General features: G+C 44.9%; 4 protein-coding genes across 11 annotated transcripts; 2 read left to right on the top strand and 2 right to left on the bottom strand.

Moving 5' to 3' along the window:
- Positions 1–287: 287 nt before the first annotated feature.
- On the top strand, positions 288–50,474 carry ABAT (4-aminobutyrate aminotransferase). Of its 4 annotated transcripts, none has more exons than XM_048320840.1 (16): positions 288–376; positions 21,901–22,029; positions 31,222–31,319; positions 32,130–32,159; positions 32,743–32,860; positions 37,384–37,433; positions 40,160–40,240; positions 40,350–40,442; positions 40,819–40,881; positions 41,420–41,483; positions 42,133–42,281; positions 43,464–43,601; positions 44,777–44,944; positions 45,681–45,827; positions 46,844–46,955; positions 48,261–50,474. In XM_048320840.1, the coding sequence occupies exons 2-16, from the start codon at positions 21,960–21,962 to the stop codon at positions 48,380–48,382; spliced, it is 1,503 nt and encodes a 500-aa protein (XP_048176797.1). In that variant the 5' UTR covers positions 288–376; positions 21,901–21,959; the 3' UTR covers positions 48,383–50,474. The 4 variants fall into 4 exon arrangements, with proteins under 4 accessions (XP_048176797.1, XP_048176798.1, XP_048176796.1 ...); XM_048320841.1 differs by lacking the exon at positions 288–376 and adding an exon at positions 7,789–7,905; XM_048320839.1 differs by lacking the exon at positions 288–376 and adding an exon at positions 13,677–14,413.
- Positions 50,475–50,843: 369 nt separating this feature from the next.
- On the bottom strand, positions 50,844–53,136 carry TMEM186 (transmembrane protein 186). The gene is made up of 2 exons (XM_048320843.1): positions 53,095–53,136; positions 50,844–52,453 (listed from the first exon to the last, which is right to left on the bottom strand). The coding sequence occupies exons 1-2, from the start codon at positions 53,122–53,124 to the stop codon at positions 51,716–51,718; spliced, it is 768 nt and encodes a 255-aa protein (XP_048176800.1). The 5' UTR covers positions 53,125–53,136; the 3' UTR covers positions 50,844–51,715.
- A 39-nt stretch (positions 53,137–53,175) lies between these two features.
- Positions 53,176–60,015, top strand: PMM2 (phosphomannomutase 2). The gene is made up of 8 exons (XM_048320845.1): positions 53,176–53,276; positions 53,508–53,619; positions 54,553–54,629; positions 55,206–55,297; positions 55,996–56,095; positions 56,546–56,621; positions 57,765–57,880; positions 58,905–60,015. Exons 1-8 carry the CDS (start codon positions 53,211–53,213, stop codon positions 59,007–59,009), a joined length of 744 nt encoding a protein of 247 aa, XP_048176802.1. The 5' UTR covers positions 53,176–53,210; the 3' UTR covers positions 59,010–60,015.
- A 549-nt stretch (positions 60,016–60,564) lies between these two features.
- Positions 60,565–96,852, bottom strand: CARHSP1 (calcium regulated heat stable protein 1). 5 transcript variants are annotated; one of them, XM_048320848.1, is made up of 5 exons: positions 82,801–82,818; positions 80,563–80,634; positions 77,782–77,974; positions 74,977–75,099; positions 60,565–62,266 (listed from the first exon to the last, which is right to left on the bottom strand). In XM_048320848.1, the coding sequence occupies exons 3-5, from the start codon at positions 77,952–77,954 to the stop codon at positions 62,104–62,106; spliced, it is 459 nt and encodes a 152-aa protein (XP_048176805.1). In that variant the 5' UTR covers positions 77,955–77,974; positions 80,563–80,634; positions 82,801–82,818; the 3' UTR covers positions 60,565–62,103. The 5 variants fall into 5 exon arrangements, with proteins under 5 accessions (XP_048176805.1, XP_048176806.1, XP_048176804.1 ...); XM_048320849.1 differs by lacking the exons at positions 80,563–80,634; positions 82,801–82,818 and adding an exon at positions 96,779–96,852; XM_048320847.1 differs by lacking the exons at positions 80,563–80,634; positions 82,801–82,818 and adding an exon at positions 94,724–94,781.
- Positions 96,853–108,347: the final 11,495 nt, after the last annotated feature.

The following is a 108,347-nucleotide window of genomic DNA, read 5'->3' as shown; positions in this document are numbered from 1 at the left end:
TGCCCGGCCCCGCCCCTCCCGGCGGGGGCGAGCCCCGGCCGCGCTCTCCTATTGGCCGCGGCGGGCGCGGGGCCGCGGGCGGCGGCGCTGATTGGCTGCGCGGCGCAGGGCGGGCGGGGCCGGGTGGCGGCGGGGCCGGCGGGAGCGTGGCCGGCCCAGCTCAGCCCAGCCCAGCTCAGCCCGGCCCGGCCCAGCCCAGCCCGGTGCAGCCCAGCTCAGCCCGGCCCGGCTCAGCCCGGCCCGGCCCAGCCCAGCCCGGTGCAGCCCAGCTCAGCCCGGCCCAGCCCAGCCCGGCCCGGCCCAGCCCAGCCCGGTGCAGCCCAGCTCAGCCCAGCCCGGCGCGGCCGCCGCAGGACGCGCAGCCCCGCACTTCCCGGTGAGCGCCCGAACCGTGTGGGGCCGCTGCCTTCGCCGCTCGTCGCTCCCGCGCGGCAGCGGGACTCTCCGCGGGCTCCGTCTCCCGCCGCCTCCATCCCCGCAGGCGGCGGTGCCCACGTTGCCGGAGCAGCCCCGCGTCCCCCCCGCCGCTCGCTGATGCCCTTCCGCCGGGTTCCCGGCCCAGCGCACCCTGCGGGGAGCGGGGCGGCACTGGGCCGTGGCCGCGGGGCTTCTGCCGGCGGGCGGGGGTTGCGGGGGCTGGTGCCGTCCTTGCTGCTCGGGGGACCCTGCCCCGCCGGAGCTGAGCGTGGGGCTGGACCCCGGCGGGGCCCGGCGCCGTCCCCGTGGACCCTGGGGACCGCGGAGCGCAGGAGAGTTCGTCGTTCCCCGCCGTTCGGCCGCACCGGGAGGCGGGTTTGCGATGCTCTGTGCCCCGGCAGCGGCACCCCCGACGGGCGGGTGGGCCCCGGCACGGACCTGCAGCGAGAAAAGGGGGGAAAAGGGAACGCGAGGGCACAAAACCCGTGAGAAAACTGCTGCGTACCGCGGGGAGAACGGCGCTGGCTTTGCGTGGAGGGCTCCCCTGGCTGAGGTGTTGCAGGCAGCTGAGTAATGGTGTTAGTGGAGGCCTGGTGCTGCACTTCAGCTGAGGTTCAGCTGGGCTTTTCAGTTTCCTGTTCTCCGGCTGGTGCTGGTGATGCAAAACCCAAGCCAATATCTCATGCTTTGGTTTGATGCATGCTTAGCATCACTTCCCTTACCGTCATGTGTGCTTAAAGTAGCGCGGGGCTGTTCAGCCAGAGCTTTGCCTTTGCCTAGCTGGGCTTTTACCTCTGTGATTCTCCATCTCTGTTTATAAAATAGAGAAGGGAATGATATGCAAAGAAACCGAACTATTGTGGGAGGTTTCCAAGTAATTTTGTAATCAGTAATGAATGTTCAGGCTTACAAATACTGGATTTTGCCCTGCAGTTCAAAGGCACAGTTGATGGGTATGGGCTCTTAAAACTGTCTTTGCTCTTACAGTTTGAAGCAAGGAATTTGGTAAAGGTTGAAAGTCAACTGGTATAAAAGGAGGGTAATAGTAGGGTTACCTTCTGGAAGCTCTACACTAAGGAAATTACCTATTGAATCCTGTTATAATCTGGTTATTGTGTTATAAATTTAATTGGCAGTTTTTCAGTTCTTGTTGCATTGTTTTTTTATTGTAATTGTTTTTTCTGTAGTGTGAGTATTGGGCAAGTTGTGTCTGGGGGCAGTTTGTCTTCTCTGACTGGAGTTACAAATGCAGACTTAGGGGTCAGTGATTTAAATGCTGGATCACAGCTCACCATACATGTGCACAGCATATGCAAAGAAGGATAATATCTGGATTTCGTAGTGCTTCTCATCCTTAGTGTTTAAAGCACTCCTGAAACATCACTGGTCTGACTGTATGGATAGGGAAGCTGACAGAGATACAGGGAAGGAAAGCTGTTATTGCAAGTTATGTGCTGGGCAGCTTTTTGGACTGAAAATCTATGTTCAGGTCTTCTGTGTCTGCAGTCTGTGTGTGTGGTTCCTCCTGGACAACCTTAAGTGCAGAGGACAGTGATTCAGACATCTGCAGATAAATGGAGACCTGAGTCAGTGCAGTGTTATTAGACAAGGTGACCACTTGTAAAATATGTGTGGCAAAATGCAATAAAACTGTTCTATTAGTCTTTCATTAGGCCTTTAGTCTTCTGAGAAATGTCAGCCTTGGAGGCATACTGTACAGTGAGGCGTCTTGTGCATCCAGATACAAAGTAAACTCAAATAAGTGGATAAAATTGGATATTTATGCCCGGTGGCAGTAAGCAAGCACAGCATGCAAATAAACACCAAGCAAATCAGTAGGTGTCCTGCTGGCAGCTGTGCTGTCATTGGGAAAGGAGAACGTCCTAATCTGGATTTCTTCAGAAGCAGGGAGGAACTCAGATGCTTGCCAGCCATGTGTATGTGCATTCAAACCAGCTCTTGCTGCCTCTGCCAGCAGTTTGGGTGTCTCCAGGTGGTTCCCCTTGCCATGTCTGGGTGGTGTGGTGCTTAACAGCCAAGTTTGAGAGCAGTTAATCCAATGCCTTGTCTCCCTACAGGTGCAATGGGCAGCAGCCCAGCTGTAGCTGCCTGTGTGTGCAGGTGCAGCTGTACAGGCACCACTCCTGCTCTTGGTGGTGTAGAGTCTTCCTCTGGGTTTGTGCTCTGAGTGTTGGGCCTGAATTAAAACAGCTCAGGTGATGTTGTGATGTACCTCTACTACTGCTTGGCCTCATACATTCAGGGATTAATAGGTTCACAGGATTGGGAAGAGTTCACGTCTGGTCAAAGGCCAGTTGGATCTGCTTCTTGGCTTCTGAGCTTTGTTTCATGACTTCTAGGATTGAGAGTCCATTCCAGAAACACTGTTAAAATTTTTTATCAGTTTCAAGTACAAATTAAATTACCTTCCTTTCTTATCCAAATGAAAACAGCTCATGGAAGTGCCTCAGAAAAGAGGGCTGTTAGTTGCACTGTGTGTATGTGCAATATGAACAGGGTGGCATGCACTGTTGTATCTCTGTTGTAAAGAGATACAGTTATATCTTTAAATCTTACTGGATTGGCTGTATACCAAGAGCTTTAAATCAAATGGGGACTCTTTGAACTTGGATGAATCTCCTTTGTTCTTGGCTTTGCCTTTGTGAGAGGGAGCAAGTAGGAGAAAGGAATAGATCTTGAGTAATTCTCAGATTTCATGTAAGACTTTTCTCATCATTATTGGTTTCAAATACCTTTTTATTCCTCCTTGTATGTTGCAACTTGTCCATCTGTGTGCACGACTTTTGTTCAAGCAGACTTTTCCAGTAGGGCCTGTTCTTCTTTTGCAGTTCTTTTTAAGCTCTTAAGAGTTTTTCAGGCATAGTGATAAGTCTGAATCAAATAGTGAGGTGTCTTATCCCATTTGAAAAAGTAGCATAAAAGAGCTGGATTCCATCAGAAGGAAAGCAGCTGGTGCTGACGTGTAGGGAGCTGTGAAAGTACAGGTAAGTAATGCGAAAATGACACATCAGGAGCACTGAAGCTTAAAGACCAAGAATCCACCACACAGATAATTATCACTGTGGGCCCATTGCCTATGGAAGGATAGATATGCTTTAAAAGTTATGTAACAGATTTGTCTTTCCAGAGGCTGAAAACACTCTATTCTTTTTGCTGATGGATCTGCTTTCAAATTTCCCTTCTTTATGTACAGAAGATGTTGCCTTAGGGGTCAGAGCTGCTACCAACTAAAAGTAGATAATTTTCCCAGCCACTGTTCTGTGGCTTGAAAACCACTTCTGTCCCCTCTTGGTTTTCTGAATGTTGCAATCTGTTTTATCAGATCATGGTCCTGTTGCCTGAAATGACAGCTATGGTCCAGGAAAATAGAGAACGTGCAATTTTCTTAGCCATATGGTGTTTGTGCAAAAATAACAGTATTCTGGGGGTTTTCCAAAGCATGCAAAGTGTCTAAAACAGAGAATATTGTTGTAAACTATTTCTGTGGCTTTCAGGCTCTCTTCTGATCTGTGGGAGTAGGGTTCTGTACTGCATCCTTGTATTAGATTGTTTGTCTTTCCTTTGACATAATATTTTACTCTTCCTTTTCCATATTTAGCCAGTGTTAGACATTCAGCAGAAGAATGAGGTAGTAACCTTGCTTATGTGTTGCAGCTCTTGGCTGTATGGAAGAAGAAGCGTGACTCTCTTGCTGTCCAGTAAGAGGCACATCTACTTGCATCATGGAGAATAATTTCAGAGGGTATGGTTTTCTTTTTGAAAAGAAATCCCACTTTTTGCAGCGTGAAGTTCAGGGTCTCTTTTCCTAGTTTGTGAATTTGGAGTAATTTGCATTTTGTGTGTGACAGCTTCTATGGCCGTAAATTCTGCTGAGGAAATGGATGCATGTCCTAGCAAGGGCTGGACAGTCATGGAATTCTTTTATGGCACCAGCAAGGAGCTGATCTCACTAAGTGCCTTAGGGATAGCGTTGGGCACCTGCAGTGTCCAGGACACAGGTCTGCCCTAGTGATGAACGTAACTTTTATAAAATGATAAAGCTGTGCTGTCCTGGCTGATGTGAGAAAGCACTGAAGTCACTCAACTAAAAGTACTGCCTTTAGTAAGTGAATGCTGTCAGCTTGAAGAAATGTGAACTTAGTTTTTCACAATTTAACAGTTGCCCTTTGTAATGCCTTCTGCCATTATTTCAGTGAACCTCTCTCAGTTTTTATGCAGGAAATAAAGTATTTGTGTAGATGAGTGCTTGTATTGTATCAAACTCCTCCTTTGGGCTCTGGCTGAAAGGCAGTGTACTATATAACTTCTGTGGCAAGGTGCAAGGCACTTTAAAGGCAATAAAGCTTCAGACTTAGTGACTTTCCCATTTAGATTTTGTGATTTTTCCTGAAATGCAACTTGGTGTTGGCAGGTAGTGTTTACCTTCTTGTGACTCTTGTAAAAGTCTTGGCAGTTTAAACACTAACATCTAGTTCTGGTGTTTCAGGGGGATGTACTGCAGCTTGCTGAAGAATTCATGTAAAAAGTCAGTATGTCTCAAATGCACTCCAGGTGACAGGATGAAGTGCCAAACTTACTGCTTTAGCTGTGTAGCTGTAATTCCGAGAGTAGAAAAAACTTCTAAACCTGTCTCCAGCTTTCCCTTATCTCAAACATTTTAAAATATTCCTTATTCCAGAAGGAATTTCCCTTGCTGTCTCCAAACGAAGTTCAGTTTTAATTTTACAAATGAATATACATTGCTTTGCAGCTGTTGTACCCATATATAATTCTGTTTTACTTAGGAATTTTTTAGCAATGTCCTCAAAATGCCTGAAGTTTGAAACCTGGTATAGTTCCAGTACCTTGAAAATTGGCTGGATAACAGAAAAAATTGCCCAAAGAAATTGGGCAATCCTTACCTGGCACGTGCTTGGGGCTAGTGCATTGGAATACACTAGTCCAATTTAACCCTGGCCTGCTTGGGATATGACAACATGCCTTTTCTAAGGTGTGGGCAGCTGCTGGGAACCCACACGAGGGTGACTGTTCTGGGAGTGCATCCCTGAGATGTCTTCCCAAGCAGAAAGCTGTTCCTTTGCCTCAGGAGGGGACTGCTGTTGCGGGAGAAACCTGTGTGTGCTTCCTTTGGTTTATAGTGCTTTTGTATTCTGTGTTGACTCCCTTAGGGTGCTTTTTGCTGGGTCAGTGGAGAGGTTTGGATTCAGGTTGCCGCGTCAGAGTCTGTTCCCCACAGACCGTGCTGCTGTCCCAGCTGTATGGGCTGTGTTGGGGAGCATGGATGATCCTGGAGTCAGGATCAGCGCGTCTCTCGCCCATTTCCTGTCATCTCTTCTGCCATGTGCACGTCACGAGCACCCGATTTCCTCTCCTGGAGTCTTTCAGCCTGCCCGCAGTGTCAGTGTGATGTGCTCTCTATTTCCACTGCTCTTCCCACACAGCTTCCCAGCCCTTGTGTTCATGGTGTCTCAGATCTGTTTTAAGAGCTCTTAGTCCTACCTGTGAGCTCTAAAAACAAATGCTTCTACCTGGAAGACCATTACTGCTCTGCAGGAGGCACAGCAGAACATCCGCTGTCCTGCTGGGTGAAGGAGCTGCTCGTGTGGAAAGGGAAGCTGGCAGGGGGACGGGGTGAGCTGAGGGAAGCAGTGGGAGAGGTGCTGCCCTGCCCATGGTGTCAGTGGACAGCTCAACCTGGAGTACTGTGGGTGGAATGTTTACAGGAAATGTGTCAATGTGTTACCCAAGAGCGCGGATTGCCAGTACGAGGTTTTCTTTCTAGTTGTTTGTTGGGGTATTGGGTTTTATTCAGGGCTTTTTTTTTTTTTTTCCCTCCCCTTGTAACTTTGGTTTCATCACTGGTTTCTCACAGAACGGAACAGTGGGTGTTAGGAAAACACATAAATTAGTGATGATGTTTTCATGGTGTCCTATTTTTGCTGTTTGGCTCAATTTTAAAGCATCCAGATTCCATCTGTAAGCCTTGCACTGGGCAAAGCACAGGGCAGCAAGTTCCTCATGGAAATTTCTTCCCCAGTGCTGGCTGATTTCATGCTGGGTTCATTGCCTGTGCTCTCAATGTTAAATCACCTCTTCCTCTTTCCTCCCTAGCAAATGAACAATCCTACAGATTTTTTTTTTCACAAGACATGTCACCTCTTGTCCTTCCAGGCCTCTTCCTTTCTGAATAAGGTAGGGCAAGAATACAGGCTTCAGAAGCCACTGAGGAAAACAGGAAAAAAAATCAGTTTGCAGGGAAAGGAAAGAATAATATCCCTCATTTGTATTTGTAACTCATCAGGCTCAATGTTGATTAAAGACTTTGAACATCACCACAGCATGCCAATTTTGGCTTCCTCTTTCAGTGAAAGATGAAGTTTGCAGAGGTTCTTGGCAGCATCTCTTGACAGCAAACACAACTGAAATAAACTCATATGTTTTTAATTGGTCTGGCAATAATACAGAAAAGTACTTAAGTGACATAAATATCATGAAGATTAAGTATTTTAAATAAACTTGATGCAGTAATATTTTCTGTTTGTATTATGTTTCCTCCCAATTTGTCTGTCAGTCCTTCTCAAATAATGGGAACCAGCCCTCTTGTTCTTCTCTGTTAACTCTCTTTCCACATCTGTCATGAATTACACATTTTTTGCAAGGTGCTTGCTTCATATTGATGTTGTGATGTTCACCAAAAAAAATTAGGGCACTGGGAGCAGGATGGAGGTAGTAAGTTTGTATTGAAGCATTTTTAACAGCTCTCACTGTATATATCTGATCATATAAATGATTGCCTTGGTGGGAATTAGAGAACATGACAGGTAGAAAAGCTGTTAGAAACCAAACCAAACTGCTCTGGACAGATTTCAGGCATGATGCTTCCTTCACAGCAACAGGCCAGAGGGTAATCCTGCCACAGGGTGCTGTGGGCAGGTTACAAGCTGTGACTTCTCCATCCTTAACAGCTGCATCACTTCAGGCAAAGCTGAGCACACTGACACTGATAGGCCCCCATGGCAGGTGTGAGGGATGGGATTTACCTCTACATGGACTGAGCTGCAGGTGTGAGGGATGGGATTTACCTCTACATGGACTGAGCTGCAGGTGTGAGGGATGGGATTTACCTCTACATGGACTGAGCTGCAGCTGTGAGGGATGGGATTTACCCAGTATGGACTGAGCTGCAGGTGGGAGGGGTGGGATTTACCTGTATGGACTGAGCTGCAGGTGGGAGGGATGGGATTTACCCAGTATGGACTGAGCTGCCATTCACTGTCGTGTTCTCCCCTCTCAGTTCCAGTATAAAGCAAGCCTTGTTTTTTGCTCCACAGCTATTGCTGCAATGCAGCTTCCTGGAGAGAGAAATAGGATTACACAATCAGAGTGTGCTGGTGGAGGTAGGAAAGCAGAGGATGAGCTGGGCTCAGATGAACTCCACATTCCTTGTTTGCAGGGCGGTTTTACCAGGTAATGGATATACAGGGGAGCAAATCTTCTTTTGTTCCGTGCTTTGGGCAGTGGGTGTTGGAAGGGGCTGCTGGAGCATGATGCTTCTGCCTTGGCTGTTGTGAAAAGCAGCTGAAGCAAAACATAGAAAGGGCTGGTTAGTGTTACAAGGGGAGGGAGTAGAGGCAAGTGGAGACAATGGCAAGCGGTACTAGGGGCTGGATTCATGTTATGGGGCCTTTGACTGGGGAGGACTTTACTGATTGCAGCAACAGTCTGTGCATTGCAGTAACTATGACTGACAAATCTTGTGCTTGTCTTCCTCCAATAATTAAATCCAAAATGCCAGTTCCTTTTAGCAGTAACAGGAGACTGCTTGCCTAATTTCTTACCAGTAACTTTTTTTCCCCTTTGCCAAGAAGGTGATTGGAAAACACGTCTTGTTAGTAACGTAGGCTGTAGGATTCCTGCTGTTCATTTATTCATTAAAATTGGACCCTTACGTGATTGTGTATCAGTTTAGAGTTCGTTGTTTCACTTCTCTGTAGATTTTGGTGTAGTGGGACTTGGTTCAACCAAAATGGTGGGACTGACTATGGACATGGGTTCCATGGGTAGGTGATGTTTCAACAGGGAGTCAAGCGTGGTGGCTCCTCAGGGTGGACTTCTTGTTCCTCACACTGCATGAATGTTTCCTTTCACTGGTGTACCTGGTTTGCTCTGAGCCGAACTTGTGACTCCACTGGACACCAAGAAGGGTTTGGTGATTTTTCTTTGCCAAATTAGGAATCTCTCTGGTGTGGATTGGAGACTGAGTGATGGGAGCAGGTGACAGGAGAGCTAAAACAAAGTGGGGTTCTTCAGAAAAGAAGCTCAGAAGGTGCTACTACCCCACAAACCCAAGGCTGTTTGCATCATTTCAGAATGCAACACTTGCATAAAGCATCTTTTTTTCCCCAGAAAATATACAGAGAAAATTAGTTTCTGGGAGTGATCTGATAAATGATAGGAAATGGCTCACAGCTTCACTTTTGTTGTTCCAAATGGAAAAGAGAGAGGAGAAAGGAACTGCTTGTTATATCTGGTCAAAATCCACACTCAGCCTTGCATAACTGATTCTCTGCTCTGTCTGGTGAGCAAGATTAACAGGCTTGCAGCCACATTCCTCTCATCTTGCGAAACTCCAACCTCTGAATATCTTTTATGTACTGTCACTAGTTAACAGCAAAGAGGGAAAAGGGGCAGCTTAAGATGATACTGACACTCACAAAGCATGTGATGTATCTTCTATGAAGAATTACCTGATTACTGATAAATCCTGCAATTGCATCCATTTGGTGAAACCCTGATTTTATGAAGGAGAAGGGAAATTTGCTGTTGTTCTTTCTCTGAGCTTCTATGACAGTGCCCTCTTGAGAGAGAGAGGTTAAGTACCAGTGAGGGCAGAACTCAGAAGGGAACCACTTGCTGTTCCATTGTTGTGATGCTGCTTACTTTTATAAGCTACCCTTAGGAAGATAAACGTCTCACACAAAAGGTTTTTGTTAAATAAATAAGTTGTTTAACCTAACTGCTAGCTCATTATTCCATACTGATTGTACTCATCCTGGAGTAGTTATCCTGGGTTTGTTTTCCCATGTTTATGCAGCCTCTCTTAACATCACAGTTATAAAAGGCATCCTTCATCAGTTTCTTGGTTCCAGGATCCTCTTCTCTGACCCCAGTGAGTAAGCTGGACATGCTCAACTTGTATTAGAACTTCTATAAAGATTTTTCCAAATTTAGAAGTTTTCCTAAAACTGGTCAACACTTTTTAACTACCAAAATGTGGTGCATAAAATCTCCACATGGAGGTACCAGACTGAAGAGCAGAGCCCAGTTTCTTGTGTGGCAGTCAGTGTTACCATGAGAGTTAAGAGTGCAGTAGAGATGTACCTCGATGAGCCTTTACCAGTGACTTTAGCCATTAGCACACTTAGTAAGGTCCAATTTATCTCCTCAATTTGTATCCAGGTGTTTAGTACCTGTGTGAAATGCTGTGATGCAGCAGATTCATTAGTTTGGTTAAACAGGCAATATATAAGGAGTAAATAAGCACAGTTTATGCAGGAGCCTTGTGGATTTTTCCCTAGTGGGTAACTTTCAGGTTTTGATCACCAGAGAGTCTTCCAGTTCCCAATTTTTCTACCTTGCCTTTAACTCAGCAGAGTACTTTGGCTCATTCACAACTCTAGTTTTGTGAATGGGTGCAGTGAAGTAAAAGAGACTACTTGAGAAACATGTATCTTGCTGAATCAGATTGGCACTAGTTTCTTTCTCCATCTGGAGCCCAAAAATAATATTCTAAACATATCAGGGAATTTAGTAACAGAGTCTTTTTAACACTGTGTGCATATCTATGTTTCCTGAACTGTTTTGAAAACTCCCCAACTGCTGTTCCTTTTTACCTGTTGCCTGAATAAACAGGAAATAATAGGACTTTAAATAGTAGAATTTCATGGTAATTGTGCTTAATTCCTCTGTTCCTTTCTCTCTGAATGTGAAGTTCTCTTGTTTAATGGGAATTAAAGCAGTTGGCATCTGAAGAACAGAGGGGGGGTGATCCTCCTGTCCCCGGGTCAGTGTGAGTTACAGTAGTTACTGATTAATGAGTAATGCAGGTGCAGTTCAGGTGTGCCCTGCACATGTGCAACCTCTGACTTTTTCAGGCTCAATATCTGCCCACCAAATGAAATCCCTGCAGTTAGTGGTACTGATTGTGCTGAATTCCACTCTGTTCACGAGCCTTTTAACTTCTTTCACAAAAGAAAAACTGCCTGCCTCTGTACACGGAGTGTAAAGTTACTGGATGTGCTAGGCAAGGAAGCAGCCTTCTGGCCAGCCACAGGTTGGAAAGCTGCAGTGTGCTTGCTTTCCCACAAAGCTAAGCAATCCCATTTGTCCTTTTATTTTGTTTTGCCCTTCATGGTAATCTTCTTTGACTAAATAAGATCTTTATCCTACTGTCTGCAAATTGTTTGCTCAGATTTCTGTAATTAACTTGGGGTCAACATTTATATAGTCTTACTTTGTTTCCTTCCAACTGCATTGAAATACTTCTTAATATATTTTAAGGTGAACCTAGTGATTACTGCTCACAATACCTAAAAGTTGATATGACACTCCAGCTTGTGCTTTATTCCTTCTCCAAACACAACAAGCCCTTAAGAGAGGCGTTGGTTTCCCTCTTCATGCAGGTTTGGGGTCCTGAGACCCTGCTGCTGAGTCTTGTGGCAACTGTGTTTTTTGAAGGAGGACTAGGACTTGGTGCTTCTGGAGGAATTTGCCATCATTTGCAGTGAAATGCATTGATATCATAGTAAACCTTACAATATTTTCCATAAAAACAAAATATCTTTGATACTAACCATGTGCTTTTACTTGGTGTTGTGGCCTGGCCAGAATCTGATCCCCATTTTGCCTTGTATTATCATCTTGTATGTCAGAAGAATGTTTGTAGCATTGATACAGAGAAATACATTAACAGTTGGTTCTACTGAAGCTGGAGATTACTTTTCAACGGTGAAGGATTGTGTAATGAGTGAGTCTTCCTTTGACAACTGCAAATCAGAGCGGAACGTGAACTTACTGCAGGTGGTTGGCCACATCCTTTCCAATGACACACTGTTCAAATAGGTTTCATTACCACCGTTCTCTTCATTAAATCAAATGCAAGTCCATGGGGTTTTTGTTACAGCTCCCACTTTTGTGAACTGCACATTTTTAATACATATTAAAAAAAGTTTTAGTAGTTATAGTTGCTTCAAATCACTGACATGGGACTTCTAAGTTTTTTGCCCTGCAACAGGATTTATATGGTCATTGTCATCCTCTTTGTGCATCCAACCTGCCAGGCAGGGTCATTGTGGGTATGGAGGGATGAAAGCAGCCGTACAGAACAACAAGAATGTAGGCTCTACCCAGGAAGTGGTAGTTTGGTATTAATCAGCCATTTGATGCAAGGGTTAAAGCAAAAAAAATCCACGATAAATAAAAGTCCACAATGGAATTATTGTCTCTCTGCAGGATGGGTTTCCAAGCAGTTTGACACAACGTGACTCAGCACGATGGGGCACGGTGCTGACTGGAGTCCCTAGATGATGCTGCCATATAACTTGGCAGCACTTGGCAGCACGAAGTACTTTTTGTCCAGCATGATTTTGTTTAATGAGTTTAGCCTCACATTATCCAAGGCAACACGCAGCAGAGGCACAAGAACCTCAGTCTTCCTTAGGAGCTGTAATCCTGATTATTCACTGAATAAGTGTCGTAATGAATCACTGACACAAGGAATTGCTCTTGAATTCAGTGTTTTGTACAGGGCGAGTGTAAGCACCTACAGCTTTTCTCAGTCCTTCCCCCTCTGCTTTGTCATGTGTCCCTGCATTAACCATCTGTCTGAATAGTATTATGGCACTTTCTGTGGTAGATTATCTGGTTAACAGGTTCAGTTAAAAGCCAGCAGTTTGTTCTAATGACTGGTAAACAGGACAGGCCAGCTTAAATGTGTTGTTTACAGTCTGTGTATGTAATTAATAACAGATTTTAAATTATGAAGAAGGTGGGGGATCAGTTTTGGTTCTTATTTTGGATCAAATCAACTGCTTGTTGTGGGATCTGTCTTACAAATAGCTGCAGTCTGGGCTCCTTTCTTGGCAGCTGCTCACAGTACTCACATGAGATCCCAGGCTACAGTCTCCAGCAAAGGGAGAAGGGAACCAGAACAGGATTAACCACATCTGATTCACTTCCTTGTTGGTATTAGTGGCATTTTGATCGGCAGTTTGTCTGGATGCTGATCAATTGTCCATTTTGGGTAGAAAAGTTCTGGAAAACAGCATAGTGGCTTTAAAACTTGTACTCCTGCAACGGGTGTAAATGGGTTGTGTGGATGCTGGTGTGGCATCTGTTGGTGTGTAAATGACCTGGTAGTGTTACAATGGACACACTGCAGAGTGTACCTAGTCTGCCTGAATGACTTTGTCCCTCGTTGTTCCCGTGTTAGCACAATGATCATCACACCACCCTCCCCAGCCGAACCAACACTGCTGCTGTGGCTGCTCTGAGTGAAGGGGAAGAAGGAAGTGTGGTGCTGCAGGAGCAGCACAAACTGGAGTGACGTTTGCCAGGAGCCTTATCTGCTTCCTGTAAGCATTGCATCTTCTGTCTTTGTCCCTTGCTGCTGATATCTGTCCTTGCCTCTGTCTGCCTTGGGCCCTTCCTTGCACCCGACTCTGCTCGTGCTGAACCAGCAGCACAAGTCTGGGGCTGGCTCTGGCTGCTCCCTCATCTCCCCCCTTGCAGACAGGGTGCAGCGCCTCAGTCCAAACCCTCTGCTTAGGAAGCATCCTGCCCAAGTGTTGCATCCCACAGCTGGAGCCTGCAGAGCCTGAAGCGGGACGCCCATCTCAGCTCTCACACCTGGCGCCCTGCTGCACTGCAGCCCTGCCTGTTGGGGAGCACAGGCTCCCCCTCCTCTGCTCGTTTTAATGCCCTGATTACTGAAGTGGGTAAGTCACCACCTCGCTTGTAATAATTACAGATTTCCTCTGTGATTTTTCACTAGTCGGTTGCCACAGCAACCGTGCAGTGGCTCGGCCGAAATGCTGTCACAGGGATTTAAATCTGAAGCGGCTTAGCCTCTCTCTGCGTTCTGGCGCATCTTCCCTCTTGCCCCCCGGTACCATGGCAACCTGGCGATGGCAGCCCAGCCGCGGCCATGGCACCCTGTGCTGCTTTTCCCTGCATCCCTGTGTCTGAAGGGACGCTGCTGGTGTTTTGTGGGTATCCACATCTCCCCCATTCCCGTCAGGAGCAGTGTGCAGCGGGAGGTGCGGCTGGGATGCGTGCTGGCTGTCGTGATGCCTGCGCACCACCTGAAGGGAATGAACCAAACCAAGGTTATTCTGTGACAGTCCTGTGCCTGGGTGTCACCTTGAGGATATTTGCAAACCAGAGTAAAAATACGGGGTTTAGAGACAAAACCTGTTCTTCAACTTCCGCAGTTGTTAAAAACTAAGGAGCCATTTCAAACCTTAACGCAGTCTGGCTCTGCATCTCGGAATTTGTTTCCAGAGAGCTGCCGAGGAGGCTTTTGGATGAACTCGGACGCCCACATTCCAGAGCCAGATGCTCTCGGGGTTGAGGCGAGTCGGGTGTTCCTCTCTGCTGGCTTTGGCTGAGCACGGGCTGTAGCTGCCAGGAGCTGGTTCCATTAACCTTCATTAACTGGGGCATCCCCCCAGCTGAGCTGCGGGGCTGCAGCTCAGGGCTTCCTCTGGGTGATGCCTGTCCCCGCTGCGCGGCTGCTGGAAGGAGCTGGCAGCAATGGCATTCCTCACCAGCGCAGCCGGCAGCAGCCTGCGCTGAAGACAAGCAGGGAGTGAAGCGGGGAGCAGCACTTCCAACCCAGGAGCTGGCTGTGGGCAGTTTGGGAGCAGCACTTCCAACGGGAGAGCTGGCTGCGTGCTGGAGTTTGCATCCGAGTCCTGTAAGTGCCTTTGCCGTGTGCCCGCGGGCAGTGGGGTGGGCTCAGAGTCCGGCCACGCTGTGTCCAGAGGGGAATGTGGGAATTTGTGTTTGAGCAGGTGTGTGTGTGTTGTTACGGTGTCCCTGCCATGGATACGCAGGGATCCTGCTCCTGGTTTGTTTTCTGGACCCCGCATGGCTCTGCTTTTCCATGTCCTCAGCTGGAATGGGGGTCACCTTGAGAAAGCAGAGCTCTCGCCCTGGCTTAAGACATTTCCCTTGGTTTGGTGCAGGCTGTCTCCAAGTGAGCTGTTTTATGCCTTAGGACACAGAAAAATGAATTGTGCTTTTATTTTATGCTATTTATCTATTCTCCTGATCTCTGAGGAGGCAGCAGTAAGATGCTAGGAATAAAATCTTACAAGGAATATAACTGAATTTCCTTGGAAATGCCACTTGAAAGTATTACTTTGAAGGCAATACTTTAATTTTTTCAAAACTACAAAATGCTTGTGGAGCAACTAATCTGAAAAGCATGGCTGTGCCATAATTTGTTTAATCCATTGTGAGCTGGGCTGTTTTGGTCTGGGAAATATATGGAATTGAACAGGAATGGTTTCGATATGTTGTTGCCATCTGCATTTAAAATAATGGATTTAAAACATGCAGGCTTGAAGAGATGTTTTTACATGTACCTCACTGGTAAAGTTCACTGAAATATCAAAGTGCAGGTTTTTTCAGGGGGAACTACTAAAAAAATTTAGAATTTTTCAGCTAATATAAGTTTAGTTGTGCTTGTTTTTAATCAGCATTTATGTATCATTATGCCATTTATGTAGTTATTGTTGGCTTTGCATCTGGAACTTGCCCAATTTCTAGCAGATGCTTTTTCAATCCCATTTTTTCTTTTCCTGAGACAATGTACTTCTTTCACAGGGAAGGTATAGGCACATCTCATCCCACTTTAGCTGTGCCAGTAGTTCTTGGATCAAAAATGAGCTGCTCAAAAGTTTAGTGGGTCAACTGAATCCTAGTGTGCCATAATCACAACATTCCTACCTGTTCTTATTTATTGGTTTAGGAACCGGGAGTCCTTCCTTGGCCCAATATTTTTTGAAGAGAGGGTGAACAGAGACAAGGGCAGAAATATTTTATTTTAAGAAAAAAGAAAATCATATGTTCATATCCAGCCACCAAACCCTGCTTAGACGGCACTTGAGAAGGAGAACCTGGACATGAGTGTAGTGTCACTTTTGACTGTAAATGAGTTTTAAAACTTGATGGAAGGACTGAACCTGTTCTGGCTTTACTGCTGGTTCAGCCCTGACCGGAGTGCAGGTCCCATGAAGGAGGTAGGGATTGTCATGTCCTCATGGGTACTGGACAGTACTTCCAAGCTGTAGGTGTGAGGTTTTCATCTTGTGCAGTGAAGCTTGGTTTGTGCTTTTGCTGCAGTGCTCACAACAGACAGACTTGAATGCCAGCTGCATGTGGAGGGAGAGAAGGGAGCTGTGCAAAAAACCAGTTTATTATGCTTTTGTGTGCAGTATTTACTGTTTTGTCAAGACATGAAGGACAAAACCAGTCTCTCCATTTCTATTCTCCTGAAGACTTGTGGGACTGTCCAACGCTGTTGGTGTCAAAAAATAAATAGGCAACCCTGAATAACCAACACTTGAGCTTTACTTGTAACTATGACAACTGTGTCCTTGACAACTTAAGTACAATCATGGAGTTTTCAATTACATACTGTTCTACACAAAGCCATTAAGATTATTAGAGGCATAAACAGCCTGTCAGCTTTTGTGGGTTTTGGCAAAATCCATTTAGGTGGTAGATAGACGTTTCCACTTGCAGGTCAGTGTTCTGTTGCTGGTGTTCCTGGTAGGAAGTGCCTTGGTGAGCTCTGCAGGCACAGGCTTGCCAGGCCTTGGGGAGAGCCACACTTTGCTCTTTCTCAGCTGCTGCCCATGAAATTGGGCCACATAAGTGTTGAGCTTCAAAGTGCTCAGGGGTCTCTTTTGGCTGGGTCCTGCAGACCCATCACATCTCTTTCAGGGTGTCAGTCTCTGTCCTGATCCTGCTGTGTGAGGTGCCTGGAACCACCATCACTTCTGGAGTACGAGGCTGTGGCCTTTGGTTGACCAAGGGATGAGCAGCTTCTTGTTCTTTGCTGTGCCCTCTCATGAAGATGCTGCCAGGTACTGTTCTTCTTGAAGTTGAGGCTTCCAGCTCTGTTTTGTGCTGGGTTTGTATAGACACGTGATGAAAAAATCTAATGCCAGGCTTTTATGAACACTAGATGTAAATCTTCTTTCAACTTCCTCTTAACAGGACTTTTCTATTCAATTCTATTCTATTTCATTTGAGATAACTTTAGCCTAGCTATGACTGAATTTCTAAGTTCTTGGTGTTACTCTTACAGACTTCTCCAAATGCTGCTGTAAGCTAATTCAAATTTGTTTCAGAACTATACTTTGGGATAAAACCCCTGTTGAAGTAAAAGGACCTGTTGTATTTCATTGTGTGCGCTCAGGCTTTCATAATTCCATAGTCTATACTGAACTCTTAATTCTGCTCCTGGGACCAAGTGAACTGCAGCTACGTACATCAACATGCTGCCAGGCCTCTTTATTTACACTGTTGTTTACTACATTTATGTGGCTAAAGCAGCAAGTCAGGATTTCTAGCATCAGCCCGTGCTCTGTCAATAACTGGTGAATTCATTCAGTTGCTTTGCTTTGATCTGCTGGGTGTGGACATTCCCTGTCTCCCCAAAGGAAAGGGGCTGTGCATTTTCAAACAGCTAGTGCTGCGTTCATTGGATCTTTTTATGCAGATACCATGATGACATTACATTACCTGATTCTTCCTCAAATGCAGACTAAGGAAGGACATGATTATGTTTAACGGATGACAGCCTTGACTGTCTTCTACGTTGCCCATACTTACGTTTCTTTGTGAAATTGTGGGGCTATTCCAGACTCTGGGATCTCCTTGAGCTGTTTACAGGAGTAAAATACCTGAGCTAAATCACTGATATCGTTAAAGATGCTTGTTCATGAACACTACAAGCCAGGAGACTTGTGCCCCATTAACAACTCCAAGATGGACCTGGGTCCTGCCTGACTTTTCAACATTGTCCTTTTTAGTGTCAGGAACCACAGCTGACTTGGCTTCCCAGTTTGCAGTTCCTTCACTGTTAAAAGGCAGATGCAGAAAGAGCAGTGTCAAAGCACACTGAGCTGTAAAATAAAGAGCCTTTTTGCCTCTTGGAGGGACTCCCTCCTTGCATCCTGTCTGTGCCAGCTCACCTGAGGGATGCCCGGGCAGGCTGGCTGTGGGAAGGGAGGGTTGGCATTCAGGCACAATGCTGGAACTGGGCTCCTAGAGAGCAGCAGGGCTGCTGCAGCCTCTGCACCCACCAGCAGCCCCTGTGCAGCTCACAGTGTGAGTGAGCCTTGGGCTGGGTTCACCTGCACACGGATCCAAGCAACAGGACTAAGAGATAGTCAGAGATGCTTTAAATTTCACAACAATTAGCACTTAGCATGACTATACCCTCGCTGTGCAGCCTGGAAAAGTCAAGCAAAGGAAACCAGTAAAAAAAGGAATGAATTTGCCTTTAGGTCCCTGCTCCCCAGCTCCCCAAATCCACTTTTTGGAAGCCTTGTGAAGTAATTGACCAGTGCAGCTTGTGCTGCTGTTTCTAAACCATGTAATTGTTCCTGGTTAAATGGGTTTGGAGCAGCTGAGGGACAGATGAATGTGCCCCCATGAATTTCAAACAGGTTTCTGTGTCTTTGTCAGAGTTGCAAGAAGGAGACGCAGATTTGCAGAGCTGACTTCTCCTCCCAAACCTGCAGAGCTGGCTTCTCCTCCCACCCCACTGGGTATCAGTTTTGCCTTTACCTTTGCACCTCCCCAGAGGATGTTTTCCAGGGCAGGTTCTGTGAGCTGCAGTCTGGCACACGGATGTCATGCTGCATTAGCTTCTCTGCTAGGGAGTGAGATTGGTGCACGAACTCCCAATTTGTCTATTTTCACTCTTATATCTGGATTGAGCCCCCTCTTTTTAAAATTTTTTCCAGGGTTTCCCCCCCCAAAAAAACACAATCATGTTTGCTCATGGAAGCAATGCTTCTTTCTATGTTCACAGTAGGCTGCTGCTGCTGAATGACTGTTGTCCCTAGTAACTAGTTTTATCTGTCAGAAGTAATCACTTGGTACAGAAATTTAGCAGCTGCTGTTTAAAAAAAATACATCCAGTTTCACAGCATGCATTTTAAAAATGCACATTATGTTTTTCATGTGCTTGATAAACTGGACTGAGCTTCCTCTTTGAAAATAGTTTTTCTTACTAGAAGAATGTGGCTGTGGCTTAAACATATGCAGTGGCAAACACACTTTATGTAATGAGAAATTACAGACAAAATTATGCAAATGTATTTGGAAAATTAAAGTACTGAGCATTCACTTCAGAATAGCAGTTGTGTAGAGTCATCTGCACCTATGGCCTCCTCCAGCTCAGTTGCCAGGAGAGGAAAAATGTGTGGGGTAGACTTAAGAATCTTTTTCTGGAAGGGTGTCACATCTTCATGCTCTGCTGGTCCTTCCCATCCCCTTTCCTGTCAGGTGTCTGAAATTGGTGGCTGTGTTTTGCCTGGATTTAGGGAATTTGTGTGTCCGCAGTGGCTCCGGAGCAGCAGCGGTGATGGAGTGTGGCATCGCTGCGGCTCTGACATGTGCAGCAGAGCTGATTTCTGCTGGCTTGCAAACTCTGCTGCTGCTGCTGCTTGCAGTGCTGGAACAGGCTGGGCCAGTGGGAATCGATCAGGAGATGAGTTATGGAGGCAAAATTCAATTGGTTATTGTGATAACCAAATAATGCTTGCTTAGACTAAGATACCAACCACATCAGCTGATCTCCTGTGAGAGCCTGTGTGCATAATGGAGATGGAAAAGATGTTGGGTTTAGTTATACTCACATGTGATATTACATGATTTATTCTGACTCTGGACTAGAAAATGGTAAAACTTTTTATATAAGAACTGTCAAGGAAAATTAGGACTAAGCTACTTTATTTTTAAACCTCATGCAGTAATTTTTTTTCTACGAGTAGTTCAGAAAGCCAATATCATTTCCAATTATTTTTTTCGGCCTCTAATGAATGCTGTAGTTTGGCTATTAAAGGACTCAAGATAAACAGTAAGTATAAGAAAAAAATAAGTAACATTCTGGGAGCAGACATAGGCATGGCTCACCTAGGGAGGGAAGAAGAAGGGAAACCTGGACAGTGGTGGGCACAGCTGTGGAGTGTGACTGGAAGGTGTTTTTGATTTGTATGTGAAGAGGCATCTCATCCTTGTGGAGAAGGAAAGTTGGACAGCTGGCAGCAAAACCCCCATGGGAGATGACTGAAGGGCATGAGACTAAGGAGTGAACCTTGGTGGGTTGTTAAGTACGTTTGCACTGCTCCTTTTGTGAGTTCCTGCAAAGCTGTGTTACCTTTGAACAGCCTCTTAAAACGTGATACTTTGCAGAGCAAACTTATGGAGGGAATTGGAGATTGGAGAAGTATAGACCAGATAACCAGCTCTGAGCAGAGGACATCAGTCGAGGTGCTGGGCATTTTCTCACTGACTTAGACTGGCATTTGGTTTTTGCTAGAGGGTAGTCATGAGATAAGAAATCCATGGTGTTGGGATATTTCTTCACACATTGATTATGCAAAAGTTAGCACAACTAAAGAAAAAGTCGAGAGAGAAAATATAATGAATGAATTAAACTAATCTTGTCTTATAAGTGAAGTTACTCTTTTCTGAAACAAAATAAACTAGTTCCCTCAGCACTTATGACCCAAAGCCTTAGGAAGCTAATCTTGCTCCTCCAGCGTGTGCACAAGTGTTGTGCAAGTGTTTGCTCACATTGGCACATTGCAGAGTACCTTAAATTTTAACTTGAACCCAGAGCAAACTAAGTGAAACCAAGTGCTACTGTCTGGAAAGGCACAGGGAATTTGCTTTGTTCCTGAGTCTTAATAGGTCTATGAATTTATAAATCTCCGTAGGCAAGAGGTTTTTTGTTTTCCTTTATATATTTTGAAAAAGCTCAAGTGTGAAGGAGAACAAATAGTATTTTGCATAAAGACAATAAAGAAACTAAATTTCTCATATTTTAGTTCTGGGTAAGAGATACTTGCTATCATGGTAGCAATAGTTCAGCTACTTCCCTGCATCTGGTCACAAACATCTGCTGGCATGTTTTATTGATGGCATAAGACTGATGGAAGCTGTAAACTGTGATCTCTTTCTGCTGGAAGATCATGTCTACTATTGTTAAATAAAATTTTTCCAGGTTTATAGATAATGACATTTTGCTTGGGCTGCAAGCCTCGGTCCACTGCTGCTCCGTGGTCTGCATCCAGCAAGGTTCAAATGCCAGGGAAAGGGCTCCAGTGTCCTGCACAGAACACAGGGGGCCATGCTGAGAAGTGTGAAGTTTGAATTTAACCTGTGTCCTGGATAATAATTCAATGATCTGTTTTATCTATTCCTGACTTCCAGCCAGGCTTTCTGCACAAGTGATCCAGAGTGAGAAGGGAGTCGTTATTTTCATGCTACTTGACTTTCCAAGGTCAATTATATGTAACCACCTGAGGCAGAACTGCAGAATGGCTGAGTCTGGGAGGGAGCTGAGGGTGTCCGGTCCAGCCCTCTGCTCAAGCAGTGACACCTAAAAGCAGTCTGCTCTGGACTGTTTGGGTTGTGGATATCTCCAGGCATGGTGATTCCATGCCCTCTCTGGGCAACCTGCCTGGGGTTTTCCTGTGTTTAGATGGAGCTCAGAGTATTTTAGTTTGTGCCCATGGCCTCTTATCCCATCACTGGACACCTCTGAGAAGCCCCTGGCCCCTTCTTTACTCGCTCCCATCAAGTATTCATTACACATTGATGGGATGCAACCTGAGCCTTCTTCAGGCTGGACAATCTCAGCTCTCACATTCTCTCTTCACAGGGTTATGATTAATGGGTATAAACTGGTTTTTCAGGAGATTGATTTTCTTTTATTTCCTAATGCTTGTCCTGCTGTCTTTTATATTAGATGAGATTTTTCTTATAAACTTAGGTCAAATAAAAAACATCAGCTTTGGCTTGAGAGACTGACTGGAAACAATTTTTTTAAAGTTCAATACAGTCTACATATATAGAGAAAGTAGAGAGGGAGAGCAAGGGAAAATAGGTGCTGACCTTTACCCCCTGGCCCTGCAGAAGCTGGGACATACAGCTTTAGCCTAGAAGTATTTTGCCTTAGTAAGACCAAGCCAAGAATCAGATATGGGGCTCAGTCCTGAGACTGCTCTGAGCATCAGCATTAATCCATCAAACCATGCTCTTGGTGTCTTTGGATGGAAATTAGTGAAAGGGGGAGTTGAAATGAGCAGCGCAGTAATAGTCGCTGCATCTCTAGGGACATAAATAAGTGTTTGCATTTTTTTTTTTTTCCAGAACATCAACCAGAAAGAAATCTCTCAAGATTGAGTCTTTTTCAGTAAAGAAAAGATAAAATGGCTTCAATGCTGCTTAGTCGACAGCTGACCTGTTGCCTGCAGCAAAACTCCAGATTGCTGGTATTTGGTGAGTATTTCCTTGTATTTTCCTGCTTTGTATTTGGTGAGTGTTAACTTTACATTGGTGAACAGAATTCCAGTTTGAACATCACTGGGGTTTGTCCCATGGTGTTGAGTCTTTCAAAACTTGAGGAATATGATGTTCTGCATTTTAGATAATGATGCAGTTGTAGTCCAAAGTGTATCTGGTTGATTTTTTCTCATTCTGCAAACAAGAACGTATAAAGTTAATAATTTGCCCTTTAAACATGCTTACTTGAAGTAAAGCTCTTCAGCCATTGGAACTCTGGTTTACCTTCTGGCACTACACGGTGCAGAGATGAGACAATCATCCATCAAAATGAGCTGGGCTTTCTCTTTGTGCTGTGTAGCACAACCTTGCATGTCTCCTCTTGTGAAGAGGTTTTGTGTGACTGGCATGAAGAGGTGGCCCTCACTGGGGTTGTGTGTTTCTGCCTCAAATGAGCTCTAGTGTGAAATAAAACCCTGCCACACGGCACCAAATTGCTTTCTCCTAAGTGAATGGCAAGTTTTTCTTGGCTCTGGCTTGCAATTTAGCATGTGTATGTGTATATTAAACCTGCAGTCTCTCTGAAATAGATATAAAAATTAAATTCCTGTTGGCTGTGTTGGACAAAATGGTGTCTAGTCTTAAGATCATCCATTCCATGTACTGTTACACTGAATACAGTATGGCTGAATGGCTTTTCTAGTGACTGAGTAAATCTTAGTGTTTCTCCTGTCCTTCCACCCTCCCTTTGCAATGCCACTGTGCTCTGCCACTGCCAGGATAAACCAAGCACACCCTTCCATTTGCTCAGAAACTTAAACATCATTGATTTCCTTTTAAATAATACGCTTTGGGGAGCAACTGACCTTTGACTAAGGAACACCAAGTCTGGTCTTATAACCGTTAGAAAATATTAGGTCAGTGTTTCAGTGCAGGATGCGCTTCTATTTATGGGAGTGACACACTGATTATCCACCCTGGGCAGGAGCAGGGATCGTTTGGTCGATCGTGGGCAATGGAAAGTGCTTGCAGCAAGCAGGCCTCGTTAGCTCCTGGTCCTTTGAGCTAATCTGTCACCTCAGCACCACTTAATGCTCCCTGTCCCTCCCAGTGTCTTGCACAGCTCTGTGCTGCTTCCCTAGCACAGAGGTACGGAAGGGCAGTGGAGGGCAGATGCACAAACTCCTCTTCCTTTCTTGCTGTCAGTGAGGGAGTCTAGATCCTCCTAAGAAAGGAAAGCAGCTCTGGACTCCATTAATCCATCCTTGCTTCCAGAAAACTTCCAAGCCTGCTAAAATTTTGAAGCAAATAATAGAGGGTCTTGGCTGCAGGTTGTATAAGAGACCTGTGGCCTTTGGGTCTGAATGCTTTGTGTGAGTGAGCAGAGATCAGGAAAGATGGAGCAAGAGGAGAGCCCCTCACCAGAGGACCTGTGTCCTGTGACATTGCTGGCTTGCAGAATAGGCAGGAAGCTCTGCTATTGCCAAAGCTGGAGCTTCAGGCCATTTTCCTGAGCCCCAGCTCAGGCTGCAGTGCTGCTGGTCTCTGTTGCTTTTAGGGAGGCGCTGAGGGTGATGTCCAGGAGCTCTCTGCTCCAGAGTGCTCGCCTCCAAGGAATTTCAGAGCACTCAAGTTCAGAGCTTTACAGACTAAAAAAGGGACTTGTACATTACTCCCACAGAAATCCTGCGGTGCCATTTGGGCTGATACTTTTGGGGTTTTTTTTAGATAATGAAATTACAGGGTTTCGAAGGGGGGATGGAGGTGGAGAGGGGGGAATAGTTTGCCTCTTGGTAGGTCTTTGTGTCTGTAGGCTGTCATGTTTCAGTTGTATGTGCATGAAGCAAATCATTCTGTTCATCTTGAATCTATGATAAATTTATTTACACAGAGGCTTTTTCATCCTTGACTATTTCTCTAGTTGGAAAATTCTTGTTACCTAACCATTGCATACTGTTCTCATTACTCACACAATACTAACCCCTGGCAAGCAAACTAGAAAGGGAAAATGGAAATCATTTAAGTTGATCAAAATGCAAAAGCTAAGCAAAACACATGAAAGTAATATGCAACTTAAATCTTACCTGAAAATGTGAAGCCTATAAGTACCATGCCTTCCTTGAAAATAAGCCCTTAATCAGAGATGCTTTTGTTTTCCTTCTCTGTTTGATCTGCTCGATAGTTTGCCCTCAAAGATAAAGTTCACTAGAACTGGAAGGGTGGCAGAATGACAATAGAGTTAGTAACTAACCTAATCTTTCTTTTACAAAGCCTCCTGCATTGTGCTGTCCATGGGTATCAGCCAGGCAGGGCCAGGAGAGGCGGCTGATTGTGGAGAAATGAGGATGTATCTTGATGTGACATCTTACCTGAGTTGAGTTCTGTTGTTCCTGTCAGCCTGGTGTGCTGCAAGTTGATCACAACTGGTAGTGTTCATGTAAATGTTTATTCCCCTTGTGCCAGCTCTGGTTTTATCAGCTGGCCACTGCAGCAGGAAAGCTGTTCTGGCTCCATGCTTCGGAGGCAGATGAGGATGCAGTTGGTTGTTGGCTGGTAGGGCAGTACCACAGCTATGAGACCAGGCTGGCACTCCAGAGATGTAGTTCAGTTTCCTGCTGATTACCCAAAGGGGTTGAATTTGTCTTTGAATCCTGCACTGAAAGCATGGCAGAAGGTCAGGCTGCTGCCTGAAGGTAGCATCAGTCTGCATTAGTGCACGCCCATGCCCTTCTAGGATGCTGATCTGTTCTGCAGCTTCTGCAGCCTCCCCAGGCAATTTGCTTATTTCTGAACTGATCTTAGCTTTAAAACTTTATTTCTAACATTTACATTTAGCCTAAGTTTCAAAACAGGAAAAAAATCAAATCCTTACTATTTGTCCTGCCCTCAAAGGACCTGGAGGCTGGAATATTTCTTTTTCTTTGCCTTTTACATATTTGATAACTACTGTCTCCCCCAAGACCTCATACTTTTCTCTCTGCTGGCCTAAATACTGTTTGAGTCTCTCCTTGTAGGTCCAGTTTTCTCCTCCAGAGTCTGTGCCCTTCCACAGCAGTGCACTAAGTGGACTACACTTGTTGAGGCTGTACCTCACCTAACTCAGCCTGTTTCCTGTCTCTCTGCAGAGGATAATAATGTTTAGCACTCAGGTGTGCTGCTGTAAAGTTTGAGAGATGTTCATACTAGTTATTGACTTGTCCCCATCACAGTTACCACATAGAGGCTGAAAAACCACGAGAATTTATTCTCAGTAACACTTTCATCTCCAGTATTGATCCTTGCTAAGACTTTTTACTTTTTTTGCTTGGTTTGTACATTAGGAGCCTCCCTAAGGAAATCAGAGAGAGCAGCCTGGATTTGTGTGAGGGATGTGTGGCAGAAGCAGAGAACAATCCCCGTTTCGGGATTGTAGAGGTCAGCTTGAGGTCAGCTTCAACTGATGCCCTGGAAACTCGAATGCAACCTCTCCTGCTGGACTGAGGAACATTTGCTTTTCTGTCTGATCAAACACTTTTACAAAAAGCTGAGATATATAAAAGCAATCATATAAAACCTGTTGTTGTAAGCAGGCTCTGGTACAAGGCAGAGTCCAAGCTGGGACTGCTGTTCTCAGTTCCTTGAGTGAATGTGATGTTCCTATGTAGTTTTCTTGTTCCTTCTGTGCCACCAAGGGTGGCTGTAGCAACGCTGGCTGTTTTCCTACCTGGATGTTCCTTGTTCTTGTTCACCTCCAAAGGTGTCCTGATGAGCTCTGTAGCTGTTGAGCTGTTGAAAGAGGGAGGATGTTATGACTGGTTCAGATCACAAGAACTACAAGGTCAGTGGTTGGATGCTCATGTAACTCTGCTGAGGAGTTGATTTAGGATTGTGCTGGGATGAGGAAGGGGAACTTCTCTTGCTCTTTGTTACAGGAGTTTCCATTTCTTTATGGCCTATGTGGTATTAGTTTTTTTCTTCATCTTTGGAGAATCCAAAGTGTGTATGTGGGAGTGCTGAAATGCAGACAATCTCATGTGGAAGAGCTGCTGATCTTGCAGCATAAGCACTCTGTAAATAGCAATCTCAGTTTTCACAATGTTATGCAATAGTGATGTTCATTTCCCAAACATCTCTAGCTAGCCTGGCCTTTTGCCATTCCCTTTCAAGATCTGTTAGTAACAGATTCTACTTGTAACACCTAAAAGAGGACTCGGAGGAAATCACAGTCCTCCTACTTTTGGCTGTCAGGGCCTCTGTGCTCTAAAAATTCTGTCTGGAAGGTGGTTTGATCAACACTGTGGAGGGGAAGTTAAAGGCATCCAAGGGAAGTTGCCTGTCTGCACTTGCACAGGGCAGCAGTGCTGTGGCACATGGAATGTGCCTCCCTGGTGACTGCAGAGCTTTCCCTCTACACCCCTTCACAGCAAGACACTTGTGTTTGAGAGATCTGGTTATGCCAGCATGCACTTTCATTCCTCTTCTGTTCCTTGGAATTGTTCCTTCTGTTAATTACACTCCAGTGCCTCCACTGGAGTTTCTCCCGGGTAATATCCAGTTGTACTCAGGAGCTGTGTTAATGTGAGTGTTATTTTTGGTCAAACACAGGAGAGGTTGAAGCTTTTTCTAGCCCTGGCTTGATTGTACCTGTTATCAGAGATCAGCACTCAGCACAGACCTGCCAGCAGTGGTGCTCTGTGTGACTACAAGCACCAGGGTGCACTTATATTAATTATGTTGCTATAGCAATGTGGCACTTTGTTAAAATTGCTGACTGGGACTCCTGGTGAGTGATGGGGGCAGCGCAGGGAAGCAAAGTTGGGAAATGAGCTTTTCTGCCTGCTAGCAAGTGATGACATCCTGTTGGATGAAAAGGAAGGATGTGATAATTTGCTGATGTTATTCAAGTGTTCAGAAAGATGATGTGTGATGAGAGCTTTGGGAAGTCTGCAAGAAAAGTAGAATTTAACTTACTGTCCCTACCCTCTTTAAATAGGATGGGTAGAAAATTCTGTGCAAATTGTTCAGCCAATGTGCTCTCTGAAATTAGGTTCTTTAACCTATGCTTGTGTTTTGATGGTAGCCATGATGAAAAGATACAGCTTGGTTTACCAAGGAAAAAAGGATGCTGTTCTTGGTCATGTTAGCTAAATGTGATTTAAGAGCTTTGGTAATGCTTCTTCAGAGAAGGACACTTGGTTGGAGCCCATTAGCTCCACACTCTTTTAAGGTGAGTGCTGAGGTTATGTCATTTGCTCCTCTTCTTAAGATAATATAACACAAGATCCCCTTTTTCTGTGGGAGTTTGTTCAGATGTCAACAGAAAATCAAGGGATTACCTTTTATTACAAAGTTAGTGCTTTTAGTTCAGTGAAGGACCAGCCACCAGGGATTCTCAGTTCTTGAAAATACCTTGCTTGGTCATAGTGAGAATCTCAGTTTTAACCTGTCCCATCTCTGCTGTCATTTTGGGAGGCAAAACCCCAGACGTGGCCTGCAAATGTCTAAAACTCCTAAATATCAAGTTGGAGTAGCATGAATTACATGGTATGTTCAGGGTTTCTGTGGCAGGGTAAGTTGATATTAAAAAGTCAAACAGGAAAAATTTTGCCTGAGTTGTAAAGCTCATTGAGCATCTTCAAGACAGAAATGCCAGCTGAGCAGAGCCTGCTGCAGTTTTCCAGGGGATGAAGCACTACAGTGAGTGACCTGATTTATTTGCATTTACTTGCACCATGAGGAGACTGTGGTACTGATGCTTGGGCTGGGGGGAAGCAAGGGAGACAGAGCATGGCCTGAAATCCTCCTCCAGGCTAAACAAAGCAGGTATTGATGCAGCCATCCATCACCATGTCCAAGTGCCTGGAAAAGCCTTTGCAGGAGAGCAGCCACGTTCCAGAGCTGTGCTGTGAGCAGGGCCACAGGCACTGGGGAGCAGGAGGCAGCACCAGTGTCCTGCTGTTCCTCGGGGCCTGGGGCACAAAGCAGTGCAGGGGATCCAGAGTGAGGGGTGCCAGAAACCCGGTGAGTGCCCAGGCAGGGGGTGCCCAGGCTGCCTTTGGCAGGGCTCTGATGTCCTCTGTGCCTTTTGAGAGCTGCCTGAGCTCCTGTTTGGCTTGCAGAGGAAGGGCAGTGGTGGGGATGGGAGGAAATGGGCTGTGTGAAGGGGAGCAGTGCTGGGGCCATACCTTGTGCTGGGAAAACTGCTGCCTTCAGCTGAGCTGGAGTTCTCAGCTGCTCCAAACTGCTGGGCTTCCTTGCCTTTGTCAGCACAAGCCTTTGGACAGGTCCCTGAACACCAAGGTAGCATTGGGCTGCAAAAGTCTTGGGCTGTGTGGCAGTAAGAGAGTTTGTGTCTGTGGTGGTCAGGTGCCCTTAGCCAAGGAGCTCCTTATGTGTGAGTGCTGTGGCTGGCACAGCCTGTGTGCCCCCAGCATCCCCTGTGTGTGCCCCCAGAGTCACACAGAGACAGAGCTCAGCACTGCCACTTTCACTGTCAGTGCAATTTCTGATCAGAGTCCCAATTTACTTGAGTAAGAGTAGGGGAAGAAAGAGAAAAAGAGGGGTTAAAATGGGGGAAGCAGACAAACTGTGTTCTTTGTTTTTAAGACTTGGGTTGTTTTGTTTATTTTTAATCAACCCTGTGAACAAGTATGCCTATCTGATGAGTAGTGAGTGGGCTGTTTGGAATAAATCTACTGACCTTGCTAGAAACTGTGTGAGTTTATGCCAATCATTTATTATGCTCTCACAGGGAGAAGAGCTTCACTAAAACAAAGTTTGGGGATTCACTCCACTTTGGTTTTAGCTTTTACTATCAAAGACTTTGCTAGTATGTTGGAGTTTTGGGATCCTGGGAGGTGAACAGAGGGGATGTGGTAGCACAAGGTCTCTGGCAGCAGGGCACCAGGCAGGGTGGGGAGGAGGAGGGTAAGGACAGTGCATGCAGGTTTGCAGGTTATAGCTCACCTGTCTTAAACCTGCAGCTGTGCCAAACGATTCCAAGTCTGATGCTGGGTTTCCATATCTTTCCTGTTGGTGCTGATTCCCAAAATGTCCTGTACATTCTGTGCCTCTTGGTGCTTTCCCCTTTGTCATATGAAATAGCACCCAGAGCCTGGGGGGAGGGAGAGAAGGGGACACAGGAGAAGCAGAAATGTTTGCAGCTGGTTTGGTGGTATCTCCATTGGGTAAGTAGTGGGTGCACAAAAGGGTAAGTTTGGTCTCTTCCCCTTTCAGACTTGAGCGTGTGTCTACTAAACGTGCAACCTTATTGCCTATGAATTGTGCAGATTTGATCTTTTATGTGCAGTAGCTTTTTTTCCCTCAGTGGAGCAGTTGCCATGCAGTCTCCAATTTACATGAATGCTAAACAGAATGACACAAAAATGGTGTTGCTGTAACGAAACCTATTAATAGCTTTGCGGAGAGGCACTGACGCATCTGAATTAAAGCTGGGGAGAATCATCATCTTTGCAGACTAAGTTTTCCCAAGATGAGCAGTGACTTTAAGTGCTCAGAGATGCTTTCAAAGGGCGGTGATTTTCCAGGTAGTTTCTTGAGAGCAGGCTTGCTTGAGACATCCCAGCTTGGGCTGACACAAGCTGAGGCAAATGTCTCAAGTCCCTGTCGGAAATTTGGGCTGAATGGCTGTGCTTGGAACACTGCCGAGCAGTATCACAGGATACCTTCTGTTTTCCTTGATAAATATTTGGTTTATTTAACAACTGTTACTTCCAAACACAAAACATTTTCAGTACATTCCTGAAACAGAGCTCTGGCAGTGAGAGGTGGTTATGGATGGAAGTGCAGAGGGGCTGGTGCTGCCAGTGTTTCTGGTGGCAGTGCTGCACCCCAGGGATTTCCATGTGTTTGAGGGTTGGCCTGCCTGCCCAGGCATCTCCCTTCCTGCACCTCTGCCAAACCGGGGTACATTTTATCGATGTAGCACCTAGCAGCACTGCCCTGGCTCAGCAGGGTGTGGTGAGTGGTACCTTCAGACCCTGCTGCTCTGAGTGCCCCAGGCAGGAGCTGGTGTTGCCTGACTTCCCATGCTGAGCCCAGCTCTGAGCTGCAGCTGGCAACAAGGACAGCTAAGGACCTTCATTTTGGGCCATGAAATTGCACCAGCTTAAAAATGTCTGTCACAGATGTAAAAAAAGTTACACCCTCTTCTTTCAAGTCCAAGTGTGATACCCCCAAGTTAAGAGTATTAAGATCTGTTTGTTGTTGATACTGTGCTGGGTAGAGGCTTGCAGATGCTCCATGATAAACATGTAGTTGCCAAGAATGTTGGTTTAGTTCAACATGTAACCAGAGCGTGCAGAGCAAGCTCATAGTCTCCTGCTGGTCACCTTGGTAGAGCTTTGGAGTCTGTACTTCCTTTTTTGCAAATGTACAATCCCCATATTATCCCATGATCCCCTGAATGGACTATGTACATATTTGTAATATATGCTTACCAGAACTGTCTGTGTCATACGAAGTTTGCCTAAACCCTGTGTTTTGAAACAGTTATTTCAGAAGGGGAAGCAGAGCCCGTTATTGGTGAAGCACAGGAGATTTTTGCCTTTTTGTTTTCATTAAGGTGTCAAGTTTATAATGATTCCCTACACAGGTGGATAAAAACCAGCAAGATCAGAGGGAAAATTGGCACTGATTGGGACTCAGATTTCAGAGCTGCACTGCAGGATGCTGGTTTCATGTGAGCCAAGGCCATTTACCTTTCTGAGACAAACCTTTCCCAAAGAGTGTTCTTTGAGCTACTGAAAAACATCATACTGGATATTTCCTGTGAACTCCATCAGGCTTTTTGGTTATTACTGGTAGTCAACTAAACCATCTCAGTGTAGGAGTGGGGAATTTGTGGCAAAGGCTTGCACAGGCTGTAAATGAACAGACTCAACAAGAGAGATGGAAACAGATGTGCTCTCAATCCTTTTGTGCTTTACAGTAGGATTTCCCTCTGTTTCTCTAGGGTTGCCTTGTCATTTCCCTCTTTTTTTTTTTTTTTTTTTTTTTTTTAAGCCACCTCACTGGTATTAGTTTTATTTTAAGACTGGTCAAAGATGAGCTATATAGTTCACTTCAGACAATTCAATGTAATCGGTCTCACCTGTCAAGTGTTCTCAGTCAGGCAAGGTATGGATGTATCTTCTGAGAGTAGAGCACAGAAAATATGGTCTGTACTCAGGTTTTCATTATTTCTTACAGGACACAGGTATATCAGTCAGGCTGCAGCTAAAATTGACGTGGATTTTGATTATGATGGACCTCTGATGAAGACAGAAGTTCCTGGACCACGATCCAGAGTAAGTTTCCAAAGTATAGTAACTTGGGGTTTTTTTATCTTTAGCTGTGTCTAACTTGCTAGAAAACAGATTTCATTTCAAAACTTAAATCTGATATGAATAAACATGATTCCTTAAGTCTATGCTCACTTTTATCAGGAGGCTGAGAATGAAAAGCTCATGAATGAAATGCCTGTCTCTGAGAGGCAGATTTGAATCTCAACTGCCAAGTTCCCGAGTGGAATAATTCAAGGCAAAAGAGCATCATTTTAATCTGATAAGGCTTGATCACTTGTGCTCCAGCTGAAATAGAAACTTTTTATGATGTGAAATAGTGCTTTGGTTTTGAAATGGAACAAGAGTTTCAATTTACTGGACATTGTTTTTCTCTGGCAGAGTCAGCATTTGTGCATGTGGTGGGTTTTTGGTTTTTGTGAGGTTTTTTGTTGTTTTCAATAAAAAGGAGCTGTCTTTCTAGAACCAATGTACCTGTATCCCTTCTGTGTGACTCTGGCTTCTCTTATTTTCTGATTTCTCTCTTGTTTTCTCAGTTCAGTTGGTCAATATAGAAGAGGCAGCTTTCCCTTTTTGGAGATTTACAGTTAAACTGTGTTTGCAGCCCGTTTAGCTCTGCATGCCACAGGTCATAGTTTTGACTGTAATATTTGCAAGATGCACCATGAAAGTTCCTGTGGCAGGTAGAGTTGCCTGGTAAGCACACAGGACTACAAAGTTTGCATATGATTTATGGGATCAAAAAAAAGAAACATACATTCTCCATCAGTATTTGCTAATTACACACCTGAGACTCTGACATTTGTTTTTCTGCAGGAATTAATGAAGAAGCTGAATGGCATTCAGGTAATTTGTCAAGTTTTCTGTGTTTTGGGGGTTGTTAATACTTTGATTTCAGAAGTTGTTTTAAAATCCTGGTTTGTATGTTTGTGCCACAGAGAAAGGTGAAACACTGACTCTGGGATTCCACACTGAGTACATTATGTGTGGTTTATGTGTGCATTTGAATAAAATTTTTTGTAATATATTTTGAATACTGCAGGATCATTTTGCTAGCATCAGGGGTTTTTTCTTTCAAGGTATGTGTTTAAACTTGTGTGTTTAAAGAAGAACCTTGGAGTTGTTACAGAGTGGCCAGTAAAAACAAAGTATGTTAGGGCTTGAGTTTAAAAGTATGTCAGCCTAAGTACATACTGCCTTCCTAAGATGAGCAATTTCTCCAAATCTGTGCTTCATTTCTGTAGAAAAAGTAAAGACTTGCCCTTTTAACAGTCACTATAAAAATAGCTTTACAGTTAATTCCCATGCAGTGAATATAATGTCTTTTCATCCTAGCATTAGATATTTTTATCAGATTTTGCTGTATAACCATTAGTTGCACCTTCCTACATACTGCCACTTTTTAAAGCACTGTTTTGCTTCCTTGAAGAATGCAGAAGCTGTGCACTTCTTTTGCAATTATGAAGAGAGCCGAGGGAACTACCTCGTAGATGTAGATGGCAATCGTATGTTGGATCTCTACTCCCAGATTTCTTCCATCCCAATAGGTAGGAGATGGTTGTACCAAAATGTCTTTGCTTTGTCCTCAACCTGTCATTTTCTTATCTCAGGCACTACCAGGGAAGTTGGTTGATGAACTTAAAAAAGCAGAGGTGACATAATGAACGCCTTGTGATCAAGGACAGCTCACTGCTGTGTATTGTTTAGTGGGGGCTTTGGATAGCTGAAGAAACTACAAATTCAATATCTAAAGCTCACTTAAAGTGTGTTGGTGCCTGGAAGAAGCTGTAGTATTAATCTCAGTTTGAATTTGCAAGTTCCACAATTCAGGTTGTCTTTGTTGGCTTGGATTTGTGACTTTGTGATTCTGTAAGAGTATGTTACTGTTTTAAACATTAACAAGCATAGCATAGACAATTTAACATTAAATTATAGGCTTTAGTTAACATTTCTATCTCAAAATAAGTGGGGAAAAAAAGGAGTGAGCCATGTGGAGTGCAGCAGGATGAAACAAGCCCCAGCAATGAGCTGTGGCACTGACTGAAGCGAAGGTGGCAGCTCATTGTCTGAGGGAGCAGAGACGGGGCCTGGCAAGTGCTTGGGAAAGTCAGCTGATTGCTTTGTGAAGCCTTTCAGGCAGAAGCAAGGCAGAAATGTGAGCCCCAGCTGCAAGGCATACAGGTTTCAGTAGGGGTTCAGTCGAGTTTCAGTTCAGTTTGTTTGCTCCGTGGTTCCTCTCAGCTGATTAAAAATACACTTCTGCAGAAGCAAAAAGAGCAGAAGTGCTGGGGTAACTTAAAAGATAGATCTTGTGCTATGTATAGAAACTGTGATGACTCAAAATCATCCCTACAGGCCTCCTTGCCTGGGAAACAGAATTTGATGATGTTCAGGTTGTTACCAAATTTTTGGCATCTAAGACCTTGTGACTGCAATGAGTGTTCACATATCCCAGTCTTCTTTGCAGACAATGTTTTTGCTGTCCTGTAGCACTCAAGTCAGTGTAATCAGTCCAGAACCCTGCAATGTTTGTAGCTTATTTCCCCAACATGAGGTCTCACTACTTTGTATCTTTCAGGCTGCACTGAGATAACTTGGCTACTGCTCACATGGAAATAGCGGTGAGATAGAGGAGCACAACGTTTGTATGCCAATGAGCTTGGATTTTAGGTTTCTAGAAAAGGAGATGTGTTTAGTGTTCATGGCTTCCCATTCTTCACACGAGAAATTCTGATTTGGAGAAACAAGTCTCGGTCATGTAGTCAAATGCACACTCCAAAGTATGAAAGTCAGTGCATACTCCAAAAGAATGAAATTCACATTGTACAGACAGGGTACTGAGGCCTTCTGACCTTCTGGTGCTTGATGGTGCAAGCATAGCTCTTTTAATATAGCTTTGTGCATAAAATATTAAAGTGTTATGGAGGAAACATTGTCGAAATGGGCCGGAGCTCTGCAGTTTACTTCCTCTGGTTGACTGAAACTGGTGACATACAGACAAGACTCCAGTGCTGTGACTGACCCTCCTGAGCCATGTAGTTCCTCCTTCACATGTGGCAATGCCTTCTGAGGACAAGCTGGGTTTTCATCCCAGGGAACATGTTCCTCAGTCCCAAAGGAACTACAGTGCAGTGCTTCATACAGCTTCTCAGATAATGGCTCTGGGATGTACAGCAACAAAGAGTAAATGGAAATTTAATACTTATAGGCTGACCCAAGTTTAACACACAACATTAATTTATGTGTTTCAGTTGTACTGAATGACAAGACTATCTGAAGCTGCCCAGGTTACTAATAATGTCCCTCTTGGTGACAGAGATAGGGCCTGGACTGGGAGAGCAAAACAAGACCACAAGGTGCTTGTTAGTCATCTGTGCTTATCTCTCTGCAAGTAAATCCAATAAAACCTTTCATGAATCTGTCAGGACTCCCCAAGATTTAATAATGATCTGTTACAGTAGAATATATTTATCAGCAGAAGATGAGAGGTAATAAGTGTCTGTGTGGAGAGATAAGAAACAAAGTATAAAAAACCTCTAGGCAAAGATGCTCTGGGCTGTTTCTTGCTGAAAAACAAAAATTAAAATAGCTTTTTACCACACTTTTGTGGGCAGTTGTAGCACAGCATAGTCCTTTCATCCTGCATCTATTCTGTCTAATAGAGTTAGAAACCCCATGGAGCTAAATGCAAGGGGGATGCTATTGACGTGTTTGCCAGCAAACATCCTGGAATAACAAATGAAACAATGTGTTTTTCAGTGCTGGGAAGGTCTGCTTTGTTTGGGGAGATGCAGAGAGGTATAGTTTGATATTATTGACAGCAGCCTGCTGCTCAGTTCAAATGATTCTTTGGGCTTTCTCCATTTCATTATTTTAGCAGGTTCTAGTTGTTTTTCCTTTTGCAGACAGGCACATTCATGAGCCTGGAGGACATACATGTTCCTGTCACACTGATCCAGACACACAGCAAGAGTGATGGATCAGGTGCCCCTCCCTTGGAGCCAGCTCAGTCACCTCTGGCAGTGGATTTGTAACACTGCAAACCCTTGTGCTGGTCATGGCACTGAAACGAGTCAGTGCCTGTTTGCCATCCCAGCCTGGAGCTGTTTGACTTGTCTACCACAGTTACATAAGGGCTATTCAAGCATTTAGTTCTCCCTGGTGTTAGTTCCTGACTGAACCCACGGGCCAGCTCAGCTTCTGTCACACACAGCCTGACTCTTTCACAGCAGTTGGGCTTTGAGGATCCTCTCTTCCTTCACTGGGGCCTGTCTGAGGAGGTACAAGGATGAGGGAGTGTTAGGAGGAAGACCAGGCCACTTGGCCTGAAGTGAAGAGATTGGGAGAGAGATTCTAAGGGGGAGGAATATTCTGTGGGGGTACAAAAGGGTAAATTGGGGCTAATAGAAGTTTGTGTTACATAAGAGAAGATACGAAGATATTCACATACGGTAACACCAGCAACAGGATTACAAGTTCTTACAATCAATACCAGAGTTGATCCTTGAGCTTCCTAAACAATGGTCGCTGTTTATAACAAAGTTCTGTGTGCTTTGGAGATTTCTAAAACACTTGATTTGCTCTCAGAGGGGGTCTCAGTGGCAGCCACAGGTGCAGTTCTCAAGGACACAGCTCTCTAGCTGAACAACAACCATTCCCATGACAGCAGATGCCATGCAGATTTAGCTGTTCTGTGTCCCAAATAGCCACTATTATTATCTTCATAATAACTTTAACAGATTTATCAGCATGACATGCCGCTAAAACAATATGGATATTCTCTCATTTTCAGCTAAAATATTCAAAACTGAGCTTATAATTGATTTGTTAACACAGTAGCCTAATGCTTCATTGCTCAAAAAGGATAATCAGGGCTGTTGTCATTCCACTGGAATGGGGATTCAGAAGCACAATAAGCTTTTGTAACAAAATTAGCGTGGTCTGACTTCTTGAGCAATAGGGAAAATGAGGTTTCCAACTGTTTCTACAAGGAAATTTAAAAGATGATGTTAATCTCTGGTGTTGGCATTTCATACATTAGAGATCAGGCTTAAAATGAAATTTCTGGCCTCCTTTGAAGATTTTTTTTTTTTTTACAGCAGATAAATTGGTTTTGCCTGTAAGCAAGCAAGTTGTCTTGTAGAATGTCAATGGGTGTAAATTAAGCACCTTCATTGCGTTAAAACTGAAGCTTAGTTTCTTAGTAAAAAGGACAAATTGTTGCATCTTTTTCCAAACAAAAGTTTGTCAAAGTAAGGAAATGGGAAGGAAAAAAAAAAAAGCTGGTCATGAGAGGAAGTGAAAAGTGCAGAACCTCCTTCTTTAGCAGGAGACAGCAATTTATCAAACAGGTTTTTTATGGTGATGCACAGATGAGATATGTAAATCTGTGACTGAGAAGAGAAGATTCCCAGCCAGGTGTCTCGGAATATGTAATGGGCTGTGGCAGGGCAGGGATTCAGGTGCTCATTAGCCCATGGGTTTTGAGTGCATGGCTGGCTGTGCAGTCAGCCTCTTCCTTCTGGTAGGACTGAGATGATCGTGCAAGAATCTGCATGTGAGGGGTGAAATCTGTATCCCGAGCCTGCAGTAACTGTGTGTGTTTATGTGGGAAAGGCTGGATAACAGTGAGGCTGAGGCATGCACACCTCAAAGTCGGGTTCAGCAGCGCCTGGCACAGGGTGTGCTCAGAGAGCACTGCAGAGCAGAGTGGTGACAAGTGCCATCCAGCTGCCACAGGTGTCAAGGAGTGCTGTCAAGCCATGGGCACAATGCTGCTGGAGACGTCTCTGTGCTGGGTGTGCCACGTGAGCTTGGTGCACCCGCAGTGACGGCTCCGAACAGCAGCGCTGTGCTGGAGAGGCTGCCCTGCACCCAGACAGGCTGTGAGGGACAAAGAGCCCAGAGGTTTGTCCTGCTTCAAAAGAAGTCCTATTATTAGTTAAAAGTATACAAGTTACACAGAAACAGTCAAGCATTAAGTTATGGTTATTCTCTAGATTATGCTTTGCATTACTTTACTGAAACCAGATAGAAAGGACTGTTTTCTTTCTTTGCTCCTTTTAATTAGGTTACAGCCATCCGTCTCTGATAAAGCTTTTGCAGCAGCCACAGAACCTGGTAAGTGAATTAGAACATTAAGCACATGAAGGAGTTCTCTCCCTCCTTGTTGTGGGCTTTCTCTTTTTTTCTTACACTGATAGTGAATGCTAATGATTCAATTTCATGTATGATAGGATCTGATTGCTTTATTTCTCACTAGATGAAAAGAGCTTTGTAGTGTTTAAGAAGACACCAAAGCCTCTGGGATGTTTTACAAAAAGCAAACATTTGGGTGATGCAAGCACTTGATATGTTTGCAGCCACATTTAAATCATAGTTCAAACATAGTGTCTCCAATTAGCCATTTTAGTAATGTTCTCTGAGTGGAGATTTTTGAGCCTGAAAGCAAGCACAAGATCTTGAGAGAGAATACAGTATCTTGGACATGGTGCCCTACATCTGGAATGCTGTGGGAAGTTTAGGGTTTTTTCAAAGTTGGGGATGGTGACTGATTCCCATCTCCTGAGTGCATTCCAGCAGAGCAATGAAATGCAGACATTTGAGCTCCCTGAGCTGATTTCGTTTATGGAATATTCATGTCTTCAGGATGAGAAATACTGCCCTTCCCAGAACTAAAATACTTCAAACCAAAAAAAAAAAAAACCCCACAACAAAAAAAAAAAAAAAAAAAAAAAAAAAAAAAAAAAAAATCAAAAAAACCAACAACATACCAGGACTAGAAATGCTGGAGTTATCAAAGGCACATCTGGATATTTTGGAAGGTCTAATATTTACGAATACTTATATTAACTCATAAAGATGATTTCTGAGAATAATATTTTCATTATAATGCAGCAGCAGGCAAAGTCAGATTTAAAAAACAAAGAAAACAAAAAAGAACAAACAAACAAAAATCCCAAAACCAATAAAAACTCAAAAAGCCCTGTTGCTGTTGGCAGTTGCTGATTTGCCCACTGGGCAAGGGCAGGTAACACTCCTGGCAGCTTGCAGTGAAGGGGCTCCTCCAAAGTCCCACACAAGTGGCACAACTTTGGTTAGTGTTAGCAAAGGGATTGGTGTTTCCCTGGAGGGACTTTTTATTTGGTTTGTCTGTAATTCTCCACAGCTATAAACACAGAATGTGCATCTGTTTATTTGAGTCCACAGCAGCTTGATGTCAATGTTCTGTTTTTCTCAGTTCTGGGTGTCTCATTAACTACAAAAGAAAAATACACTTTTCTGCTTAATGGCAAATGTTGTCAGTTGACTGTGACAACCCATAATCAAATTCACAATAAATTTATGTCTTCTCTCTTTAACTTGATATGAAAATTTACTTCTGAACTGAGATAAAAAGTCAAGTAAGATTTCTCATAGCTACGAAACAAAAATTTGGTGTTAACCTGTCAGTAACATCCTTGCTTAGGTTTTCTTTGAAGCTCGAGTCTGTTGAAATAGTGTTTTGGAAGTAAGACACTTGAACAATTTACAAAGCTCTAGTTCATCCAATGTTCTATCTTGTGTGATACTTGGTGTTCCCTAAGAATCCTGATGAAATGTCCTTACAGGTACAGTGTGACCACTTACACCTCTTGCTGTGCCTCACACTTCTTGGAATGAATGAGGACATGTGTTGAGGAGAAAGACTGAAGGATGCTGATAAATGTGCAATCTTGAGCTGCACTGAAAATATGAGTGTTTTGGGGAGGCTGTCTGTCCCCTCTGGAGACCCATTGAGACTTAAATTATTGAAGCTCAGCCTTTAATTCAGCCATTATTTTTCAACAAGAAAAACAACAAACAAAAGAAAAGGGCAAATGTGCTTGGTAGTTGGCAAATTTATTGACCTTGTCCTTCTCTGAGAAAATTTAATTTAAAATAAAGAGTAGCACGGTATGAATCAAATAAGATTACCCACAAAGACTAAGAGCAGTAATGAATTAATTTTAATCCATGACACAATTTAAATTAATTGCATAAATGTGACAGTCATCTCCATTAGTGGACCAGGGATGCTGAGGGGCTTTTTCCAGAGCTGCTCCTTAGAAACCCCTCTGTGGGCAACAGAAACCCCTGTATGGGCTGTTCACTGACACCAGAAGTACCTTTCCCAAAGGTGTGAATCCTGATGTGGCCAGTTCATAGTGCCAGTGAAGGGACCTCAGGTGGTCTCTTGGCCAACCTCCTGCTCCAAGAGGGGCAGCTGTGAGATGAGACCAGGGTGCTCAGGGCTTTATCTGGGACCTAGGAAACCTCCAAGGAGAGCAGCCTGTTTCACTGCTTCACTGTTCTCTTGCAGAAAAACCTTTTCCCTTTACCCAAATCAGTACTTCTCATGCTTTGATTTACACCCATGGCTCCTCATCTTCCATTGAAGAGCGTGGCTCCACCTTCCCAGTGTTCCAAAATGGTCTGTCTTGAAGCTCAGTAAGGATAAGAATGCTGCTGCCCTAATTGAATTTAGCTACTCAAACTGAAAGCAAGTAATAAAGATTTTTAAGCATATTTCCTGTGTATAAGGAAAATGCAGATTGAGCAACTAAAATGGCAATATTGAAGAGAAAATGTCAGTATGAGTTAGCATGCACCTTTCCTAAGGTGTCCTGCAAGAATAAAGTAGTAAGGATTAGACAGAAAAACATATGCTAAGGCAGGAATATTAATCCCTATCTCAAAACTACTTGTGCCATGATACAGATTTCTGCCTGGTATTTATAACTAGAATAAAATGTAATTGCTTTGATGTCAACATATTTTCCTTGGGATAGTAAGACCTAACAATTCCTCTTCCTTTGTCTTTTTAGAGCACTTTTATCAACAGACCTGCCCTAGGGATTTTACCTCCAGAGAACTTTACAGAAAAACTGAAGGAGTCTTTGCTCTCAGTAAGTTTGAGATACCAGTGGACTGATCACTATTATTATCACAATTATTATCACTTTGCACTACACTTGTGCTCAATATTTCGGAGTAATTTTGTGTCTTTGTTGACAGGTGGCTCCTAAGGGTCTGTCACAGGTGATGACCATGTCCTGTGGATCCTGCTCTAATGAAAATGCCTTTAAAGCAATATTCATGTGGTACAGAGTAAGTAAAACATTAAGATGTTTTTGTAGGTTTAGATGTAGAAATGAGTATTTATTCATCATCAGAATTGTTATTGTAAAACAAAGTGGGGCTTGGAGGTTGTCTTGCTCACGATGTTCTTTATATTCAATCTAGTATAAAATCTTAATTAAAATGTTTTTGTCTAAGCTTTTACTTTATATTGACACAACTTCAGAAGTTATAAAGAAAAGGAAATAAAGAAAAATGCAGATTGCAGTCAGCATGTGAAAGCCATAGTCAGGGTCTTTCTTGACTCCAGTCTTAAATACCAGCATTACTGGTTTGTGGTTCAGCCATAAATGCATTGGTTACAACTACAGGAACACTCATGTTGGGTTGTTTGGGTTTTTTGCAGAACAAGGAGAGGGGCCATAATAATGTCACAAAAGAAGAACTGGAATCTTGCATGATTAATCAGGTAATGTTTGTTCATTATCACACCTACAGATGTACCACTGGTTTGGCTTGTAATGGAAGATTGGGAGGAAAAGTTTGGTTGGCTACATGTGAAGTGGAATCTCGGCTTTGTAAATTTAGGACATGGTGAAATACAGACTGCTCCCAACAAATATCAGCGGGTCATCAGGAGTGCACGGGGGCCCAGCACAGGGCAGCCCCAGCCTCTCCTCGCTGAGCCCCCCACAGCCCCAATACTGTAAAGTATTGCACAGCCACCCAGTAAAAAGCTGCTCCTAATTTGTGTAAAAAGGGGTGACTGTGCTGATGGCTCAGCCTTGTGTGAGCTCACTTGTGCAGTGATGTCAGGCCACAGCATGAAACACCAAGGACTCCTCAGTGCCGGGCTTTGGGAGCTGGGGCAGGCTTTAGGGTGTGACCAATGTACTTGTTAAAGGGAGGGCTGTAACAGTTCGTGGTGCCTGATGGAAAAGGAGCTCAGGGGGCAGTGAGGGGGTGTGTGAGCCCCTCGCTGACCCCGCTGTGTGCTCTGCTTGCAGCCCCCTGGCTGCCCCGACTACGCCATGCTCTCCTTCATGGGCGGCTTCCACGGCAGGACCCTGGGTAAGCTGTCCCTTGTCCCCCCCTCAGCCACTGCAGGGACCCCCAGCTCACTGTGCTTGTCCTCAGACACACAGTACCAGTGGAGACAATAGAGATTCATTAACATTTACCTTGGAAGCCCCACTAGCACTGAAACAGAATGTTTGAGTGACAGTCAGGATTGATTTTATATTTTTTGAAAAACTCTTTTCAGACGGGCTCTTATTTTCATTCTGAATCTGCAGTTTCCTGTCTATACTCGTGAAAATCTAACTCCTGGGGTAAAATCCCCACAAACATGCTGTCACTCACTTTTACTGGCTTGTATCAGCTCAGTCCCTGTTCTAAGCATCTTACCTGAGAGTGCTGCAACTGTGAACTTTGTGAGCAGTTGTCTTTGGAGGATTGAAACCCACCTTGTCTGAGCAACCTGTTCAGACTGATAGAGGTTCTCCTGCTTTTCTGGAACAGTGCATGTGGAAACTGATGCTTAAAATCTACAGCAATCCATTTAAGCCTGACTAAATCCAATTACCCAGTATTTCAGAAGACAGTAAAAACACAGCATTTAATAGAATTCTATAGTCGGGCCATTTTTCACTCTTGGTAGCTTTTTTCTTGTATTGTTCCTAGATAGGTATTGTTTTAATTTTTCCCTCTCTGGATTTAGGTTGCTTAGCTACAACTCACTCTAAAGCAATTCACAAACTGGACATTCCCTCACTGGACTGGCCTATTGCTCCATTTCCAAGGCTAAAGTATCCCCTGGAAGACTTTGTGAAAGAGAATCAACAGGAAGAAGCCCGTTGTTTAGAGGAGGTAAAAAATTCACTGGCAGCTTTCTGTTGTTTTCGATTTGAAATAATGAATAGTGTTGGTAGGATTAGTGCTTTTCACTGAAAGAATGTTTTCAGGGATTGGAACAGCCTGTGATTGGACCAGCATTCACTGTTGTTTACAGTCAGACCTTTCTCCCTGCCAGCTTACTGGGAATACAGGGCTGCATGAGTGATACCAAAGTGAAATTTCACCTCAGAACTTCGTTGTATCACAATGAACTTGTCTCCCAGCTCTTGCCAAGGGGCCATGGACTGAGAGAGAGCACAATGTGGATAACCCTCTCTGCAGAGAGAACCTCCAACACTAATTCAGCCTTTTCACCTTTCAGTGGCAGCCTCTGGCATAAAGCTCTGATCATGCAGGGATGGACCTGCGAGTCCACTTAGCCAAACCTGCCTCACTTCAGAGAACACAGAAAGCACAGCAAATGGCTTCCCTGGGGCTGCTCCAGGGTAGCTTTGGTGGGAGAAATGCAATGCTGGGAGCCATTATTTTAACAAAAAACAAACCAAAAAGCCAAACGTTTTCTTAGCAAGTCTGTGCTTGGCTTACTGGCCCCCTTTGGAAACCATTGCTTTGCACAGCCTGCAGGGGATGTGGCCCTGAGAGTTGTGAGGGGGATTTCAAGCACGAACACAACACTAATTGCAGCAACTGGCACTATGAGGTTAATGAGAATTATCTATCAGCCCCTTACAACAACAGGATTTCTGCACTATTTCATCTGATTAACATATCTGAAGTGAGTGACTGGAAAAAGTAAATTTTCCAGATTACCTTTTCTAATATGTTAGCAGAGTTTTGGTTTCTCACACAAAAATCTATCCCCTTCCATATCATTTAGGTGGAATGACAGCAGTGGCACAGTGAGCTGCAGTAGTGCTCACCACACTGCCAGCTGAACCTGGCTAGAGCTTTCACAGCACTGTAGATAAATGTGCAGCTAGTTACAGTGTGGTTAGGACATGATTTAAACCCATTCAGGAACAAGAAGGCAGTCTTAAATGCTGGAGGAACCACTTGTTAATCCTTTGTGCTTCTGGTACCTTTAGAGCCAGGAATGTCTATGCAAAGTTGAAGTTCTGCTGAGATTTAATCTTGCTGGGAGGAAATGTGCAAATGTTCTGGAAGGAGAACGTACCATAAATGTTTGTTTTACAGGTGGAAGACCTGATTGTAAAGTACAGGAAAAAGAAGAAGATTGTGGCTGGAATCATTGTGGAACCGATACAGTCAGAGGGTGGGGACAATCATGCTTCAGATGACTTCTTCAGAAAGCTACGAGATATTGCCAGAAAGGTAATAAAACATTTCTCTGTGCACTTCGTGGTAGCTAAACATGCACCCTCACATTCTGGGTGTCCCCAGAGGCTTTGCCCTGCCCCAGGCTCTTGGAGGGCTTCACAGGCCTCCTTAGCAGCAGTCAGGGTAGTTATGTACCACATACAAGCAATGCCTGCTCTCTTCCATTTGATCCACACCTAATGGTTTCCTCAGTCCAATAAATTATCTTCTAATTTGAGAGTGATAGAGAAATTACTCTGATTCATTAGCTATGAATTTTTTGGGTGTGTTCTTTAAATGATAATGCTAGTTGGTTGAGGAGGTTCAATTTCGGAAGAAGCGGATTGTGAAAAGTATAAATTTTTAATGACATGTTTTTAATTGCAAACAAAAAAAAAGCTGAAACACAACTTAGGTCTGGCCATAGTGCTGATGTTCCAATAAAACAATGAAAAGGACAGATGTCTTGGTACTTGGAATATAAAGTTACCTATTTAGAAGCTATGACCTTCAGTAATACCTACTCCATGCTTTTTTTCATCCTCAAAACATCTGTGTGCTGAAGAGATGCTGCCAAAAGTACTTAACCATTGTTTTTAAACACAGTATTGTGATGTAGCTTGCTCTCCCTGTCACAAAGTTTGTACAAAATAGTCCTTCACATAAAAACCCCACACTGCCAGCTCACATGAGTCTCTCTTTCAGGAGACATGTCTGAAAAGGCAGCTTTTCATGCCCCCTAAACTGAACAGCTCATGCTGCTGGTATTGCCTCTGTGCAATGTCCTACTCAGACTGGTGGCAGAGGCTTCATATTTAAAACAAAGCCCCTAGAAATGACACTCTGCTTCCCTCAGGGGCTTTGAAAATGCCACCTCTGCTCCTCCCAGATGTTTTCAGGTATCCTCTAGAAATGCTCAAGACTATATAAAAACATGTACTTTGTGAGTATAGGTAGAAAACAAGTTTCTAGTGCCTTCCTGAAAAAACAGCTGGATTTTTAACTGTGAAATCTAACACACTGTGAGTGGCATTGATGGAGGGATTGAGGAGGGAAGGTTGGGGCAGTGAAGGGAGAGGAGGAAGGGGTGTTTCCTGTGAGTAGCTTGTGTTTATGTGTTCACTAAGGGAGGTGTTTCTGTTTTGGGAAGGAGGGCTCACATTCCCTGCTCCTCACATCTGTCTCTGCAGCATGGCTGTGCTTTCCTGGTGGACGAGGTGCAGACGGGAGGCGGCTGCACTGGGAAATTCTGGGCACACGAGCACTGGGGCCTGGATGACCCAGCTGATGTGGTAACATTCAGTAAGAAGATGATGACAGGAGGATTTTTCCACAAAGAGGAGTTCAGGCCAAATGCTGTAAGATTTTCAATGAAACTTGAACTCTGTGCTAGTTGGTGACCCCCTGAGGAATGACTGTGACATGCATAGAAGGGACAAGGTTTCCTTCAGCAGTGCAGGTCCAGCTGGATGGGGCTGCTGTTTTACAGAAACTTGCTGTGTGCTCACACAACAATTGTCATCACCTCTTCACTTTTATTCCAGTTGTTGTCAGTCACCAAGGTCATCAAGCTGGTGGGGGGGAGAGGAGAACTGAGTTTAACCTAATGGAACAAAGCTTCAGTAAAAATCCAGCCACAAACTCACTCCTTGTCCTGTAGGGCAACTTGGGAACTTCAGAGCCTGTATGTCAGTATTAGAGATTTTGTCAGCAAGATTTCTTCTTTGCACTAATGACATTTTAGATGTAATAAATGGAAAAAAAGTAGAATTAAGGGGAAGAACATAAATCTTGATGTAAAAGCCTGTATAGATGATGGTTAGTTCCTGTCATCTATAGCTGCGTTTCAATGAGACGTCAGAGCAGCAAGGCGGAGTGCAGTAAATGAGAAGCATGAAGTAGTCACCCCGTGTTTCAGCTCAGCAGGGCAGTGGGATTTTGCTTTACAGGGTAAAAAACAGGGGGGTTGGTGAGATTAGTGCATGCCTTTTCATACACCACGTTTGCATTGCCAGTGTGATGCCTTGCTTTTCTTAATTTACAGTGATTTGCCTGTTAACATGTTCCACAACTCTTTTTCCACCCTTTCCCAAGCCCTATCGGATTTTTAACACCTGGCTTGGAGATCCATCCAAGAACCTTATGCTTGCTGAAGTTATTAAGGTTATTAAAACAGAAGACCTTCTAAACAATGCAACCCATGCTGGGAAAGCACTGCTGACTGGGCTGCTGGATTTGCAGGTAAACATCTGGAAGGATTGTAGATAAGAAGGAGAAATTTCCTGATGAGGTAGGATCTTACCTCATCCATTTTAAACACTTGGACTGAGGAACTCCATCTGGGGTCTAGACCATTATAATAACTTCAACATGAGCCTGAATAACTGTGTCATTTGGAATTGAAGTCAACTTTCTTTTACTGACTTAAACATGCTGGGTTTATATAGCTTAATCCAGTATAAAGGGTAGTTCCCAAAATACCTTAAGGTATGAACTGCAGCTAATTAAATTACTTCGTAGAAGGTTTTGTTACCATAAGCAGCTGGTATTTAATTGTCCTAAAGTTCTTTTTCAAGGAAGATGCTTTCATATTTTTTCCTATTCTGCTGGGCTGTTGAAATAAGAAAATTGTATCTTTCCCTCCCTTGTTTAAGGGAAATTCCTGACAGCTTCTACTATGGAGCTCTACAGTCAGGCATTTAAGCATAGGCTTGTGGTGCTCACCTCCCAAAGGCATTTTGCACAGGACAATCCCAGACACAGTCTCTGCTCTCTCCACAGCTTTAAGACACAGCAGGCAGAAGAACAGAAAATACTATAATCTCATACTTTGGAGGGCCAGAATACAACTAGTTCTATCCAAAAGATTGCTCTTCCAAACGATGAGGATTGTAATTGAGAGTAGGTGATGCAGATGCTACTGGCAGGTGTCTCAGTGCAGGGTAAGAATGAGCTGGTTTCTAGCCCCAGTGCAGATGATTTATGCTCAGGTTTTCCTGGAGTCCACTGTAGATGTAAGTAAGGTGTGTTAGGCTCGTTCCAAAGAATATTCTACTTGACCCAGCTGATGGGCCAGATTCATTCTCCCTCCCTGCTTTGTGTTGGGCTCTGCAGGCTGAGCAGGACGTGAGGCTGTGTGAGGCTCCACTCCAGCGGAACGAGGAGGCATCAGGGTTTCCACCTGGCAGAGCCAGGCTTGCCACCAGATGCCCTCTGTTGCAGCACCTGCCATGTGCTTGTCTCTCCTCTCTCTGCAGGCTCGTTACCCCCATCTCATCAGCAGAGTGAGAGGAAGAGGAACCTTCTGTTCGTTTGACACTCCAAATGATGCAACTAGAAACAAGTTAATTACAATAGCCAGAAACAAAGGTAAGAAACTTTGTATGTGTGGATGAGCTTCATGTGACACACAGTAGCACAGGTAATGCTTTACATTTTCCTTTTCATATGGTGCATGTGTATTTCAGTATCAGAGGACAGCAGTGAAATGACAAAGTTGTGGTTAGACTTCTCTGGAAATAGTGTTGTCAGAGATCTGAGAGCAGTCTGTTGCATGGTGTGTGCCTTTACCATTCTCTACAGGTCTGAGGTTACTGGAAGAGATCTGTGTAGGGCATGAGTTTTTGTGACATCAATTTCATAGTCCTCTGCAGTGACCTTAGGTGCCCATGGACATGGTTTACTTCTAGAAACAGGAAAGTTAGAAGAAAGTTAATGTCACTCAGGAAAACACAGGGAGGAGAACTGTGAATTCTATAAATACGTAATTCCTATACCTAGGAATACCTAATGATGAAGTATGAGTGCCTAAAATGGGCACAGATCTAAAGTGGCATCCCTCTTTTCCCACAGAACTATTACCAGCTGCAGACAGGCCCAGGTATCAGGAGGGGAACCTTGGTATCTACACCTAACATTCTCTTTGAATTTAAGTGTGTGGGCCCTGTGTTTGCTGCTGTCTGGTTTTGCTGTTACTCCTGTCTCTTGAAAGAAGCAGCCAGAGTGCATCTAAACTGTGGTGAAACCAAAATTTTAGAGTGTAAAAGACACCATTTTTTTTCTTGGAAACTAAGCCAGCAGGGAGACAAGGCAAGTGGTTTGTTATGGGTAAACCAAGGCTCTGCTTTGAGGCAGGGTAAGCTCAGCTTAGTAATACGGGTTCTCATTGCTCAGACATTTCCAAGAACTGATTTTGGGCTAAAAAGTACATTTAAAGCACTGCAGGGAGTGGTTTGCTGGCACTGAGGCATTTTAACTTTTTGTCATTAGAAATGAATTAGTTTACAAACCAAATTGTAAAGAAACCTCCTGTGTCTTGTTGTGGGACCGAGATACTTAACCAGCAGAGTACTGCAGCTCTGAAATCTCAGATGCTGCTTGATCTCTGTGCTGGATGGATTCTTTCCATTGCTGTCAGGATTAGTCCCAATACTCCAAGTGTTTATATAACAGCTCTAGGCACACACCCACACACACCCACAGTGTCATTCTAAGCTGCTGTGAAGCTTGAGGCCATTCACACCACAATGCGCTGTATCATGGTGTGGCTAGCAGGATGTGGGGAGCTTCTGCTGGCCCACCACAGTGAGGTTATCCTCATTCAGAGACCTGAATTTTTCTGGACATTTGGCAAACATGGAAATGACTTGAAGACCTATTCTGTGCTCATTTCAGGTGTTGTTCTGGGAGGCTGTGGAGACAGATCCATTCGTTTTCGTCCAACACTGATCTTCAAGGATCACCACGCGCACCTCTTCCTGAACATTTTCAGTGACATCCTAGCAAACTTCAAGTAAAAAGCAGTTCCCTCGCACTGAACAGCTGATTATGAAATTAGTTTGCATTAATTCATGTCTTCTCTACTTACAAGATAAGTGTAAAGTCATAAACTGAGGTTTGTGTTCTGTCTGTAATCCTGCCCAAGGCAAGCTGCTCCATGCACACGTGCCTCAGGCAGAGCATTGGCACTGGTCACCAGCAGGTACATGCAGCTGTCCCTCACTGTGCATTCCCTAGAAAATGTGGCCTGATGCACTCCCTAGAACCTCCCTCTTCTGGCCTGGGCCATGTTAACTGCAGAGTCCTCCCTACAGCCATGTCCCTGACTCTCCGCTGTCTGAACAGGACCTGGTACAGTCTGTTTCCACAGGTGACCCTGGTAGATTTGTGTCCAGAAGCAACAACAACTGTGGCCAAACACGCAGAGCCACACGCCTGCCACACAGAGAGTGCCATTCTCTAATGGCAGCTGGAATAAAATCAGTGTTTCAAGGAAAGCTCTACTTTCCACCACTGCCAAGCACAGTATTTTAAAGAATAATTTCCAGCTTTATTCCCTCGAGTACAGGCATCTGCCACACCAACTGCATCAGGGCACTGTCAGCTCTGCCCAGCCTGCACTCACTGCTTCAGGGGCACTGGTGCCCTCAGCCACACCTGCAGTGCTGCTGCAAGTGGCACTGAAGCCCTTGTCCTTTTGTCCTCATCATGGATGAGTTTTAAAACTTTTGACTTCTCTTACAAGCAGACTTGTACGGAGAAAACTCTACCCTGAAGTATATAATTTGACAAAGCTTAGAGAACCATGCAAAGCACATTCTTCCACTTCTGCCAGCAGTCTAGAATGATTCCAGATTATTTTACTATTTGCCCAGAACACACAATAGCCATTAATCTATCTATTACAACTTCTACACGAATGAATACTTGAGGTATTTTGTAAAACTAAAGCAGAAGTGCTTTATCTTAGCCATTATCTGGTATCAGAGCCACTACAGTGAAGGCCTAGTCCTGACTGCACATTTATAATGCAAAGTAATTCTATTTTTGTTCTAATAGTATATTCAAAGTCATCAATACTTCAGAGATCTTCTAGAAAGCCACAGGATCAAAAAAATGTGTCAACAGTTCATTAATTTGTTTCTCTTCAGAGAATTGTTTTGGATGTCTCTTTACTGTTTGCTGAAGGCTGACTTGAACTAGATCTGGTGCCTTTCTTTTTCTTGGTGAGCATCTGGATTTTGTTTACTAAGTTTAACTTTTTGTTGTGCACCAAAAACAGGGACCACAATGGACTTTACAGTTGCCCTATCAGGACCTGACCACAATTTTTAAGTACATAATAAGAGACAGAGAAGTTAAAAGATTTACATGTTTAATACAGCTACCAAAATGTGAAAAGGTTCCTTACCTGCTTTGAGAAGCGTTAATCATGGTTTTCCCATTTTGAAGTACTGGTATGGGAAACTCGAGCACAGTCACTTCTGCCAGCTTTAAACCCAGTGGGATTTCTGTAAACCTCTGCAGAAAGCAGAACTCTGGTACCAGCTGGGCAGAACCTGAGCAGGTTTTTGAACAGAGGTTGTAGAAATCTGGGGGAAGGACCGGTAAAAATTGGTGTTCAACAAAACCTCATTGTCATTGCTGTCCTCGTAAGCGTATTATCAGCAAAAGGAAAGTCAAACCAAGAACTGGATTTGACAGCATTTTGGGAATTAGTTTGTTCAACATATCAGTGCAGTAGTTTTAGTGAATGTCTCTAGCAAGTCTTGTACTTTTACAGAAGCAAAGGTCCAGTAATTTGAAGTCTTACCACGTCTTCACTTTTATTATAACTACTCTAGGTGTTTTTATAATTTTTACTGACACTCAGTAACTGTATAATTGTGTACAACATGTTGATGAAATCGTTAGAGAATACATAGAAAGCACTGCAGCTGAAGCATATAAAGTTAATATTGTTTACAGCATACTGTGGACAGTGCCAAATAAATGTTTAAACAAATACTTAAGTACACTTCATGGTGTAACTAGTAACTGTACACAGATTCATAACAAATGACATCAATCGTGTAATCAATATTCTTAAATAAAATATTTATAATTGAACTTCTCCAGGGCTTTTCATTTTGCACCCAGTACATGCCTAAACTGAACAATGAGTGTGTATTAAATACATCTTGATGAATATAAACCTCCAAAAAACACAGTGTACCTGTACAGCCCACTGTACTTTGCTGCCATGGCGTTTACACCAAGGAACATTTGGATTTCTTTTGATATTGCCGTGCCACACAGTATCAGCCACAATTTAAACTTGCAGAACCCCATTAGGAAAAGCTCAACATGAATAAATAGTAGTTCAGGGTTACCCTGTGGCACTTAAGTGGCAATTTTACTTACCTGCCTCTGCTGATCCACCAAGAAACAGAGGTTTCACTTCACATGAGGAAGAAATAAGGGAAAGAACACTCCAGATTATTGGTGAGGGTCAGTTTATTTGCCAGTTTCAAATGAAATAAGAGCTAGAAGAGTGGTGTGAGGAGTTACCTTGCTTCTGACAGTTCAAAAAATGCGTTATGTGTTATAGGTGGTAAGTTTGGTTCTTTCTTGGGTTTAAATTCCTCATTTCTACTGAGGTTTTGGAAAAGGAAGAATCATACCAGTACCATGAAATAAAACCACAATCCTTCACAGACACAGGTGCTGCATTTCCCATTCCAATGAAGAATGGCAATTTCTGTAAAAGGCTCCTGAAATAGTGTCCCAGCCTTTAACTTAACAGCTGAGCTGCCAGTGTCTCTTGGAGCACACACTCTTGTTTTGCCCAGTTCCACTCCCATCCTGGAGGGCCCTCCTGAGGCCAGGACACCCCCCATGCCTCCCCAGTTCCCTCAGCTGCATTAACACATAAGCATGTCTTTCTCTGACATTCAGCAGTACTCATCATATGGATGTACCAGACCAGCTTTAATTTCCAGAGCCTTCCCAGCCAACCTGAAATTGGCTAAAAGAAACGGAGTTTGCAGTGAGGATGCTCTGGCAGCTCCTGCATTTCATTTCAAGAGTTTTTTCATGTTTCAAAACAACCGAAGAGGCCAACTGAAACAAACAGGGTCAGCCCCAGTACTTTGGCCTCCTACGGCACATTACTGAATCTGACATGGAACAGACACTCCTCACACCTTTAATCCAGTGGGCTGTGCTTTACCACTGTGACTTTCTACACTGAGTGCACTTAGAGCAGGCTTTGCACAGGAAAAGGACAGAGATGTAGTTTGGTAAACTACTTAAACCTCATGGAACAATGAACATGCATCATAGAAAAACACTGGAAATGAGGTGCTGTGTCACACACGTTCTCCAAATATTTGAGTAAACTTCTGTCTGTCTACAATCTGGCCATACTTAATTGTAAAATACAAAGTATCTGTACTGTTAGACCGTTTGAACTGGAGAAGTAGCTCCTCCTTGGTATCTCCAACTTCATCCAAAGTCACCACTGTCTCTATGGGACAGTAAATGTCATTACGTCTTCCCCAAAATGTCAAGTGGGCCACTCTGACAGTTTGGCCGGTTTCACTTAAGTAGATTAAGCCAATAATTCTTCTGAAAAAGTAGCTCATACCATACAACGTTACCCCAGCAAAGACGGCGATGCCAGTTGTATAGAAGAGGATATTCTGAGACACGTGGCCCTGCAGGTAGAGGTAGCAGATGGGAGGCAGCATGACCATGGAGGTGGCAGTCTGCAACAGCTTCAGTCTCGACAGGACCCTGCAGTACTTTATCCCTGGGAACCTGTAGACCAGTTTGAACTCTTCTGTCCTCCTATCCACAGCCTTCTGTTGGACCACAGCAGCAGAGGCCGAATGGGACAGACACACAGACGGCTCTCGCGGTCTCCTGATGTAATTACTGACACCATGAATCCGCTGGGTTTGTGACTGCAAACACTCCCACGAACCAAAAATCCAGGGTGGGCGAGCATCTTCCCTTCTCCATGACCTTATCCAGAGCTCCTTCTGTAGACATCTCCCAAAAGCTGGTGCCGTGCAGACTTTAGTTCTAACTGTGCAGAGCCAAGCCTGTAGGGAAAGAGTCCCACAGGTCATCATTTGAGTCCTCTTTAAAACCCAATCAATGAGCTCAGAGTTGGTCCCCCGGGCACCTACAGACAGTAGAGCACAAGCCCCAGCTCACTGCAACCTTAAACCAGTGTTCTGACAGGAAACTGATGTTTGTGTTCCCATCCCTCCCTGCAGAGGGTGAGGGAAAACTCTGCTAACACAACTGGTATCGGTCAGCTCAGTGACCGACCCTTGCACACCCCGTGCCTGTCGCTGTCTGAGCAATACCACAGTGAAAGCTGCCTCTACCTACTGAAATCGGCGACTCGTTAAATAACCACTTAAACAGCAATTTTAGGGAAACAGAAAAAAAAAAAGTATACTAAGCACGGCAAAGGGGAGGACAGCGCGCACTAGGCCGAAAGAGGGAGCAGACGCTGGGAACGCGCAGAACTGAAGAGAAAAGGCAGGAAGAGAAGTTCCGCGCTGCCCCCGCCGTGCTGCAACACACGCGGGCACGCGTCTGGGCAAGGACCCGTCACCGAGCGGCCCGCGACGGGATGGGGACAGAGATGGAGAAAGGGGACGGGAAGGAGATGGGGAAAAGGGCGAAGGAGGGGAGAAGGAGGGGAGAAGGAGGGGAACAGAGAGCGGCCCACCGCAGCAGCCGCAGCCCTCAGCGCCGCCATGGCCCTGCCGCCTCAGCGCAGCCGCGCCGCCGCCCCGCCCCGCCCCGCCTCTCCGCGAGGGGCGGCCCCGCCAGCCCGCGCCCGCCATGGAGCCGCCGCCCTCAGCGCTCTGCCTGTTCGACGTGGATGGGACCCTCACGGCCCCGCGCCAGGCGAGTGCGGGACGGGGCTGCGAGCCCGCGGGGAGCGGGGCGGGCCGCACACCGCATCCCGCCTGCGAGCCCGCGGGGACCGGCGTGTGCCGCACGCTGCATCCCGCGGGCTCCGTGGGCACCCTTGATGCGCTGCTTAGAGACCCGCACGGTGCTGCGGGCTTGTACTGGTTGTTGCGGAATGGAGGCGCTGGCCTCTGGCAAATCTGACGGCTCTGTTTTGGACCCCAGAAAATCTCGGCGGAGATGGCGGCGTTCGTGCAGCGGCTGCGGCAGAAGGTGAAGGTGGGAGTGGTGGGCGGCTCGGACTTCGCCAAGATCCGCGAGCAGCTGGGCGAGGACGGTAAGGACCGGGCTGATGCAATCCGCGCTCTGGGGCCCGCGGGGAACGCGTGAAGGTTACGTGGAGGTTAAGCCCCGTTCATCCTCCTGTTGCCTTGCTTTTAACTCTTCCCTGGTGGTGTTGTGTTGCGCTCAGGACGAGGAGCTACTTACCGGCAATTGGAAATCGCAGCCTGTTTGCACTGTACAGGTATCTCGGTATCAAATTAAGAGGTTGTTACTGAAGGTGGAATTCTGCCGTGGTGACAGAGCCTCGGGAGGGCTGTTTCACACTGCTGTGTACAGTGGAATCGTGCATGTGACATACACGTGTGGGCTGCTCAGCTGTCGAGCACATCCCTCAAGGACCTGATTTTGTTCACTGTGGGGTTATGATACAGCAGTGGATTCTTGCTTTAGTCCTTTATTTTTAATGGTCTTTACCTAATTGATGCCATTGATAGCCTCCTGCAGTCCCCAGACAAATCAGTTTGTTTGCCTTCCCAGTGGTCTCCAGTAAACCATATCATCTTGTGTTGTGCTAAGAGTCTCACAGCTCCCAGGCATCTGCTGAAGATTAGTGACATTGAGGAAACAAACCTAATAGGGCATTATTTGGCTTGCTTTCTAGCCAGGCTGTGTGCCAGGTGTTGCAGTGTTTGAGGTGTTTGATCATTTCTTTACATTTAATGCAAAGAGTCACTTGCAGGCAAGGAAGAGCCTCTAAGTAAAACCACAGATAACTCAAACAAATGACTTCATGTGATTTGAGGTGTGCGTTAATCTTAGTGAGAAATGGGACTAGCATTAATCTTGTGCTTCATGCTATGCTGCTGAAACTTTCATGCTTTAGGAGCCAATGTTTTGTGTATTTTAACCTATTTGACATATAAGACAATTCTGCATGAAGCATATAGGGGAAATGATGAGTTACTGTCTTTTTGCTTGTTTGCAGTGATTGAAAAATATGACTATGTGTTTCCAGAAAACGGCCTGGTAGCATATAAAGATGGGAAGTTCTTGAGCAAGCAGGTAAGTGTGAAATTTACAGTAGTGGGGAAAAAGAAATTTGCTAAGCAAGATTTTTAGTTTATTGCTACAGGGTAGTCTTCTGTAATCACCTTTCCAAAGACCAAAATTACTGCTGGTTTCATGTGTTAGTCCTGTTAATGCATCATTCATTTGGCATGTAATGTTTAACATAAGTAATGGAGAGTAAACATTGAGATCCTGGCTGAATTTGCTGCCTTGACCAGTGGTTCCAGTTTACTGCAGGAACAAGCTCCATTTCTTCATGCTTGGCTGTAGCAGACATTAAATGCAGCTTTTTGTTTAGGGCTGCTGCTTGTGGCCCCCAGTTTCTTTCTGAAGCAGGTACAAGTAGGAATCACATTAAAGGGCAGTTTGCTGTTATTAAGTGAACAAAAAGGAAAATGAGAGCCTTTAGTTAGTACCATGTGAGCATCAGCTGATGTTACTGATGGAAGGCATGTTTGTTTCTCTGTGGTATTAACCATGCCTGATTACCCAATATCTGTGTTTTCCATGTGACTTGCTTTTAGAATCTCAAATTCTGGACCCTTGGTTGAATGGTGTTTGTTTTGTTAGAGCATTCAGGGCCACCTGGGCGAGGACATCCTTCAAGATGTCATCAACTACTGCCTGAGCTACATTGCAAAGATTAAACTGCCAAAGAAGAGGTATGTGCACACAGACGGCTCAGTGTGGCCAAGTTCTCCATGCTGGGATGTAAAGCTCAGCTCAGGGTGCTTAGCAAAAAAATGAGTAATTTCTGCCTAGGGAGCAACACTGTGTGTGTGAAACAGAGCTCCATCCATGCATACAAAGACAAGTTCTCAGCTGGAGCACAGGGTTTGAAATACTGACGCGGTGTTTTTATATCAGGGGGAAGGAGATTCAGTTCTGAAGTAGGAGTGTTCCCTTGCCATGGTTGGAATTCAGCAGCACAGTGTTTTTCAGAGATGAGAAGTGCAGCTGGACCAGCTGTCCTCACCATCTGTGTGATGTGTGAGGTGCAGCTGCTCAAGACACTGAAATGCACCGTGTGAGGCAGGGCAGGACACTGCCCACATTGCTGTCAATTTTGCAGCTCCACCCCAAAACTGACAGCCTGGCCTGTCAGGCTCTGAGGTTGATGGGATGCTCCAGTCGCACTTGTAAAACCAAATCATACCTTTAAAACTTGGTGAGGATGTTGTTGAGGTTGCCAGATTCAAAGTTCAGAAGACTTCCTGGTGCCAGAGGTGTCTGCATGTTTGGGGTTTACGCATACAGTGAGACAGCTGCCTTTAGAATTAAATGGAGACTTATTATGATATTTAGTGTTTTGAGCAATTTTCTCATCTATTTTCTGTCTTGCTAATCAATTCTCTTGCAGAGGCACTTTCATTGAGTTCCGAAATGGGATGTTAAATGTGTCCCCCATTGGAAGAAGCTGCAGCCAGGAAGAACGACTTGAGTTCTATGAACTTGATAAAGTGAGTTACAACTCTTGAAAAATACCCAGCTCTCCTGGAGGAGGCAGTTATGGCCAGGTTATGATTTTTAAAAAACTTTTATAATTTGTGCAATTTTTTTCATTTTAATCCTTTTTATGTGGTTTAACTAATTTCCTCATTCAGACCTCAGGCAATAAGCAATGTGGTTTTTTGTTGCAATAGCAATGATTACTTGCAGAAAGGTGGGTTTGGCTCGTTTTTAATCCAATATCCAGAATACTGCACTGTTTCTATACATGGGGTTCCTGAAAAACCCTGTCCTAGGTAAAGCCATAATTTCTTGGTGTGCTCTTTGATGTAACCATTCAAGGCAATAAAACCATTCTTTTTTTAAATATTTTTGGGATGTTTCTGGGTTATCTTTTCATTGATAAATCAACACAGCATGTATGTAACTGATGTTTTGTTTCCTTTTTTTCTTAACAACAGAAGGAGCATATAAGAGAGAAATTTGTAGCTGATCTACAAAGAGAATTTGCAGGCAAAGGCCTCACATTTTCTATAGGTAAAGCTTTAAAATAATGTCATTTAAAACATCAATTAATTTAAATTTCATTTAAGTCATACTCTCTTATGGCTGTGACATCCCATCTCATTTGTGTGACAGGTCTCTCTGGGGGTGGCTGCAGGCAAGACTGAGCATCATTTTCCTTTCAGGCTTTTATTGGGACAGTTTAATTGAAATCCATCAGCAAAGAGAACTTTATTTCTTGTCATCAGTTCATTGTCCTCTAATGTCAGTTGTGTGACTGATTCTGCTCATTTTGGAGCATATTACATGCTTCTGGTCAGTCAGAGTTGTTCCTGTGAATCAGTTTTGATCAGAACTACTCCCTCAGTGCTGTTCCAGTTGCCCTTGGTTCTTCAGCTGTACCTGCATTGTGTGGGAGGAAAGAAAGAATCCAAGGGCAAGTGCAAGCTTAAGGAAAAAAACAATAATAAGGGGGAATTAATTTTTCATGCATTTTTTTCTTTTTTACCCTCTCCCCTAATATATCACCATATTCCTGCCTTTTATTACTTTTCAGAATTGCATAGCATGGTTGCCATTAGTGCTGAAGTGATAAGGCAAAAGTGAAGTGCAGTGTAGCTCTCCTCTCTCCTTTATGTTGGAAATACCTTTTGGACACCTGCTTCAACTGGGAATCCTGCTCCTAGGTATTTGTGAAGGCCAAGGGCTCAGAACTGGAACAGTTCGTTGTCCTGTTAGCATATGCTAAAAGGGCCGATTTCTTCCCTTTCCTACTCTGAAAGCCTTAGAAAGTCTTTTGCCTATGATTTTATGGCTGTACATACACCAGTGGCTGTGTTCATTTGTGTCCTTTCTTTCTAAAAGAGGTTAAACATAATTCTTTTTAAAAGGTTCACTTGGAGAGCAGTGAGTATTTGGGAACATGCTCAGACTTCTATATTTGTTGAATGGATAAATAATCTTCTCTGAATCTCAGCTGTGGTAACTGATACCCTATAAGACACTTTCTGTACTTGCAGGACTTAACTCGGGGCTCTCATAACATTTCTGTGCCTTCTGCAAAGCTCCCTCTGCGTAAAATCTTACCCTTATCTTAGTTCAGGGTTTTTTTCACCTCCTCTCCCTTCAGAAATACGTTCTTAAAATGAAACAAGTCTTGGTTCCTCTCTCTCCTAGGAGGGCAGATCAGCATCGATGTGTTTCCAGATGGCTGGGATAAAAGGTACTGCTTAGGAATTGTTGCCAAGGATGGATACAAGACTATTTATTTCTTTGGAGACAAGACCATGCCAGTGAGTATATGAGCTTGTTATATTAATTTGAGAGCTGCTGTTTTTTAAACCACGAGGACTGTAGGTTCTAACCTTATAACCTTAATCCTGACAAGAGCTGAAGTCAGGATATAACAGCTGTATGTCCATGTTTACCTGGCTGCAGCTGGGAGGTTTTCCTTCTGTTTCCTGAAGTGAACACAGGGTTTTTGACTTAACAGAGGTTTTAAAATTGAACTCCTGTAATTCTGTTAAACACCTAGGTGACATGACTGTGTGAAACTGATTATCCTGCTTGGTTAGTGTAGATCGATGATGCTTGTTGGCTGGTGTTTATTAAATATATTTATTTCCCATCTTATTTAACACTGTGCCTTTGCTCACTACTCTTGTCTGTCTCCACTCTGGGGAACTGAACATAGTCCCTGTCCCTCATCATGGGGCAGAGCTCTGCAGGGCAATTCAGAGGCTTTTAAAAACCCTGAACAGAGACCTGACAAGAGCTTGTGAGAGCACTGGCAAGCACAAGGACTTGGATGAAATTAAAGCTGTCTGAATATGGCCAAGGGACAGTGCCAAGCTAAATTTTGTAAGAAAAGGCTTAGTTTTATAAGAACTCTCAGTTATAAAACTCTTCAGTTACAAGGAATTTTATACATTTTAAAAGGTAAAGTTTTATAAGAAAAAGACAAGCTTGAAATTAAAGTTTTTTGTCCCCACATCAGCTGCAAAAGTAATTACCTGTCCCTCTGGCACAGAGTTTACAGACAGTTCATTTTAAACCCTCTAAGTGGCAGTGCAGCATTTCGAGAGTGTTGAAGTACTAAGAGCTGATGCTGAGCCTGTGAAAGCAGTGAGGCAAACAGAAATTTGGGAACAAAGCTGTGGATTTTGGGGATCTGTGCCCATACAGTGGCAGTGCTGTTGTTCACTGAGCCTCATCACTGTGGACCCTTGGAAAATGTCCATTCTTTCCCTGTTTCTCTTCATGTTTTCCTTTCTGTGACTCTATGTTAAATAAAATTAAATCCTCTTCTGCTTCCAGGGAGGGAATGACTATGAAATTTTCACAGACTCCAGAACAGAAGGCCACAGTGTCACATCCCCACAGGATACAAGAAGAATCTGTGAAGAGCTATTTTTTAAATAAAAGACTTTTAGAATTCACACTTCCAAGATGGTTAAAACAGCAAAATAACTTGAAACATCATCTTCATTCTGTATTGGTTTTTTGTATTTGGTCATGAATAGCAGGTGCTTTGCAGGTCAGTCATTACTGAAGGGAAATGTTTCAGTTGAAGACCCCTTGCTGGCTGAGGGAACACAGCAGAGCTCATTTAGCACCAGTCACATGAGTACTTTGTTTTCTTTCTGTTTGGTTGTGGGGTTGGGTTATATTTTGGGTTGGTTTTTAAGATACCTGTAAGTTTTCTTACCAAATTAATTACAATTTAGGGGGGGAATGGGAGGCATAATCTGCCTCTGGTTGATTCACGGTCTCAAAATTGACCTGCAATGCTTGATCCCTAGTTTTTTATGTTGAAGCTGCTTTTTAAAAGATGCAGTTGGTTTTTTTTAAAATACTTACCTTCTGCTAAGTGAATTAACATGAATTATAAGACAGGTGGGATTGTCTTGTCTAAAACTGGAAGATGAGTAGAAGGGAAAGGTTTTATTTCTTCCTGGGGGTGGGAAGATGGAACTGAGACAGAAGTCCCTGACCACCAGCCCTGGCAACGCTGGGCCAGCTGGTGCCAAAGTTCCCTCCTCAGGGTGGATTTGGTGCCAAGGCACAATCAGGCCATGGTACCTACACTCTTTGCAGAACAAATCTAAAAAATAATTAGTAAAAATTAATTAAAATAATTTCACATCAGCAAAATCTATTTCTGTCACTTTCTGATCATATTCTGAGATTCCTGATTAAGGAATTAAGGGTAGGTGAGATTTTTCGTACTACAAAAATGACCTAAATTATGTTTCTATTAAAAATCAAATCAATGCCTGACACTTTGTGTAACTGTTAATGTTACTTTTCTCATCTGCCATTAGGAAAGTAATCTTGAGTTATGAATGGTTTGAGAATAAAATCTCATTTTATCATGAAAAAATACTGTTCTAATTGTCATCTTGGCAAATAAAATACTTAAAGCAGTCCTGTTGCATGCTGCCTGTCTGTACAAAGAAATGAGTGACTTGAATCTTTTCAGTTCCGAGTTCATGTGATACTTGCACAGTAAAAAAGCAGAACAAGGAGGGGGAGCTGTAATGCACCTCATGCACCAAAACTGTTTTGTCTTCTAGCACACTTCTTTCCTATGGTAATTCCTGTTTTAATGGAGCAGACTTGTGACCAGAACTACCTGTGGTGTAGGAATGCTCTTTAGGACAGACAATTTAAGAGCTGCTGCTTTGTCTGTACTCGCATGTCCTGTATCTGATGCCTTGATTATTTTGCTGCAGGGCTGGTTCAGCCCCAAACACAACATTCCTGGCTGATTTGTCTTAGGAGCCACCTCTGACATGTCCTGGCCTTATTATTTCCAAATTGTCCTGGTAATTGCAGTCAGTTGGTGTGAAAACATTTTCCTCAAAACTTTTAAATGTCACCACACAGGGGTGCATATGCAGGCGCCTGCATTCTCCCCTTCTTTCATGCTGATCCTCTTCAGCACCAGCTACCCAGGGAGCAGACTGAAAACACATTTAAGCACTGAAATGGTTGCATTTATTGTAAAGAAAGCAGGGAGTGATATTCCAACAAGCTGCACAGTGATAAACCCACCACTACCAAGTCTTACGGGTCATAGAAAACAAAACCAAACCCAAACCCCACTACACTGTGATGTAACACAGGTACAGCAAAGGGAAAACAAGCCAGCACAGCAGCTCCTGGCCCCGCACCCCTGTGCTGTCCCCACATCACACCTGGGAACAGATAGCTGCTGTGAAAGGCTCAGGACATGTCCTGACAGCGAGCACCTCTTGGTGAAGCTCCAAATACACAACTGAAGCTGCACTGTTTCATACAACTAACAAGAGTTGTGCCCTTTTTTTTTGATTTTTTTTTTTTTATTTGCAAAGTCAATAAAAATCCACTGTTAGGAACATAACAGAGAAAAATGTTTCATTTGGAAAAAAATATGTGGAAGGCAAATAGGAACAAAACCAATTTAGTAGCACTACAACTACATGAAGAGTTTGGGGAAGGGTGGCCCTATCACATCCTACCAAGTTTGCCAGGGAAATAGATGCAGAATGTACTTCACCAAGACAGCTGAGCGTGTTGAGTAACTCACACAGAGTTTAACAGACAGGCCCCTGGGCAGCCCACAGCTGCTGTGCAGCAGTGCAGGGGGGTGTCCTGCCTGCCCAGTGGCACACCATGGCAGTCAGCTGTATGCAGGCTAGAAGGCAACTCTTCAGCCTTGTCAGAATTCAGACACAGTCAGAAGCTATGAAGTATCCACTATTCTACACTTTTCTACCACTTACCTTGAAGCAAATTTAAATTTGGGATGGGATTTTTTTTTTTTTTTAATACTGGCCTATAAAATCTGTTGCTAATCAACCATCAAGGCACCTAAGTAAATTCACAAACAGCCCCAGCTTTACCACCACAACACAGTTTCCACACCATTTGCAGTGGTGCACCTGATGGGCACTGGAGCAAAACCACCTGATGGAGATTTTCCATCCTGTGGCAACTGCTCTGTTTGTGAACTTCCTTCCATGAGGAAAACAAATCAGCAATGAACACCTCTGTCTCTCCAGCCAAGGCATTCAGGCACTGTTATCAGCAATAAAGGTTCTGCAGCCCTACGGAAGAGCAGCCCAAGGGATCACAAGGCTCACACAATGCCCAGGGCTCAGGTGTGCTTGACCATCTGCACCAGAAGAGCTCTCCTTGAAACCTCTCCCCCTTCCCCTGGGCATTTCCTGGAATCAGTTCATAAGATAAAAGAAAACCCAAACCTCCCATCCTCCACTAAGCACATAAACTAGGTCTCTTTAAATACATTTCTTGTAAACACATTATGCTAGATTTTTTTCATTAGCATTTGAATTGCCTTTTTTTTTTTTTTTTTTTTAATCAGGCCAGCTGTAAAAAATTGTAATTTTGGCCTGCTTCTGCTTTATTGACAATGCAGTATTTCCTCACACACAATATTCTTCAGCCAGGTCCCTGCAGCCAGTTGTTGAGCAGAGCCCACGCCGGCAGCAGCTGCGCTCCCAGGGGACACTCAGGAGCTGATGATGTGCCCCGACCACGTCTCGTGCTTGGTGCCAGGGGCCAGGTGAGTGATCACCACCTCCACTGCCTGCAGCTTCTCGTTCTTGGGAGGGATGGTGCACATCTTGTAGGTGACCTCGTCGCCTGCCACGGGAACGTACTCGCCTTCAATGCTGTGGAGGGAAGCTCCAGTTAGTCAGCAATCACATAAACACTCGTTCTCCTTCACAGCTTGCTGAAATTTTTATCGTAATTGTTATCTTAGATGTTCAAACTACTTCAGGAATTTTATAGTCTGTCATGCATCAAAGACTGAGGTTGATTTTGGTTGTCTTGCAGTGAAATCCTATGAAAATACTATAAACACCGCCATCGTCCTAAAATAACACCAACAAAAAAAGTACAAAATAAAAACCAAAATAAAGCCCACAAAAATCCTCACCGTAATACGCCCTAAAGAATACTCAGGTGAGCCCAGGCTTGGACTGAGAACAGTGCACCAACACCTCACTTACAACAGCACTAGAGGGCAGGGCTGCCACTGACTGCCACTTACTTTGGGGACATGGTTTTTAAACTAAAGAAAGTTGATATCTTTCTGTTTGGTTTCCTCCCCGCTCCTCACTTAAGCTTTTGGAGTTTGGGGTTTTTTTCCCTTTTTCTTAAAAAGGATTGTGCCACGTAATGGCAAGATTTTACCTTTAGGTTACTCCACCATAACAGCGTTTGTGGTATGAAAAAAATAAAGGAGCCCAAGTGAGATATGGTATCAAATATATTTCAAAATTACTTGCTGTGAGAAAAGAGAGTTCTGCCATCCTGATGTGTAGTCTGCAGAAACACTCATCCAGCACTCAGGGAGATTTCCAGGAGACTCCTTCCTGGCCTCCCCAGAGTGATGCCAGGGGATGCTGGACGACCTGCGCTGTGCATTTGCCTCTGCACATGAGTCTGTGTTTGGAATCGGTGGGAGATGCCAAAAGGGCTTCACCTTCTGCTCAGAACAAGGTGATGATGGAACAGAGAACTGCCAAGTCTAACAGCCCTCCCCACCTCCACCCCCGTGCTTGAGATGAGAGCTTTGTAATAAAAATCCCAGCACATGCCAGTGAAGACTGGCAGGGATTCCTTCATCCTGCACTGCCCTGAGGCTCTGACAGTACAGGAGATGCTACTTCACCTTTCTTTAAATATACCCACACGAGCCCATGCTCAGCCTCCCCTGCCCTGACAGCCTAGGCTGCAGATCTTAGTGAAGGTTTTCAGTGTTTCTCAGCAGCATCTGTATTTGGGAACAGAAAAACACTAATAGCAAATTCTACTGGATGCCTAATTGATGTGACTTGCTTGTGAACTCCTGTTACACTGGAGGTAAGGTTTGGGTTCAGAAAGAGAAAAAAAAGTGGTCTAGGTCAGGAGTTTGTAGTGCACCACTGAGTTTGATACTTGCCTTCTCTGAGGGCACACTGGCAGCATGCTCACCCCACCCAGGAATTTCACCCCATGTTTCTGTTAATAGCAGGGATCTCAGATTTTAGCAGTGCCCTTTATATCCACTCTCATTTTGTAACCCATCATTCTTAGGGCTTTTCTATTGCAGGAAAGGCTGCCAGGACTGATAGGAGGTAAATACACTGGCCTTTACTGCCAGTTCTAACCTCACATCAGAGTTTGTTTCTCCTCACACTTTGGCAAAACTTCTTCAGCTTCATCTCCAGCACTGCCTCTCCTCAACCCTTTCTCCTTTGAGGGCTCCTGTCTGACTCCTGCCCTGCAAGTGCTGCTCAGGGAGCTGGTGCCAGGCTGTGGCAAAGCAGCAGCAGCCCATACCCAGGGACAGGACAGGGTAACCAAGAATGTACAAGGAAAGCTAAAAATGATCCATAAATCAAAATTTCTACCATGGGAAATTCAAAGGAAAAGTCATTGTTTGCTAACTGATTGTATCAACATGACATTGAAAATGCTCCTCTATCTAAATATGAATCTAAAACCTGCTATGAGGAGTTAAAGACATTCCCAAGGCCCGGGGCTTGAAATGCATATCCTTCAAACTGTATTTCCCTGGAAATACCTCTACTCCAGAGCTACCTGTGACTGTGGCAGCCAGACCCAGGAGGGCATGTCCTAGGCTGAACCCTTCAGAGCAGTGCCTGGGAAAATGGGAGTAAACTGAAGGCAGAAGAGATATTTACAGAAGAATCAAGATGAAGCCTCCTTCATCAGACCTGACAGCCCTTTCCAGCCCACACAGGCTGATCTGACTGACCTTTATCTACTTCCAAAGTCTCCAGGCCATCCTGTCAGCCCAGCCCTGGATCACACTGGACAGGCTCCGTTCAAGCTCCCACATCTGACCTTTGTTGTGGCTGTCCTCCCCAGTTACTGCCTCCATTTATACCCCACTTCCCACAGGTTTAAGATCCTTTCAGGTGTGAAGGGATTGCACACCCAACCCTTACTGTCCTTCCAGGAGCAGAAACTAATTTACCTTATCTAGCGCCAAAGGAATTTGCTGCCAAAACCCAAGAAGTTTTCCCTGACTTTGAAACAGCAGTTTTCCATCAAGGATGTACTGGATCTTGATGAGGGGACGTGAGGCCCCAAGAAGAGACACAGAAAGGGGTTGAAAGTGTCAAACCACAAATGAAAATAGGAATGGTATATAAAAAAAAGATGACATCACCTTTCCTACTTGAACCTCTTGAATCTTGAGGAACCTTGATCCTTTGTTGCCAAAAAAAAATTGTTCCTACAGAGCTAAAACCACTAAAACTAAAGCAGCATCTCCCCTTGGTGTTCCAGCCACACACACTGCAGCACCCCAGGCCCCTGCAGGGAGCAGGAACACGTCACCACTGTGCAGCCACCCAACCAAACGGATGCCCTGCCCGGGAAGGGATCTCAGGTTTGCCTGAAACTCTCTTTTTTTTTTTTTTTTTTAACAAACAGGAACCTTACATGTTTTTTAAAAGCTCCTGTAAAACAGGATGAGCCACAGTTAGTAAAATAAACATTTGAAATCTGCAAAAGTAGGTAAATATGGTTAATGCAAAAGGAAAGTGGATTTGCAGTCTCCTGAAGCACCAACACACAAAAGCTTTGAGCTCCTGAAAAATGGAGATAAATTAGGTATCACTTGAATATTCAAAATCAAGTGAGGAAGAAGTACAGCTTGAGCATTAAATAAGATGGGTGTTTTGCTGGGGTATGTTTTGTTTAAAATTGAAACGTGAATAGGATAGGTGCTGGACAGGTTCTGGTAAGATGTGCGTTGCAGGTACACTGGTAACAAAGTGATTCTGGTTTTCCAAGAAATAAGACCAAGAGAATCACTACACACACACAGAGAACATGCCTAATGTACATGCTGCAGCCAGGGAGAGAAGAAGCAAAGGCCCAGCCTGCAGGACACGCTCAGCTGTCACTAAAGGCACCACATCCCTCAGCCCTTGGGAGGTGACTGTTTGGGGCACTGCCTGTGGAGCCCCTGGTCTGCCAAGGAAAAAGAAAAAAACAAGGTATTTGTTGACCCACATTTCTTATGCTGAACCATGAGGATAAATACTCATGCTCCTTCTACTGAACAGATCAGATTATCCCCAGAATCTGCAGAGCCCTTAGCATTACCCAGAAAAGTGCACTTTTCTCTGCTAGAGACCGTTTCTTGCAGGGCTGAGCATTTTGCTGACAGCATCAGATCCTTTCTTGGTTTCATTACTTATCCAAGCTGACACTACAAGTGACTGGAGCTTGTGATAAAACCTCATTCAACCCCAGCATGGCTTCATCTGATCCCTAGTTTGTTGTCTTTCCTTGCTTGTTGAGGTGACCCTTCCCCACCAAGGCCAGGCCTGTCCTTTGCACAGCTGTGGATGATAAAGGTTGTGGCCACACGAACAACTCCAATTTCATTTTCTTTTCATTTGCTTTTGGCCTTTAAACTTTTCTCCCACAGATCAGTTATTCTTTTCTCTCCTGGAGCTTTGTGATCACTGGTTATTCCTGGTACGTAACAAATATGGGATTGTTAGCTCATTGCCCCCAGAGCACATGAAAAGCAAGAGGACAAAGGTCCTGGTCTGCAGCCTGAAGAGACCTGTGAGTGAGCAGTGTCCCCTGAGCAGTGTTTGCCACCAAAACTGCTTCTGGGACAGACACAGACTTACTCCAGCACAGTTATCACTACTTGTGATGCTTGGAAGCAGAAACAAACAACATCCAGGCTGTGCAGTGCATCTGGTGGCATCAAGAAAGAGCAATATGATGGCACTTGAGAGGTGATGAGATGGTGGCACTGGAGGCAGAGCCCTACACAGAGCTGGGGGAAGATCCTCCAGCAGGAAGCAATTGCCTTAAGCACTGGGCAGGAAATTAACTGGAAAAGATCAGAGAGAGTAAACAGAGTTCTTGGAACAGATTCAGCCTACAACAGACATTCTGTAAACAATGTAATTTACCTGGAAAAATTGGTAAAGGAAATTAAATGTGGGTTTTTTTGATGTCACATATTGATTAAATCATTTTAGATCTGGTTTTTTTTTTTTTACTTTTACCCTAAATATATATTAAATGTTGATCTAGAGGAAGGTGGAGATTTCCACTGCTATTTGAGATATTGGAGGGCACTTTCAATTCAAAACAAAGAATATCTACATACCCAGAAATCTTAAGACACTTCAAGACTTCAAATTCAAGCTAAAAATAGGAAATGCTTCCCTGATGTTAGAGTCAGAGGGAGACACAATAGAGTGAGTTTTAGATTATCCAGCAACTCCCATTTCCCCAGCTTAGCACCAGTCTGGTATGGTGGAGCATTTTATCCTGCACTATTTTTAGGAAACCGAGAAGTTATTAGGAATTTACCTAAATAAGGAATGCTCTAGTTCTTCCTTCTCACAGCTGCTATTCATACTCCAGGGCTCTAGTTAAACCTCTTGGGACAAAGAGTAAGTCATGTGGAAACATTTTGGAACAAGACCTTTCAGTGAATTCCGAGCCTTGCTGGTCACCAAGTGTTGCCATGGATGAGACCAAGGAGCACTTCCATGGCTCAGTGGCTCTGTCACCTCATGAGCTTCTTAAAGTTCATTTAACACCTCAGCATTTGTCTCAAGAAACCTGAGGGTTTTTAACAGCAAGATACAACAGAATAAGGAACCATTGTGAGTTACTAATCCCAGATGCCCTCCCATGCATTCCCTGTGCCAGCCAACAGCCCCAGCACCCACCAGCAAACCAGCAGTGACCTTACGGAGCTGGCCAAGCAGGAGCAGGGCTGCCTCTCCCCACCAGTCACACTCCTCACTGGGAACAGACAAGTGTGAGAGGCTCAGATACTGAAGAATCCCAGCAGTTCATATCCAGGGTCTCTGCTCCAGGATTGCCCTGGTCCCTGTGCTGTTGCAGAGACAACTTCCCAGGAGCTGCACTTCCCTCCCAGTTCAGTGAATGCATCATCCTCTTGCCCAGTTCTCTACGGGCTCAGGGTGCTTGCAGCCCCATTCAGGGATAGTTATGACTCCATATCTACTTCCAGCAGCCAATTCAAGCCCAGGCAGCACAGCACACTCCATGAGAAAGGAACAGGAGAGAGCTTTCCAAGGATGCCTTTGTGAGCTCAGTCAAAGACAAAGACACCCGTTCCTGCAAACACCCAGCCTGGATTCCGTCACAATCCCACCGACTGTGTGCTTCTGGACACCAAAGCCCAGGGCAGCTACCTTCTGTGCTCACTGAGCACAAAGAACCTCCATCCTCGAGCAGCCACTGCCTGCAGTGCCCACTGCCTGGCTGGTAGAGTGCCAGCCTTGGCTCTGACCTATTACAGTTTGTATGATTGAGGCAAAGATTCTGGGAAGGCTTAGCTGCAATAATGACCACAGCAACCTGGCACTCTTGCATGCACCACTGCAATGTGAGTTTTCTGAGCCGACTAGGGGGTGGAGAACCCTTAGGAAAAAGATTATCCATGTTCTATTAATTTCCAAACATCTCTCAAGAAAGATCTGGAATTCTGCTGCCTCTCCTTCCTGCCCTAGATAACCTACTTATTTCAGACACTTCAACAGATGCAGCAAAGCATCAGAAAGGAAGCACATCAGGAAGGAAGTGAGCTGTCCAAAGCAGGTAAGTCATCCAGTATTTTGAAGGCCAGCAGAAAGCTGAGATTTGGCCTCCCAGCACACCCAGAGCAGTTGGTTGCAGTCAGCAGTAGTTATTTTTCTGGTAGTTCACAGAAAAGCCAGAGAGGCCGGAGAAGTTCATTCTCTCGGCTCAGATTCAGCTCTCAGATCATTTAGAATTATCAGGTAATTTCCAACCAGTATTGTTTCACTCCATCAGGGGAACAGCACCACAGAGAAGCCAGGAGATGTAGCATTAATGCTTTGCATCAAACAGTGATCTGGCAGAAAATCAGAGGAAAGAAATGACCATGAAAAGATGATCTCTCCATAGACACAAATAGCTCAGAGCCAGCTCCTCACTGCAGCAGGGACAGAGTTGGGTTCTCCCTGCAGGAAGATGCAGCTGGCAGAACATGTCCAGCACAGCCAGCAGCAGAAATGCAGCAGCAGAATGGGACCAGCCCCACCTGGGAGCCCAGCAAGAGCCCTCAGCCCTCAGCTATTCAGCAGTGCTGAGCTACAGACACAGGAGGCATAACCTGATATCACACCACAGTGCACAAGCAAACCACAGCAAGCTCGGGATCTCCCCAGGGACCATGGGGTGCTGTGTGTCAGTGTCCCTGGGGGAAGCACAGCATCAATTCTCCAGAGCCATCAGCACGAACAGGGTCAGGAATCCAGCCTGAAGGACAGCCTGAAGGCCTCTCTGCAATGCAGCATTTTCCCCTTCAGAGCCAAGTGCTGGCAAAATGCAGAAAACCCACAAGCACTTCACGTTTTTTCTCTTTCATTAAATATGCTGTTTTTGCAAAATAAAATCCTTTAAAAAAGCAGGAGTGTGATCGTTCATCCGTCACTGCTCTCTGATGAGCCACCTCCTTGCCTTGCCCTTGCAGGTACACAGGCTTCAGGCCAAATCCCAGATAAATGCAAAAGCCTGGAGCACAAACCAGTCTCCATCAGGTGCCCACTCCCAAAGGCAGTGGGGAGCAGAAGAGTGGGTGCAGTGCTCTAATGCACAACATTTGATCTGTTCTCCACCCCACCTCCCCCATCCCCTCAGCAGCCCAGTTGGGAAGGGAAGCTGATGTGAACCTGCCTGTACAGGCAGCACCTGGCAGGGGACATCCACAGCCAGCACCTGGCAGGGGACATCCACAGCCAGCACTGCAGGGAGTCCCTGTCTGCTCTCTGGGAACATCCACAGCTACGGGTGGAACAGCAAGAGAGTGAGAGGGAGGCCACCAAAGCCACTGCATGTCAGTGACAACCACAGCAGGGAGTATCAGTGAGAGCTGACGGACTCCCAGGATGGAACACGAGCCAAGGAGGTGACACACAGGAGGATAAAGCTCTCACACTGGTGCTGTAACACCACCATCAGTTTGGTGACAGTGGAGCACCTTACAGGCTGGTGGAAATGGAAGCATTAACAGCACATGCTGCTATCAAAAACATAATTATGGGCTTTTTAAAAATTTCTCTCCAGGCAAATGAATTTGCCTTTGCTCCCTGCTTTCCAGAGGTGTTATCTGGAATTACTATCTCAGCAACTCCTCTGCCTCCATGCTTGCCAGCTTGGGTTTTATATTCACTACAGCAAGCACATTTTGTGGTTGTTCTAGAGAGGGATGAAGTATGAATCTGAGAAAAACAAAACCTCATCACACCCAAAGAGCCATGACATTTTCCTAGCACAACTATTTATACCAACTTGAGAACTGTCTCCAGCGAGCACAAGGAAGCAGGACTCACTTGTACCCCATCAGTTAGAAAGGAGAAGTGGCTCCACACAAGTGTTATCAAACACCAAAACAAATCATCTCTGCAGCCTTCTGAGCCACCCATTAAAACAAAGCCAGGCAGAACAAAGCACCTTTCCAAACCTGCATTTCAAAGGGATGTGTGATGTGTTGCTTACACTGATGGCACGAAACTGGGGGCAGTGGCTGGTACAGCTGATGGCTGTGCTGCCGTTCAGCCAGACCCTCACGGGCTGGAGAACTGGGTGGAGAGCAGCCTCATGAGGTTTAGCAAGGGCAAGTGTGGGGTCCTGCACCTGGGGAAGGATAACCCCAAGCACTAGAGCAGGCTGGGACTGACCCACTGGAGAGCAGCTCTGCAGAGAAGGACCTCAGGGTACTGGTGGGTGACCATGAGCCAGCAGTGTGCCCTGGGATGCATCGGGAAGAGCATGGCCAGCAGGTCAGGGAGGTGACCCTGCCCTCTGCTCAGTCCTAGTGACGCACATCTGCAGTGCTGTGTCCAGTTCTGGGCTCCTCAGGACACGAACAACAAGGAGCTACCAGAGATGATGAGGGATCTGGAGCATTTCTTATGAAGAGAAACTGCAGGAGCTGGGCCTGTTTAGTCTGGAGAAGAAAAGACTGAGAGGGGATCTCATTATATGTATTTAATTATCCCAAAGGCAGATGCCAATAGGAAGATGCCAGACTTTTCTCAGTGGTGCCCAGCAACAGGATGAGCAATGGCCATAAACTAAAACACAAGAAGTTCCACCTCATCATGAGGAAGAAATTCTTTTGTTGAAAGTGACTGGAACAGGCTGCCTGGTGAACTCTCCCTCTCTGAAGACATTCCAAACGCACCTGGATGTGTTCCTATGTAACCTGCTCTACGTGACCCTGCCTTGGCAGGGGAGTTGGACTGGATGATCTCCAGAGGCTCCTTCCAACCCTAACAATTCTGTGATCCCATATTTCTACCCACATCTCAAGTCCAACACAATAAAGCAGCTTTGTTGCAAGTTCCACTCAAAACATGGCCACATTCATGCATAGATACACAGAAAATTTTGCAGACACCAAGTGAAGCTTTTGAATGTCACACACATTTGGCTTTATTTTTGGGCTAATGCTCACTTATAGAAAGGAAATGCCATCCTAAGTGTTATTATCTTACAAAAAATACAGAAACTTACAGGAAACAGACATCCCATCTTATGGAAGAGATTTTCACTAAAGTGTAACCTCACAGCTCCTAAATGCTTAGGGAAGAAAACAATTTAATCCCTAAAATTAAATGTTTATGTTGAAAATCATACTAATCTGCAAGATAGGCAGCTGGTCCCAATGCCTAAAACCTTCGCTAATCATCACAGCTTAGTGATGAACAGTCTATCTTGGTGAATCCAAACTGGCATAACCATTTTATCCAAGTTCCTGAAATCCCAGCTTTTGGGGAGAACTGATCAGGAGAAACAATCCGCTTTGGTTTCACAAGTGGATGCCTATACCACACGGAGACAGTGAACAGACTAACATCTCTCTCACATTCAGATTTAACTGAATAAATAGGTAGAAAAGAATCATTTGATAAACATGAGGAGGATCTCAAAACTCACACTGTGCAAACCAGAGTCACTGGAGTCCCCTGAGCCACAGGCCTGATTACAGAATGCTGCCACAAAAAGCAATTCCCATTAATAAAGAGCAATCTATCAAATTCACTGTGAAATAAACTGAAATGAAAGGCATTACTAATTCGTCCTCCACGTGTTGCCTTGCATCAGAATTAAGGCAGTGATACCATCACCCTCCAGCACTAAAAGCTGTTTCCAACAACTCAAATATACTCCCAGTAATTAAAGAACATAATGTGCTGAAACCTTCAGTACTTCAATAATAGCACTTTTCACTAACAGGTTGAGGCAGAAAGATCAGCTATTTTTGAACTGAAGCTCTGAGACTGTACCTACACATGAAACATTTAAAACAGTGGCCCATTCCTGGTACAATAGAAAAAATGCTACTGACTTCAAGAGAGCAGAATTGACATAGAGAAGCTGTGAAAACACAAAACACTTTAGTCCTACAAAATCTATATGAACTAACCTTGCTAAGATGTTTCTGAAAGAGCACGGAAAAGAGTCCTTGAACACACAAACAATTTCTTCTTAAAGAAGAAAGGCATCATTTGCCTGCTGTGGAGATGGGAGAAGTGAAGGTCCATCTTGAAAGCCAAGTCAGTTAAACACCAGAAAGGACTGAGCCAGGTCTGTTCATGGTGGGAAGAGATCACCCAGGGAGGCAGTGGATCCTCAGCACGGGAATTGCCAACCATGGGCTGGGCACAGCATCTGCCAGAAAGGCACAGGAGCCTCCCAGCAGTGGATGTGGTAGAGGAGGTCCCCTCCAACCTACTCCTGCTGCACTGCAGGGATACCAGAGCGAACTGCAGCACAGCACATGGAGAGTGCTCCTGGTGTGAGCTTTGGGTTGAAATGACGTGGCTGAAAACAAAGAGAGCCAGCCTGGTCCAGTGGGTGGGCACTGGGTTGTGAGGTGGGAAGCTGGGGCTGTGTCTGAGGGCTGTGTCTGAGGGGCCAGAGCCCGTCACCCCTGCCCACAGAGCAGCTCTGCCCCTCTCAGCCCTCACCTGCTCCAGCTGCTCCCGACAGGGGTGGTGCGAGGGCATGGCTGGGTGAGGGTGGTGGAGCAGAGAACCTCCTGCGTCAGCAAAGCAAACACACTGAAAACACTTTGAGAAGTGTGGCTGCCCATAAACTTTTACAACCTTGGTGACTCGTTCAGTGGTGCTTTAGGATGGAGGGAGTGGGTGGGAAGGAGGGGAGGGCAGCACAGCACATTCAGGGCACGGTTACTCAAATATAACTCATTGGTGGCTCCCAGTCAAAGCAGTCTGAGAGCAGAGGAGATCAATACGCCAACAGCACAGCCCACGAGGGGGGACTCCTGTCAGAGGGGCCTCACAGAGAGCACCAAAAATCACAGCAGACAACATTATTTTGATAGTGTCACTTGGGGCTTCGACATAGGAGACATATGGGAGTCTTAAACAGGGAAACAGAAAAACCATCACTGGAGTTTCTACTGATTGGAGGGGAACTGAGGGCAGGAACACCTTGTGCACTCAGAATCCAGTTCTGGGTTTGGGCCAAGACAGAAATATGTGTTGGGCCATAGGATAGGAACCTGAGAGAGCAGTTCACATTTTGTACAGACAAACAAAACAGCAACCCCAATCAAAAAGTAATCTCCAGGGTTTTAAAAGGATTCATTTCACATAACTGAAGAAAATTTTACTGAACTAATTGGAGGAGAAAATGTACAGGGAAAAAAACAGGACCGAAAATAGACAGTTCTTTAAAAGGAATTCATTACAGGGCTGGAAATTCATGTTTCTGTGAGAAGGCTGTTGTAACTAAACCCCTGCTGATCAGTAACTGTATAGGTCAGACTAGATGCTCACAGTTAAATTTTTTTAATTGTGACATAGGAAATGCTATTTTTAAGTTATTCAGGAAATGAGGAGAAATTTGCATTTGCATTAGACAAAAGAGAAAGGAGCTATTAAATGACACTTCCTTGGGTTGAACACAAGTCAGACCACTGAGCCTCTTTGCACCCATGAGCCCTACAAAACTTTGGTTTGTCAAGGCCCATCGTGCAGTAACATTCCAGAAACCTGGAGGAAAGCCAAGTTCTCCTTCTCCAAGGACACATGCTACTCACACAACCAGGAAAGACAGCTGGGGCAACGTGGGTAGGTTTGGTAAGGCTTTTGTTGACTTACCACTGCATAACCACTCTGAACAACAAATAAGGATTATACAGCTTCAATACTGTGAACAATAGGTAAAATAAAACTGGTGATAGATCTGGAAGAGTTTACTGGAGAATAAACACTGAGCAGTCTTAACATACACACCCAACACTGGTAAACATCTCAAACCACAAACAAATATAAGAATTGCCCATTAGACCTTGCAGATTAGCCAAGCCATAAACACCAAGGACAGTGCAGGCAGGGGCTGTGCTTGGGGTTCCTGGGCAGGCAGGGCCTGTCCCAGTGGGATGTGCTGCTCTGCAACCCAACCAGAAGTTCAGGAACCAGGAATGCAAACACAGCTGTCGGGAATGCCAGGGTGTATCTGGGACTGCAGCAAACCTTGGCACTGCAGAGGATGCTGAGGTCAGAGAAGGTAAGAAACTCTGCAAAGACTGGGGATAAAGAGCTAATGTGATTATGGGATGTACAGAAAGAGAAACAGAGCAGGACTCTGGAGGAGATTTTATCTCTTTACACTGAACGTATGTGTACAGTGCATAGTCTTAAAATTATACTTAAATTCTTCAGTCTCTTTTCTAAGTATGCTGCAAAGACTGGTTTAGGCTGGAGAAAAATTCTCAGCAAAGGACTTAAAAAGTTTTATCTGTTTAGTTTATCAAAAGGTAAATTCAGAAGGGGTGGTTCTCAGTGTGTTCAGGACAAAAAAGGCTGAGGTACTAATGAAGCCTTTAACAGAGAAAGCTTTAACTATAAACTGCTCACAACCTAAGCTAGATGAATTCAAGGAAGTAATAAAGTGTGACTTTTCTCAACAGTAAAGGCAATTAACCTTTAGTTTAATAATGGTACATGCAGTGCAAAGTAAAGTAATGAATTTTCAGTGTTATAAATCTTTACATTACAACTAGACACTGCATGGAATATTTGCTTCAGGTAAATGCGAGTTTCTAGGTCTGGGCAAAACTGTGTAGCTTATTCTAAGAGATTTAAGGATCATCTTCTAGTTTTTAACTCAACAGATTTATAATAATACAGGAAAAGAACAGCATAATCTATTGCTGCCAGTAACATCTGCATAACCCCTCTTTGCTGGGGTAAGGGTGACAGAGTAAACCAATCTCGTGTCTGACACATCAAAAGTGTTTGGTAATGAAGGCAAACCAGAGCTCCAGCCCTCCTTGGCCACCCACACAACTCACTCCGAGATGTGCACGAAGATGTCGGGCCCTCCGTCCGCAGGGGTGATGAATCCGTGGCCTTTGGAGCGGCAGAAGCACTTGCAGACCCCTTTGTAGATGGGTCCCTCCGAGGCTCTCACCGTGCTGTGGGAGGAAGCACAGAGAGCAGGTCAGTGCTGAGCACACTCCTGGTGTCACCAGAGCACACAGAGCAAGAGGGCACAGTGGGCCAGTGCTCCCTCCCAGTGAGCACATTGCTCTACAGCAGCTGCTCAGCACTCCCTGTCACACACTGCACGGGTTTTTCCTGGGGCCTTTTGGAGGGACACAGAGATGAAGAAGACGTTTGCTAGCACTATAATGCATCAATTGCCATCTTGAATTCAACTGCTCCATCACTGCACCAAATTTTCCCCCAGACACCATACTGAATGTAAGAATCTTCTACCTGTGATGAGGTTGGGAGTACCAGTGTGCATCTAAGCATTGTGCCTTCACAGGAAGTGTGAAGCCCAGCTGCAGTGCATAACAACAAGACTCATGTCTGAACTCCTCCCCCACTGCCATGGGACCTGTATTTTAAAATGAGACACATTTGCAGAACCACCTTTAGGGAGATTTACTGCCACCAAGAAAAACAATTTGCATGAAAACTGTGTGGTTAAATCCTTTTCTCCAACAAATACACTGAGTGCAACCTCCAGGGATCCAAATTCACTCAAACACTTCCATAAATTAAAACCAACTGGTTTAGACACATTATGGGGTTTACTCTGAACAGTTACTAGATCAGGAACTTCTTCCTGCCATGGGTATCCAGTAGGTTGCTTCCACGTTAGAAGAGGATTTTGGTGCAATTCTTCAAACACAATGACTGTGCTGCCACTTGCTTACATGCATCATGGCAACTTGGACACCACTGTCCCAAATGTTTAAATTTTACTGAAGTCTAAATAAAATCGGTTTTTAAAAAATGGTAACAGCTTTGTTCCTTAAAACAAGCTACCAATAAAGAAGTGCAGTTGAAAGTCCTAAAGAAAGAAGTCTCCATTAAATCACTTCATTTCCAGCTCTATAAAGCTGTCAACACACCTGACCCCACAAGTGCTTGTTACACAGAAAAGCACTCACTGTCCTAAACAAGCCATTAAGGTTCAATTGCATCTTTCAAAGAGATAAGGCACTGTGGGGGATGAGGCGCCCCACTTCCAGTGAACCAAAATTAAATAATCCCACTGAATAATAAACCACTGCCTGTCACATTGATCTCTTTATACAAATGCTCACCTAGAGCTCCTCTTGTTTAAAGAGGACAAATACACACAAAAATTCAGAGCTATTTTGGTTTTCAGGGCAAACAAATACAGCAAGATTCCTACACTGATTAATGATTAAAGAACTGTGGAAGCCAAATAACAGATTCTTTATTTTTGTAAGAACCAGACTAAGATTAACAGCTGAGAAGATTTACAAAGAGTTCATTATTAACACAGCACTGAAGCAAGCTAGCTTGGACTTGCTTTTCAAGGGCAACCCCAATTATTAAGTCAATTATGTTCCTTTTAGCAATCTACTTCCATCAGGAAGTTCAGGGCATTTGAAGGCTTTTGGAACTGACAATATATAAACTTTTCTTCTGCTGCTCTTCTTTTTTTGCCTCATTTTGAATTCAGAAGTCGTAATATGAAGCATCAGTGAGACTGTTATTATTTAAATCCACATGGATAACTCTGGAAGAAAAGAGCTGGATAACATTGCAAGAAGTAAAAGGGAAAAAGCACAGCAACCAGAGTAAGTGGCCCAGAACAGGCTGGCTGCAGGGCTGAGATCTCACTGCCACAGCGTTCATTCAGCACTGCCAGACTTCCTCATACAGAAATAAAAGCCTGGGGCAGAAGCTTCACATCATACCCTGATTCAAAGGCTCTGAGATGAACAAAGAAGCCCATATGGCCTTCTGCAGGTCAGCCCCTCACTGGGAGGCCCCTCACAGGCACTGGGAATTCTTTGCAATGGCCAAACCTTGCCACACCATTCTCTGCTGATGCACTGGGGAGGAGCCCCCTTTGGACAGGGCTCCCAGGAGCCTGCACAGCACCACAGGGCCTCAGGAAAGCTCAGGGAAAGCCAGCTCTGCTGGAGGATCACTACCTCAAACAACTACAAACAGCAACAAATATTATCTCATTTCATGAAAAACCTTAGAGAAAGAGATCAGGGTTCACACCTTGATAACCAACACGTTCTTTTACAGGTCTATTTGAGCAATTTTAAGATGGAGATATGAAAGCTGAATAAGAAAAGGAAACAAGGAAACACTTTCCTCAGAAAAGTGATGGAGTATCTCTAAAACAACCTCATTGATATTAGCACAGGTGTCAGGAGCAGCAAACCTAAAACTTCCAGTGAGGTTTGGTCCAGAGCTTCAGGGACAGTGAGAAGAGAGACCATGCAAAAAAATTCTGGATCTGAGAAGGAAACACCAACAGGAGCTGCTCCTGAAAGCCACGAATCAATGTCTGAAGTGAAGCAAAACTTCAGACAAGGATCTCTGTTTTGAAAAATCTTGGTGTATTTTGCCCTCCCTGTAAAAGCCTGGTCTTAAAGAGTCAAGAGACTTTGAACATCCTTCACTAACAGAGAGCATTGAAAAACTATGGGATATTTGGACTAAAAGCCTAAAGGCATCAGAATTTGTCAGAGAGGAGCAACACACCAAAGCACCTTCAGACACAAGCCCCCCTCCACCCCACAGCTCCCTTCGCCTGTGCAGGGGGCTCCTCGCTGCTGGCCGTGTCCGTGGCAGGCAGGATTCCCAGTACTCACGCGGAAAACGTCCTGGTGCGGCGGGTGGGCAGCGGGCTGGGGATGAGGTACCCCCTCATGGGGGACGGGGAGCGCTCCCTGGGCCGGCGGCTCTCGGGCAGATGGAGGGAGCTGGGCGAGGGGGGAGAGGCGGGGGACTGCTGCGAGGAGGATGAAGTGGGCTCAGAAGACATTCCTGAGGCCTGAGAAGAGCCTAGAGGAAAGAAGAGATCTGATTTAGTCCAAAATGGGAATTGTCATAAAAGTCACAAATTCTTGCAATGCTGATTTTGTAAGAACATGACTCACTTCCTGTGGATGTACACACGACACAGTCGCACCAAACGCTCCTGCTCTGTATCAGTGAGTTCATGTTTTGTAAAGTTTATTTATTTTTAAATGTCACAGCTTTTGTCAGCTGTACCAGGAAGCTCCACTGCAAACAGATTACTCCACAACTAACGCATTTGCTCACTCCTGCCTCAGTCACAGGCTCTTGAGGCACAGCTGAGCCCCAACTCTTGGTCTTGGTGCACCCCACACACCTCCCTGACTGATGAGCTTTGACCACAGGCAGCACAGAGGAGCTCCTGCACCCGCACATAAACACACATTACAAGAAAGAAGCCCTTGAAGAAGAAATGCTGAGATAAAGCTTTACCTCCACTGCTGCAGGTGGGGTTTGCAGTGTGATCGCTACGATAACTCCACTGCTGCTGCTGCTCACTTATTAACACAGCTCTGCCAGCTCATAACACCTTCAGCCTGACTGTGAGAAGAAAATCGTAAGAGTGCTCCTTAATTCCCTTCGGACTGAGCCAGCCAGACAGCTGATTTGCTCTGCCTGGGACAGGAACACAGACACAGCTGGGAGGCAGTGGCTGGCCCTGAGGGGGTGACCCCTCCTGCCTGGAGAGATCTGGCAGACCCAGCAATCCCTTTTGGGAGGTCTGAGTCTGCCACAGTCTCCCAGCAGCTAGGAAGCCAACAGTCCACATCTTCATTCAGACCCCCAGCAGCCTTAGGTTCGCTCTTGTTCAGGTCCTACAGCAGAGGAGGGAGAAGATCCCTTTCTCAGCACAGCAGCACACATCATATGACACAACAAGAAGAACTCCCAGAATCCATGCAGCAGCTCTTCTACAAAGACAAATGCAAGGCTTACTGGTGCAGCAGTGGCAGAAATAAGATGAAATAATCAGCACTGCTCTGATATTACTGTGCAAGTCCCCATCCACACTGGAAGGGGAAGATGATGTACCAAAATAACCAATAACCCACTACAGTCTTACTTAAGAAGACTAAAAATATCTGGTTATCTGGATGAGTTAGCAAAAAATGTGGCTATCTGAGTCAAGAAAATTATCATGAAGGCAAGAAAAGCTGCCTTTAAGACCAATAGTTTAATTGAACTGAAATCTCTCACATCCATTATGCACCCTCCTCTTGACACCCACAGTCCCTAACCCATGAATTATGGAATGGATCCTTCACATGACATTTGAGAGATGCAGCCTCCTTGTCAATGACAAATCCATATTATTTCTTCCTGAAAATAAAGACTAAAATTAAAAAGGCTTCTTAAGAATGAAGTCACCAGGGAACAAAGCTTTTGTCTTTAATTGCTCAGGGTGCTGAGAAGATAGAAGTGAATAGTCATGTTCCCTCCTCTACCAGCTCGAGCTTTCCTCGCTGTTCTCAAGAGCAACTCAGCTGAGAAAAAAACCCCAGCTTTAGGGATGGCATTTCAAATATGGATGGCATCTGTCACCCATGAGCTAATGCCCTGCCCAGTGTCACAGCACAGAGTTCAGCTCCGACCAAGACGATAACACCAAAGGGTCGGGATTTTCCGGACTTCCTCCTCCTCAAAATAGACCTGCTGTGCTGACTGGTACAGAGGAAGTCTCAATTTTCTAAAGACCTGTCCTTTGGACACCTTGCTTTCAAGGAAAGTGTTTGACATGGCAGGAGCATAGCCCTAGTAAGTCACAGGAAAAATAAGAGCAAACAATTAAAACAAATTCTGATAACTCAGCACACATGGGCTGGCCTCTTCACAAGAGAAAATGCAGCTTTCAGAATCACACACTTTCTCTCCTCATCTAAACAGAAACCAGCTTGTCAGGTGACAAGCAAAATGCAGAGTATTCACCCATCTACTGCAATATAACCACAAAGTACTACCTGTGCCCTTCCTCAAACAAGGCTAGAGAGGCAGGAGAATTTTCCCTTTCTTTAAAACACAGACAAACCACAAAAATATTTACAAATAAAAAAGACTAAATGGAGTTAGAAGTGTGCTACCATATGTTATTGCTCCCATTTATATTATTTTGGTGCCCTCTGCTCTGTAAACATAAAATAAAACAGTGATGTAGAACATTCAGTACCGTTTCACTGTACAAATAGCCTTTTTGTTCTCTGCCCACGGCCAAGGTAGAAGAATAGCCTCGACTCTTATCATTTCTATTACATGAGCCCGACATCGTGCTCAGAGCTGGGTGAGAGCTGACCCAAACACAGAGCTGGGTGAGAGCTGACCCAAACACACACAGCTGGAGGCAGCCAGCGGCAGCTACGCCCGACCTGACCCTGCCACAGCCCGCAGGGCAGCGCGGCACGGGGGGATGCAGCAAGGGGCAGCCTGTGCCCATGCTGCAGCTCAGTCTGTATGGGCAGTGTGCTGCATCTCTGCACAGGACCGTGCACTGGCACATCCCTCTGCCTCTCGGGCTTCTCTGAAAATTGTAAAAACCAGGCACCGTGAGAAGGATTGGAGACTGAACGGCCAAGTTTTACCGTGTGCGTACAGCGGGATGTCAGCAGCTCCCTCCTCCCGCGACCCTCAGCAGAAGATCACTTCATCTGGACCTTTACAGAGACAAAGGTGCAGCTTGGCTATTTCAGTTCGTGCTGGTGTGGCCACTCCTTGACGTTGTTCATACAGGGATGAACTCATTTCCCTTGGCAGCCCTCCTGCAGGAGCAGAGACACTCTCCCCACTTGCAGGCGCAGCGGGAGGCACTCAGAGGCCGGGCAGTGTTGACACAGGAAGCCTACAGCAAAAACTCAAAACAAAACAAAACCCACGCCCCAGCCCTCCCAGCCTCCTCCTCGCTAATGCTTTGCCTTCCTAAGGCAGCTACCAGCAGTCTTCAGAGATGTTTTCCAGATGTTATCCTGCGTTCTGAACTGACTCCCTGTAAATCAACAATGGCCCCTGGGACTCAGACAGCTGCCTACCAGCCCTTCCTCGGCGCCCACAAATTCCCTCCTCTCTTTTTGACTCTGTGACTAGTTGAACAAACCAACTTTCCTACCTCTCTCAGAAGCCCACCACTTCCCAACCCACTTCCATTAGGTTTTCCCCTGTCCCTCCAGCCCAGCCACCACTCCCCACTTGGCCATGGCAGGGACAGCATCCCAGGAACCCCAGACAGCACCTCCGGTGCACCCACCCTGAGCTCCCAGGAACATCCATCCATCCATCCATCCATCCATCCATCCATCCATCCATCCCCCTGTGCCTCATGAGGGCAGCCAGCCCTGCAGAAAGCCCAGCAGTGTGAGATCCCAGGGGCAGAGACCAGGGGCAGCACAGACAGTATCTCTCTCCTACTTGAGCCAGCAAAGCATTTGCCTGTGGGTGTTTACAGAATGAATGTAACATGACGTAAGGTCATGTTTTCAGGCTCTTTAGGAAACTCCAGCCACGTGCCACATTACCCTTAAATCTGCCATATTTCAACATGCACCATTTCTCTTTCTCCAATGTGATTTTTAAAATATTTATGTGTAGGAATGCACCGAACTAAAATATAAATGAAATAAATTACAGTAGCATCATGGAAACAATAGACTAATTTAACATTTCAAAGCAAAAATATCTTATTTTTTTACCATATCTTTTTTAGAAAAATTGGCCAATATGTGCAGAAAGAGACCCCAAAATGTCATCTGTAACAGGTGACCTACAAAGCACCTGTAACAAGTGAACTACAAAGAGCACAATACACGCAGGAGAAATTTCTGAAAGTCTCCATGAAAAAATAACTAAAAAAAAAAGCTATTGAAGTAATAAGGTTTGGGGTATATAAATGCCATCATAATTCCTCCATATATCTATATATCCTATTTCTCTTAGAGTCTACCCCATACCTCTAGAAATACCCTAAAAATAGCAGGTTTGGGGAAGTTATCCATTCTGACCAGCACAACAGTATCACAGAAACCTTGTCTCACTCACTTTTAATTAATGTAAATGCCTGGAAATAGTCCAAATGGATAGGACAGGGTGACAGACCCCATGAAATCTCTCCATCTAAGAATGGTTTCTTTTTCATGTGGCAGACTGCAACACCTCCAGTGAACGGGCACAGAGCTCATCCCCAGGGAATGCTGCCCTGCACCCATCAGTGCTCCAGCACAGAGAAAATTCTTTTTCTGGCCTCCTTACTCTGGAAATGACCCTGTCTGGAGGAGCTGCTTTCAGATGGTACCACGATGGTCCATGAACAGGACAGCACTGGCTACGCTTGCCTGGAAAATGAGTTTTTTTCTCAAAGATAGAACAAAGTTCCCCAAGAGGAGCTGCTTTCCAATGAAGATTCTGCAAGTTCTCTTTCATTTCAGTCCCTAAAAGGAATCTGAAAAAGATGTCTAAAAGACATCTGAAAATCTGATTATTTTCTGGGCTTTTCCTGGATTTAAAAACAAGACCAGAAACTCTTCTTATTTTTTAAATTTTCACTTTCAAGTGTCCTGGTTTCCAAATTTATTCTGCGCAGCTGCATTTCTTTCCTTCTCTAAGGAAGCCACACAGATAAACCCCTCAGCTTCACCTGCTTTTCTGCTGAGACCTAGAAAACCTCCTCAGCAAGAAAAACCACAGCCCCTTGTGCCCATCTACTGAGAGAGTGAAGGCACCAGGACTCCCTGCTCCCTGCCCTGATGAAGGTGAAGCACTGAGGGTGTCCTACAGCAGCTCCCAGCTCCCTCTCCCAGGTACCTGAGCACTACTCACAGCACTGCTCCTACCTGCAGCTCTTCCAAAGCCCTTTTGGGCACTGGGACCCCAGTGCACACAAGGATCCCAGCACTGTGAGCAGCCCAGCACTGCCCCTGCACCATGGAGTAAAGCACTTACAAAACACAAACAGTTACGAAACAGCGGCTTCCGAGAGCTTCCCCGTCCAGCTTAGTTTGCATGAGTAACTTTCCACAATTAATACTGGTATTTCAATTAGCACTGAAACTCAGAGGAGTTGCAACATGCATGTGACATGTCACAGAGGATTACGGTATAAACATGACGCCCTTGGAGGCTGCAGAGGAGTGCCCACACACTGGAGTGGTTTGGCAGTTTATGGAGACCAGGACATTGCCCAACCATGTTCAGTAAAAGCCTAATTATAAGGTAAACAAAATACAACAAGGAAAATTCCTATAGCTTGCCTGTGCATACAAATTAATTTGGATTAAAGCAGAGTTTCGTTTATAAACAGCAGCATCTATTTCCAAGTGATCTCAGCACTGAGCACCTTGTCCCCAAATGGTGGGGATGCTCTTCTGCAGTGAGCAGTGTGCTGTGTCTGAAGGAAATGCTGCCCGGGCAGCAGGAACCCACCCTGCACAGCAGAGATCACAGAGAGGGATGGGGAGGAATTAAGTCATCAGCAGCCTATACAGCACATTGATAGATGAGGAATTCCTACAGTCCTGTATTTTCCACTGCTCATGAAAGCTGATGGGTACACATAAAAAACCAGAAAAGGTTTAGGTTAAGGAACTGAGTGGTTAGTCAAGTTAGGTACATGTTTCAATTGATTTAGGATTATATTGAAGGATACATGGTGATACCCTGTGGCTCATTTTATCAAAAATACAGAGGAATTGGGATCCTATTTAACTGGAAATCCAGTATTTGCCATGACTGACGATGCATAAACTTGTTGCTCCAAACTTCCTAGAACAGAGCTATCCAGGGTCCTCCACTGGTAAGTGACCACAGGAGGCTGTAACCAGATGTACTGCTGGCTGCCATGGGGACAGCACTCACCTGGGTTTGCTCAGAGTGTGCACAATAGCATGAGAAGGACCAGGTTCCATCCTACCTCTTGTAAAAAAGTACTTCAGTGGGAGCAGAACACACCAGCAGCCAGTGGTGAGGTAACTTCCTCAGCACGGAGCTGTCCCAAGACCAGCATACATCTCTCACAGAAGAAGTCCAAGCCTTTAGTCTGCTTACAAAATCTCACTTATCCAACTGCTTTTGTTTAAAGGACAGATTGCAAGAGGTGAAAAACTCTCCCCAGCTCATGGCGAGCCTGGACAAGCGGTGACAGGTCCCAGACAAGCATCCTCCTCGGGAAGCTCTTCCCAGGCAAGGATGAAGATGATGGTTGAAGATGATGGTGGTAATTAGGTGCAAGTGTTGCCCAGTGACTTAAGTTCCTGTGCACTTATAGTACTGGCTAATGTCATCAAGTATTTCAATGACAGCAGGAAGAGGGGGGTTCTCACCAGGGCAGGACACCACAGCCTGTCACCAACAGACAGGTGGCAGTGCCCCGGTGGGATGAGCTGTTACAGCCATCCCTGTGCAGCTGATGGCCCCCAGCACATCCAAAGGCACTGAGCCAGCACCAGCCTGGGATGTGAAGCCCAGCATCTTGCCTTGCTTTTGGTCTGCCAACTGCTTTCTGTGTGAGCTGCCAGTCCACAGCCCTGGCTGTTTCTGTGGCAGCAGGGACACCATGTCACAGCACTGCCCAGCTGCTCCCAAAGCCACTGCCAGCCATCCCCACAGGGCCAGAACCTGGAACAGAAGCACAGATACCAGCTCCCAAAACCCTGCCCCAATCCAAGTGCTCCCTCCTTGGGGCCAAAGACACAACAGGTCACCTCGAGGAGCAAGTGTTGGTGTCCCCAGCTATGTCAGTCTTCACACAGCTGTGATAAGGGGACAGGGAAGTGTGAATGGAGATCACAAAGGACCCTTGCAGTAAAATTGGGGAGCATCAGGGTGACTTTACTCAGCCAGGTGTGGCTACCTAGGTCAGAGTTAAATATAAGGTGAGTGCTCAGTGGTGCTCACTCTCGACAGCTTTTCAGCATCCTCGTATAAATAAATGGCAAACTAAAGGTTGCATAGTGGTATTTAATAACCTCCTATGAGATTTTTCAGGCCCTTCCTGAGCTCATATAATCACTTAACCTCTGCAGTATCCTGTGGCAAGGAGTCCCACAGCTTAACTGTCTGTGAAAAGAGCCTCCACTCATTTTAGTGGACATTGAGGAGAGGCCCTTTTTACTGGGAAATTAAGAAAGGACAGTGAGACCAAAAGGCATTAGAAAATTAGAAAAGGAGAGGGCAGGGAAAAGGAATATGTAAAGAAACAAATGGGAAAAAACATTACATCAGAGGAACACACAAGAAAGGGTATACAAACTGATTCAAAAATCAAACCTTAAATTTTCTAACAGAAGTGACATTGATGGGATAGAGCAAGAGGACTTACAAGCTGCTTCTGGTGTTCTTGCCCCCCCCCTTTAAATTTCCAAGTACAAATGAAAAACCTTATGCCTTTTTAAAACAAAGCACTCCCTAATTTGTCACTTGAATGGCTGCCATTACTCTTTCTTAGACAATAAACCTTACCAGTATCAAATATTTCTAAAGATTTAGCTTTGTCAACAAGTTAGCTGGTTTGGGCCAGAAAGCAGATATTATCTATTCAATGCTTTATGGTCCCCAGCGCAGAAGCATTGTGCTGGTCACTCCCAGTTCCTGCTGCCTTCATCACTCCATTAGCCAGGGCTGGGAACTCTGTTCTGGGACAGCAGAGGCAACACTTCATATATCCCATCCTTGTTAACATGCTCAGTCACTTTGAGCTGATGTATTTCCCAAATGAAATAGAATATATGGCTGAAAAGGGAACTTTGTGTCCCTTCCAGTGCCTGCTCTGGAGCTTTGGAACCCAGCTCCTCCTTCAGTGCTTTTTCAAGACCGAAGCTTTCCCTCTGCCATTGCTTCCATGCTGGAGCACCCCCTGTGAGTTTATTTCAGGATTTATTTCATATTGGCAGAAAATGTTTATACCAAAATATGAGAAATCTCTCATGTGTCTTGTGTCTAAGCATCTTAAAGCTCATCTGCAAGGCAAATGGGCTTATACAGTGTCATACTATTATAAAGAAGTTATACATATGTAAATCCCTAAGCACTTCTGAAAAGTTCTCCCCTTTTCAGCTTCCTCTCACATCACAAAACTTCAGGCACAATTATGGTTAAGTTTGTTCTTGTGCAACTTTGAGCCTTTTAAGGCTACTGAAATCCCCTGAAATATTTATGTGGCTCAAGTGCTACTCAGAACAATTAGTTCACTGTGTTTCCTCCCTAATCAACATTTTCAATAGGGGAAAATAGTTCACATTACAGAGATCTATAACCATGGAAATTTATGAGCCATATGTGTATTGGCAAAGAAAAATATAAATCCTCTGAGGGTATTTCGTCTGCCAGCATTCCAACAAGATGCAGTTGGCAGGGTACAGAGTCAGAAACCACTCAAAAATAACTTGATCCTCAACACCAGTTCCGTGAGGCACCCAGAGACCCCAGATGCCCTTTTTGACAGGCCAGGCTCCACTTGCTGGTTATCCCAAGGCACAGGCCACATCCCAGTCTCACTGCCTCACACTTCCTATGCATATTTTTAAGCATCCCAGGCTAGTAACTCGAGTCTATTCCAAATAGATAGCTTAGAAATCAATTAAACAAAAGTTTTGTGATTGAGACAGAATTATGAACCTACATTAACACCAATTAATGACCATAAAATATATAATTGACTGAAATAATTCAAGAAACAGAAAATGCTCTGAAATCTGATGCGATGATAGACCTAAATTCTAATTGAGAAAGCTAAATATAGATATATTTAAAGATCACTGACCTACTTAACAATTGCATTTCTGTTTTTTCTTCCCTCCACTACATCCCTCAACAAAATTTCCAGTATATCTCACCATGCTGTACACAAGTTTGTGCTTGTGACCCCAAGACCCACTCACCATCCTCATGCTCCAGCAGAAGGCAAGTGCTCCATCAACACTGCAAAACTAATGGTTACTTCTTAACTCTCAAGCTGAAATTGCCTTAATTTGTTTAACTGAAGTCTACGGGATAGGAACTACATGAATATACACATGCACAGATCTGGTTTTTCTTACAGAACCAAACTACTTGTGGAACAGAGAATATGTAAGCAAACATGCATAACCTACCTCCTTGGCCAAACAGAATATGTTGCGTTTTACCTTACAGACCCACTCAGTCCTGGCAGCACAACCATCCCCGCTGCCAGCTGCTGCTTTAGAGCTCTGTGTGATCTGCAGAACTGACAGGCAGTCCCTACAAGTGCAATCAAACCTGTGATGCATGCGGAGCTCACCCCACAGCTCACAGCCTCCAGAGCTGCTCCAGGGACAGCAGCCACCCCGACAAACACCCCAAATCCTCTGGCAACTACACATTGTACAAACCATCCATCACATCCTCTCATATGGCAGCTTGGAAAACACCACCCATGATGCACTTTGGACTTGTAGGAAAAAAACTCTTTTTAGTCTCAAAAATGCTCACAGCACCCCTAGCCGAGCAAGCCTACTGCAGGCAACACATCGTTCACAGCCGACTAATGAGAAAATGGACCTGTGGGGACTGCGACTGCCCTCCCTGATTACCATGGGTGCACAAACCAGTCCTTCTTGCTCAGCACATCCACCCTGCGTTCGCAGCCCGTCAAACGGCAAAAGGACTCATATTGTGCTGTAGTGCCTGCAAAACCGCAGCGCCAGCACGAGCACGTGTGCGGGGCTACATTTCGTGCCTGCTTACACATCAACAAAACTATTGACTGCGCTGTGATTTCCAGAGCCCGGCCCCAGTGCTGTGCTGGGAGTGCGTGAACAGGAGAGAGCTGTCCAGAACCACAGGCGCTGCTGCTGTTATTTACGGCTGCTGTGTTAGTGCTCAAAAGCCAGCACAGACCAGAGCAAGGGAACAGGCAACTCAAGCTTTTCAGGCAAGGTACAAAATCAAGTGTAATAGTTGAAAAGAGCAGGCAAATCTTGAGGCATGTATGTTCTTCAGGTATAAAACTACACCTCCATATAGAAGCACATGCTTAATAGAAAATTGTACTAAGTGTTGTGTTAGAGCAATCACTACCCCAAAAAGCTGCATCTACTTCAACTGCAATCACAGAGGGAATGGGACACACAAGCAGAGCAAACTCTGCACACAGGGACAGCAGTGAATGCCTTTATGAAAGATTGTTTTGATTCAATTTACCTGTTTAGCCACATGCTTACAGTTACATGACCGTATGAACCTGGGCCAGACCCACTAACAAGAGAGATGTGAGATCAGTAAAAAACAGAGGCAAGGATATGTTTAACAGTGCCTTTGTTACTTTTATCTAGGGCAATGTTTTGTGTGAAACCCGGTGTTAGACAGCTAAGACTCCTCAGGGTCTGCCTGCATCAGGAACAAATTCCAAGTCCAGAACAAGTCATGTCATGGTACTGGTGCGTGCACATCTCGTGGGTTCACCCTGGCCCTGGTGGCCAGGAGATCCCAGACTGCACAGGTCCACACCATGGGGTACCAGAGAGTTCCTCCTCAGGATCTGTGTCAAGGAAGAGGCAATGCAGCCACACTAAAATGTTTAAGAACAAATTTGATTAGAACCCCAGACCCCAACTGTACCAGTCTAGTGAGTGTCCGTCAAAACCACCTTGTCCCCATGGAGTTGTGATAAATGCTGAGACAGTTCTACACTACCTTTGTTTCTTATTTTATTCCTCTGGGATGTTTTCGAGGTGAGGTTTGTCTACCTGAAAAGCCTGAGGGATGGGAGGGTGGGAAAGGTGAGCATGTGAAAAACTGACAGTGCAGACAGCAGCATGGTGACATCACGATACTGGGATGCTGCTGGCAGTGCCTGGGCAGGAGCTCTGCCAGACTCAGCCTGAACTGGGTTCCAGCAGGGAGTTTCTGTCCTGAAGTCCCTGCTACTGTGGGTCAAAGACACTGCAGTGTATCACACATCCCCAGGGACAGAGACCTTTTTTGTCTAAGCCTACAGGGAGAAAAGACAAAATCAATTTTAAAAAAATAATGTATCAGAAAACAGTGGAAGTACACAAATATTTAAGTATATTAAGATACTCTTTCTACTCTAGGACTGGTGTCCTAAACATCAGTGAGAATAATTTCTAGGACTGACACAGTTCCCAGGATAGGGCAAAACTCCCCTTCAGCACAGAAAAAAAATAACATGTTCATTCAGAAACTGAGACCTGTGTAAGATTCAAACACTTTCTGTAACACCATATAGCAGAAAATCAATATTCACTCTATTTACTCTCTCCCCTACCAGTAAAATGAAAAACCCTCCACTTGAAATAGTTTGAAATAACTTGAAGGACTCCTCCTATCATTCTCCATCACAAAGAGGCTCCATGAAAATGCTATCACCACATTTCATAATTCCCATTCCTAGATTTTCTCCAAATATTGGAGAAAACAAAGTCACAGTCTTCACAGCTGAGTAAATTTTGCCTTTCCTGGCTGTGGTCAGCAGAGCTCCTGTTCTGGACCTGCCACTGCACAGACAAGCACTGCCTTGATGAGCTGGGTGAGAAGATCCAAATCACTTATTTAATCATGTATTTACACTTCAGTAACAGGTATAAATTTTGTTAGCAGGAAATTCTTTGACATTGTTTTGTGGCAGTTTCATTTACCCTTTTAAGTAGTTGTCAAGAAGTTGCAATAATGACGATGACTTATTTTATCAAGTAACTGATGTAACTGAAAACAAGCAAATGCCTTTGACCAGCCTTCTGAAATCATTTCATGAAGGGAAAGCCAGCAGACAATAAGCACTGGGAAGGAGGAGCTCATAAAACAATATAGTCCATTTTGCCAGAGGGCCTCCATCAGCGTGACTGGCTGTGCAATGTAAACAAACCAAACATTAAACCAGGACTGACATAAAAAGAAAATTCCTCCCCCACTGGACAGGCAAGATTGTTAATTTCCTGGACACAGTCTACTCTTTGTCTGGGCATTCTCTTAAATAGCAAGTGGCAGAGAATTTGAAACCCTGGGAAAAGCAGTGCTCCTGGAAAACTTTTAAGATGCAGAGTTGTGCCTGAAGGAACTCAGTGGGACTCTCCATGGCAGAGAATTCACCACCCCTCCCACTCTGCCCAAAACCAGCACTGGGAAGACAAGGTGAACATCAGATGCTGAATGAGCTCCTTATCCCAACAGTCAGCTGGATAACCAGTCTTTTGGAAGCAGAAGTTCCCACTCCAATTCTCAGCAATTCTGTTTTGGTTTTGCTGTTAGTCACCACGATCTGCAGCTGCAGCAGGCAGCTGTGTCTCCACTGGCAGCCTGTCCTCCACCATGGGACGAGTACACCGTGGTTGATGTGACAAGTGGCTGAGCAGGACAGACACCCTTTGCTCGAGGCTCTGCCAGCAGTGTGGGAGCTCTCCCCACGCTGGCCACGCTCCACTGGGGCCTCACGGCTGCAGCACCATCAGTGCCCCATCCAGCCTGGCTCCCCACCCCAGCTCCCAGGCAGTCCTCCGGGCTTTGGCCCACAAGCTCCCACCTGGAGTAACACCAGCATCCTCTTTGCTTCCCTCCTCGGGATCAGCCTTAGCTCTTAATGCTCTGCTGCTTCCCCAGTCATGTGCTGCTCATGGGGCATGGCAAAGGACCAGCATGGTTTAATATTCAAGAGAAACTACCAGGTCAAGGTTCTCCGTTTTCCTTGGCGCCGCACAAAGCGCTCTGTGATCAGATCAGGCACAGAGCCATCGGGGTGAGGAGCGTGTGGCACGCACAGGCCGGCTCGCTTTTTCCAGAGAAAGGTAATAGAGCCCTCCCTTGCAGCTCAAACCCCCCGGGGATTTAACTGCAGGTTGGTTTGTTCTCTCTGTTCGCCCCTCCGCTATCTGATCACAGGAAGGCTGCAGCTCAAGCCCTGGTTTACCTTCCCAGACCCCACTGCTAGGCAGGAAGTGTGGTCACAGGCCATCGATTATTGCCCAAACAACTGGGCGAGCACCCAAAGGCCAAATTCATAACTGCTGTCCTTGAAACACCCTAGTATTTAAACATCTGTTGAGACCTTGACCCTGTCACCAGCTCCTCTCTGCAGAAACACACTATTCAAGGCAAGCAGAGCCTAACGCTCACACCATGGGTCAAAAACTTAATGTTCATTTTCTTTAGACTACTATTCAGTTTCCAAATTGCATTAATAATGCAAGAACCTCAATGCGAGTGTCATTACGCCCAAGATAATCATTATTTTAAAGAGATGTCATAGATTACTTTGTTTTATATATATCTATCTATCTATATTTGAAATCGACCCAATGAAAAAAGCTGCTGTGCAAAGCAACAGCAAATAAGGAACCAGCAAAGCTCTGAAATCAATCATTAGGATTGTAGCACCGGAGGAATCACACGGATGAAGCTGATTTGAGTGAAGCAGGAGGGGTTTCCAGGCTGTTGAAGCCCTGTCCATTAGTGCCAGGTCAGGCTCCCGGGCAGCACCCCACGCCCCATATCTACCTCGAGGCACTACAGCCAAGCCTGGGCAGATGCAATTTGACTCACATTGTATTTTACAGCTTCCCTCGGGGCGGGGGGTGGGGCAAACAACAGAAACACCACTTAAGTGTACTCCACATGCCCCAAAAATGACAGAAACGAAAGCTAAGTGAGTGTCTTCCTGCACAGTGCAGAGACAAAGAAAGCGTCAGTTCGCTTCCTCTCCCGGCTGCCACCAAGGCGGGGACGATGCTCCGAGGTGTCACCTCCTGTCACAAGGGGATCCCATCTCTGCATCTTCTCTACCTTAGTCTTAGCAACTAGCTGAGGTGCGGGGGAAAGCCAAATCTCTGCAGAAAGTGATCTCGCTTTGACAAAACGCGAGAGGCACCTGTTTATTCTCAGGAAGGGGAGGCTGCAAGGAGCGAGGGTGAGCAGGGCGAGCTCCGGGGCCGGCTGCTCACCCCGCACTCGCTGCCGCCATCAGGCTCTCCTGCTAACGTGGGGCGCATCACGCCAGCCACAGCCACACGCGTCATGAAAAGGAGAACGGGCACGAAGACAAATCCTGAAAGCGCTGCCTCGCCAGCTGAGGTTTGCTCAGAGGAGTACAATTGCAGCAGTGAGAGCAGGCAGCGGAGCGAGGCGAGGCTGCTGCAGCCGGGCTAAGTTACCCCGCAGCCCCCGGGAGCATCCGGAGCGGCAGCGGGGAGCGGAAACAAGCCGCAATCAGTGCGGGAGGGGGAGGAAATAAAGATTAGTGATCTGTCCAGGGAGTTGCCTCAAAAACGAGGAAAAGACACACTGAAAGAAGGAAGCAGAACAATTGCCTCTACCCTGCTCTGAGAGCAAAGGCAAAGCAGTTAGTCAGATGAACACTTTCTATTTTTGATTTTATCTGAACTGTGCTGGGGAGTGACACATCATGCAAACCCAAACCACCTCTCTGCACCTCTCCCTTCTTTACAGTGCTTCAGCTGGATTTTTTTTTTTTAGTTTTCCAACATCAACCTGTTGCAAAAAGCAGGATTTGAGTTTCTAAAACTGTTGTGCAGAAAGAAAAACAAACATTTCATTCCTTTTTTTTTTTTTTTTGCCTCTTCAAAGACTGCCACCCCTCTGCTGTTCCCAGCCCTCCGGCCCCCAGGAGATGGCAGGTCCCAGCCCCAGGGAAGGGATGTGATCCCCACTCATCGTTCCCCTTGATGGGGAGTTGATGAGATTTACACTTTTCAAACTCAATTCCTCTCCTTAGTGTCTGGCAGAAACCTTCCAGATGAGGGGCAGATTAACCAACAGCTCTCACCACCAACACCCAGAATAATTATCAACCTAGACTTGAATAGTTACAACATCAATAAATTTTGCTAATGATGATCACCATCAGTCTTTTCCCAAGTTTCAAGCAGTTACTATCAATCCCTGCCAAGTCTACTCCATGCTCAGGGATTCAAAAATGGTTCCTTATAGAAACTTGAGACAAGAATAGACAAAAAGGTGCAATAAGTAACAGCTTTCACCCTGAAGACACCCCAGCCACAAGAGTCCCCAACCCCATCTGCACCCCACAGCCCATTCCGAGTGAAATGGAAGCAGGGGAAGGATTTATTTACTTCTGTTACTGTCAGGCCTGACACCAAGAACAACCATAGCACAGCCTGCTGGTCCTATCACCTAGAAAGAACCACACACGCCACATTTCCTCCCAGGAACCACACGTGGTGTGGTGCACGAACAGGGTCTGGCAGTTTGCTGTAAGGGAGCTCTACTGGCAGCAGATACATTCATGTTCGTGGTGGGTTTCATTCTTTAACTGAACATAAAACCTGGATTCACCCAGAGGACAGCACTACCCAGAAAGCAACAGTTGTAAGAGAAGACAGAAGGCAGCATTAGCTGGCCTTAGCTGGCTAATTTCAAATTCTTGCAGATAAACACTTCTGTGTTTACATGCATGTAGGTAAAGGAGGAGATGGTGCTGGTCAAAATATTTACAAGCACAGTGCCAGAAGCTCAGGGCAGTGCAGGGGGTAGCTGTAGCCAGAGGTGCCCTGAACACGGGGGGACAGAGCAGCAGCACAACCACGCACTCGGTTATGTCAAACGTGGGTGTCACAGCACACATGGGGCCGTGGGATGAGCTCCTGCCTCAGCTCTGCCCCTGCAAAGGGCCACTTGGAAGAAACGTGTTTTCTCTGCTTTACACCCCCACGTAGAATGTGAAAATAAACCCCATTGTCAGAGAACAGGCTCATCTTTCCTGCAGTTTCTTTGGCACACACAACTTTTTTCCTGTAAACACCCAAAGCCTTCGTATAAGTTGGGGCTTTTTTTAACGTTTTTGCTACATGTTAAGCCTCTTTAGATTTAGTGAGATACTAAGATGTATTTGTGAAAGCCCAAGCCCTCTGCAGCTACATTCACAGGCCTTGCTGTCTTCCATTATTAATAACCAACGGAAGGAAAGAAAATATGTTTGCCAAACATAAGATAATAGCCAGAAAGTAAAGGTTAACAGCAGTCAAAAAACCCCTTTCAATCTCACAAAAATTAATGACTAGGAGGGTCACATCAAAGCAGCCTAGAAGTTTACTGAGACTTTCTAAGAAATCAAATCTAGCACCACAAAAGGTTTTGCAAACATTTCTCAGAAGTAGCTCGACAGTTCCAGCAAAAACAGCATCAGAAAAGAGTTCCAGATCCCCTTCTTGAAAGCCAAATTCAGAGGCACAGATCCAAAAATCAGCGTCAGAGGCTCCTCTACAAGAGCAAGAAGTGACACGCACACACATCCAGCATGCCGAGGGAACACGAAATAAGGGTTGCTTCTCCCGTTTCTTTGCTTTCCCCGTTTTCCTGAACAGAAGTGCTGACTGTAGGAGCGGGCAGTTCACGCTACAGCAACAGAGTCTTTAGCAAGGCTCCGAGTTCTGCAGTGCCCCTCTGAGCAACCAGTGCTGTGAGTCCTTTATCTTCCTACTGGTTGAAAGCTCTTGTTTAGCACTCTTTGTCTCGCTCGTCATGTCTAAAACAAGCGATTCTCAGAGTAACAATGTCACATCCCCAGTTCCAAAGTGCAACAAAAAGGCAAAAGTTAAAACAAACAAGCATAGAAAGAAACAAAGAAACAAGCAAAACAAAACAAAAGAAACTCGCCCTAATCTCTGAAGCGAAAGAAATCCACCTCCCCGGAGGAGGCGAGCGCGGCCCCGGACACCTCTCGGGTGCTCTCCAAGCCCGCTCCCCCCGGGCCGGCCACCCGACCTCCCAAAGGATGTTCCGTCCTCGCCCCCCGGGAGAGACCCCGCTCACCTGGGCTGGGCAGGGCAGGGCAGGGCTGGGCTGGGCTGGCGGCCAGGCTCAGCTGGGCAGCAGGGGCAGGGCAGGACGGGCAGGGCAGGACGGGCTGGCGGCGGCCCCGCTCCCCGGGCTGGTGTCGGGCTGGCCCCGGCGCGCTGCGCCGAGGGAGGAGCGGGCTGGCCCCGCCCCGCCCCGCCCCGCCCCGCCCCGACCCGACCCGCCCCGCCCCGCCCCGCTCCGCCCCGCTCCGCTCCGCCCCGCTCCGCCCCGCCCCGCCCCGCCCCGCCCCGCCCCGCTCCGCCCCGCCCCGCTCCGCCCCACTCCGCTCCGCCCCACTCCGCTCCGCCCCACTCCGCTCCGCCCCACTCCGCTCCGCCCCGCTCCGCTCCGCCCCGCTCCGCCCCGCCCCGCCCCGCCCCGCTCCGCCCCGCTCCGCCCCGCCCCGCTCCGCCCCACTCCGCTCCGCCCCACTCCGCTCCGCCCCACTCCGCTCCGCCCCGCCCCGCTCCGCCCCGCCCCGCCCCGCCCCGCCCCGCCCCGCCCCGCTCCGCCCCGCCCCGCCCCGCCCCGCCCCGCCCCGCCCCGTTCCGCTCCGCCCCGCCCCGCTGGGGACATCTGGCTCGGCCAACAGAGCCTCAACTTGTCCGGGATGCTGCGGCCCCGAGAACGCCTGCCCGAAAATACAATTACAAGAGCCGAGTGGAAATGGTCTAAGGAAAGGACGGCACGGCCAGAGAGCTCAGTAAAACCAGGCGAAGTTATAGATGAATAATTCTGGAAAAACTTCCCGAATGTTGCAATGAGGATGAGGAACGGGGCTGTGGTGTGCTCTGTACTGTCATCATTTGGATGTGTCTGGCGTCTCCTGCCTGAGCCAGAGCTGTCACACAGGGCCTGGGGTGGCAGCTGCAGCAGGACAAATGATGGCACAGTCCAGGGCAGCAGTGACAACAGGCTCCCAGTTAACGGCCACAGACTTTACTGGGAAACATCACTGACAGGTCTTGGGGCAAAGTGCGCTGTCTTCATCCAGCATCCAGTTTTAGCAATGCTTTTGTTTGTGCATAATTTTCCTAGCTGATAATAACCCACCGTATTTTAAAGGTGGTTTTACAAAAACAGATTAGAAACTGAATCCTTTCTAGGTCTTTTCCACCTGTAGATACCAGACAAAGCATGTCCTCATGTCATTACAAGGGTAAGACTCAGGAGACAGAGGTATACACTCTTTTAGCCAGCCATAATCACACAAGAAACAGCACTGAACGATTTGTGATAAAACTGCCACACACAGGTCTTAGCAGGGCATTTTATTTCTGTTCCTTGAGGAAAAGCAAACAGAATACCCATGACAGAGTGTGTGTGATCTGAGACAGGGCATCTAGAAAAGGTCTAACAATATGCACCAAGCAGTTTCCTATGTCAACCACATGGTTGTCTTGCAAAGTACTTTACCTCTCCATCCCATCCTGTTCCACACAAGATCTTACCTCTTTCTAAGATACAGTTACAGGACTGATGACTTCTTTTGCTTAAAATATTAATTAAAGCTACAATTAAATATTTATTCCTGGAAATCTTTTCTGCTTTGTTTTGTGCACCAAAACTGCTTGTTCCAAGGTGGAGGAGGATGAACACACTACATGAGCAAGCACTGTTCAGAGCAGTCCCTCCAGTCACACAGTCTGGGATTACAGCTGTGCTTTCCTCGAAGGTTCGGCACTCCTGAGTCATCCCTCTTCCTTCCCTCTCTGCTTCCCAAGCAGAAATGCACAGCCCTTGGGAGATCCATGGCAATGGATGCCCACAGCCTCAGGCTGGTTTTCAATGCCAGACGCGGGGTTTGAGGGACCCTCCCTGTGAGAGTGTGTGTTTGTGTGAGTGTGTGTGTGTACCCCCAGCTCCCACAGTTAGGAAATGGGATTTTGCCTGCCTCCTTTTTTCAACAACTGCCCGAGACAGGAGAGGTTCCAGCTTCCCCCAAACTCCAGCTTGTCTCCCTCTCTTCTCCTTTCTGTCAGTACAATTACTGACGATCAGTTAATCATTTCCAGCCCACGTGCCTACCTTGCTCCTTCTGTCCCTGGTGTGGGGTGGCCGGCAGCGGGGCAGCTCCTTCCCAGGATGCAGACAGGGCTGGGAATCTTCCCTACGGCCGATGCTTCTTGGGTTGGGCCAGCAAGGGACACCTCACAGCTCGGAGGAGGGCAGGAGGAGGTCCAGAGCTGCAGGACTCGCCTGCCTCTCTCTTTTCCTGCTGGATGATCCCCTGCTTACTCAGACACAGCTCTGGGCTGTTGCAGGAACTGAGCACTCTCCTCAGCAGTCCTGACAGGGAAAAAAACTCAGAAGGATTTCTTGATAGCATAGCATCCTTATACCCCTTTTCATTCATTTAAAGTATCCAAAGTGCAATTACTTACACAATTTGAGTCAAGGAAATGAGTGTGTAGGGGGAAAATGTATCAGGTAATGTGATTCATTAGTAGTGGTGGGTGATACACGTCCCTGTGCAGCAGCAAGGATGAGGTGGCTTGAACAGCTCTTAAATAATTAGATAGGTGCTTCTTGTCAACATAGGGCGAATAATGCCCAGCTCTATTAGAAAGGCATGAACTTACCTAGGATTGCTCCACACATTACAAAGGCAATCCTCATTTCCAGTTCCGCACTATTTTTCAGAACTATTTAATCTAAAAGATATTGTTGGCACAAGCACAGAGAGTGTAGGCTGGTCATGAATGGACTGTGCCTGGAAATTAGAAATAGGCTCTTAAAGATTAGAGCAATAAGATTGTAACAGAGAATAATAGGAGGAAAATACCCTTAAGTCCTTGAATATGTGGCATATTAAGTATGCTTCAGTCCAGAGTGCTCTACTGCACTTCATGTTCTCATGTCCAGTCCCCATACTGGCTGGAAACCCACCAGTGTGCCAGCCACAAAGAGTGGGATCTGCCTTTCACTTAAGGCTGTTTACTATATAATGGGATACACTCATTCTATTTTACCAGATCAATTTTTTCCTACCAGGCATCTGACAAGCTATTGTGTGCTCTCAATATCTTAATCATCTGTAATTTTGAATCATGCTTCAGATGAGCTCTGTTCAGTTTGCAAAGCGTAGGAACTGAGGACGTCTTTGCTGTTCTCACAAAAACCATAGCAGCAAGACCCAGAGGAAAAAAAATGGTCATAAAGAAAAGAATCTCATGCTGTGGTTAGGGTTAAAATTCAATTCATGTTAGCTAAAGGTACAAATAACCTTGCAAATACTTTACAGAGATTTGAAATAATAAAAACAAAGCCCCAAATTGCCATTTAGTGATCAATAACACAGTGTACTAAAAGTAGCACTAACACAACCTTCTTAACAAGGATTTAACAAACATCTTTCCACCTTTCCCTCGGGGAAGGATCTAGCCCCCAAACTCAGTTATCAAATCCAGAGCACTCTTAATAGCAGGGTGAGAAATTAGTTCTGGAGCCCCACAGCCAAGCTTGGGACACTATGTCATGGACAAGAAGTAGGTCAGCTCCAGGTTGTAATCACCTCCCATTTTGTCATCCTGGAAGGTGTAGCAAAACCCTACCAAACAGGTATTGCTTAACTCCTAATCTGGCCAGCTGGCTATTTCATTTGGCTACTGAAACAGTGAGAGCTGGCATGAGCTTGCCTTGAGCAGGGGTATCTTCTTATGTTCCTTTTTTCTTTTCTTGCGCTAAAACAGTTCCAGGTTCTTTATTAGGAAACAAGGGACTCCATACCAGTGCAGAAGTCATCAGGGAGCAGCTTGGCAGGAGGCACAATCCATCCAGTCGCTGCAGATTATTTTTTCTCTTTGCTAGCTTTTTTTCAGGTTCCACTCCTTCTAAAGAAAGATTATGTTTATCATGAGCAGAGGAATCTTTTGATGCATGAAATCAGTCAGAAGCTACACAGCTACCAAAGATTTTAAGGTCAGTCAGGCTGTCTCTCTCTTGGTCCTGATACAGTCACCGAATATTCAGCTCTCAAACCTGATTTTTCAGATCGTTTGTCTTCACAGTCAAAAGGAAAAGTTTTTTACTTCAGGAAAAATAACATCTATGGATTGTGCTGAAGTAGAAACACAGAAAAGCTGAGCTTTTCAGCAAGGTAAACTCCAGGAAAATTGGGGTGTTTTAAGACCATATGTCTTGTCTATTTGGTGTTTTTACTTCACATGCCATAGGCTTCCTTAAAATAACCCAAACCCATTCTATTAGAAAAACACCACCTTAAAGAAGAACAGTTTCTCTGTAATTTACTTTTGTTAATATTGACTGCCTGTCAGAAATAAAATACTGTTCCCTGCTCCCTGCTCTTCAGCTGCCGTCTTCTACCCCTTCCTTCTGTTGTTTGTGTTTACTCTCAGTCATTATCACCAGTTGCCTCATTGGCCACTCTGCTTGCTCTGTGGAGACTCACATCCTTCAGCCTCTGCCCTTCCTGAAAGCTTCACCTGCGCTTCCAGTCACCCCTGGCAAACTCAGCATTGCCTCCACCATCAGGCCTGTCTGCTATGAACTCTCCATGAGATGCCAAGCAGCTTCCTTTCCGTCCTGTTCTGAGATCCACGGGGTTTGCATTATGCATGCAGGAGGGTCAGGCCGGGAACTGATAGGCAAAGGGCATTAACATTTGAAGATAAGATGCAGCATCACAGCTGAAGTTTCCTTTCCAGGTACAAAGTGTTACCAAGGGGTTAATCTACATGTGCAGTGCAAGGCACAGAGCAACCATGAGCACTGAGGAGTGGGGAACCTCCTGAGTATACACACTGTGCACAGCACTGAATCAGGCAGCTCTTTTTGGAATACAAAATATAGAAGCAGCTGCTCAACGAACATACTGCTATGGCCTTCATACAAGTTTCCAACTTTGAACTGGAGCAAAGATCAAACTGACTCATATTTTACTAATTCTGACAGATCTCATGATCCAAAGATGGCAGCTAGTTAACCAGTCAGACTGCTGAGCCACTCTTTGACAAAAGTGCATATATATAATGTTGTGTTATCTGCAGCCATTTAAATACGTTTGTTTTACCACACACTGGATGATAATATTCAGAATTCACAATGATGAAGAATGATGATGCTAATGATCGCATAATTTATAATGATGACATGCTGATAGCTAATTATAGGGAAAAAAAGAAGAAAATAAAATGGCAGCTTTGCTCTGTCCAAATGAACACACAGCAAAATCTTTATGGTGAAAAAGAGCCTAGAAAACAATCCTCTCCCACATGTGGCTTAGGTTGTTGTGACCTGCCTCAAGAGATGGCAACTGCCTGGAGAGAAACCACCAACACAGAGCACGTGACCAGCAGCATCCCTTGAACCTGTGACAGCTGCAGCTGCTGGGAGCTCAATACAAAGGCTGGACATTTCCATGTTTCTTCTTCCCTCACTACCTGTCCATCTTCAGATTGTGTACTGTTGTCTTCTTTCCCCAGTCTGTCTGTTCTGTTTAGATCCCAAACTGCACAGAGAGGTCACGTCTGTGCTTAAACTGTACATGCTGCAAAGAGCTCTGTTCGTTATCAGTGGATACTCTGTCATAGCTGGGATTAAACTGATACAGATATTTTGGTAAAAGACTGGCTCTTATTAGCAATATGAATTGACTGGACAAATAGATTCTTCCAAAACACTTGTAAATGCAACACACCACACAGCAAGAAAAATTACCAGGTGGAGTTTTTTTCTTGAAAAAAGGATTAGATGGGACTCCCCATGGTGCTAGAACTATTAAGTGAATGAAAACAGAGATGGAAAATAATACCATGGAGAGAGATGAGTACAAGGCTCCAATGTCCCAGCATCCAGAAGATTCTGTGCACTCTCATTTCCAGAAGTTTGGAGCAGAAACCGCAGTCACAGTCCATGTAACAAGATGCTATTTCCTGTGTTAGTGATCATTGTGATACATGGGTTAGAAAATTTGTGTTTGTTTAATTTTAGGCAACGATCCCATCAGCGTTTTCACTCCCACACCAGGGAGGGAGAAATGCATTCTCTTGGCTACATTTCTTAATGTATGGTTACTTGTTTCAATCTACAAAACACAATTAAAGGCAGAATCTCTGTCCATTTTTTCTCTTAAAAAACACTGGCTATTAAATCTCATGCACACATTACTTCAAGTCTTCTGCAAATTGACAACAACAAGTTAGATCTGGCAAAACAAGGGTGTTTTCACAGGCTGGCAAGCCTGCCACTCTTGAAAGCCTACCAGGTTTAAATATTTAATGATCAGTCATGGCATTCATTGTCCTAATAAATTCTTTTTTTAGATACGAGTCTGAGGAGTCTCAGAAAGTGCAATCAGGCTGTGCTGGAGACCTGTAGAGGCTTCTCACACCAAACAGTCAATAGCTACACTTGCTAGGAAAAGAGATGGGAAGGCAGAATTCTCTGCCCTGTTCCGTTAGATTGATGCCATAAAAAGGGCAGATTGCCTTGAGATAAATTGGCATCACAAAGCCTTTTCTTTATATCCTTCATGTTCGTGGCATTTTTTACTTAGAATTAAATGAAATGGAAACTTTTACAATGTTGAAATAAGGAAAATTCTTTCTTGGAAGGCAGTGGACAGATGTAAGCTCCTCCCATGCAGAAGAACTGTGCAGTGGGTGCATGTGAACACAGACATGGGTTGGGTTCAGCCAGGCAGTGGGGCACACCATTTGGTTTAGAACCCCATGGAGCACTTGTGGGGCTGATGGAATATAAGAAACAAAACTGACAAATAGTCAGAAAAGAGTGTCTGAAGTCATCTTTTGGAAAGAATTGAGGTACTTTCAGCCAAATGCTCCTCCTTCTCTGATTGGGGTTTCTGACCCTCCCTCCCTTCAGGAGCTAAATATTTACCCCATTCCTTTCTGCAAAACCATAGCCAGAGGGGGATTGGTGCTTTTCCCCTTTTTTAGTAGCTGAAGGGTCAGGATGCTTAATGTCCTGAGCCATCCCAATGAGTGTGGGAACCTCCAGCAAAGGCATTTCTTAGGGAAAACAAGACTTCTCCAGGGTCTCTCAACTGGTCTCTGGCACAAATGTACAAATCATCTGAGATGGGCCTTGAGTACTGGCCTCTCCTCATCCAGAAGATTCCTCTCATCAGTAGATGATCCTGTAACTCCTTCACAACTGGATTAATAAACTTTGGACTGTCCTTAGCAAAAAGAACTGCATTGACTGAGAGCTGAGACCACACAGATCCACAAGAGATACACATTCCAGATGTAGACTCAGACCAATTCAGATGGAAGAACAGACTAAACCCCACTCCCTCAATATCTTTGGTGAAGTGCTGAGTGTTATGACATCTTGCATTGCAGAAATTAGTTCTTGGGAAAATATTTTGCTCTAAGTGAAGCCAATAATAAAATGTCTGTTGTTTCCCAATGAGATCCAGGCAAGGCACACAGTGCATTCAGCTCCTAGAGAAAGAAATGTGTGAAGATGGACACATTACCAGATAATAGCGCTCCCTACCCTGGCGTTTCTCTTACAGCCCCATGGACAGAAGTTGAACTGTGAGAGTTCATTAGCACCCTTCCTTTGGGCCCAGGGTTTTATACCCTGCATTTGATACTTAGATGATGATGCACCATGAATACTCATGTCTAAACAACAGAAATCAAAACTGGTTTGAAAGAGATGTCGTGAGAATTCTGGTTTGCAGGAAAAAGAGAATGGTGTCTACAAGGATAAAAATCTCTCCTTTCAGAGCAACAGGATTGATCTGGCTTGTTAAACCCGCCCAATAAACAGTGGTGCTGTTGTTTTTTTAACTGCAGTTTGTCCTTATGAAAGAAGCTTGTTTATGCTTTCCACAACGTTCACAAGTTCCTTTTATGGCACTTCATATTTCTCTACTGCACAACTGAATAGAGATTAGGACAAAATGTTGCTGTGCTCTATTTCAAAGGGCTGTACAATAATGACAACTTTACTGACCTTTGCATTAAGTCCAGGACAGCCACAACTGATGGCATCTTGCAAAGAGATCAATAGGATGAGCTGGTAAAGGTGAACATGCTTAAATATGATTGCACAATTCTCAGAGAGTACTTTTACAGATCAGATCCCTGGCAAGAAAGTAGTCATTAGTGTATTGAGGTGAAAAATGCATGGGAATATTTTCACTCATTCTCTTGCAGAACTTCACACTTCTCCATTTAAACTGCTGCTGCGTTCCACCTCGAAGGAAATCCCTCCAAACTTATAAAGGGGGTCCCAATACAACAAACTATTTAATCCTGTCAGTCAATATTTAGTTGAATGCACAGGAACTGCACTGAGTGGGTAGAGACGTGCTCACTCTGTATTTTATATTGACAGAAACATTCACGTAAGGTACAGGCAACATAAACAATCCTTGACTCCAGGAATTCAATGTACTTTCTGCAACTCTGTGTGCAAGATAAGACCAAACACTGACAAAGAACTTGACAATTGAAAAACTGAATAAAAATTGTTCATCTAATTTTGAATCTTCATCAGGAGCTCAAATATCAGAAAAACTGCTCAAAAATGCGTGTGTGTAGAAGAGTCAAGGACAGGTCAGATTTGAAGGAGTAAGGGAGTAAATGTATTAAGCCAACAAGTAAATGAGATTTAAAATCTTCAGGCAGTGCCATGTCCTTTGGATGGATGTGTATTGAGGCTCCCTGCAGTCATTCTGGGGGAAGGGTCTAGAACCAGGGTGAGGCTGCTGTGGCTCCTGCAGGAAACTGCTGAGTTCCTTGTGCTGGTGCCTGCAAAGGTCGGTGCTCACTAAATTCCACCGTGTCACTGTGACCTTGTTTGTGCAGGAGCTGTGGCAGCAGCAATGAGCCTCCAGAACATTCTGCAGCAGAGAGGAGTTGCAGTTATCCTCAGCTCTGATTAGCCATGGCTGTGGAGATGTTACACACATCACATTTCCCAGCAGTGACCCCGCTCCCGTCACCAAGAGGAAATGCTTCCCAGCCCTTTTGTTTCAAACAAAGCAAACAGGAAATACTCAGCTACCTTGCTCCCAGTCTTTCACCATCCATTTCACTGCTTCCTGCCTCTATCTATTTTGGGAGAGAAGTGTTTAAGAAAATTGCCTCTTCCACAGTTCAGGTTTCGCTTACAGAGGCAGACTGAGCCTTCAGTGTCTCACTGGGTGGGGACAGGGCAGGAGCAAAAGGAGGATGAAACCAGGACTGCTCACAACATCTGCTTCTTTTAGTTTTAGCCTTTTGTTCCTTTTAACTGAGGGCTGTTTCTCATAGCATGGAGAAATTATTCATGAATATTCTCTCTGTAGTGACAGTCTGGAATCCTTTGGCAGTGGGAACTGGCCATGCAGGAGCAGGCATCACGGTATATTTTTTTTTAACTCTTTAGACTGACAGTTCCAGGTGTTTGATTTCATTAGTTATTTGAGCAGAGTCTATGCTGGCTCTATATTTTTGGAAAAAAAAAAAAAAAAGCAACCAAAGAATTTAATGCAGTCTAACAATTTCTTGTCATTTTCAGAAAATGTTGAGGCATTAATGCAATGCTAAAAAAATGCATTCCTCTTTGTATGGTAAATATATAAGTATAGAAAGATGATGTGTTTGTGTCACACTAGTGTATGACACTGGGGAAGATTGGAAACATAAGAGAGGTGTTTGCACAAAGATGGCAGCTTAAAGAGGCTGTCCTTTCTGCTTACAATGAGCTTCAGTGGTGCAGAAATATCACATCTTTGTTGGTTTTTTAGGGAATATTGAAAATTTTTTTATGCCAACACCACGGCAGCTGACAAGGAAAAGGCCAAAATAAGGGTGCTCTGATCAGGGAAATTTTTATACCTACTCTCCTTTCACCAGCCATATTTCCTCAAGATGAAACAAGTCATTGGAAAATATAAAAATTATATTTGTAAAAGGAAATTAATTGAACACTTCCTACTAGTTCATCAGGTCAGTTTGCACCTCATCCTCTCCAGATTTGCAGCTGCACAGCTGGGTGTGTGTGTTTAATCCCTTTCTGCTGATCTCTGTTTATCTTTTTACTCTGGTAAAGATTTCACAGGCAGTCTGTAGAAAGCTATTCCTGCACAATGATGTTCAAGAACAATAACCCCAATCCATGCTCAGTTGTGTATGTGTTAGTGACAGCTTTGAGGTGTGTCTCACATCCTTAAGCCTGGGGAAAACAGAGAGAGCACACATGAGGCAGAAGCATTTGCCAGCTCTGATTTTTTCAGAATGACACCAAATTCAGTGCTTGGTTCAATTAATCATTAAGATGATCCCATGACTAATTCCAGTTTCTCTTGAAGTAAATAGGAGTAAATAGGAATAAATAGAAATCAACATCTCATATCATAAGCACCAAAGAAAGAAGAGGGCTCCTTTAGGGTTCCTTAGGGTTTCTCCAGGTATGAGCTGTATCCAGGTGACAACAGTAATGCAGCAATCTTTTTCGTTTCTTTTTAAAATTTTCTCCTGTTGCCTTGTGTTTTTCCATTTATCCTCCTCCTGCAGTCTCAAATTCCAGACTGATGGACTAGAACTTGCTGTATAAAGGATTATTTTATTAATCATATAAATTCTTGTACATGATTCAATACTCAACCTAGACACATAAGTGGACATGAGAGGAATAAAATCTCTGGGCTGACTCAGTAAGAAATGCTCACTGAATTCATTCTGTGAGCAATGAGGCGATTCCTCACTCTGATGTTAATTCTGCTGCAACTCCACCAATGCTATCACTCCACAGCCTCTGGCAATACCACCTCAGTAATAGGTTTGTAAGTTTTTACTGTTATTATTATTATTATTATTATTATTATTATTGTTATTAAAGTTTGTGAATGTCTGAAATGCTGCATTGTGGCAGAGATGCTTTATGCTAAATGCAGTGTTCCATTTAGTGCAATCTCTATTTTCCAATTCAGTCCATGTTTTGTTTTGAGCTGATTCAGAGTGAAATTGCTTTCAATTTTTCACTTTGGCCAGGCAATTGGAGAGGCAGCCCTGCAGCCTCACCACTGTGCTGCCACCAGGTACTGAATTGTTCAGGGATGACTTGCAGAGCAGCTTTTCTTTGGAAGAAATTGGTCAGTCTCAGATCTCCCTTTTGTCTGAAGACATTCACAATCTATGCATGTGAAAAACACAACAAAAAAAAAAAAACCAAGCCAGATATTACTTATATTTTCAAGTTCCTAATGATGTACTCAGGTGCTTTCATGACAAAGGAAAATGTGCTGATGAAACAGACTTGAAAATAAAGAGGTTTAAACTTGTTGAAGCTCAAATATCCCAGCAACACCTGGTCTGGGAATCAGCAGACTGGGAATCAGCAGAAGCACTCCATGCTCATGGATTGCAGCACTGACTCTCCCAATTTTCCTTCATTTGGTAAAGGTAAGCAGTCTGCATCCCAGCTTTTCAGAGCATCATGAGGGAGAACTCAGAAGGAAGATCTGAGCTGAGCCTGCTGAACACAAAGACTCCCTCCCATCCCATCCCAGGCCATAGCCTGGTGTGGTTTTTCGTCTTCTCAAGCTACACACATTTCTCAGCTCTTTAAACACCGTGCTGTCTCTCAAGCATGAAATCTGGGGGCAGCCAGTTGTTTGGCACAGAGAGTAAAAGTGTCAGAGGAAAAAGCACAGAAACAATGGCCCTTTGACAAGGCAGCTTCACAGCTTTGATGTTTCCTCTCTCTCCTTTTCCCTAATTAACTCCACGGCTACTCTCTGCACAGAACTCGAAAAATGCTCTTGTACTGGAGCCATTTGGGGTTATTTTTCGCGCTTCTCATCTTGCCATGTGTGTCTAGTCTATAGCAGTTCTTCAGTCTGTTGTCTGCAGAGATACTTTGAACTATGTCTTAATTTGGCGTGTTGGAATACAGACTATTTGAGACATTATGGACTATTTCTTAAGGTAAAACAGCAAAGTAGAAAATTACAATATTGTCAGTTAGTCCAAATTCATTGTCCCAGGGCCAAAAACTCAGCTATTTCCCAGTCACAAGAGCCATGAAGCTGCCAGGCCAGGATGTCTCCATTTCTGCCAATGCTGACACAACTGTCAGGTCTTTTGTAGTCAGCATCACCCTAACAGGCAAATATTTACTCTTCAAATATTGCCCCACCTTCCAAAAGATGTAAAACTCACTAGCAGGCGGTGGATTTTATTTTAAACAATGTGCCTGTCTTGTGGCTCCATTCCTGACTGAGAAATTGCTTATATTGGTTTTCCCTCAAGGGCCTCACTTACAGTAAACAAAATTAGGGCTAAAGACATTATCTACCATTAGAAACTGCCTGTTGCTTTTAGCTTTGCTTTGGGTGTAGTCTGCTCTAGACACAAGCCATCCCTCAGTGATTAGGGTGCTGCAGCTCCATCTCTTGGAACTCTTCTTAACTTTAAGGGGTGGACAGCATTAGGTGCTGCAGGCTCTAAATCACAGTATAATGACTTTACTTTAAAAATGCTGCAAAAGATTTTAAATCTGGTTCCAAATTTAAGCTGGAAAGGCTGTGCTGCTGCTGGCTGGCACACCAGGCTGGCTAAGAAGGCAGACAGGATGGTGGTACGTGCTTCCCAGGAATGTGGAAACCCATCTTTGCATTCTCCTTCTGCACCAGCTTTGGCTTTATGGTGAGTGACTGATGAGTGGCTTTGTCAGGAGCAAGTGTAAGAGGCTTAAATCAACATTTCCTGGCTTTGTCCTGAGAGTGACTTTATTCCCAGAGGATGCCAGCTGGGCAGGGTACTGATAACCTGTCTATCCTGGGAAGGAAGGAATTTTTCACACTTCCTGTGTGTGTCAGTGCAAGCTGCTTTAGTTTCAGTAATTCCTGTGCAAAAAGCACATCTCAGACAGGCACAGGCCACGGACACACCTCCTGCCAGCAGATCCTGTTACAGTCCCTCCCCACGAGAGAGTGAGAACCCGAGCCTGAACTCCCCGACTCTGTGCTGCTCAGGGGTCTCATCCCTCAGGGAACTCACGGAACACCCAGAAGTGTTTCAGAGCAGAGCAGGAGGCTGACGGGCTAGGGCAGAATGTGACTGATCAGCCCCTACAAAAGCACTGATGAAGCAACTCTGGGTCTTTCTCTGCTGTCACTCATGTCATTTGGGTTTTGTCAACTCTGCTGATCAATGCTGTTACAACAACCCAGAGACAGGTTGCAAAGGCAGATGGGAAAGTGTCACAGCTGACAGACAAAAAAGGAAAAAAACAGTATTTCTGAGCTTCTTAATGCACTGGTCTGTCTGACTGCCCCAGGAAAAGCTGAGCCCTTTCACCATGAGCCACTGAGAGCAGCACTCAACCAACAGCCCAGCAAGAGAAATACTTTCATTTGCTCTGCAGAAAAAACTCCATTTCACAGCAATGCCAGTGCCACTGCATCTATTAATCACTGTTTTGACCATTTTCTGAGAAATAAAATGAAATGGATGCCAGGAGCAAAGAGGTCAAGGAAAAAGACTAGGTTCAGCCATGAAAGGTTTTATCATCTTTTAATTTCTTGCATAATGTCATTGTTATGTTCCTAATTGATAGAGGCACCAAGACACAGATGAGTTATAGTATATTTCTCTGACCAGTAATTTTG

Source organism: Corvus hawaiiensis, chromosome 16, assembly GCF_020740725.1.
Source record: "Corvus hawaiiensis isolate bCorHaw1 chromosome 16, bCorHaw1.pri.cur, whole genome shotgun sequence".
Taxonomy (NCBI): domain Eukaryota; kingdom Metazoa; phylum Chordata; class Aves; order Passeriformes; family Corvidae; genus Corvus; species Corvus hawaiiensis.
This window is presented reverse-complemented; position numbering and strand designations above follow the sequence as displayed.

Bases quoted from the DNA above. Each gene is read 5' to 3' on its own strand.
- ABAT (XM_048320840.1), top strand. From the start codon at position 21,960: ATGGCTTCAATGCTGCTTAGTCGACAGCTGACCTGTTGCCTGCAGCAA. The intron at 42,282-43,463 runs GTAAAAAATTCA...TTTGTTTTACAG, and splicing joins AAGCCCGTTGTTTAGAGGAG to GTGGAAGACCTGATTGTAAA. The intron at 45,828-46,843 runs GTAAACATCTGG...CTCTCTCTGCAG, and splicing joins CTGGGCTGCTGGATTTGCAG to GCTCGTTACCCCCATCTCAT.
- TMEM186 (XM_048320843.1), bottom strand. From the start codon at position 53,124: ATGGCGGCGCTGAGGGCTGCGGCTGCTGCG. The intron at 52,454-53,094 runs GTGGGCCGCTCT...CTTTCCCTACAG, and splicing joins TGAGGGCTGCGGCTGCTGCG to GCTTGGCTCTGCACAGTTAG.
- PMM2 (XM_048320845.1), top strand. From the start codon at position 53,211: ATGGAGCCGCCGCCCTCAGCGCTCTGCCTGTTCGACGTGGATGGGACC. The intron at 54,630-55,205 runs GTAAGTGTGAAA...TTGTTTTGTTAG, and splicing joins GGAAGTTCTTGAGCAAGCAG to AGCATTCAGGGCCACCTGGG. The intron at 55,298-55,995 runs GTATGTGCACAC...ATTCTCTTGCAG, and splicing joins ATTAAACTGCCAAAGAAGAG to AGGCACTTTCATTGAGTTCC.
- CARHSP1 (XM_048320849.1), bottom strand. From the start codon at position 77,954: ATGTCTTCTGAGCCCACTTCATCCTCCTCGCAGCAGTCCCCCGCCTCT. The intron at 75,100-77,781 runs GTGAGTACTGGG...TTCCTCCCACAG, and splicing joins CGCACCAGGACGTTTTCCGC to CACGGTGAGAGCCTCGGAGG. The intron at 62,267-74,976 runs GTGAGTTGTGTG...TTCCCTCCACAG, and splicing joins ATCTTCGTGCACATCTCGGA to CATTGAAGGCGAGTACGTTC.